Raw genomic sequence first — 121,896 nt, forward strand, 5'->3', positions numbered from 1 at the left:
TAAGACAGTAGGGTCTTTTACTTTTCGTTCAATTGTAAATGAGCTCACGGTACATTTCGTCTTAAGTGGCTATCTATAGGCATCACAATGTAACTATACTTGAGACCTTAGAACTTATATCTCAAGGTGGGTAGCGCATTAAGTCGTAGATGTCTATGAGCTCCAGTAACCACTTAGGCACCAAACCCGCAAAATTATAATTTGCGTAATTATTGATGGCAGGAACTCTTGTGAGTCCGCGCGGGTAGGTACCACCGCCCTGCCTATTTCTGCCGTGAAGCAGTAATGCGTTTCGGTTTGAAGGGTGGAGCAGCCGTTGTAACTATACTTGAGACTTTAGAACTTATATCTCAATGTGGGTGGCGCATTTACGTTGTAGACGTCTATGGGCTCCAGTAACCACTTAACACCAGGTGAGCTGTGAACTCGTCCACCTATCTAACCAATAAAAAAAAAATCACCCCCGTTGCCGAACTATCAACGGTTGGCGTAATTAATAGACCTGCTCAAGTCCTCCGCCCAGGTTTGACTGCCACCACGTTTGGTTTTGCAAACAGCTGTGCAGAGTGCCTCTTCAGTTGTATTGAAGATTTAAAGCCTTTTACAATGTATACGTTTTTACCAATTCACTTTACTATCAGTAAGTATGTGCAAAACTCATTTTTGATCGTTATTACGGACCGAAACTTAGATATTATGTCATTGGTACCACTGACCTTGAGGAGCTCACATACTCGTCTCTAACCTTGAAATCGAAACCCCAATGTATTCGATATTACGACAACACTTCTAACTTAAACAAAACAGCAAATATAGTAACGCTTGTAAATAACAAATATTAAGAAAACACTTTCAAAAGCACCGCTCGTTTAATTAAAAACCAATTACTTCGCCCGTTCACCAATTAATTATTCAAATAATAATTATTGACTGAGGTTCACTTCGCTCCGTGCAATGTGTACGGCTTTACTCACGAAGCCAGGTGAGGCGTGAATACTGTTCTACTATAGTACTTTTAAGAGAGAAAAATTGAATTAACTTTTCTTGCCTCGCCAAGTACCTGCGCGTATTTCACATGATGGTTTTTTTTTATTAGGTGTCACACAACTGGGTAAAATCTGCATACATAAACATTGTACTTATTTACATAAAATAATACAAGAATTCACCCTTTTGGATGTGAACACGTCTTGCTTAAGAGCGTTTGTGCTTGAGATAAAAATATCGTTAGCTAATATTAAAACTAATAAATAACTAAACGGTTATTGCCACCAACGGCCCTTGACAGCGCTGATGGTACCACCGCGTCGCTGCCTACCATTAGATTCTCCTGAAGCCTTCTTTGAAAAAACCGCTTACCGGTTACTGGTGGTAGGACGTCTTGTGAGTCCGCACGGGTGGGTACCACCACCTGCCTATTTCTGCCGTGAAGCACTAATGCGTTTCGGTTTGAACAGTGGAGCTGTCATAGTTAAAAGTGAGACCTTAGAACTCATGTCTCAAGGTCGGCGGTGGCATTTACTTTGTAGATGTCTATGGGTTCCGGTAACCACTTAACACAAAGTGGGCCGTGAGCTCGTCCATCCGACCAGGCAATAAAAAAAGACATATTATAAGTTGACGATTATCTATTATATCATAGATCGCACCCCGTTGTAATAAAGCGTTTGACCTAATCATTTTCATTATTTATATTTTTCAACAAAATGACAAATAAAAGCGTATTTGAACAACGAAAACACTTTAATTCTAAATGATTCATTATGCGATTTTCGTAATAATACATCCACCGGAACTTTCAGAGACAGCACAGGTCGAGTCGCGCTTAAAGCTCTAGAGATATCTTCAACACTCAACAATGGAAATTTTGTTTGAGCACAGAACCTAAATTCTCTTAGGACGTCGCGAGCTTCGGCGTGCTTTTAAAGCTTGTTAGGAGAATTAAGACTTTTGATAGCTCTGAAGTGATATAATATTTCGAATAAATTTAAAATGTAAATTCATTAGACTTCATTGACGTTACTCGTGACACATTTGACATGGACGAAATATCTGATGTCAAAAACCACAGCCCACAGTGCAACACAGTGAGTTCCAACCCAATGATAGATTTAACGAAGCACTGTTCTTGTTAGGGGAGCTATTAGCAAGTCCTTTTAAGCTGAGTCCCATTAGTTCCCCCATCAGTCAGGGAGAATGCAGAATAGACCCCCGAATTTATTGGCAAACAAATAAGCAATACCATACAGCATACCATTGACTGTCCAATTAACTAGTGCAGATATTTCTCGTTTTATTTGCGGACATAAATACATACATGCGTATGAACAATAAAACCAGTATTATTTTTACTGGTGGTAGGACCTCTTGAGAGTCCGCGCGGGTAGGTATCACCACCCTGCTTATTTCTGCCGTGAAGCAGTAATGCGTTTCGGTTTGAAGGGTGGGGCAGCCGTTGTAACTATACTTGAGACCTTCGAACTTATATCTCAAGGTGGGTGGCGCATTTACGTTGTAGACGTCTATGGGCTCCAGTAACCACTTAACACCAGGTGGGCTGAGAGCTCGTCCACCCATGTAAGCAATAAAAAAAAAAAAAATTTACGCATATCACCGGTACCATGGGGCAGGTAACACTGACCTGATTGTTTCTGTCGCGAATCAGTCGATCACTTCGTTTTGGAAACTGTCATAGCTGTTACAAACAATTTACACTTCAATCTTCTATGTCGGGTGACCAATAAAACCATTTAGGCCGCGCTAATAAAAACACCCATAAGTAAAATAATAAAAACATCGTTGAAAAGTATGCTGAATGGTAGGTTAGCAGCTTACGTATGGACCTGGCATTTGCTACATAGAAATACTATATTGAAAACATAATACGCCTTACAAACCTTGCTTGCATGATTTTTTTTATTGCTTAGGTGGGTGGACGAGCTCATAGCCCACCTGGTGTTAAGTGGTTGCCAATAGACATGTGGTTGCCCATAGACATCTACAACGTAAATGTGCCACCCACCTAGAGATATAAGTTCTAAGGTCTCAGTATAGTTACAACGGCTACCCCACCCTTCAAACCGAAACGGATTACTGCTTCACGGCAGAAATAGGCAGGGCGGTGGTACCTACCCGTGCGGACTCACGAGAGGAGCTCGTGAGTCCTGAGTGGAATTATGCAAATTATAATTTTGCGGGTTTGATTTTTATCACACGATGTTATTCTTTCAACGTGGAAGTCAATCGTGAACATTTGTTAAGTACGTATTTCATTTGAAAAATTGGTACCCGCCTGCGGGATTCGAACACCGGTGCATCGCTACCCACGAATGCACCGGACATCTTATCCTTTAGGCCACGACGACTTATCATTATTAGACGGTAAGCTGTCGGTAAGGGTGATTAAGAACCCATCTCGCTAGCTCCAAGTTTTTACCGGGCCTTCTCACCACGCCCACAGACGCCGCCAAGCCGGGTCTCGACAATAATGAAATTGTTTTTGTATCATCCGAGATCCATAATTCGCGCGTCCCCGATCCGCTATTATTCAATATGCTAAACGGAGTCAATGCACTCATTTCGGTACAACACCGACCGACACCACGCCGGGCCACGTTGGATGACCTAAAAATGTCTATTGTACTAACTACCTCGGGTTTTCGATTAAAATTACAACGTAATGCAATCGTTTTTGTTGTTTCACGGAAATATGTCTGCCATTTATATTGTTGCAATTAATTCCTTGTCTCATACAAGTCTCCGGTTACCGTCCTCGTCGAACCCGTCGCTTGCGACGAAGGGCTCGACGAGCGAATTAACCCACAAACACAGCCCACTGAGTTTCTCGCCGGATCTTCTCAGTGGGTCGCGTTTCCGATCCGGTGGTAGATTCTGCGAAGCACTGCTCTTGCTAGGGTCAGTGTTAGCAACTCTCCGGTTGAGCCCCGCGAGCTCACCTACAAACGTTAGGGCGCAGCTGAAATAGCCTCTCAAGGCTATCATAATAGGTAGGAAAAAAAAATTAAAAAAAAAATACAGGTCGATAATAAGTAGTATATGAATTGCAATAATTAACAACATATTATTACGAGTATAAGGATTGATTTCCTGTTTCTTCTTGTGTCCAAAAAAATTTACAAGGCCGACGGACCTTCGACACTTTAGGCTGGGTTCACACGGCATTGTCCTGCACGTTTTCTTTGTATTCGTTATTTTAACGTACAATCACCCGGGTGTTCATACGGTAGACTTTCATTCGTGTAAAAACGAATCGCCGCAATCTTCACTCACTCTGTCTCGTTCACACAGTGCCATGTCAACGAGACAGAGCTATACTATGCGCCACTCCAACGTTAAGTTCATTCGATTGGCTTGACAAGCCCGTTGAGTATTCGTTTAAACGCATAAGCGGTGTACGATTTTGCAGTACAAGCGACATGTGAATGGTTCTATAAACAATGTATGTGCCACTATTCATTCTTTAATGCTGGAACCACACTGCGTTATGCGCTATTCGTTATGTGACTACGCCGTATTCGCCAAAATATATGTTAAGCGCGCAAGCAACAAACATGCCATCCACACTTCGAACTTGTGCGCTGAATTATGCCAAATAAGGCAAATATGTGTCTTGTTTGCGTGGAGCGATGGACGTGTCGAGAGTTGCCGCAATTTATCATTTCCTAAATGTTTCTTACCAATACTTGTTGTACAAAGTTACTAAAAGATCTAAAAGACCGAAAAGAAAACGCTGGTGGATGATTACAAGTCATAAGACACGTCGATATACGACCGTCACAAGCGAGCGAATGACTCACCGAAGTGTGGGCAGTCGATGCGCATATTCGCCTTATTCGTGTCCTTTGAAGTATGTCAAAAAACCGACAAGTCGACGGATACGCATATTTGCTATTCGTCCTTATATGTTATGCGTACGAATAAAGCGAATATTGGCGAATATACTCTCCACACTTCGCCGTATGCGCGTGAATAGCTCGCATCACGAATAGCGAATAGCGCAGTGTGGTTCCGGCATAAGACGTATACTGCAAATAAACTTGCACCCGGCCTTACTGTGTGAAAATAGCTGGAATAAAAACATTGTGTCATAAAAATTAAATAATCATTGTTTCTCTTGCCTGCCGAGTATGTGGGCTGTATCCACAATCACGTTAAATTCGATATCATTTACGTGATCGACTGTCTAACAAACGTCAAACTTAACATACGCAAAAGTGAATTTAATAAAAAAGGGTGCGTGTACTTATGTACGCTCGTAAGAAGTTATACTTTATTTTTATTAAATTTATTTAATTTTTTTTTAAATATTAAATAATCAATAATAAATATTTAACGTTCATAATTTAATAATATTTAGTATGAATTATATTAAATAATAATTTTGTCATTTATATTACTAAAAAATGAATGTTAATAACACTTTTTTTACAAATGTACATGCGCGAAAGTTTACCTGCGGCTATATTCAGACTCGCCAAGTTACGTCATGAGCGATTTAGTGGGCAACTTCATTTCTGTTAATTTTGTGTCACGGTGCGCGCGCATCGTAAAATTTCACTCTCATCAATTTTTCATAACGCGCCTAAAGAAGTATAACTTCAAAACCCAGAATACAGATGAGTGCGAGAAGCAATAAATTCAAATTTTTCGTCTTCTTTTTAAATAAAGATCATCGGAATTCTTAGTATATTACATACATTCCAAATTTAATATTTTATTTTACATATTTCCTTTCTAGCGTGTTATGAGAATCAATCGAGTGTGAAAACAGATAGTAATGTTAAATGTTTTGCGGCCTTAATCGTTGCGTGGCTTAATATTTTTTGCTCTGTAACATGTCGGTGACAGGTTTACAGCTAAGAATTACTTGATATATACATTGTAACGTGTACAAAATATCATAACGCGTTATATTAAGAAAACTGAAGACAATGGCGTGACATTTTCCGTTCAAGGACACAGATCCGAATTTTGACCCAAACTATTGTCAAAAATTATTATACCGAATGTTATTTAAAAAGGAATATTTGTTTATTTTTTCTTGATCTTTACATAAAATAACAATAGATTGAATAGATAGATATTGATAGAATTTTCGGTAGGCAGCGGCTTGGCTCTGCACCTGGCATTGCTGAAGTCCATGGGCGACGGTAACCACTCACCGTCAGATGGGCCGTATGCTCGTCTGCCTACAAGGGCAATAAAAAAAAATGTTGAAAATGTCTGTAAAAGTCTACTCGAATAAAAATAAAAATTTGATTGACTTATTTTAGGACTAGACTTCCCTTTTTTTTTAGGCTTGTAACTCTAAAGAGTTATCTCTAGTGAATCTAAATCTCTAGTGAACAAGTCAGGTGAGGGTGTTTTTCACCGACTGAACGTGTTTCCTATAAATTTATGTTATTCTCATATTGTAATTCTGTTTCTACCGATCTTCGCAACTATTGAGTTAATATAGACATGAATACACATTAAAACAACAAAATGGACAGATAGACTGCCAGTTAAACTTATAATATTAGTACATTCTAAATTAATACCTAACAACATAATTTCATGGTGGAAATCTATATACACACATACATAAGTAGCACTAGTAATAGTACATAAGTATTAATCGTTCTTAAAAATACAAAATATACAAAAATCATAATATTTTAATTTAAAAAAAAAAACAACACGACGTGATATGCGCATACTTAGGTACGAATGTCGCCTTAAAAAAAGGTGTGTAAACTTAAATAGACATAAAACTACTGGTGGTAGGACCTCTTGTGAGACCGCGCGGGTAGGTACCATCACCCTGCCTATTTCTGCCGTGAAGCAGTAACGCGTTTCGGTTTGAGGGGTGGGGCAGCCGTTGTAACCATACTGAGACCTTAGAACTTATATCTCAAGGTGGGTGGCGCGTTTACGTTGTAGATGTCTATGGGTTCCAGTAACCACTTAATACCAGGTGGGCTGTGAGGTCATCCACCCATCTAAGCAATAAAAATAAAAAAGCCCTCCCGTTGATTTCGCGAGGGATCTCAATGCCAAGTGCAAGTCTTGGGGATATTCCACGCGGCGGGACTCTGTCTCTTAAACAGGCGTTCGATCGCAACTTGCGTGCGGTGCAACAGGGAGTCTCACGTGGACATGGCGCTTGCCGCACCTCGTCAACCGCACGCCGCACCCGCGACCGACACCACCTCAAGGGGGCGGAGACGCTCTCGGATCATCCTTATATCCGATTTCAGCTCTCTGCTTCTTGCTCGGCACCGATAAAACAACGGAAACAAATGGACAAGGAGATGCTGATGGAGGCGATCGCAATGGCAGCAACCAATTCCAGGGTGCTTCGTGAATGTGGATGCGGAAGTCGAATGGAACTCATCACTTTTTATTATTATTCTCATTATCCTCTCGCAGGTCTGCTGGAAGAGATTTCTTAAAGAAATAAGCAGTGCCTTTGTACATAATTTTCCTATTACTCTATACTATGTCTTCTTTTTTGTGTGTACATAAATAAATAAATGGTTTGGGGCGTGATGCGTCACATTTGCGACATTGCACCGGCGTTGCAGTGGAATATCGGCTACGACTGGGTCCTGCGGGGAACCTCCCGGACCTGGGAGTCACCCGCGTCGCAGGCTGCGGGGAAGGACTACCGACAGCCTGCCTTGTGAGTGCAAAACTTCTTTATTGCAAGTTTTTTTTTTAAAGAATTGCTATTAATTTTCTTGTTGCTTAGATGGGTGGACGTGCTCTCAGCCCACCTGGTGTAAAGTGGTTACTGAAGCCCATAGAGACCTACAACGTAAATACGCCACCCACCTTAAGATATAAGTTCTAAGGTCTCAGTATAGTTACAACGGCTGCCACACCCTTCAAACCGAAACGCATTACTCCTTCACGACAGAAATAGGCAGGGTGGTTAGTAAACTTCAATTAATTCTATATTTATTTTATATTTGCACACTTTTTATCCAAGTAAGAACATTCTGGAATGTTAAAATTTTATAATACCATTATTGTGGTACCAAATGTGATTACAATAAAATAAAAAATGACCTACGTTTCGTGGATTGGAGCATGCTTTTATCATCGTCATCGGATATTAATAAAAATACACAAATATTTTATGATATGTTATTCGAAATAATTGCTCGCCATACACCTTTGACCTCGTATAAATATAATACTTACCCTGTTTGGTTTAGTAAACCTCTAATTAATTGTATAATAGAAAAAAATAAGTATCATAAAATGTACAAAAAATTTGGAAATCCACGTGATTATGATGTGTTTTCAATGTTACGTCATCGTTGCAAAATGTTGACCAAAGAGTGCTATAAAAGATACATTGCAAGTACAGAAGAATCTTTACAGAAGGACACTAATGCATTTTGGAGATTTATTAACAACAGGAAAGGTCACGTTTCTATACCAAACGTGGTTACTTATGCTGGCGACTCCGCTTCTAACGGTCAGTCAATAAGTGAACTGTTTTCACGGTATTTCGGCTCTGTTTTTGTTAATGATCACAATCAGGATGATTTTCTCAATCATAGCTGCACGGAAATCGATAACCATATTTCTTCCATACTAACGCAAGTTTCAATAAGTGAGAGTGACATACAACGGAAAATTAAACAGTTAGATGGAAAGAAGGGTCCGGGCCCCGATAAACTTCCTCCTTCTTTTATTAAGACATGTGGAAAGGAACTTTCTGTTCCGCTTAACATTATTTTTAATAGTTCTCTTAGATCTGGTACTTTTCCAAGTTATTGGAAAACTGCGCACATTATTCCTATACACAAAAGTGGTGATAAATCTTGCTGTGAAAATTATAGACCCATTAGTATATTGTCGTGTTTTGCTAAACTGTTTGAGTCGTTAGTATATGTTTATCTTTACAACCATATGAAACCATTGATCTCTAGCCGGCAGCATGGTTTTGTTAAGAACCGATCTACGATTTCTAATCTCCTTGAGTATAAGCATTACCTGTGTCAAGCTTTTGCCACCAGAGGACAGGTTGATTCTATCTATACGGATTTCTCTAAGGCTTTTGATAAAGTTTGTCATCGATTACTTTGTCGCAAGTTGTTTTCATACGGTGTTCATGGAAATTTGTATCGATGGATTTGTTCGTATCTGGAAAATCGAAGTCAACTGGTGGCATTGAAGGGTTTTGTTTCTGCTCCGGTGCAGGTTAGTTCTGGTGTTCCCCAGGGATCCCACTTAGGACCCCTCCTTTTTATTATTTTTATTAATGATTTGATTGAGAAATTATCTTGCAGTTGTCTTTTGTATGCCGACGATCTAAAGGTCTATAATGTTATCTCCCAGACATCCGATTGTCTCGCCTTACAAAAAGATTTGGACATTGTATCGGAATGGTGCAAGGTCAATCACATGCATTTGAACATAAATAAATGTTCCATAATTACGTTCACTAATAAAAAACATAAAATTATTCATACATACACAATTGAGGGCGAGACACTAAAAAGACTATTCATAGTTAAAGATTTGGGTATCTACTTCGATGAAAAACTTTCATTTAGGGAACACTATGAACAGATTACTTCTAGGGCAAATAAGTTGTTGGGGTTTGTATTGAGATCAACAAAAGATTTTAAGAATCCTCGGAGTGTTTTGTATCTGTACTTCAGTTTAGTGAGAAGTGTATTGGAATACGGCAGTCCAATATGGTCCCCTAATTACAGAGTGCACATTAACACTATTGAGCGTGTGCAAATGAAGTGTTTAAGGTTATTAAGTTATCGTATACAACCAGGCCGCTCTGAACTTAAATACGAGCAAAGACTATTAAAGTATAACATGCAGTCACTAGAAGATCGACGTACGTGCACTGATCTGATATACTTATATAAGATAATTCACTCTCTGTTGGATTCGCCTGAACTGTTATCTCAGATTTCACTAAACATTAAATTTAGTGCTCGGAGGGTCAACCAAAACAATTTGTTTGCATTGCTAATTTACAAAAACAATATATCTTACTATAATCCCATTACCCGAATGTGTCGTACCTATAACGAACTGGCAAGGTCGTCACCTGAGTTAGATATTTTTACTTGTAGGTTAGTTTCGTTTAGAAAAATGTTCAAGGGCATCCTCCACTTTATTAATAGGTAGCTTAATGTAATTGTTTAATGTATTATATTGTGAATATTTTTTTTTTCCTTACATTATTCGTTAGATTAGTTTTTGTTATTGTGTTGTTTTGTCATAATTGTAAGGAACATTGTTATACAAATTCAGCACTATATGTCTTGTTTTGTCGTGCGCACATAACTTATGTTGCAAGCCAGATTTTGTTTCTTTTTATTTGTGTTTTTTTTATGTATCTTTAGCTTGTTATGTGTATTGTGAGCCTAATAAAATAAAATAAAATAAAATAAAAAAAATATTGATGTACCATGTCTCTGGCAAATAAGTAATTTTGAATTTAAATTGAATTTGAATTTCAATGCATTTGAAACATTCGAGGCGATGCGTACACAAGTCGATTTTTTATTTATTGAAAATGTCTTTTAGTAGATCGGATTAGCACGGCGTTGAATAACACTTTTTAAGTATTAAATAGCTGGTACCTCATTCAAGAATATGTTCACAATTAAATCCGCAAAGCAAATAATGGAAGATCGCGAAAACAAGTCACGAACCCAATAAAATGAAAGACAAACCAATCTGTACATGTTAAATTGGCCAATTGTTGTAGCGCCGAACGCGTCATTCCGGAACACCCCAGTTTTAGTGAGGGGACATGTTCAATGAATATCGATATTAGTTATTATTTTTGTGATATGATATCCTTTGAAGCGACGAACTTTCTTAAAAAATATTGGCTTTTAAGAGACTAATGACGATGATGGAAGATGCAAACAATCAATTAAGAGTGTACTTCTTACTGTCATCAAAGTCAGAACAGCATACGATTTATCTGATGATGAGTTGTAGTCGTCACTCACGAACACCCCAGTAATACAGTCAAGCCGCCTACTGCTAAAAACCCGTAAAACCTAGTTTGAAGGACAGGGATGAGCACAGTGGAAAGTTCATTCCAGAGACGCGTAGTAATTGGGAAAATTGCCGTACTGAAACTTCCGTAAGACCTAGTATGGGCCCGGATATATTTTACCTGGAGGGTAATCATGTCTTAAGATTGGTGACGATATTCAGATTATAATCTTAATTTTGAATAAACTCCGGTAACCTTTAAGGCCAGGAAGGTAGTAACAATTACAAGAGGTGTATTGTGATCTAATCACCTTGTTACCAGATCTTTACTAGAATTTATCGACAAAAACACATCACTGTTGACGAAATTTAAATTCTCTTCAGTAAAAGCCGGCCGTTTTTAGAAGGTCACGACAATGTAAGAAACGGTGTAGTGTATGCGTGCCAGCGTCAACCGGCGGTATCGATCCCGCGTCGCAATGCGGCTGCCCGCGAATTTCTTTACGATTACAGTACAATCGTTAACTTGTTTCATTTAATAAAATGCACAGATCAAACGAACGTTTTTGAAAACGAAAGCTATAGATCCTATCCGCAATTGGTGTTAATGAGACATCTTGAATATATATCCATCTCTTTCTTACACTAAAACAAACGGAAGTTGCGGCTTCCGCACGACAGAGAAGCAAGAGAAATACGGACGAGACGTATCGGATTTGGCTTCTTAAGGTATTAATACAAGGGAATAAGTATTTTGACGTCATTTCACTTAAGGATTATATTCGAAGTTCGATAGCCCAAAGGATAAGACGTCAGGTGTAGCCGTATCAAGCGATGCAACAGTGCCATTGTTCGAAACTCGCAGACAGGTACCAAATTTTCGAAGGAAATTCGTAATTAGCACTAGTACCTGTCTTCCGGGATGACAAAGAAAAATTGTATAATAAAAAACAAACCCGCAAATAATTTAATTAGCCTAATATCTGTAGGGCGTCTTATAAGTCAGTACTGGTAGGTATCACCACCCTTTCTATTGCTGCCTGGAATCAGATTGAAGGAATAGTCATTAAACTATAAAATTGAGATTTAGACCTCATGTCTCAAGATGCTCCGGTAACTTAGCACCTGGTGAGCCGTGAGCTCGTTGATGCATCTATGCAATAAAAAATGGTGCGCGTCCAGCATGGTACACGAGAAAGAAGTGAAACTTCTTTTGCGATAGTATCGTGGTTTTCTTCAATTTTCATCCTTAAAACAAATTTCTCTTGTAATAGAGAATGCTGTGTGTAAGAGAAATGAACTCTTCACCATTTTATAAAGAAATTTTAAATTATATATAAAAAATATATAAATATCTATATATTAATACGTGAAGCAAAAACTTTGTATCCCATTTTACGAAATTTGCGCGGACGGAGGAGTATGAAATTTTCCACACTTATAGAGAATATAGAGAACAAGTGCACAATGCTAATATATTTTTAAAATAATGCGTAAAAGATACATTATATCAATAAAGAAAACATTACACACACTACATACCATGCATTTGACGCACACACGCATGCCTACTATTTATTGTCAAACTTTTGTTATTGACGTCTGTTGTCAAATTGAGATTAAATATTGTTTGTCTTTGATAATATTTTTTATAGTGTAGTCTTGGCGAAATTTGTGATTATGGAAGTATAGAATACAATCATAATAGTGTACAAACTTACAATTCCAATTAATTTAAGTAAAGTCAAATTTCGACTACCGCGGGACCTCTAATAGTTTTAAATCTTTCATTAAAATTAAAATATATAGTAGTTAATATGTTACTGCCATCTACAGGGGCAATGAAAACATTATAACAAGCAATCTAGTGGCCCACGCCCGCAAAAAGAATGTGTATAAAAGAAACGACCTAGCTCAATTATTATTTCTCTCTCTCTCTCTCCAAGGTCAAGTGGTTTGCGAGACGTTCTGTCTTTTTACTCACTCTCGCTCGTCCCAAATTTTATCTTTTCTCTCTAGCCGTAACGAATTTATCGCGAATTAAAATTTACTCTCAACGCGCTTAAAGAAATTTCACTTCAAAAAGACATTCACAGTAATACGCGATGGTCATTATGCGCTCTTAGATCCGTCATTACTTAAATATTCTCTGTGGCACCTGAAAAGGACAGCCTGTTTCATTTATAAAAACGCGGTCAAATTACATTGACTGTAAAAACTGAAGATTTTTTTGTCTGGAATTAATTACGTGCGTCTTCTCTCTAATCTGACGACATCCCCCTTTCGCATTACTTAGTGCCTGAAGCAGACTCTGTAGATTAGTCAAAGTTAGAAGCGATTAGATTATTTAAACATATATTTATAACTAGCGATCCGCCCTCGCTTCGCTTCGGAAACTGTACCTTATTATTGATTTCTCCATTATTTAATGGATGTTATTATACATATAAACATTACTCTTCAATCACTATATCTATTGAAAAAAATCGCATCAAAATCAGTTGCGTACTTTTAAAGATTTAAGCATACATAGGGACAGACCAAATTGTACATAGGGGCAGAGAAAGCGACTTTGTTTTATACTATGTAGTGATGTTCTTAAATGTGTTATTGCTCCTAGTCGAAATTAGATCATAATCGCTGGGTTCCCAAGATTTATATATATATTTTTTTATTGCTTAGATGGGTGGACGAGCTCACAGCCCACCTGATGTTAAGTGGTTACTGGAGCCCATAGACATGCACAATGTAAATGCGCCACCCACCTTGAGATATAAGTTCTAAGGTCTCAGGTATAGTTACAACGGCTGCCCCACCCTTCAAACCGAAACGCATTACTGCTTCACGGCAGAAATAGGCAGGGTGGTGGTACCCACCCGCGCGGACTCACAAGAGGTCCTACCACCAGTAACTACGCAAATTATAATTTTGCGGGTTTGATTTTTATTACACGATGTTATTCCTTCACCGTGGAAGTCAATCGTGAACAATTGTTAAGTACGTATTTCATTAGAAAAATTGGTACCCGCCTGCGGGATTCGAACATCGGTGCATCGCTAGATACGAATGCACCGGATGTCTTATCCTTTAGGCCACGGCGACTTATATATTATATTCATCTTATGTGCAATTGGATTTTATTGTTATTAATAAATATTCTTGTAAAGGTGGGAAAAGAAAAGCTGTCACAAATTAGTATATTATTTTCGTTTACATCACTAGAGCTCGTCAATACTAAACAAAAGAATATCGGTTAGCAAACAGGGGAGATGATAGTATTTACCTGTTTTGTTTTGCTTATTTATATATCGATTTTCTTAGCATTTTGAGTTTCGTTATTGCTTATATTATCGCTCCATTTTGCTAATATCCTCGCTTATTTTCTGAGTTTCAATCTAATTCCGAAATTCCTTACTCGCTAGATCTCACCAAAACAATTGCGGTAAGCTATATGGCCGACTATATGGTAGACTATATGGCTATATGTTAAATAAACAAAAAATCTATAATTTTACATATTCTAGACACTACCATCATGCCTATTTTTACCTCGAAGCCAGCATGCATTTGAAGGATAGGAGAGCCATTGTACCTATGGAATAGAGGAAGAAATTTTATATAGCAGTAGCTTCTTAAAAATTGGACTAGACAAAGGTCACAGCTTTGTCCCTCCAGCGTAGCTACAGAACAATAGTAATTACTACACTTTCATAGTAATAATACGCTTTCATAATAATTGAAAACACATTGGTCCAAGACCTATACAGACATTCCCATGTAGACCTTCAATATATCACATCAGTCTCAGACAAAGGTTGGTCAGGAGTGCAAAAAAATATGTCCCAGTAGACCCGCTGGGTAAGAACTCTGAATTACTATTATTTATTGCTCCTTATGAAGTAAAGCGTATAAATTACGCCACAAACATAGCCGGAGGTAAATTTAGCACTTAAGGAGAAGCCGGTACCGCTGCCCAAACTGGAAAATTATCCTGCTAAATATTAATTATTAAAATTTACGATAGACATTTCAAACAAAATTACTTTTAGAACAAGAATTGTTTTATTATTCTGTACAGTTACAAGACGTTACAAGCTTTTTATCGTGATTTTTCTTAACATCATGATTTTTCTGATACGTCTACAGATTGTAATAGTATCCTGCCCATTTGATCCCTGCAGCATAGATACTGGATTAAAGGCTGAATTTGCCGCTATATTGTACTGCCACCTTATGTCCTAGGATGGTGGCGGCATTAATTCATTTTTAGAACATGTGTCTATTCGGACATTTAATGTACACACAACCTATTGATCATAAATTTCATTAAATCATCATTTACGATTTAAATGGCTTTCAAAGTTTTCAATACTTTATAGTTTTTGGTAGTTTCGGAACAAAATAACGATCTATAAACTGCTTGCAGACAAATCCACGATTGGCGAAAAACCAAGAGTTTTTTTTTATAGTTCTGCCATTACAAATATCATAATGGATTTTGTAGACAACGACTTCTTACTAAATTTGGCACGCGGGCCATTTCACAATTGATATGGATTATGAATATTATGAAGTCTAATCTTTGTTTTTAACTCCTGTTATGGGCAATTGTGTGATACTCTGTTTTGCCTTATGTTAGAAATTGACACAGAAGCGTATAGACCTTACGAAGAGAATACCACTATAGATTTGGGATGTTAGTTTGAATTCTCAATTTTATCATTATAAATATAAAGTCCAATGCTTCTCAGTAGGAAAGGATGATTGTACCTACCAATATTGTTCCTAGCCTGTATCGCTCTTGACAAATTGGTCGTAGTCATCACTTCAGGTGATGCTGGATATCTTTACTACACGCCGCCTTTCCTCTCTAACGGCCGCCCTCCTCGTGCCTTTGTGTAATGATGATAAGCCATTTAATGCTTTTATCTGGTCAATCCACCTCATACGCGATCTTCCTCGTGGCCTGGTATCCTCAACCCTTATCCTTACCCTGGACCGCAAGTCGCTCAATAGCGAATTAATTATGTATGCTTTTTTTTAATAATATATACGATGTAATGCACACACTGACACAATTATTTAGATATGTTCGCGAAATCACGTGCGAATCCTGTGCGTGTCCCAATTTACCAAACAGTGCGATTAATTTCAATCAAATGACCGACTCGGTACGATCCGTAGCAGCAAGTTAAACGGGTGTGCTACTCACACATACATCAGTATACCTATCTATCTACATATTATATAAAAATGAATTGCTGTTCGTTAGTCTCGCTAAAACTCGAGAACGGCTGAACTGATTTGGCTGAAAATTGCTGAAGAGGTAGCTTAGAACCAGGAGAAGGACATAGGATACTTTTTATCACATTCCCATGGGACGTGACAAAACACGTGGTATGACAAAACGCAACTGATATGGAATAACAAAACTCAACTGACAGCTAAACGTAATATATTCTATGGGTAATTATAGTAGAATTTTGAAGTAGACCGGTTGATGTGTTTGTTTCGATTTTCTATTAGCTTATTGTGCCGAGATAGGTAATCATTAAGAAAGCCATACCGCGACCAAAAGGATCAAATCTTTCCCGACGAAGCCGTAATGCAACTATGATTCGAAACATTGTGAGTGAAAGGACTGAAGAAGAGCAAGAAAATATAATAATAATAATAACAGTTAAAATACATAGCCAATAAATTATCATTAAAATACTTGCTTTTTTAATTTACATTAATTATCCAAACAAAAAAATACCTTGATAAAATTAAAAGTCTGCTCATTTATTGCCTCTAAGGCGGAACAAAATTCGCCGGGTCACCTAGTATTATATAAAAATGAATTGCTGTTCGTTAGTCTCGCTAAAACTCGAGAACGGCTGGACCGATTTGGCTAACTTTGGTCTTGAATTTGTGGAAGTCCAGAGAAGGTTTAAAAGGTAGATAAATATGAAAATGCCCGGAATGAAATAAAAATAACAATTTTGTTTTCTCTTTGATGTGTCCCCCGTCGGACGGATTCCTTTTGTTTTGTTTTAAGTTTATTTTATACAAAAGTTTAGGTCTTTTATTTGTCGATTGAAGCACTACAAAGTCTGCCGAGTCAGCTAGTCATAAATAAATAAAAAAGTCGATCGGATATAAACCAATTGCTAAGTTAGCAGCGGTTTAGCAAGACCCACACTTAACGCAATGTCATTTCTTTGTTGAGAAAGGACATTGTAAGTTGTAGACATTGTAACACGTTAAGTATTGAAAGCTAAATTCTCTGGAGTATTTACGAGTCGTTAATATAGTTAAATGAATATTTGATTATTAAAATTCTTCTCTAGTAATTACATAAAATAAACATTAGGATATTCGCTACCAAAAATTTCTCTTAAATCATTTTTTAAAGGAAGCCGCGTTTCTTAAACATGACTTTTTGTATATTCTGATGATTATTGACGCTTCGAATACGGATATGGTAGTCTTATAGCGTAAATAGGTTTTGAATTGTATTTACAAATTACGAGAATACTAGATTATCTTTCTCAGTTTCAAACATTTTTTATTAAACTATAAAATACAATTTCTTTAATTGATTTTTATGATTTACAAACCTTGAACTTTTTAATATGGACTCACTTTTTTAGATCTACTCAAAGAAATTTCATTATGGAATATGCAATATCTTTTTAGAAAATTGCGTTAAAAACATTAAGTGTATGAAAATAAAAATTCTGTTCTGTTGACGCTACAGCGTCTTTACAGTACACTTGTTAGCTTAACGAGACAAGATTGTGAAATAAAAATACGCTAGTTTCATTTTTCAGTCCGTTTTTACTCTATTTAATATTCATAATTTATTTTCATTCAGTTTCATGCTCTAGTTCGGCATTGTTTGTCTAGTCTTTAATGTCAATTAAAACCTATATATCACTACGCGCATATCACGTCCTACCTTTAGACACGTGGCCATAATATCAAATTTATATAACGCTGTATCAATCCTTTCAAATGGAAGCGAGTGATTGCTTCATGTCATAAATAGGCGATAACTTATTAGCCCACGCGCTGGTAATCTCCGAATATTTCCCGGGACAAGTTTTCGTTTCGCTGTTACTCTAACCAAAATGTACTCTCACTGCTTAGTGCTTTTAAGCTCTATAACTATATAACTATACTTGAGACCTTAAAACTTATATCTCAAGGTGGGTGGCGCATTTACGTCGTAGATGTCTATGGGCTGCAATAACCGCTTAACACCAGGTGGGCTGTGAGCTCGTCCACCCATCCTAGCAATAAAAAAAAGTTTATAGTTTAGCGATTCAAGACAAATAACATGCAAGGATTCATTAAGCTTATATTTGACATTTATCCCGATGTCTTTTTGTTTTCGATTTTTTTTGACTTTCTCAATTCTTAAAACAGTTATAATAATTCAATAATATTATATAGACAGCGTAATGGTAAGTGTAAAATGGCTCTCGTTGCGTTCTCAAAGCTCTTGTCTGTAAATATTTAAATTAGACCAAATAAAGTCCGTGTTTCCTTTTAAGTCTCTGAAAAGAATAATATGTAAATTGCGAATACAATTCTTCGAGAATCCCGCACAAAGTTTGAGAGCCTCCGGCTTGCCTAATGTTCCGCATAAAATACCATACAGAGTCGCTGAAGTGAAATATCTACAGGCACTTCAGAAGGTTGGGCATAAATCTATCTGTAGGGACGAGAGAAAATCATTAGTTAAAGCGCTGAACTGGCAGAACTAGACTATGATGCTTGGCCTAAAATAATATCTAAGACTCAGCTTGGCTCGCTGTTTCAGACGTATCTTAAATTTGGAATAAACGTATCAAAATCCAACCGAAATTCACTGGTGATACACTGCAGTTCCGATTTCAACCTAGAGTCCTAAGGTGCGGGATATCGTGATCCTGTAACATCTTTATCCCGGATCTCCGACTCGTCTAACCATCCACAGAAAAACAATCTACCTCAATACGATATGTATATGCATTTTAAGTGCTTATTTTATTAGTTTAAAAAATAATAATTTTGTCTTGTGTAAACAAATGTAACAAAACTAGACTTGCCCACTTTTTTAATGGTTTGTTAAAAAATTCGAATTAAAAAACATACAAATATTTATTTAACACTCTAATACGTACATCAAATTATATTCTGGAAATTAACGAGAACGAATTTACAAACAAAAAGTATATCTACGATATTTTTGTATGTGTATATGGAGTGTGAGGTATTGGGTATACGACGGTTGGATTAACCCTTATAGGTCACAAAATTGAATCTAGATTTTATTGAAAACACTGTTGGGCTTCGAATTCACGAAGAATGTTAATAAAAAAGCGAGCTGTAACAGAGATGAAAAAAATATTAATTTACAAAATTAATTTCTTAGTAGAATTTTTAAGAAATTTACCTAAAATAATTGTAAATAGACATGCTTTAACAAAGTGCCTGAAAGTGGCACCTGTGACAGAGAAACTGAGAAGTGCGCGTTTGGGATGGTACGGCCATGTGATGAGACGAAATGAAAATGAGGTTGGTAAGAGAATGTTAACTATGAATGTGGAAGGATATAGACTATAGAGGAAGAGATAGACCTAAGAAGAAATGGATGGATTGCGTGAAAGACGATGTGGGTTAGAGGGGATTGAGCGAAGAAATGGTATATGACAGAGGAGTATGAAAGGAGAAAACATGTTGCGCCAACCCTAGGTAACTAGGAGAAGGGCAGGATAATAATGATGAGACATGCTTTAACAAAAACCGACTTCAAATAGAAAAAAAAGATATTCCAAAACAAATTAATATCCACGAAAACCAATAATCATCGAAATCGGTTGGCGTGATATTGAATTATTGAGTTATTCGTATATTTGCCGCGCACGTACTTAATGCAAATTTAAGACTTACATGGTTTTCTTATGAATACCATTATCAGAACTGGACTAAATTAAAATGGGACCACATCGAAAGCTTCAGCTTAACATAAATAAAACATCAAAATCGATTCACCCAGTCAAAAGTTATGAGGTAACAAACATTAAAAAATCATACAGTCGAATTGAGAACCTCCTCCTTTTTGAAGTCGGTTAAAAAATATCTTTAAATGTCGTTCCATTGTTATACAGGCTACGGGAGTAATAATAGTTTAATATGTAATTGAAACAAAAAAAAATTACTTTGTTTTTACAGAACAACACAGGAGTATTACTTGAAATTGTAACAAAAAGTACAATTATAAATTTATAGGTCTTTTATACATATTAATACACTAACCCTTTATTAGTTTACCTATACAAACACGCCCGCGCTCAATCCATTAGCACGATGCAAAAATACAATTAACTGCTCACAACTGAGGCTCACGCTTCGTTAGGAAAAACAAAATACCCTATTAAAAGGGGTTAGTTCGTCGTAAACTCTTTTTAGTTCGTTGTATATCAAGAATTAACTATGCATAGAGTCACAAAGTCTATGGGTTTATCTGAATGATTAACCTTATTTAATTTTGAAGTAGGTATTGTTAACGGCAATGCTATCGGCTATACGGTCTGTCCAAATACTTACTCTTTAAAAAAAAACAGCTTTTACCACCGAACTATATTAAAATACACACAAAAACACTTTATTTTTAATATTTACATACGGGTTCATAAACGAATTCAGGATGAATGAAAGGAAGTTGCTTAGTAACAAATGCGTCGTCACAGTTGTTGGCGTTACGCAAGATTCCATTTGCTATTTTCTTCTTTCGGAAGTCGTCGTGGCCTAAAGGATAAGACTTTTTTTTTTTTTTTTTTTTTTTTTTTTTTTTTTTTTTTTTTTTTTTTTTTTTTTTTTTTTTTTATGATTGAAAGTTTACTGGTGGCCCGAAGGCCTTTCCAGTTTCACCAGGACAGGTGGGCGAGCAAAGGCTCAGCCAAGAGGGGTGGGATTTGCTAACAACTGCCCGAGCGCCTCCGAAGGAGACCTAACAACTCAAGAGCAATTGTTTCGCGAATGAATCTACTACCGGATCGGAATCGCGACCCGCTGAGAAGATCCGGCGAGAAACTCAGCGGGCTGATCCATGGGTTAGGTTGCACGTCGACCTCTTTGTCGAGTTCGACGAGTACGGTTACCGGGGTCCCTAAGCCTGCCCCTAGTATTAGAGCTGAAGGCATCTAATGCAAAGGTTATTGGATCTGATGGATCCGTAAGGACGTGTCTAGGGCGTCGACGGTGACTGGCTCCTGCATGATCAGGATTCGGAGAGTAGTCAGCGGCGGCAACGATAAGGCGATTATCATGACGCATAGCCTTATCGAAGTATCGTTCCGACGCTGACTTCATGTATTTCCGAATTGATTCGAGGCCCAGGTCGTCGTGTAGGTCAACGTTCCTCACGAACCACGGAGCGCCGACAGCTAACCTGCAAAAGCGGGATTGTAGGGATTGGAGGGTGTCTATGTGTGTGCGGGCCGCGTGAGCGAACACCACACTCGCGTAAGTCATGACGGGCCTTATGCAAGTTTTGTAAAGTGTCACCTTGTTCCGAAGGGACATTTTACTCCGCTTACAGATCATGGGGTAGAGTCTACCGAGAATAAACGCGGCACGGTCACGGACTGATTTTATATGCGGGCGGAATGTCATCGATGCATCCAGGGTAACGCCCAGGTACTTGACCTTCCTGGCCCAGGGTATGGGTTGTCTAAAGAGAGTAATCGGGGGTGTGAGATTCCTCCTCCTAATCCGGGAGGAAATCCGTGTGGAGCTTCCCCTCTGAAATAGCACCGCAGTACTTTTCGCTGGGTTGATGTCTATGCGCCATTTTCGGAACCACTGTCCTAGGGCTAGGGCTGCGCTCTGAAGCTTCTTCGCGATTAGGGACTTATTTCTACTAGAATAGTAAACAGTCGTGTCGTCGGCGAATAAAGCTAAATGGGTCGGCGGCGACCGGGGAATATCGTTGACGAATAAGCTAAATAGGAGGGGTGAGAGGACAGAGCCTTGCGGGACTCCAGCTGTGAGAGGTCGTGGGGAGGAGCGGGTTCCCTCGACTCGATATCGAAAAGAGCGGTTCGACAAGAAGTCCCGTATGATGAGCACGAGACTATCCGGCACGCCCATGTTGAATAGTTTGAAAATCAAACCATTGTGCCAGACTTTGTCGAACGCTTTTGCGACGTCGAAGAAAAGAGCTCCCGTGTATAACGGTTTTGGTCGATTAAGCCCCACAAGAATGTGCTCCGTGAGGCGGTGCACCTGTTGAACGCATGAATGATTTGTACGGAATCCGAATTGTTCATCGATGAGAATGCCCTTGGATGAGACGAAATCTCTGAGGCGCTTGTAGAGCAGACGCTCATACAGTTTGCCTAGAGACATGAGGAGGCTAATCGGGCGGTAGCTCGTCGGATGATTTTTGGTTTACCGGGTTTATGTATGCCGATAACGTCCGCTTCTTTCCACACCGCGGGAAAGATACAGTTCGCCATAGCGGCATTGAAAATAGATGCCAACATCACGATGAGTTGGACGGGTAGAAGTTTAATAACGCGGTTAGATATACCGTCGGAACCGGGAGCCTTGCGAGGACGTAGGTCTTTGATCAAGTCTTTAACTTCCATCGGGGTGACGGGTGGTAACGCATCCGAGGGTGGCAAGGAGGCTCTGCGTTCTACCTCACTGTCTACTAATTCTACATGAACAGGGTCCACGGATTGAGTGCTGGACGTGCACTGGGTTTGCAATGTATCGGCCAGCAGCTCTGCTTTTTCGTCATCATCAAAGGCCGCGAGTCGGCCTGAGGGGCCTACGAGGGGGGGCATAGTTACTACCGTATCCGATTTGAGAGTACGAGCTAAGCGGTAGTAAGACCTTTGGGAGGGCGCGAGTCCTTCTAAGAAATCAGACCATCTGGCATCTCGGACTTCGGCGATGCGAGACTTTACGTCGCGTTGTAGGGCACGCATTCGAATACGATTTTCCGCAGTAGGATACCTGTCGTAGGCGCGTATCGAGGCGTTCTTAGCTCTAAGGAGTTCCCTAATATCGTCGGACAATTTGAAGCGGTGAAGGAAGTCCTCCGCTACAACTTGTTTCGATGACCTATCTAATGTCGAGGTGATGTGTGACGTTAAGATGTCTATGGCTTCAGCGGTATCCTGAGGAGACGGGGTAGAGTCCGGGTTAAACGGGAGCGATGGTGGATCAGATTCAGCCAGGCTGATGCCCAGCGTGTGCCAATCCACCACAGTCCTCGTGACGGGAACGGAATCGGGAGCGCGACCGAGCTTCATGACGACGGGACGGTGGTCTGAATCTAACTCTGAAACTACTTCGATCGAGTGTAAGCGCAGAGTTACGTTTTTTAATAACGCTATGTCGAGTATATCCGGGCGATGCGCGATATTTAGCGGGTAGTGAGTCGGGGTTAACGGAGCGACGATATCGAAGGCGAGATCATCGACTAACGCGTCAAGCCGCCTGCCATTCGGGGTTGTGGTGTGTGAGTTCCACCTGATGTGTTTACAATTTAGGTCGCCCGCCAGAATGACAGAGCTCCCCATACCGAGCAGCGCCTCAATATCACTGCTTAGAACGATCTTATCCGGTGGAAGATAAACGGACGCGATAACGATCGGCGCGTGTCCCGTCAGTGAGATTCGGCACACTGATGCTTCGATGTTAGCGAGCGCGGGAGGATCGAGCGGGACGCAATGCAGGGCTCTTCTATAGTAAATAACGGTACCACCACCACGGGCAGAGAGCCTGTCGTTCCTGACCATGTTATAGTTCGCGATTTTAGGGTCACGGCGCGCGGGCTTAAGTAGGGTCTCCTGCACTAAGAAAATGTCAATTTGATGGTCACGCAAAAAATCACAAACCTGATCACGTTGATTTGCGAGACCGTAAGCGTTAAAAAATCCTATTGTTACGGATAAGGGTTTTATTCTACTAATGTACGCCATTGATTACCGGCGGAGTGAGGGGAGGACGTACGTATTTAACGACGCGTATACGTCAGCGTATTCTTGCACAACGGCGATGAAATGTTGTGCAGTGGAGGCGGCGCGAATGGCGTCACCCAAAGCGTTAACACGCTCAAAGTTGATCGACTGAAAAAAGTCAATCGCTAGAGCGAGATTTTCGGACGCGGTCGGAGGGCAGGTCGCGGGGGAGGGACGTATCGCGGGGGTGGGACGAGTCGCGGGGAGAGAGTTGTAGCCGTGTTCGTGTACGGCAACGGTTTAGCCCAAGCCGAGACGCTGGGCACCGACGCCGGCACGAAAGCAGGCTTAGCCTTCGGCACAGAGGGTACCGTGGCTTTGATGTCTGGGCCGGAAGCTCGGAGGCGGTTTTGACGGGCGACGCGGCGATTTATTTTTGGAGCTCGGGGGCATCCACGGTAGTTCGCGGGGTGACCTTGTGTTCGGCACAGGACACAGCTAGGCGGTTCCGTCGTGGTTTTTTGGTCGCGAGCGCAGAGGGCCGTGGCGTGATCGCCCAAACACTTAACACATCGGGGGCGCGCGTGACAGTTACGGGAAGAGTGTCCGTACAGTTGGCAGTTATGGCACTGACTAGGAGTGCCTTTTTTATGGGGGACTTCGACGGCAATACCGGAGAGCCTACAGACGGTCCGAATGTTAAAAATTTGCTTACCCTCGGGGGTAGGCTGGAGGGTGACTAAAACCATATTGTATGGCTCCCTACCGCGGCCGGTGTGCATGCGGTGCACGGAATTTACTGGTAGGCCTTGTTCTATCAGATCTGCCTTGACGAGATCGGCCTCTAGCTCCTTCGGGATTCCACGTATGACAACGCGGAGTTCGCGCTCCTCCTGGAGCGTATAAGTGTGGAAACTTATACGCTCCTTTCGGAGGTAACTTGAGAGGGCCCTATGGTCGTCGGGTGTCGTTACTTTTATTTGAATCCCGTTGGCGAGATTACGGGCGCTGGCAAAATTAATATTTTTGGCCTTAAGGGCCAGGGAAACTCGGTCCCAAGCTGCCTTCTCTTGAAGGATAACCGGGGGAGGGGTCTGAGTTTTAGATTGCGCCACCGGTCGCGGCGACGGAGTGGCACGGGCTGGAGGCGCAACGGGAGTCTGAGGGCGGGGGCGCGACGCGTTCGCGGCTTTGCTAATTTTAGCGGCCGCGAGAGCTCGAGACTCCGCGGCACGCTTCTTACCCTTTTGTACCAGGGTGAATCCATCCGTCGATGAGGCGGGGGCGAGGTCGACCTCCATCTCCGAGTCAGAGTCGGAGGACGAGGAGGCGGGCGCAGTTGACCTACAAGCAGGAGTTTTGGAGGGCGCGACGGAGGCCGCGGATGATCGCGCTGCTGGAACGGTGGCCACGGCGGACGACGCAGTAGTTTTACTCGCCAGTATAGGCGACGCGGGAACGGCAGGCACGATGGAGGCTGCGGTGCTCGATGTAGACGCTTTGCACGCAGGTACAGGCGACGCAGGAGCAGCGAGCACGGCGGAGTCTTCGAGAGAGCTCGCAGTGTGATTGGCCTTGAAAGCCAGAAACTCTGAGGCGAGCTGTGGGTGACGAAGTCGGAGGAATTCCACGAATACAGCGTCCATGATCGCTGAGTACCCAGGTGGGGCGGCCCCGGGTCTTGAAAACACTCGCCTTGCGGCGAGGCCCCAACTTCTCGGACCTGAGCGGTTCTATTGAACACAGGTGGCAATGCGGCGCGATTACTACAGGACAAAGAAAAAGCACAACAAAACAGAAATTACAAAAAGAAGCAAAACAAATAAATACTTGCAGGAAAACACTTTGTCGGCAAATGTTCCACGAACACAAAAATAACTAAAACAAAACAAATAAAAGCTTCCAGGAAACACACTTGGTCGGCAGATGTATCACGAACACAGGCCGCGCGAACAATGGCCGGGCTAACAAAAGCCGGGCGAACAAAGACCGGGCAATCGAGTGGACGATGAGCACGTCCGCACGTGACGGGTGCCTCTATCGGAATGAGGATAAGACGTCCGCTGCATTTGTATATAGCAATGCAACGGTGTTCGAATCCCGCAGGCGGGTACCAATTTTTCTAATGAAATACGTACTTAACAATTGTTCACGATTGACTTCCACGGTGAAGGAATAACATCGTGTAATAAAAATCAAACCCGCAAAATTATAATTTGCGTAATTACTGGTGGCAGGACCTCTTGTGAGTCTGCACGGGTAGGTACCACCACCCTGCCTATTTCTGCCGTGAAGCAGTAATGCGTTTCGGGTTGAAGCGTGGGGCAGCCCTTGTAACTATACTGAGACCTTAGAACTTATATCTCAAGGTGTATGGCGCGTTTACGTTGTAGATGTCTATGGGCTCCAGTAACCACTTAACACCAGGTGGGCAGTGAGCTCGTCCACACATCTAGGAAATAAAAAATAAAAAAACAATGTTTCTTACGAGAGGTCATCATACAAATAAAATAGAAACGTCAATCTCATGTCAATGTTAGCCGCGACTGCTTTTTTTTATTATTTGTTTACATACTCTACAGACAATGCTAACGGAAATACCTATATCTGTTGTATGAAACCAAAAATTGAAGGGAACGAATTTTTTTTTTAGAAAATAAAAATAAAGAAATGGAATTAAATGAGGTGAAATATTAAAGAATGAAAGGGAATTAATAAAATTGTCAATCTCAATAAAATTGTGTGAATTTACTAAGATTTTGGGCTTTTAGAAGGAACCCAAGAAACATCGATTATGTTTGTAAGCTTGAAGGTAGACATTATCTTGTTGAACACCAAGTAAAACGATGTCACTTTTTGATTCCTGATTTAATCAACAATATGTTATCTTAACAATTCACTTTAACACTTGTCCAACTTTAACCAGTACGTACAACAGTCACTGAATCACACAACGTAACAAGGATATAGTAAGTGCACCAAGCAAGCGCAGTCCAACGAATGTTCATTTCATTCATCATTTTTTTTTTTTTTTTTTTCCTACCTAAGCTGAGAGCCTTGAGAGGCTATGTCAGCGTAACCCTAACTTTTGTAGGTGAGCTCACGGGGCTCAAACCTGATGACGTTGCTAACACGAACCCTAGCAAGAGTCGTGCTTCGCAGAATCTACCACCGGATCGGAAACGCGACCCACTGAGAAGATCCGGCGAGAAACTCAGTGGGCTGTGTCTGAGAGTTAATTTACTCGTCGAGCCCTTCGTCGCAAGCGACGGGTTCGACGAGAACGGTGACCGGTGCTTGAATTACCTAAAAGCACCGTTAGTGGATCGGGCGGATCCGAGATGACGTGTTTTGGGCGACGTCGACTGCTTTCCATTCTGTCCGCAGGATCGGGAATGTAGTTACCGGCGGCCACGATGAGAGGGTTCTCGTGTCGTGCCGCTTTATCGAAGTGGCGCATGGACGCCGACTGCAGATACTTACTGATGGACTCTAAGTCCAGGTCGTCATGGAGGTCGACGTTCCTGACGAACCACGGGGCTCCGACGGCTATCCTGCAAAAACGGGATTGAATAATTTGGAATGACTTTAAGTGAGTGCGGGCCGCGTGAGCGAACACTACACTTGCATAGGTCATGACGGGGCGTATGCAAGTTTTGTAGAGTGTCACCTTATTTCTAAGGGACATTTTACTTCGCCTACATATCATCGGGTAGAGGTTCATTTCAAGGCACGTTCCGCATTTTTATACTAGCCGGCGCAGCTGGCTTATGAGTCACTTCTGTTGCAGCTGTTGTTTACGAGTGGAACGACACGGCCGGCGCACCTGGCTTGTCTGAGTCACTCCTATTGCACGTGCTATATAACATAAATATCGTTAACGCCGTCATGTTCAATTTACCACCCTTCTTCACTTTCAAAGATCAAAAAAAAAAAAAAAAAATCAAAAGTTGACAACAAACAATTGACACCTTGCGTTCCCGCCAAAAAGTCTGACGGCGACTTTACTTGACAGATGACAGACATCCAATGTATACACAGTCTGTGGCACTATCCGCGATGGAAATCCTTTTTGCTGACAACGTAATATGACCTCACCCATCATCCACCTTTGTTTAATACTTAATCTATACTAATATTATAAAGAGGAAAGATTTGTTTGTTTGTTTGTTTCGAATAGGCTCCGAAACTACTGGACCGATTTGAAAAATTATTTTTCCATTAGAAGCCGACATTGTCCCTGATGAACATAGGCTACTTTTTTTAATTCTTTTTTTATTTTATTTTTTTGGGTTCATGTGTGTTTTAATGTTTCCGAAGCGAAGCGAGGGCGGGTCGCTAGTTTATAAATAAATTCAGGACTCGAGACTTGAACACAATCAAAGACCAACGGAGCAATAGCAATAATGTTGAACTTAACGCTCGATCAAAATGAGTCTACCCCAAAAATATTATACAAAGAATTTCGGGAATTTCAAAAAAACATCAAATTTTGTTTTGAATGTTTATAATTCTAGGCTTATACATGAAAAGACTTTTATTGTTTTAGGATCATACCCTTTGAATAATACAACGTAATAAAACCGCATTTATTATACATGAAATAACTAAGAAAAACGGATCTTCAGATTCAGAAGACGTAAATAAAACAACGTGAATGTAGCCAATCGAGAAACGAACTCGAAGATTCAACTAAACCTTCGTAATTGAGAAATAATCACGAACAAATCACACACGATCATCTAGTGACAAACTCAGACTCCCTTGGGGGCGGGGTGGCGGGGAAATATACGTTGATCGCGAAAAGCCTCACCTTGCCTGCCCAGCCTGTCTCAAAAGTCTGTATCTCTCAATCCAGTTGTAGTCGGTTTTAATCCGACATCTCTAGCCACTTATTTTAGAATAAAAAAAAAGGCATAGGTATTTACTGTATTATGAGAACCAGAGAATCGTGGGTGTATTTAACATTATTATTAACAGTATTGTAAAATTTGTAAGGAGGAGAGGAAGTGTGAAAGTAGCCCCGGTAATCTACAAATTAAGGAGCGGACGGTTAGCGTGGTATGGACATGTGATGCGTAGAGAGAAGATGCATCTGACTAGAAGATGTATGGAAATAGTAATGCAAGGTAATGGGGGAAGAGGTCGACCGAAGAAGACATGGATGGAGTTTGTGAATGATGATATGAGAGAGAGAGAGAGAGGAGTGAGTGTTGAGATGACGACTGATAGAAGAGAATGGAAGATAAAAATTAGCTATGCCGACCCCACCTAGTGGGATAAGGTCGAAAAAAAGAAGAAGATTGTAAATTTTATACATATCACACGAATGTTTTCCCAAAGTAAAAACTCGAAACCACGACACTCGACCTAACTTTGGTAACAATTGTGCCATCGAATCAGAAAAGATAAATTGGAAATAGAGCTTTTGAAGTCCCGGCCCTACTATCTGATAATAAGTAGTTACTGAAGCTCACTAATGCAAAGATACAGCCAAGACGCTGGCTAATGCAAGAACATTATAGTATATATAAAATCCGGTTCCATTTAGAATTTCATTGACTTTCAATACAGACCAATACGTAAACCGACAGACAGACAAATTTATTACATTCACACCCAGAAATAGCTTTGAAACAGATCTATGTAGTTCAAGGGAATTTCAGTACATTCTAATAACAATTTAAGCTGAAATTTAATTAAACGTGGATATAAATGAAGTCTTAATTGCCAATTTACTTAACTGTTACTGCTACAAACGCGAAAATGGAGAGAAGTTAGTAGTTAGAACATAGATGTTTGCACTTAGCCAAAACGCCACTGGCGAATTGTCTTCGAGGGATCAAAGCAATGTTTTAAGTTTGCTTCGCGAGGTCCACGGTTGTTCTACAAGTCGTACGATAAAAACATATTCCGTGCATTACAGTTTTGAAATCTGTTAACACGGAAACGGTTAAGCGCTTCTAAGCCCAGAAGTTCAGGTGTGAAATGACTCAATGCAATTTAGATTCTGATACTACGACTTAAAGTGTTCGGCGTCTTTCAAGCTAAAATCTCGCAGGCTTTACTTAAAGTGGGACACCAGAAGCCGTCTGCTACTAAATAGAATATTAAATAATAAAAAAGGCATAAAGATAATCATCACGTTTTACGGGGATATGTCTGATTTAATTTCTAATAAGGCTTATATATAAAAGTCAAAGTATACTGATATCACAAAAAGGCAATGTCTGATCCATTTATTATGCTAAATAAAATATATAACAGTCGTCTTATGTGCCCGCACGGATGAGTACCACCATCCTGTCTAATTCTGCAGTGAAGCAGTAATGCGTTTTCAGTTTGAAGAGTGGAGGAGCCGTTGTATTGTAAAAAGCGAGACTTAGAACTAATTCATCGATGCTATTAGCGGCATTTACGTTGCTGACGGATATGCTCTCCGGTAACCACTTAACACCAGGCGAGCCGTCAGATGTGTGATCTGGTTCAGCCAATCAATAAAAAAATTATAAACATATACTCGCAATGAGAAACCTTAGTAGCACCACTACAAAGACACCCGATATCCACTCTGATATTCGAATACAGGCTTTTGTACAACACACAAGTAAATATAATCTTGTTCTGAGAAAATGCATGTCACTTAAGGATGATGTAGGATGAATGGAATAATGTACTGTCAGTAAGGCGTCATAGCCCAAAGCACGTCATTGCGGATCCTCCCGATCCATTAACGGTGCTTTTAGTACAAACACCGGTCACCGTCCTCTTCGAACCCGTCGCTTGCGACGAAGGGCTCGACGAGCGAATTAACCCATCGACACAGCCCACTGAGTTTCTCGCCGGATCTTCTCAGTGGGTCGCGTTTCCGATCCGTTGGTAGATTCTGCGAAGCACTGCTCTTGCTAGAGCCAGTGTTAGCAACACCGGTTTGAGCCCCCTGAGCTCACCTACATGTTCGGACGAAGTTGAAATAGCCCCTCAACGCTATCAGCATAGGTAAGGAAAAAAAAGGCGTCTTGTATGCCCGCGCGGGTAGGTATCAGCAATCAGCAAAATTAATGCAAAAGCAGTAATGCGTTTTAAATTTATTAATTTAACGCGTTTTATACTAATTCTATGTTTATTTATCGCGACCAGTAAGTTCTGGTTTGCAGGCCGGGACTCTTGCTCTTCAAAACAACTGAGTTTCGACCTCATGTCTCAAGATGATTGACATTTACATTGCGATTTCCATGAGCTCCGATAACCAGTCAACAAAAGTAGAGCCGTGAGCGCATTGACCCATATAAGCAACACAATACATAAAAACAATGAATTACCCAAAAAATACCTAAAAGAATCTAGTTAGTAATAGACCAAACATAGCTTTGAATTAAATCCACCACATCTGAGCGTAGCTAGAATAGTCCCTTAAGCAAACAGCCAATAGTTAGAGAAAAAGAATATACCACATTTCCTCAAATTCCCTAAACTTATCTATTATCAAAAAAAATAACACGCAGCAAAACTGTCAAACTCAAATAGATAGTTTTTTTTCTCGCACAAGTGAACATCAAACTTGTCTAAACACATCTCGGATGTTGATATGACCCGAGGGCTTAGGATCAAAGCGTTTTTTACTTCAGCGGGCATAATCCTGCGAGATGGAAACTTCTCGAATAAGTACATAAACTTTCTTTCATGCCTTTTATTTTCTTGACCTGCATGGGTGAATAGCATTTTTAATACGGTCCCGTACTGTACCATTATCTGATGTTCACTTCTGGGCCACTAATCGTCATCATCACCATCATCTGAAGTTCGCTGCTGGACATAGGTTCATCAAGGTTCGCCACAATGATCTGTTCTTCGTAACCCGTATCCAGAACTTTCTCGAAAGTTTCAGTAGGTCGTCGATCCACCTTGGCCTACTCCCCCTAGGCTTTCAGGTGCGCAACTGCCTCTCGAGAACTTTTTAGCCTCAGCGGCCATCCGTTAAACCAGCAATTCCCTGCCCATTGCCACTCCAATCTCACAATCTAAGCGTTTATAGTCTATTATTTACTGGGGGTAGGACCTCTTGTGAGTCCGCGCGGGTAGGTACCAACACCCTGCCTATTTCTGTCGTGAAGCAATAATGAGTTTCGGTTTGAAGGATGGGGCAGCCACTGTAACTAACACTATACTGAGACCTTAGAACTTATATCTCAAGGTGGGTGGCGTATTTACGTTGTAGATATCTATGGGCTCCAGTAACCACTTAACACCAGGTGATCTGTGAGCTAGTCCACCCATCTAAGCAATAAAAAAGAATTTATATATGTATACAAATAGGCAAAACCAAAGAAATCGGATGCCATTTTCTACTATGTAGGCTAACCGATTCCCTTACTATTTGTTTAGCAACTATTGCCAAGCTTTAGCGTTCTAAGTATTGTAGTTTAAAGAAAATATTGAAACATTCCATTCTTTTCTGAGTGTCAAAAATAAAAAATAAAATTTAATATAGGTCAGTCATCATCATCATCATCATCAGCCTTTATCTGCCCACAGTTGGACATAGGCCTATAGGTCAGTGATTATGGCTAAATAATAATTAAATTATACGAGTAATAATTAACAACAGTATTGTGTTCATACAGTTTAACTTAGAAACTATATTGGAACTTTTTTTTTTATAACAACTAATAGGCAAACGAGCAAGACGGGTCACCTGATGGTAAGTGATTCACCGCCGCCCACGGTCACCAGCATTTACGCCAGTGCGTTGCCTACCCTTCAGGTAAGAATATGCTCTTTTCTTGAATAACCCAATGTCGCAGTTGTTGAATAACCAACCCAATGTCGAACTACAAAAAATGTTATCCTTTGCTCATGGGTTTAGGAGGGAAGCGTGCGTGTAAGGTTAAAGTGTTATCCGGGGTTGCCCCTCCTACCTTTCCCGGGTTGGATCTTGGATATTCTGACGTTAGTGCTCGGATATCGTTTAGTGTAACTTTGTCAGTGCCACTTAATAACAATATCACAAATCGCACTCCTAAGAAATCCGGAAATTCGTAGGAAATTACTAATTACACTAGTCGTCGTGGCCTAAAGGATAAGACGTCCGGTGCATTCGTATTTAGCGATGCAACGGTGTTCGAATCCCGCTGGCAGGTACCAAATTTTCTAATTAAATACGTACTTAACAAATGTTCACGATTGATTTCCACGGTGAAGGAATAACATCGCGTAATAAAAATCAAACCCGCAATATTATTTATAATTTGCGTAATTACTTGTGGTAGGACCTCTTGTGAGTCCGCACAGGTCGGTACCACCGCCCTGCCTATTTCTGCCGTGAAGCAGTAATGCGTTTCGGTTTGTAGGGTGGGGCAGCCGTTGTAACTATACTGAGACCTTAGAACTTATATCTCAAGGTGCGAGGCGCATTTACGTTGTAGATGTCTATGGGCTCCAGGAACCACTTAACACCAGGTGGGCTGTGAGATCGTCCGCCCATCTAAGTTATAAAAAAAAATTCAACCCTATCCCAAAAAAAATCTTTAAGTAACAAATATATACAAAACGACAGAACCAATTTTAGTAAATACAAAATACTTAATCTATCCCTAATTATTTTCTGGTGATTACAAAATCCTACCAAGTTCAAGAACCTATTCTCTCTACAAGATAATATTATGTAATGACAAAGAACAAAGTTGGATATCTCATTATTCGTGGAGTACTTGTTATTTTAATTGTGTAGCTGTCTGTGTGCCCAGACAGGGCGGCGGGGCAGGCGGCCAACTCCTCACCCTCCGGTTACTGACGTACTCAATAATAAGGACTTTTACAACATAGCCTGTTCACTTTATAACACACCAAAACACAATTAACATTAAAAAACAGGCAACAGCGGTCTTATTGCTAAAATCTCTAGCACACAACCGTTTTTATTTAGAGAAATTCTAATGCGGGTATGTAATGTAATCCATATCGAATCATTAACGTTAATCCAGATGTCCTTTTTGCGAAAGGAGATCAATCTTTATTGCATTGAAATAATGACTATTCCAATCCGGTCATAGGATTCCTATTCCTATAAGCCGGGATCGAGTTAAGTCATTATCAAAGTAAGACCCCGTTAATTTACGCTGTTTATAAACACATTACTATCTTATACCTTTAAACGAGCAATTCTTGTATATTAATATATTATATTATAATATATATATAATCTGAATCTCGGAAACGGCTCCAACGATTTTCATAAAATTTAGTATACAGGGGATTTCGGGGGCGATAAATCGATCTAGCTACGATTTATTTTCAGAAAATGTTGTTTTATTCGTGTTTTCAATATTCAACAGTTCCCGACATCTATTGGCGAATAATAATACTATTTTTCTTAATTGAGGGCAACTAATCGCTTTAAAGACAAAATTGATGGCGTTATAAAAAAAAAATCGAGCAAAGCTCGGTCATCATCTAGTTATTATTAAATGCGAACCACGGACATATTTAATATTAATGTGAAGAAGACTTGCGTTCTGGTGTCTGTAATGATACCTATCACAACACATATCAATTGGTATTAGCATCAACAGTTCGATGTTTTGATATGAGCTTCAATTAAGCTCACTCCGTTGAAAGAGCCGAAAAAGTTTTTTTGTTATTATATTTTTACCAAATTTAAAATTTTAAATGGCTCTCCTGTAAAGTTGTAATCGATTTGATACTGACGATTTTAAATGTGTGAGTAGGTGTAGCTCACGCACACAATTAACGCTTCCTATAAAACTAGAGTAATTGCCCCACATCTAAAGACAGTTACGTCATATGAAAGAACAAATAGCTCAGCACTAATTAAGCAAAATAAAATATAAAAAATGGAAAATACAATTAATAAACAAATCGAAGTCAGCAAAAAGTGTAAAAATATGCATTGTTTTCGGCTATTCTAACTTTAGTAAGACTATTTTACTACGGTCATACTCGCAGTCCATCTGATATTAAGTGGCTACTGAAGCTGATACACATCACAACTTCTATGCTGTCAAGTACCTACAAATGTTAATGTTAGGACGTGCATAGTAAGAAACAGTTTAGCCTATATTTTAATATATAAAATTCTCGTGTCACAGTTTTCGTTGCCATACTCCTCCGAAACGGCTTGACCGATTTTGATGAAATTTTTTGTGCTTATCCGGTATCTATGAGAATCGGCCAACATCTATTTTTCATTCCCCTAAATGTTAGGGGTAGTCCACCCCTAAATTTTTTTATTTATTTTTTAGACAAAATTTTTAATTTCTATTTTTTTATGATACAGCATACAAAAATACATACAACCCTAAATTTTCACCCCTCTACGATCAACCCTTATTTTTTATTTGCTAATTAAAAAATTTTAAATTTTTTGCGAGTATTTTGTTTTTATTTTGTCATGACGTAGAATAAAAAAAATCATATTACTCTGAAATTTTCACCTCTCTATGATCAACCCCTATTTTTTATTTGTTAATTATAAACTTTAATTTTTTTGGCAAGATTTTCATTTTTATTTTTAATTCGCCATTAATTAAAATAAAACATCTGATGTTACTCTCAATGTTTCATCCCTCTATGATCAACCGCTATTTTTTATTTGTTAATTATAAACTTTAATTTTTTTGGCAAGTTTTTTATTTCATTTTGTTATGACTTAAAATAAAAAAAATCATATTACTCTCAATTTTCACTCTTATATGATCAACCCCTATTTTTCCACCCCGATTAATAATTTTTTTTCTATGCACAGATCTGCAATAAGGTTGCAAGATGGCAATCAAATTTTATAATTGTAGTACGATAAATTCTGATTCAGAGTTTATAATTTGAAGTTCCTTTAATTATGATTTTTTTTAAATTGAATTTGATCTCCCGCCCTCGCCGGTCGACTACTGATTAACTATCAATTGATCAGCTATCCCCGCCAGGTGTCACCACTCATCCAGCAAACATCACGTAGTAGGGATGAGGACGAAGCCGGTCTCCTGTCTTACTTACTCACTATACATCATAGATTATACACTTAATATATAATTTGAGAGCTATACAATACTATACATTTTTCAGCCATGTTTTTTTGGTTTTATTTGTGTATCAATAGTATGTTCAGTAGGTCTGAGAATCGGCTACTATCTATTTTTCATACCCCTAAGTGAAAAGGGTTGTCCACCCCAAACATTTATTTTTTATTTTAATTTTTTGGATATATTTTTTTGTTTATAATGAGGTATTATGTGGTTAAATGAGGTTTTTTTTCTACAGTAGAATTTCCCTAGAAGTCTTATTTAAGGCAACACAACGTTTGCCGGGTCAGCTAGTATTTTATAATTTTAAATTAACATTATACTTTGACAGCGTAACTAAGGACTCGCGACATATTAGTTCGCACAGACAATCATAGAGAAGTTGCTCACAGAACTTTAGCTTATTAACATTAAGATAAGTGCGACATACACAGCAAAATCATTCAGGAATTTACTATGTAACAAATTTTAAAATAAAGTTATTTTGCCACTTGATCATTGTTCTCTGTTGGACTGCAACATTTCACGGTAGTGCTCCAGAAAAGTTTGCTTTAAAAATTACGTTCTGACCAAATATCTGGACGTATTTTATTGTGTTTATTTTAGATTTGTTCAAATATGTGTGCAATTTTATCAAATATTCAACGTCGTATAGTTGTAGTATCAATAAAAATTGGCAAGGAAATAAATTCTATGTTTTTTATTGCTTAGATGGGTGAACGAGCTCACTGCCCACTTTATGCTAAGTGGTTACAGGAGCCCATAGAAATCTACAACGTAAATTTCGCCACCTACCTTGAGATATAACTTCTAAGGTCTCAGTTTAGTACAATGGCTGCCCCACCCTTCAACCCAAACGCATTACTGCTTCACGGGAGAAATAAGCAGGGTGCTAGTACTTACCCGTGCGGACTTTTTTACCACCGCACCGCCCGCCACCGGAGTAGAGTTCATCCATACTACCTGGAGCCACTGCGTTCATCCACAGTGCGTTTCCAGAGATTTTTTTTGCCACGAACCATCCGGCTTTGGAATAAGCTCCCCTTCACAGTGTTTCTCGAGCGCTATGAAATGTCCTTCTTCAAACGAGGCTTGTGGAGAGTATTTAACGGTAAGCAGCGGCTTGGCTCTGCTTCTGGCATTGCTCAAGTTCATGGGCGACGGTAACCACTCACCATCAGGTGGGCCGTAAGCTCGTCTGCCTACAAGGGCAATAAAAAACTGTTTCATATCAAAAAGGTTTATTACGTCTGAACGGATTACACCCAGTTGCCACAAGACGATAAACAACAACACATAGGGCACTTAAAGAAAATGACATAGCCGTGTAATTAATTACATGTAATATTTTACCGCGTATGAAGGTTCATACATGATTAATTATGCCCGTAGCAACCTGAGCGGCTACAAGCTACGAGGGCGCTACGGGGCTACGTCGTAACGGGGATGCGCACCATACTAATGTTGACTTTATTAAAAATAAATTACGTACTTAGTGTTTGTATAAAGGTGTAATTGTTAGGAGGAATTCCGATCCAGTCCATTCGATACAATCGTCCGCATGCCTCTAGCCACACAGCTTCTTCATTATATAACACGATCCCTCAACAATAATGAGGGGAATATTTTCCATATACTAGACCACTAGTGACAATAAAAACCCGAGATTAACTGAAATATGAAGTCAAAGATTGTATCGTAATTAGTAACGATCATCACATCCTTCGGATTGGAATGCCCGAATATTTCTGAATTGTATGCATTCATTACTCAAAATATAATCATCGCCCTGTAAGTACTTTTTGGGTAAGAACAGTTTTGTTCGCGTTCGTCTCTAGACACGAGTCTTGTGTATCGCAACGTGACAAAACTACGACGGATAGCATTACGTAAAGCGTTGCACTGTAAGCTGTGTATATTGCTTCTGCAGTAGTATTAAAGTGTTCAACGGCTGGTCCAAGTTAAAACCCGAACGATCTAATAAAGACTTCTTAAGACCCACAAAATAGAGCGAAGACCTCGAGTCGTGAATCCTGCATTGTTGTGACAAGGCTTGGGGAGGCCTGTGTCCAACAGTGGACGTCTGTGGGCTGAAATATATATAGACGTCACAGCCAAATTTTAAGCCAAACAATGACTGTGCATGTCGGAGGATATGGCCTACTTAAGGCAGCCCTAAATCGCTAGTACCACTTTGTTATCATAGTCATACGGTCTGGTAGCCTATCAGATGATATTGATTGGCAAGTACTGCAGCTTGGAGAGACCACGTCATTTAATAAAACAACCAGCTTAAAAGTTTAGGTGAAAATCTAAATTGCTTTGGAACGACCAAGTCTTTTAAGACTGGCATAATTGCTTCTAGCAGAAATAGGCTTAGTGGTGACATTATTGAAGATAGCAGTATTGGTAGCAATCGCGCTTCTTACCGCTTCGAAACTAGTGACAAAACTCGGATGCTTAGGACGAGAGAGCAGAGGATCGGTTTAATTGTTTCTTTAAAATAAATCGGGAAACTTCAGCTGTAAGAGATCAATAAGATAACTCGTAAGACATTCGGTATCCAGCTCAAAAACAACATTAAGGATCATCCAATCTACTGGGTATCAATATTTTACCCAAACCTTTCGATTTCTAGGACTAGATAGTGGTAGGACGTCTTGTGAGTCCGCACGTGTAGATACTACCGCCCTGCTTCTTTCTGCTATAATGCCAGAGCAAGAGCAGTAATACCTTTCGGTCTGAAGGGTGGGCAGTCGTTGTAACTATACTGAGACCTTAGAACATATATCTCAAGGTGGGTGGCGCATTTACGTAGTAGACGTCTATGGGCTTCAACAACCACTTAACACCAGGGGTGCTGTGAGCTCATCCACCCATCTAAGCAATAAAAAAAACTAATTTCGAGTAGACCGGACTGTCGTTTATAAGGTATTTATTAATATATCTTTGTAAATAACGACTTACACTTAGAACAATGAGTAGAATGTGTTGTTTTCGCGAAAACCGACAGACTAGGCGCGACTGTTACGCCTAATAACCTAAATATACCCTCCCCAGGGCTGTAGCCGACCGAAATTTCATTTGACGCTCGCGTGATATGAGACTTTATCAAATCAAATATAATTCACAAGCTTTAAAACGAGCGAGTGCTGGAGCGAAGCGATTCGCGGTCACCGGTTACCCAGAGAGTGTTGACGGCACGATACTGAAAGCCAAAAGGGAACTGTGAAATATGGAAACAGCAGTTCCTACTGACGGATGATAGGTTATTCTGTTTAAGCGACAATTTTGCATCTTTCCTATTTCTGCCGTGAAGCAGTAATGCGTTTCGGTTTGAAGGGTGGGGCAGCCGTTGTGACTATACTGAGACCTTAGAACTATATCTCAAGGTGTGTGGCGCATTTACGTTGTAGATGTCTATGGGCTCCACTAACCACTTAACATCAGGTGGGCTGTGAGCTCGTCCACACAGCTAAGCAATAAAAAATAAATAAATAAAAAATCTTTACAGCAGCGCTATTTAAAGTATAAAATTAGGAAAAAATATCATAACAAAAAAGCTATTTCAGCTATTTCAATGGGGTAAATTTAATTGAAGTTCAATTAAAAATATCGAACTGATGATACTAATGCCAAATAAAAGGCACCTTTGATTACAATGATGAATGTCGCGTATTTTGCGAAATGTCGTTTAAACCAAACAGCCTTTAACCCTTCAATATATATTGGTAAGTAACACAGCTTTTCTTTTTTCAATTGAACTTGCTTTAAAGTCATAGCTGCTAAACTAAAAAAATACTGATTGTACATAAGATTTACTGGTGGTAGGACCTCTTGTGAGTCCGCACGGGTAGATACCACCACCCTGCCTATTTCTGCCGTGAAGAAGTAATGCGTTTCGGTTTGAAGGGTGGGGTAGCCGTTGTAACTATACTGAGACCAACTTATATCTCAAGATGGGTGGCGCATTTACGTTGTTGATGTTTATGGGCTCCAGTAACCACTTAACACCAAGTGGGCTGTGAGCTCGTCGACCCATTTAAGCAATAAAAAAAATACCGCACATAATAGAATTTTATTTTCGATCGATTTTATTGCTAGGTCAAATACCACTTACGCCGCTTTTTGTCGAATGAAAGTAAAATAATCAGATAGAAGAATTTTAAAACCGAATAAAATCGCTTTTGTCCTGGCCCAAACAAGGCCGTCCAGTTGCGATGTGGGCCACAACCGGTATACTCTCTGAACTATGACCTTATACCCTGGATAACGATAATTTTCGCCGCAGCGCGATCAGACCCTGTTTCGTAACAAGCTACACACGCTTCGTGGTTGTGCTCATGTTTAATATACATTTAAAACATTGTGCGTATACTTTGGGGGTGGGACAGCATCTATTAATAAAGCAATAAGACTTCCACATTATATTTTTGTTGTTGTACAAGTTTGACAACGACTATACTTGAGACCTTAGAACTTGTATCTCAAAGTGGGTGGCGCATTTACGTTGTGGATGTCTATGGGCTCCAGTAACCACTTAACACCAGGTGGGCTCGTCCACCCATATAAGCAATAAAAAAAAAAAAAACACATTGTCTGTGCTTCGTCCACAGACCGAAAATCACAAAAATCAAAACTCTATTAATTTTGCGGTTCAAGTACCAAGACCAGAAATTTAATTACGTACTCCATAGACCAGTCAGCTCTAGGAGCTCACAAGGAAACCGCGAGCTCGTTTAGTTACTTACATAAAATCGATATTACCGAAACATCCTAAAAAGGGTTCCACTCGACACATCGGAAAGCAATTTGGGAGTTAATATCGATTTCGGCCGGCAACGACCCGCGATACGCCTCCTAATGAATTATTGACGCTCTGTTATGACAGAGATGTCTTTTAGATGAATTAAGGATATTGTGACTTTGCAGAATCGTGTGCAGGCTTCTAGGATTACGTATACCAATTTATTTTTCATGGTGACAAACGGATATTTTTCACTGTCAGTTTTTGATGTGGATTATCCAATACTATGCTTAGCTTAGCTATTTATTTAGTACAGTCATCTTACAAACTGAAACGAAAGCATTTACAAAGAACCAAAAGTAGCTTTAGTAGCTTTTTGCAACAACTACAAATAGCTGCAAACCATCATGGATTATATCCGTATTCGAAGCATAGTAAGCCATTAGCTACACTTGATAATAGTTGCAATTGGTACATACATTTGCCCATTTCCTCTAGGTGGACATATGAGCTTATGACCCTTGGTGGTTATGGAAGCCATATCCCGTTATGAATATCGTCACTCGCCTTGAGATATGAGGTCAAAATCTACTAAACAACTAACCTCAAACGTTCAAACCAGAATCGATGACTGCGTTGACTGGCAGGGATAAGAAGGATGATAAGAAAGGGGAAATAACAAGGATTTTGGTACATACCCGTACAGTCTCACAATACGCTCTACCACCAAGAATTTGAACGCAGCAAACTGGTAATGGTTTGTGCATAATCAGTCAACAACAATTATAATCCTTCATTACTAACGAGGCTTTCTACCACGTACCTACCACACGGCTTTGGAATGATCTCCCTTACACAGTAGGTATTTGTCGAGCGCTGTGCGATAGGCAGTGGTTTAACTCTGTCTCGGTAACTGACGTCTATAATTGGTGGTAACCACTCACTATCAGGTGTGCCCTCTACTAACAAAGACAGATAATGGAAGGCAGTAGTAAAACATTACGGTAAGTGAGAGGAATATTCGCTTTCCCTCTTAAACTGACACTTTGATCTCATAGTTTGGATGGAGAGCAACACCCTAGTCACATTGGGTCAACTCTTTGCACCCGCCCCAACCTGGAATGTATTTTTTTTGCCTAGGTAGACGGACGAGCACGGCCCACCTGATGTTAAGTGGTTACCGCAGCCCATAGACATTTACAACGTAAATGCCGCCACCCATCTTGAACTGCTGCCCCACCTTTCAAACCGAAACGCATTACTGCTTCACCCCGAGCGGATTCACAAGAGGTCCTACCACCAGTAAAATAATGTAATGTATTAAGTAAGATGTTTATGATTACCGAAGACGTAAACTGCAACCATGATTTTAATTGTCAATTAATTAGAGGCCTTGCTACAGCCCTGTTCTCGATCGGAATATCTGAACAGTTGAAAAGTGCTCCTCGAAAAGGCTGAACATTCAATTCTTAAAGTACTTACGGAGTGCTTAACGAACTTCCACCATTACGTTCTCGTATTAAATGTTATGTAAATTATTTCTATGTTGCCGTTTGTGATGGATTTGGCATATAAGTATGGAGAAGGACATTTCGCGATCAAAACGAACATCAAGTCTGGATATAGTAGTAGTAATGAACTCAAGCTGCTAAGACGAGAAACTATCTTAAATCACAAATCAGTAGCCCATACCACAACTCTAACAAGAGTTTAGCTTAAAAAATATTTTAAAAAGTACTAATATCTAATATTTTTGGTGTAGTATACCTAATACCTACCTACTGGTAGTATACCTACTTTTAGTAGCCTCTTCAGAGCCGAACAAAGCAGAAATCGTGAAAACAGTACGGAAAGACCTTCTACACTTGCTATCCGAATGGCTATGTCCTTGTTCAATCAATTTCTTAAAAGAATCCTTAAAAGTGATTGATTACCTCTGCTATCGACGTTGTCTATCACGGCTGAAACCACTCTTTTTCTGGTAAGTCCGGTCTGAAGAAGAATTAAGATATTATATGGGTAAAGCATAATAGTTTTTACTGCAACAAATTTCAAAATTATCAAAATGTACATAGTGATATGCGGTATGCAATAGGTCGCCACGTAGACGTAACAAGCCAGGCACGAAATCGAGATTGCGTGACCCGTGTGGCGTAAAGCCAACCAATCTGTGTTGCCATATTATGTCATAAAAAATCGAATTGTTAAATTAACCTAATAATAAAAAGAGCTGTATAAAAAAGGTAAAGGAGCAGTCATCACACCCCTCGAGGTTAAAGTCAGAATGTTATTGAATTGACGATTAATCTGCTTTCCAATACAGTCTACTCTCTATCTATACTCCAATGCCAAATTTAAGCTTTCATTAGCAAATATCAGACAACCAAACCGCAAAATATTCTAAGCCCGACAACACTGTGCATAGATTGAATACTGCATTTTGTATTTACCGGATATTTTTATTAGCTTGAAATTTGATATTCGGGAACCAACAATTTTCGCTGTATTCACAACTCTGACCTCAATATACAAATATTATAACACAAACACAACTGTACTTTACTGGTATTTTACTAGTGACAGGACGTCTTGTGCGTCCGCACAGGTAGGTACCTACCACCCTGCTTATGTCTGCCGTGAAGCAGTAATGCGTTTCGGTTTGCAGGGTGGGGCAGCCGTTGTCCTGTTGAAATCCATACAACTCATGTCTCAAGGTGGGTGGCGGCATTTCTGTTGTAGATATCTATGGGCTCCGGTTACCACTCAACACCAAGTGGCTAAGCTACAAAATAAGTATTATATTCGTTGCTCCGTAGACGCGACGTGAAATACAAACAAACTTGTTTACGAACTTATAATACATATTAGCATGGATTAGAAATAAGCTTCCGATCTTCTACTGTTAGTATTCCATCATTGGTCCAATCTCCGCGATATCTCACCCTGCTGAAAGGTCAGCTGGAAAGCGAAGGGGCATCTGACTGACGGGCATCGATTGTTCCATCGACGTTATTCTTGTTAGGGTGCGACCATAGCACAACTCATATAGCGATTTCATTTATTATGACAGCATTTATTATGGTAGGCAGCGGCTTGGCTCTGCCCGTGGCATTGCTGAAGTCCATGGGCAACGGTAACCACTCACCATCAGGTGGGCCGTATGCTCGTCTGCCTACAATGGCAATAAAAAAAAGGCATGAGCAGACGAACCAAAATGTTTTTTTCAATAGCCCTTGTCAAGTATTATATTATAGTCAAATAGGCTATTTCTACAGTGAAACATGGATACGGTCTAGTTTGAAGCTTGAAAGCCGTTTGCAATTAAGATCTTGACATAACTCTCAGACACAGCCCACTGAGTTTCTCGCCGGATCTTCTCAGTGGGTCGCGTTTCCGATCCGGTGGTAGATTCTGCGAAGCACGGCTCTTGCTAGGGTTCGTGTTAGCATCGTCATCAGGTTTGAGCCCCGTGAGCTCACCTACTAGCCACGGTTACGCTGAAATAGCCTCTCAAGGCTATCAGCTTAGGTAGGAAAAAAAAAAAAAGATCTTGACTTCGCCTGTGGTGGATTTTCTTTGAAAACTTTTATATTATCATGCGTATAACTGTATATACCACTAAAAACCAGGTAAGCTCGCTTACTTTCCACAACTATTCCTCTTACTTACCGAAATGCTTTACTACTACTTCCTTCCGTTATCTTGCCTTATTTTTTTATAGCTTTTGTACAGGAATAAACTATAATATTCAATGACTATTAGTTATTTCACAGTCGTGCAACTAAGCATAAGATAAGAGTTGCTAACCTTTCTTCCGTCCGAAATAGTAATAGCAGCATTAAGACCCATTGTTTTCTTACTTAATTTACTACCGAATTCCCTCTTCATGAAAATCTGATATCTCAAATGAAAATCTGTACTACAATTTTACCTATATCTGCCGTAAGGGGTTCATTCATTTCGGTTTGGAAATGGATATCCATCATAGCAGTAATACGACTCTAGCAAGAGCTAGCTAGCGGCTTTCACAATATCAGTAATATTAACTACGGCACTAGCTAGTGGCTTTCACATGTAAGTTTTTTTTTAATTTTGGTAACTACTTAGGTCCAAGTAAAAAAATACGGGAAGGAACAGGAAAAATATTGAACATTTTTTATATTTTTTAATTGCCTAGATGGGTGAACGAGCTCACAGTCCACCTGGTGTTAAGTGGTTACAAGAGCCCATATACAACGTTAATGCGCCACCCACCTTGAGATATAAGTTCTAAGGTATGGTTACAACGGCTGCCCCACCCTTTAAACCGAAACGCATTACTGCTTCAAGGCAGAAACAGGCAACGCGGTGGTACCTACCCGTGCGGACTCACAAGAGGTCCTACCACTATACTAATACTCAAATATTGTTCGTTGTCATCGTACTAATAATAATCGTCCGAAAATCGCTACCTAAAAACCCTAAGCCGTAGCCTTAGAAGGGTGGCGTCCCTCCGACCCAGATGCAGTGGTCGTTGACCTCCAGCAAGGTCGTCAGCTGATCGATTACCACATACACCCTTGCTCGAGGGCATCATTTCAGCTTTCCGATTTTACAGAGCGTTTACGATTATTCTTTTCTCATTGCCAACATGTATCGTTTGGAAACTGTGGATCTGCGGAGTGACTTTAGTTCCCTCTGTATTTTGTACCGTATGTTACACGGGGAGTGCTCTGAGGAATTGTTTGAGATGATACCATCACCTCGTTTATACCATCGCACCGCCCGCCACCGGAGTAGAGTTCATCCATACCTACCTGGAGTCACTGCGTTCATCCACAGTGCGTTTCCACAGATCTTTTTTGACACGTATCGTCTGGCTTTGGAATGAGCTCCCCTCCACAGTGTTTCCCGAGCGCTATGATATAATATCCTTCGTCAAGCGTGGCTTGTGTAGAGAACTTAACGGTAAGCAGCGGCTTGACTCTGCCCCTGGCATTGCTGAGGTCCATTGGCAACGGTAGCCACTCACCATCAGGTGGGCCGTATGCGTCTGTCTACAAGGGTAATAAAAAATAAACTAATAAAATATGTAATCTGTTGTGGATGGCTTTATATCATTTACTTATCGAAATCTGCTGCAAATCATGCATTTGTAGATTACTAGAGGTCCCGCAGTAGTCGAAATTCGACTATAATTAATTGGAATTGTAAATTTGTACACTATTATGATTATATTTTATACTTCTATAATCACAAATTTCGCCAAGACTACACTTTAAAAAATATTAACAAAGACAAACAATATTTTATCTCAATTTGACAACAGACGTCAAGAACAAAAGTTTGACAATAAATAGTACGGTATGCATGCGTGTGTGCATCAAATACATGGTATGTAGTGTGTGTAATGTTTTCTTTATTGGTTTAAATTATCTTTTATGGATTATTTTAAAAAAATATTAGCATTGTGCACTTCTTCTCTATATTCTGTATAAGTGTGGAAAATTTCATACTCCTCCGTCCGCGCAATTTTCGTAAAAAGGGATACAAAGTTTTTGCTTGACGTATTAATATATAGATAGTACATACCATTCATATCTACGGGCTCGGAAACTCGCTCAATGTCAATTATTTCGTATTTTTTCCACTGAATCGGAAGCCGTTGGTTTTCGTGTACCATCGTACGGGCTGTATATACCTTCGTGTAATTTAAAAATGTTCTTAGCGTCAATTTACCGGGTGCTGATTGAATTTAACAGAAAATAATTTAGTAATTGTTTTGCGCTGTATGCAAAGGGCACAATAACGTCAGATGATTGATGATTTCCCTATCAAACGGCGCGACTGGAAATGTTCAGCTATGTTAACTTTAAATATGATCTCTGGAGCCCATAGACATCTACAAGGTAAATGCCGCCCCCCACCTTAAGATATGACTTCTAAGATCTCAGTATTGTTACAACGGTGCCCCACCCTTCAAACCGAAACGCATTACTGCTTCATGGCAGAAATAGGCAGGGCGGTAGTACCTACCTGCGCGGATTCACAAGAAGTCCTACAACCAGTAATTACACAAATTATAAAATTATAATTTTGCGGGTTTGATATTTATTACACGATGTTATTTATTCCTTCACTGTGGAAGTCAATCGTGAACATTCGTTAAGTACGTATTTCAATAGAGAAATTGGTACCCGCCTGCGGGGTTCGAACACCGGTGCATCGCTACATACGAATGCACCGGAAGTCTTATCCTTTAGGCCACGACGACTTCATTGAGTATTTCGATTTAACTAACATCGAGTTTCATGCTAGTCCTTCATCATGTCGTTAGTAACGTATAAACTACGTATTTATTTAGTATATAATATATGCCGAAAATCTGAACCTAAATATAGTTTAATCAATCAATTTGATTCAATACATCCTCTTGTTCAATAGTATCCTCTATAATTTACGTCAGCAGTTCGCATTTCTATTTTTAAATAGCAATTATAGTCCTCATTCAGCCCGTATACGATAAAATAACCATATTAATACAACAATAAAGGCTTTTCAATACAATACCAGTATAGGAAGTGAACTGAAAGCAGAATGGATTACAGCTTACCACCGCCACGTCTACTATTAAGCATACCACACCTGGATTGCTGTTCCAAAATCGACTATATCTTCAGATAGAGAAAGTTTGTTTTCCTACATACAGGAACACACCCTTCTCGGTCCAAAAACAATAATGTTGACGTAAAAATCTGACGGCGCCTTCGCAAAGCCTACAGTTCACTGCGCAAGGCCGTATTGGCAGTCATCCAAAAAGGACATACCGTAGCTTAAATAAAAACTACGTACGGTCAGGCTCGGCTCATTTCCTTTGCGTGATTGGAAGGCGATCCGCGTAGTTCGAAGAAAAGGTCTTTTATTGGTCGCGTTATGAGCACCTCTCGTCATTTTTACGTTCCCAATAAATATAATAGTACGTTCGGTGTGACAGAAACAATTCGATTATTTGTATTCGCTTTGTGTCGCCACGTTTCATTCGCGTCTGGATCTTTCTTTCCCCAGGATATTTCATGAACACTACAAAATCCTTCAAAGGAAATTTGAAAAAAAGGAGTCATTCGCACGTAGCCGCTTGGCTATGATCCCTGGCGTTACTGATCTCCATGAGCATCATGCGTATCAGCGACTGTGATCACTCAACCTACGTTAGCCTATACGTTTTTATACATATATATATATATATAGACAAAGAAATAATGTAAAATTAATAAGTTATTAAACAAATATAGAAAAATTATTCGAAATCGATTGTTATGAAAAACATGTTGTCCCAATAAAAGAGGTTGGCTGTTCTAAATTCTGGACAAGTTGAAATGACACGTATCTTGTGAGTCAGCGAGAACTACACACTTTTCGTTGGCTCCTGGCCGTGTTCCAATACTGAGAGTCTACGGCTAAGTGCCTAAGCCAATATTCAGCCGACCTCCGAGCTAAGAATTTCAATTTAAACTGATTAATCCACGTTGAGAACGGAATTATTTGGCTTAGAAAAGATAAGTGCTGATTTTTGACTAAAGGCAGTTAGTTTCCGAATAAAGGAATTTATTTAGTTTCTTATGGGGCGGGTCTAACGAGCAATATCACCCGCTCGGTGGAAGATCTTCCCTTTATCATATACCTACACTTACAATAATATTAACATCATATCAATTTCGACAGTATATTAATTACACTGAATAGTTAATACTGGAATTTAAACTCAAAAATGACCAATTTTTGAATGACCCAACCAAATTACCAGCGTCATAACGTATTTTACGTATAAGCAACGTAAATGTAAATTAACCTTTAATGGATATTAATTAGATATTAAACTTATTGTTTTACTAATAATCAATATACCATGGACATACACAAAAGAAATAAAATGTATTAATAATTATTATGCTAGCATCAAGGGCGGTACAATGAGTTATTAGGATATACTTAAAATGATTTACAAATCTATTGATTTCTAAATAATTTTAAAATTCTAGTGAGTTATATTGTACTCCAACTATGCAGTCTGCGCCATTTTGACGTAGTGGTAATCCTATTTATTCCACAATTCTTAACTTAAATATCGGTTACTTAGACCTCAGAATGCGGAATGTCTCAAATCACTTGATTTTAATCGTACGAGGTACCTTTTTAACATCCTTTTAATAGCATAACCTGCATTTAAATAACGTCATTTATCAACGTAAATTTTACGAACATCAAAACGTCCGAAGAAGTAAAAAATTTGCGCACTTATCAAATATTTGTGAGATTACTCTAGTTTGTGTTTTATTGACTACAGTAAAGCCATTGATTGCGTCAAATGGGATCACCTGTGGAAAATACTAGCAGAATTGGGAGTACCGCAACATCTGGTCCTACTGCTACATAACCTGTACATTAATAATCAGGGAATCATTAGAGTGCAGGAAACAATCTCTGCCCCCTTTAAATTTAGGAAGGGCGTAAGGCAAGGCTGCATATTATCTCCAGTCCTTTTCAATATCTATGGAGAGTATATCATGAGACGGACTTGTGAAGGCTGGGATGGTGGAGTTACCATTGGTGGAGTAAAATTGACCAACCTCCGATACGCCGACGACACCACTCTTCTCGCGGCTAATGAAAGCGAGATGGCTGCTCTCATGAGCAAGCTTGAAAAAATTAGCCTCGAACTTGGTCTTGCCATTAACCGATCCAAAACAAAAGTGATGGTAATAGACCGCATGAACAAACTGGAGCACACGGGGTCACTGCATCTTGAAACAACAGAAAGATTCATATACCTGGGCTCCATGATTGCGAATACTGGATCGTGCGAGCCTGAGATTCGAAGACGTATCGGGATGCCATGTCCAAAAACTGCCATGTCTCAGCTTGATAGCATCTGGTCCGATAGAAACATCTCCATAAAAACCAAGCGTAAACTTGTAACAAGTGTAACGGACGTGACGTCAGCTGTCATGCCCTGCCGCCAGCCAAGCCGCCAAGCCATATTAACACGCCCCCTTCCGCCATAGCCACCGCCACCGCCGCCAGCCAAAGCCAACGAAGGGGGGATAGTGTTAATAAAACAAGCCATGCCAGCCATTTCTAACTACTTTTCTGCATTCTTGCACAAATAAAAGAACTTGTCGTTACGCTGCTGGTTTTTATTGTCACATCATTTGCAACAATCAGAAGTGGCATAAAGACATGAAACAACGTCATATACACGCTCAGATGTCTCGGTCTTCTGACAAGTTTGAAGAAGATGAAGCTCCTATTTCACTGGCGAGGAAAGTGTTGAAAAATTGCTTCAGAAAGAGGTCCACAAGGCGATACTTGAGCTACAGGATGAAGAACCTGGAACAATCAAATCAAAGGGACTTCGACGTCGTCGGACCAAAAGCGCCTGCCGCCCTGTCCTTCCATCATTCTGGTTCACGTAGAGGGAAACTAAAAGAGCAGCAACGTGGTTACTCCACTGCGGCACTACGAGCTTCACGGCGCTTCACGAGATTCACGGCTACGAGCTTCCTTCTCCCTGCCTGCGACGCTGCTGAACGGCGAAGACAGCTACATCAAAGACATCAACATGGGCTCGGAGACCATCCTGTGGCCGCCGGGCGAGGTCCTGCTGAGGGCCAACAGCTGCGAGGAGCCACAGCCAAACAGCCAGGTGTGTTGCATTTCTACTTGCCATAGCCATGCCATTACAAATATTTCGAGATTTGTGGGTAGAAATAAAAAAAATTAAAAGGAGCCATTAAATATTAGGAGTCATTCAGATTAAAAAAAATACAGTATAAGCATTGCTTTGCTACGAATACACATGATTTAGGTATTGCCAATTTAGTTCAAATGCAAATTAAGCTTACTAGTGATCAGCCCGTGTATCGCCACTTTTAGACATCGGCATTATAAAATAATCTGAATCTAGTCATGCTTCACCAGTGGTCTTATTAAGAAAAAGAACGGCGACAGTAGGCTATGCGTTGATTATCGTGCGTTAAACGCTATGGTAAAATATAAAAGTATCCACCGAACAGTACTGCACGAGTTTAGATTTAGCCCAGGGCTACCATCAATTGAGCATTGTGCCAGACACACAACTGCTTTCATTACACCGCAAGGTCATTATTTCTAGTACACTAGAATTCTTTTTGGTTTAGCAAATGCGCCATCTGTATTCATGCGTTTCTTCTTTATCTCCACCTTATTCCACTAGGTGGGGTAGTTAAATGCGTTTAATAAATAAAATAATTGAGTCTGTGGGTAGAAAAGAAATGGGTAAAAATAAATGTAGGTCAAATCGAGATACTAGCAATTTTAAACGATTTACATCTACCCTCAGTTGGTATAAAATCGGGTTCAATAATTATTGAGAAAGTACTTGGGAAATTTTATGGTGGAGACTTAAAATTAAATATGAGTAAATGCTCATTCTTGGAGGAACAAGTCACTTATTAGGTCATGAAATATCTTCAGACGGTATACAGCCGGGTGCAACAAAAATTGACGGCCGTTTCGCAGTGTCCTGTGCCAAATAATGCTTATAGTGTGCGACAGTTTATTGGTTTAAAAAAAAAAAAAGATAAATCATGGGTGTGGGGCCGTGAACAAAACGCGAATTTCGAACAACTGAAAAACAGCTTACGTTTCAAACCTGTGCTAGCTCTGTATAATCCTATGCTTCCTACAGAAATACAAACCGATGCGTGTAACTTAGGAATTTCTGGTATACTATTACAAAAACAAACTGACAACTCACTGCGGCCTGTTATACTATTTTAGCCGGGTTACTAGGAAGGAAGAATGTGTATCATAGTTAAGAGCTCATAACCTGGCGGTCATACAATCGCTACGTAGGTTCCGTGTTTATGAAGTAGGTAAACATGATATAGTAGAAACTGATTGTACTGTGGTTTGTGCTACGCTTACCAAACGCGACATTATACCATGCATTGCGCGATGGTGAGTTTTGAAAGAAGATTATGACATTAGTGTTGAGTATAGACCTGGTGAACGTATGGAAAATTTGTAGACGCGCTTAATAGGCATCCTGTTGACATGATGAACGTGAATCGTCTTAGTTACTGATTGATTCTGTACTGTGCAATGTCAGGACGAAAAGCTTAGTTCGATTATAAAGCAATCTATACTAACATTATAAAGCTGAAGAGTTTGTTTGTTTGAACGCGCTAATCTCAAGAACTGCTGGTCCGATTTGAAAAATTCTTTCAGTGTTAAATAACCCATTTATTGAGAAAGGTTATAGGCTATATAACGCTAGCACCGCTAAGACCATCACTGGGTCAGCTAAGACCAATACAAGCGAAGTACCAGTAAGTAATGTTTCAAAATCGGGTTATTTTCCCTTTTGAGAGCTTCCGGTGCGTGCGCTGCAGAAACTGTTAAAGTTTCGCTAAAATAATGTGACAGAATTGTACCCCTTTAAAAGATCTAAAAAAAAAATGTCCGCGATAGCATATGTTAAGGTTGGCTCACTATAACGTTTTTTTTATGCTAATCAATTTGTACTAAAATAAAGCATTCTTTGTGAACTATATTCCACGCGGACGAAGTCGCGCTGATGTTAAAGATAATTATGAATGAACTAGTTCGAAAATTTTTTAAGGGAAATAGACTCGCAGTCCCTTCGGCTAAATGGAAAATTGTACAAATGCACTATGACGACATTTGTCACGTGGATCTAAATCATCGTTTAGCTCTGATTAAAAGCCAATATTGGTTTCTTAAAATGACACGCTTTATTAGGAAATACGTGGCAGCATGTCTTTATTGTACACATGAGAAGGATAACTATGTTAAAAAAAAGAAGACTGTCTATATCCGATCTCTAAACCATCTGATACTATGCGCATGGTACAAATATATAACATGATGCCCTTCTGTAGGACATCTAAAGGGCACCAACCAGTACATGATCGTAATGAAAGATGCGTTGTCTAAATTTGTGATAGCTGAACTAACGCGTACTGTAAATTTAATCGGGACCATTCGTGCATTGAAAAATATATTAATAGGGTTTGTCCAGATACCCGAATCACGTGGTGACAGACTACGGGAAAGCTTTTACGAGTAGGTACTTTAAAAAAATATATCAGAAGATAAACAGTTTAGGCATACGTTAAACGGTATTGCTTGTCCGCGCGCTAATTGGCCAGGTTGAACAAACTAAACATACAATTTTGTGTTGCGGGCAACTGATCCTAGTGAAGCTTCAAATAATTTAGTGAACTCCATTAATTGAGGCACAAACAACACAATTAAAAGTAACAGCGGCTACAAGCCTTGTGATTTAATCTTTGCGCGCTCTGGTAGGTCAATATGTGATGTTTCGATTCCTGGTCTCGAACCAGAAACTGTTGACGCACGGCGTAAGATAGCTGCAGCTAGGATAAAACAAGCGAGTACACACAACATTAATATAAAAAAAAAGCTCATGTTTATAAGAAAAGGCATTTTGTATCATAGAGACAGGCGCCAACTGGTTAGTAGCGCCGCTAGGATTAATACCAAATTAGACGATTTGTACTCAGGTCCGTATGTAGTAACTAAAGTAGTAGGTAACAATTGTTATCGAATTAGAAGTATATCTAAAAGGTTTACGAAGTTATAAAAACTTCACTGGCCTGGTATCAACAGATTCATTAAAGCCCTATAAAAGTATAGCCCATGTGTCCGATAGCGCTAGTAGTTCCGATGAGCAGCTCGAAACTGAAGACCTTATTGATTTATTTGAGAACTAAATGTTTTTGTGTGTTCCCCATTGCGGGAGCAATTGTTGCAGGATGGCCGAATGTAACGGACGTGACGTCAGCTGTCATGCCCTGCCGCCAGCCAAGCCGCCAAGCCATATTAACACGCCCCCTTCCGCCATAGCCACCGCCACCGCCGCCAGCCAAAGCCAACGAAGGGGGGATAGTGTTAATAAAACAAGCCATGCCAGCCATTTCTAACTACTTTTCTGCATTCTTGCACAAATAAAAGAACTTGTCGTTACGCTGCTGGTTTTTATTGTCACATCATTTGCAACACAAGTCTTGTGTTTTCTATTTTCTTATATGGGGCGGAGACATGGACTCTGAAGAAGGCTGATCGAAGTCGGATCGACGCGTTTGAGATGTGGTGCTGGAGGAAAATGCTGCGGATTCCCTGGACGGCGCATCGGACAAACGCATCAATCCTGGAAGAACTAGGCGTCTCCTTAAGACTCTCCACCATTTGCCTACGTAGGATTTTAGAGTTTTTCGGTCACGTTGCGAGAAAAAAGGGTGACAATCTCGAAAGACTTCTCATCACCGGCAAAGTGGAAGGAAAGAGGCCTAGGGGGCGTAGTCCCATGCGCTGGTCCGATCAGATCAAGACGACTTTGGAATCCAGCATCAATGTCGCTATCCACTGCGCGGAGGACAGAAGTGAATGGAAGAACATAGTCCTGACAAAAGTGCTCAGTAAAGGTCACGACCCTCAGAACTGAGGAATACGACGCACGGAGGACTCTAGTTTATCACTCTTTTAATAGAATTAATCGGACTTTTGCGCCGAGGGTCGTGGGTCCGATTCTCACATCGGGCAAATATTCGTGTAATTAATTTAATTTTCTGCTGTTTTCGCGAACCGTAGACATAATTAAATATACTTTTGTGCAGTACTCGAAACATGGGAAAGGACTTTATGACCCTCTCAGGTTGAGCCTGTGAGCTCACAGAACCGTCCGCGAAAAGCTGATATAGCCCCTTAGGCTACCAATGAATAGGAAAAAATAAAAGGAAGGAAATAAAATGTTATGAGAAAAATCAAAGCGATATTAGACAGTAAAAGTAGTTTTAGTTATTATTTTAATTTACTTTAATCGCATTATTTTATTAAATTAATTTGAAACACATTCTTTTTTTATATAAAAAATTAAATCGCGGCTTTTACCTCGAGGAGCGTCTAGTTATACAAAAATCTATTATTATTATATTATCTATGCTCGTACATAGAATACGGCAAGCTTGAAATTGCAGTAAAGTATTTACATAATGTGTTGCCAGCTCTAATGGCACTGCATTCAAACGCCATTATTTTCACAAGTTCATTGACGTGTCGCTATGCGGTGGCAGTGGCCGAGTTTTACGTTTTTCCAGTTAAGTGAATCATTAAGCCGGTGTAATTTTATTTGTAACATCTTTTTTTTAAAGTTTGTACTTCTGGGCGTTCATATTCAATATTTTTAAGACAAATAAAAACTAAAATCGCATCGTCAGTGTAATGAGCAAAACTACCAAAGCGAAATCTTCCATCACTCGCTTGGTAGAAGATCACGCAATGATGATTGTAATCTGAACCCTGTAACAACGGAACTACTTACGACGGACCTACTGAACCCTTGACTCTACAGCACCAATGAGTCACTATGTGAACCACTGGAACTTTCCTTTTTCTTCTTAAGCCAATGCACCAGCAGTCTAACAGCACGTGAGCATCACGTCAGTAGTGTAAATCAAGCTCAGTCTCGATTCACCCCAGATTAGTATCCTTTGCTTCTTGGCCAATTCTATTTGATGATCGGTGGACCCTTTGACTCAACAATTTCAGGAGCACAGCCTATTAGTTACCCACCGCTGATAGTCCCTTAAGAGGGATCTGCCTTAGTAGTGATTTATAGTTCAAGGCATCGCGGCAACACTGGACCCTAGTGAATTAATCTCGTCGAGTGCTCTTCTTTTAGAAGCAGCTATCACTGAGCTACTTGAATAGAGGATTTTGGAACAAATAACAATAGAAAACAATTTTACGAAACCAAAATAGTTGTCTAATTAGTGTTCACAGTAATTTAAATCAAAATTTTACTATGAAACTTCATAATCATTCTGTGGGTGTAAGGAATTATCTTTCGCTTTAAGCCGCGTCGTTGGTATTAGTTACATTTAGGTTAATTTAGGTGAATAAGGTCACGTGGATCTACCGCTAATAGGCTTTCGGCAAACAGCCGGACCGCCCCTACGTTAACTCCAAAAATAGACGAATCGAACTGTTCCGAGATCAATAAATTCTTGTTCTACGCCGCCATTGTGGATATTTCGCGCTAAAACTGAATTAGAATTTATTGGGATAAAAACTTTTGTTATTTTTCTCCGACTTCGAATTAGTTTTTTGTTTTATTTTTATTAGCTCTATGGGTAGGGGACAAAGAGCTCAGAATTACTTTTGGATATCGAGTCGTGGGAACCCGCTCCTCAGCGCGAACTCATGGTTGGAGTATTTTCGCCGCTCCTATTTAGTTTATTCATCAACGATATAGCCCGGTCGCCACCGACCCAATTAGCATTATTCGCCGACGATACAACCGTTTACTATTCGAGTAGGGACAAGTCCCTTATAGCGAGTAAGCTTCGGAGCGCAGCCGGACAGTGGTTCCGAAAATGGCGCATAGACATAAACCCAGTGAAAAGCACAGCGGCGCTATTTCAAAGGGGAAACTCTACACGAATTTCCTCCCGAATTAGGAGGAGAAATCTCACACCCCCAGTTACCCTCTTTGGCCAATCTATTCCCTGGGCCTCCTGGCCCAGGTCGAGTACTTGGTAGTCACCCTGGATGCATCCATGACATTCCGCCCGCATATTAAAATAGTTTGCGACGTCTAGCCGTCGGGGCTCTGTGGTTCGTGAGGAACGTCGACCTACACGACGACCTGGACCTCGAATTGATCCGCAAACACATGAAGTCAGCGTCGTAACATTACTTCGATAAGCTATGCGTCATGATAATCGCCTTATCGCCTTAGCCATGTTCTCACGGATCCATCAGATCTAATAATTCTTGCATTAGATGCCTTCAGCTTTAACACTAGGAGCAGGCTAAGGGACTCCGGTAACCGTACACGTCGAACTTGGCAAAGAGTTCGGCGTGCAACCTAACCCATGCATCAGCCCGCTAAGTTTCTCGCCGGATCTTCACAGCTGGTCGCGATGAGTTGTTAGGTCTCCTTCGGAGGCGCTCGGGCAGCTGTTAGCAAATTCCACCCCAACTGGCTGAGCCTTTGCTCGCCCACCTCTCCTGGTGAAACTGGAAAAGCCTCCAGGCCACCAAAAGCCCTCAGTCATAAAAAAGCTCAGAATCCACTCTTTGATGATAGCTCTTGTCGATAATACTACATCCTACCAGAAACTGTACAATCTAGCTAAATATAGGTTATAGGTACCTATAAACTATCATAAGTTATTATACCTGCCTATTGTCAAAATTAAACTTAGTCAATTGCATACTGTGAATACTATTTATTTAAGAACAAATTAACCCTTGCATTGGCGGTGGCTTGAATAAACAAAATAATTGTAGTTCTATTACAAAAATAAAAAGTAATTCTACTGCTAATTGTTTCACTGCTTTAGTTATGTTGCTATTTTTCGAAACGGTGATAAAATTTCATTATGACATCCGTATATAATCCAAATTGAAAAAAAATATTATTTGAATTTTGAAGTGAAGTTAAAAGCAGTCGTCATGTCTCAGGATTACGGATTAGACTCCCTGGACATTGGTATCGGGTGATGCGCTTGTGCGGATTTTCGAATCGCCCAAACAGATAACAAATTTTCTACTGAAATACGTATACTTAACACATATTCACGACTGACTTCCACTGCGAAGGACTAACACCGTGTAGTAAAAAATATACTCGCAAAAAAAAAATGCGCATTTAATGGGTAATTCATTAGCAAGGCGTTTTGTGGGCACTGCCTATTTTTGCTGGGAAGCACTAATACGTTTCGGTTTGAACTTTGAAGGATAAGGCAGCCGTTAGACTATAAAAAAGATTTAGAACTCATGTCTCTATATGCGTGACAATTACGTTGATGATATCTATATATCTATGATGATATCCATTGACCACTTAACATCAGACGCGCCATGAGCTAGTCCAATTATATACTCAAAAAAATAGAACATAGGCTTCCAATGATTCCCATGCAAAACTACCATTGACCATATGATCAATAGCTATTGTGTTTTTATTTATTTCGATAGCTAACCGACTCATGGCCTACAGAAGAGCTCATAGACCTCATATTGTAATAAGAATTTCTCCATCCTCCTTGAGATATAAGGTTAAACTCTAAATTCTAATACAGTAACGCTGCGTACTAAAAATAGGCTCTGTCACCAAATATTTTATATTTGTACGCTTCATTATATTGCTCAATCTTATTTATATGGTGGAACTACTTCGCAAGCATATAATGTTGCCCAATCACGAAAATAGGACACTTCACTAATGTGAACTAATGTGTACATTTTTCAAATGGAAATTATAAATTATTCTTTCGATTTTCTATTATCGATTAAAAAATTCTGCGACTAAATCAATTTAAAACTTAGGTGGTCGACTTGTTTCACACGTTTCTTTGATATTAACACATAACGTATACGACATCAGATGTGTTTGTAGGATAATTGAAAGATCTACCTACCATAAAAAGGTTTCTTTGTTTAACAGTTTGGCTATGGAGCTTTAAACCTAATTTTAATTTACAGTTTGTTAGACTTCTCGTGAATTGGTATCCTTAATGGTGCTGCCATTACTCACACACCGCATACAATTTATGATACCAATATAGAGGTCAGCTGTAGCGTCAAGAAATTAAGATGGCGTTATTGTCGCAAAATTTATAGATTTTGAGAGTGTGATAATATTTTTTCTCGTACATTGTATTCAACACAGCAAATACTTTTTTGTACCTTCTCTTGTTCTTGCAAGTCGTCAATATAATTAATACTACTTTTAGGGATCATCTCGCGTTTTTTTTCATTTTATTATCTTACATACGCGTTATATAGTTTACAATTTTCGTGATTACGCATGACTGAGATGTTGTTCGTTGACATTTAAAATATTTCTCCCACTAATTATCTGAAAATTTCCTTTTTCTAAATACATTAAAAAATATTACAAACAAAATTAAGCTAATTTTTTTTGTAGTTTTTTCCATTTTTTGAGTGTGTGCCCTTGAACAGCTGTATGCCTGGGTAATCTTCAGGGGCGTTTACCCAAGCCTCCAATCACTGCCTGAGACAGAATCCAGGAGAAGAGTTGTGCCGTCAAAACTGTTGGAGGTCATAGGCCGAATAGCGATACATAAGCAACCAAAGGCCTCAACATCGCCAATCGGGGCAGACGGCTGTTTCAACCTAATAAGTATTTTTGCACGTTAAAAAATATTGGCCCAATTCAATTCAATTGTAGAATTTTAATATTATTTAAAAATCATGTTTCGCTTCTAAATTTTTGCCAATTTCTTTAAAACTTATTACATTTCAAAAACCCAACTTGAGATCATATTCAAATTCCTATTATCATAATAGCTCTGAGTAGCGATTATTTAATTGATTTTACATTTTGGTGGATGGTCCTAATAACAAGTGTATTATCTGTGTGGTGATCTGTGGTAAATGTTTGTTTATATTCTGGTAACTTCGTTGACAGCCAACATTCCGTCAGCGTTGTATTTCGCTTAAAATAAACCACAAAATTATATTAGAAATAAAGAAAATTAGAGATAATTTTCAATAATTTTAATTAAAAAATCGCTATTAAGCAAAATGATGTACAGGTGATATTTGAAATTTAGCAACAAATGGAAACATTTACCAGGACTCCATTGTGATGAAAAATGTCTTGCTACGGATCTGTGTATAATCGGACAAAACGAAAGTGTGAACAGTATATTGTGATATTCGAATTTTAAATTTTGCTATTAGGAAATTTAAACAAAAATGGCGCAGACTCTTCGTAGAGCAGTAGAGGGCAGGTACCCCTCTTGCTATTTACCCAATCGATTGAAAGAAAGGAAAGCCAAAGCTAAAGCTTTGAGGTAAGAATATGATATTACTAGACATATAATGGCAGCAGCAGCGCAGCGATAGTATTTCACAGTTTCCATTCAATCTCTGAATTTTATCAAAAAAATTATAGATAACATTTATTTACATATCTCAAGGTTGTTTATATTTTATGAAAACAATATTGCATATTTCCTTATTTCAATTAGGTAGATTAATATATAATAGGGTTTCAAATCACTTAGCTAAAATAAAATAAATTTGGTAATTAGGTTTATGGGCTTGTCATATTTGTTGCCCACCATGCTTTTTTAGCCAATTCTCACGTCATTTCGGATCCTCCCGATCCACTATCCAAGCACCGGTCATCGTTCTCGTCGAAACCATCGAACGCAATGAACGGTTCGGCAAGCAAATTAACCCTCAGACACAGTTTCTTGCTGCATCTTCTCAGTAGATCGCATTTCTGATGGCAAATTCTGGAAAGTAATGCTCTTGCTAGGGCTAGTGTGAGCAAATTCGCCAGGCTGATCCCCGTGAGCTCTCCTACGCATTTGGTAAAACTGGTATAACCCCTCGAGGGTAGCAGCATAGTTAAGCAACAAATACCAACTCATAGTTTCAAAAAACTCAATCTGCATCAGAGAAGTGAAAATTAAACTGGACTGTTAAATTTTGTTGTATGTGTAATACTAATAATTTTAGTTGTTACTAAGCCCTTTGTTCTGTTTACCAACAGAATCCTAATCGATTAAAAAAATTACTCAACAAAACAAAATTTCAGATTAGAGCAACGTAAACCAGACAAACCGGAAGATTTCGTTTGCTATTCAGACAGTGACAGTGAAGAGGAAACACCGACGCAACAACATCAAATTTTATCAACGTCATATAATTTTGTCGACTATGTACGTTCACGAGAAATACTTGCTCCTGAGGTAATTGACTGATTTAAGAATTTTGTTTACCTAAATTTTTGTGTATCTCGAAAATAAGAGTGCAGTTTTAAATGAATCTCCCTTAATTACAAAAACCAATTATCACAAAAATTTAAATTTTATGACAATGGACTAGCATAGTGTAAGAGATACATACAAGATGACACATACAAAATAAATTTTATCCTACTATTACTTGAAAGGGCTACATAACAAGGCACCCTCAACACACTCTAGTTTATTAGGATACAAGAAATCATAATGATTGGAATAGGCCAATAATGAAAAAAGATAAAAAAAAACACAGGTGAAACCGATATTATTAGTTTGGCTAAAGACTTTCAAGCCAGGTCACTCTCATGCATGTACTAGATACATAAACATGAGACACAATAGGTAGATTCAAATATCTTAGATAAATCAGATTCATTGATAACTAGATATAGCACCTAGACCAATAATAAAATATTATTTAGAAAAAGATAAGAAATATTTGTATTAAACATTCAGTGATAATAACAGCAGTGTGGCCAGGCCGCCCACTGACTTTCTTGCTGGATCTTCTCAGTGGGTTGTGATTCTGATATGGTGGTAGATTCTGCGAAGAACCGCTCTTGCTATGGCTAGTAATAGCAAAATCACCAGGTTAGAGCCCCCCACTCATTTGGGAATCTAGTATGACCCCTCAAGGTCAGTAGAATAGGTAGGAAAAAAAAGATTTAAACCGTTAGGCTACCAGTGAATAGGATTTTGATTTGATGATTGAAGTTGGTTACAATTTTAATTATTTTTTTGTTCTATTTTTTATTCCAGCCTCGATCAGTCGACCCATCGTATGCAACCCGACATATGCTCACACATGATATGTTTCATGAGACACCAGTCAACCTCGGTAACATGAACAAGGTCTTCTGCTCACAATGGCTATCAGACAGACAAGTTGTATTTGGCACCAAATGTAACAAGGTAGGTTATGTGAAACACAGCTCATAGTCATGCGCATGTGATTGTTCCAAAACAACATCCCGCCATTAATGATTTCACTTCAGCATCACATTAGCGATTTCAAACTTAAAATGAACATTGTGCTTTTAAATGATCATCTCAACCCGAATGGTGGTAGAAATCTTGCCAATAATCCCTCAACACTCACTGGTTCCAAAAACCCGAGGCCTATTTTTTTTGTTTCTATTATAATATTTATATATTTGAGACCAAATAGAAATTATCAAAAGAAAAAATGGCAGCTTCTACTGTTTGTGTCCAGTTAATGGTGTATGATGTCCGCACTCGGTCCTTGGACGCCATCCCCACCCTGCGCCCGCGCGCCGCCTGGCCGCCGCCGGACCACCAGACCGGCATACACGCGCTCCAGATCAATCCTTCCAGGTAACACGAGTGTATGCTATGTGCCGATCAAGTGTATGTATAACCATGATGGTACAGGGAGAAAATGATACTTTAAAACACACCGCAAACATATCGACGCTTGAAAGGCAAACGTTACTAAATGACAATAACTGCTTTATACATAAATGATAGGCAATAAACCATATTCGATGCGCGAAAAAAAAAAACCTGGTCTATTAAAATCATTTGAATCCTACAGCTAGATTCGTTAAAATAGATTTTTTTTTCAGGTTTTCAACTTTAAATTAGTCTACTGTAAAGTTCACGCATTGTCGCTTAGTCACGTTTGCCTTTCAAGCGTCGATATGCTCTGAATGTTTGCAATGAAATTCGCTCTGATATTGAGTGATAGGATCACAAAAAAGAGATAATAGGATCTCCTTAAACAATTTTTCTCCCGTTTAGATACATAGTAGAGCACAGACTCTGAGAGTAATGGTCTATGATAAGAATAACTAACTTTTCTATTTAATGTACTTGCTAAACAAGCACACATACAGGACACTAATTTGAATAAAACCCCCAAATCCACAAAAGCGATTAATCTGTAATAATTGTGAATTAACATTTGACAACTAGAGATCATTCACACTCCCATTTTCTTATCATAATATATCCGAAATACATACATAAAATTTGTACGCTAGCTCTTTGTTTTCTTTCAAAGTATCTTAAATAATTTATGACACTAAAATGATGACTCCCAATACCTATTTATTTTATTTGTCATGTCTAACCTAATTTACCGATACGAGATGATTTGTACTTGTAACCTATTTATGACAGAACACTGCTAGCGACCGGTGCGAGGAATTCTTGTGAATTAGCCATATACAGTCTACCTACACTGGACCCGGTCTGCGTTGGAGAAGCCCATAAAGATTGGGTGAGTAATCTATACTAATATCACACAGGCTTAATGCCATTTCACTTGAACACAGCGTAAACTTTGAAGCTATTAACTTTATAGCTTTCAGCCATTTTGCATTCAGTCTTGTTTTGCTGTCTATATCATTAAGTCATTATTATAGTCTACCTGTCATATGAATAGTTAGATTTTACTAATGAAATACATATTTCAATGTCCCTAGTATTGTTTAGATATACCTCAGCACATTTTGTTTGAAGTTCAAAAGTGTCATTTTTTGTAAAACAGATCCTGGACATGTGCTGGTTGGACGACGAGTTCGTGGTGACGGGGTCGCGCGATAATAAGCTTGCACTGTGGCGCGCCCCGGCCGCCCCCCCGCCCCGCGCGCACCTGCACCACTACGTGCACCCCCACGCCGTGCGGGAGTGTCGCTCAGGTACACTCCACGCGTGTATCTCACCTGGTTGAACTCTTTATCTTGAATTACTTAAGAGGTATAAATGGGAGAGGTGTGAGGTCCCCACATTGCCGCTGGATGCTGGAAGCGCGCAGAGGCCGAGTTTGTTTGTGATTAAGGGAGATGTTCTGAACACAAGTTCGTTCATAGTTTAAATCGTCTTTTTGCATAAAAACTGGACAATTTCCAAAAATATTCGAAATTGAGTTAATATGCGGAATAATTTGGTATCACCGGTATTTTTCTCACAAATACTGTCAAAATAGCGTAGCTTAGTTTTTTTTTTACCTATATTTTGAGTACTATAACAAAATTAATGCATAATTTTATCTTACTTTAAAAGACAGTTAATGTATAACAACTGGTAAAAACTAAAAAAAAAATTTTTTTTTTATTGTGGCCGAGATGTGTGGACGAGCTCACAGCCCACCTGGTGTAGAGTGGTTACTGGAACCCATAGATATCTACAACGTATATGCGCCACCCACCTTTGAGATATGAGTTCTAAGGTCTCAGTATAGTCACAACGGCTGTCCCACCCTTCAAACCGAAACGCATTACTGCTTCGCGGCAGAAATAGGCAGGGCGGTGGTGCCTACCCGTGCGGACTCACAAGAGGTCCTACCACCAGTAATTACGCAAATTATAATTTTGCGGGTTTGATTTTTATTACACGATGTTATTCCTTCACCGTGGAAGTCAATCGTGAACATTTGTTAAGTACGTATTTCATTAGAAAAATTGGTACCCGCCTGGGATTCGAACACCGGTGCATCGCTCGACACGAATGCACCCGACGTCTTATCCGTTAGTCCACGACGACTTCGTTGCAAAGATGATTAATATTAAAAATATCATAAGTTAATTACTTAGTTTTTTAAGTTATTAGTTATAGTTATAGTTATTAGTTATATACCTTTAAAACACTCTCCTGTAAATTTTTTTAAGTTTTGTGATTATACAGTTTTAACTAATTGACTCACAGGTCTAAAAGTCCGAGCGCTGACGTTCAACGAGCGCTGGCGGGAGATAGCGGCACTTACCCTCAACGGCTACATACACGTGTTCAACGCGGAGACCTTCCGCCAGACGCTGTCCAGGAAGCTGCCCTCGTGCCAGGACTTGGTGTGTCTAGCCACCCAGGTGAGCGCCGCCTCGTACGTACCGCGGAGCGTCATCGCCCACTCAGTTTCTCGCCGGATCTTCTCAGTGAGTCGAGTTTCCGATCCGGTGGTAGATTCTGCAAAGCACTGCTCTTGCTAGGGCCAGTGTTAGCAACACCTCCGGTTTTAGCCCCGTGAGCTCACCTACTAGTTAGGGTTACGCTGATATAGCCCCCAAGACACTCAGCAAGGTAGGAAAAAAAAAGTTACCACTGCGGCAGGCTGGACACCCCCCATTACACAGCACAGGATATTTGACAGATGCCTGAATCTCGCTTACATTTTCAAGATAATCTTGCATATATACAAGTTCCGAACAGTAATATCACCCGCTCGGTGGAAGACAGTCTTGTGTTGTATGCTGGCTATCCACCGCATACCTAAGGCTCCAGAATTGCTCGCAGCCTCCTTACGCTTTGCAATATAAATAAAATTATTTTCCTTGTTTATTGAGGATTAATGTAAACCATTTCCTTCGTCCCTGCTACATTTGGTCGGTTTTCTTCTATGCTGGTCCCTCATGAAGGCAATGTTCGCAGCAAGAGAGCGGCATGTACGCGATCGGCTGCAAGTCGTACACGCTGCTGCTGGACTGCCGCACGCTGCAGTCCGTCAAGAAGGTCACCTCCCGGTACTCCGGCTGCGGGGTCCGCTCCGCCAGCTTCCGGGGGAACATGCTCACCATCGGGACTGGACTGGGTGAGTACTCACCATTGACGACTTTTTATAATTTATGGTGTTAAGTGGGTACTGGAGCCCATAGACATCTACAATGTTATTGCGCCACCCACCTTGAGATATCAGTTCTAAAGTCTCAAGTATAGTTACAACGGCTGCACCACCCTTCAAACCGAAACGCGTTACTGTTTCACGGCAGAAATAGGCGGGGCGGTGGTACCTACCGGCGTGAACTCGCAAGAGGTCTTACCATCAGTAGAATTATGACCACTTGTGAATCTAAGCCGGTGGCGCCCCAATATAGCACTTGTTAACAAACAAATAGAGTCGTTTATCTAACGCTACAGCCGCGTCCGTTGCAGGTCTCCTGATGTTCTACGACCTGCGCGCGGGTAAGTACCTGGAGAGCAGCATCCACTCGTCCAAGACGGTGACGCTGAAGGCGTCCCGCGGCTACCTGTTCCCCGAGGAGGAGGCGGAGGGCGGCGTCAAGCACGTGCCCGCCATCTACACGCACTGCTACGACTCCTCGGGCACCCGGGTGTTCACTGCGGGCGGCCCGCTGCCGGCGCCCCTCGTGGGGAACTACGCAGCCATATGGCAGTAGCGAATCTACGGGAACCGAGCGAAGGCCTCAAATTTACTTTACTTTATTTATTCACAAGCGGCCCGCTCCGGCACCTCTCGAGTCTTTAAAAAAAATTTCAACGATATTTGACGTCATTTTATTTTTTAAATAAAATAACACTTATTGCGGCATAACTATAATAGCTAGACATATGCCGTCGCGACACTTTTGGTAAATGATAATGTGTTCTACAAAGTCGTACATAATTTTATTCTATCATAAATAGTTTTCGCAGGGTACGCGATGTAAAGAATATTTTAGGTATTTTTTTAACACCTTGGGCTACATTATTGGAGTTTTAGTAAGGATCACACAATTTTTTTTTTTTAAATGATAGCCTTTGTTCCCGGGAATAGTGTAGCTTTCAAACAGTTAAAGAATTTTTCAAATCCGTTCAGTAGTTTCGGAGCCTATTCAATACAAACAAATCTTTCCTCTTTATAATATTAGTATAGATAAAGGCGTTTTTTTTTTAGTCTGTAATTACTAGAGGTCGGAGTAGGTAAATTAATTTAAGGTCGTTGACATTAAACGTAGAGGATAATATGGATATGCCTCCAAAATACCGGAACTTAATATTTATTGTGATGTTTGTTCCGGAATTTTGTAATTAGCATGAATCTGTGTTTAAGGTGAAAAACGTATTAATAATATTAATCTACGCTACCAGTGCTAGCTAATGGTGAAAGAAATCCATATGTTATTATATTTTATACAAAAACACCTTGGAATAGTTATACCGTATTTTGTCCCTTTCTGTTGAATTAGAAATGACGCTTGTCAGTATAAGACAAAACTTAGACAGGGCTTTTTGTTTATCTCATAAATATAGAAATTGTATCCGATGAGGATTAAAAATTATGTTTTTCAATTTTAAAAAAAATCATTATGAATAAAATGGCATGTCTATATTATAATATCTTGGCGTAAGTATATAAAATCAATCTACCTACTCCGACCACTGGTAATTACAAATAGCCTTTGTGTGAAATCTCCGTAAATGACCATCATTTTACTGTGATTATATTTCATCCCATATCATTTCATCTCATCTCATTTAATTTCATCCCAGTTGATTAATGTCTCAAATTAATCATCTTCATTTCATTTACTTCACTCCATATTATAATTTTTCATAAAAATAAGAATATAAATTCAAATAAGACATGACTTAAATGTCTTAGTTACCAGGTCATAAAATCACTTAAAAAAAATTATATGTGAATCTTTTCTCAATGATGACGTAATATCGGCTGACGTATGCAGATGGCGTGCGAATAAACACGTTGAGGTACCGTTACCAAGTGAATCCCTCGTTATTTTATATAAGTAGCGTCACGTGTCGCGGCTTACACTTAAACTCGTGAAGTTATCTTGCTGCGGTCCTCGGGCCGCGTGATCAGGCGTCCGGCTGTATCGCCGACAACGCGCGACTGTTCGACTGTATTTTAAATTAAAAATATCTTCAGTTCGTTTAGTTAGACCCTCCTCCTCCTCGCGTCGTTTCCTCACTGCTGAGGGTCGTGACCATTACATTTCGATAGGATTTTACTCGTTGTAATGTCCCGCTAGCGCCAGTTTTTTTTTTCTACCTATCTGAGTGCTCTTTCAGCGTAACCTTAACTAGTAGGTGAGCTCACGGGGCTCAAACCTGACGACGTTGTTAACACGAACCCTAGCAAGAGCCGTGCTTCGCAGAATCTACCACCGGATCGGAAACGCGACCCACTGAGAAGATCCGGCGAGAAACTCAGTGGGCTGTGTCTGAGGGTTAATTTACTCGTCAAGCCCTTCGTCTCGCTCTTCGTCGCGAGCGACGGGTTCGACGAGAACGATGACCGGAGCGCCTCCGATCATTGGCCACATGAAGGGCGTCGTGGAATGGGATCTCTAGTGTGGTGCGGATTTGTCCGAACCACCTTGTCGGACTGCGCCCGCGCGATCTCATTCCGTTGATCTTCCCTGTCACGAATAGTCTCTCTAAGCTATCCGCTTAGCTAAGACCTCTAAACTAAAATTTAGGTCAATTATTTAATGAAATTCTACCCTATAAAATGACCGCTTCATAAAATGACAGAAGCAATTGCGATTCCATAATGTTATGTTCAGTTTTAGATGTCTCTAACTAATATACGGGATATATGAATTAGAGGCTGTTTAAATGCCTATTTCTGCCGTGAAGCAGTAATGCGTTTCGGTTTTAAAGGGCGGGGTAGCCGTTGTAATTATACTGAGATTTTAGAACTTATATCTCAAGGTCACTTAAGACCAGGTGGGCTTGTCCACACATCTAAGCAATAAAAAATAAATTAAAAAAGTGCGGTTACAAAGTTTATGTAAGAAATAACAAGTTCGAGTTTCTGATATATAATTAATTATAACTTATGAGACGAAATGACAATGAGGTTGGTAAGAGAGTGCTAACTATGAATGTGGAAGGATATAGAGGAAGAGGTAGACCTAAGAAGAAATGGATGGATCGTGTGAAAGACGATATGGGTAAGAGGGGAGCGAGCGACGAAATGGTATATGATAGAGGAGTATGGGAGGAGAAAACATGTTGCGCCGACCCCAGGTGACTGGGAGAAGGGCAGGAGAATGATGATAATTAATTTAAAAGTTATATGTCAAAAAAGGGATTGTGTGGTTTTATGAAACCACGGTAAAAGTGAAACTTTTTTTCACATTATAGACATTTAACTCTGACAAACAATATTTACATTAAACACTGACAAAAACAAACAAAATAGCGTGGGGCACTGGCACGAATGAGTAATAGTCTATACACGGTCATCTGCTGCGAGCTATAGGCGCCGCCATATTGGCCTTGGCTGCTCTGACGAGCGGCCGACCGTCACGCGACATGCAACACACAGACGAAAAAGTTTGAGAAGATGTAATAAAAGTTTCACTTTAATAAACATTATATTGTTTGCAATTAGTTTACATAAAGTACATAATATTGTAATAGGTTGTTAATTATAATTTAGATATTATTTACATTAACCCTTTGACTGCCCTGTAGGTCATCGGTGCCCTACGCGGCGCACTTAAGTAACTATGTCGATTTCTGTTCAGTGATTGTTCAACATCAGGATTAGTTACGATATAAAAAAAGGTTAATCAATTAAATAAATTTGATTGCAACTTCAACGAGAATTTTCGCTCTCGACGCGTTACAAGGAGGCCTGTTAGAGTCGTCGTGGCCTATAGGATAAGACGTCCGGTGCATTCGTTTTGAAGCGATGCACCGGTGTTCGAATCCCAGACGGGTACCAATTTTTCTAATACGTACTCAATTAATGTTCACGATTGACTTCCACGGTGAAGGAATAACATCGTGTAAAAAAAATCAAACCCGCAAAATTTTAATTTGCGTAATACTGGTGGTAGGACCTCTTGTGAGTCCGCGCGGGAAGGTACCACCACCCTGCCTATTTCTGCCGTGAAGCAGTACTGCGTTTCGGTTTGAAGGGTGGGGCAGCCGTTGTAACTATACTGAGACCTTAGAACTTATATCTCAAGGTGGGTGGCGCATTTACGTTGTAGATGTCTATGGGCTCCAGTAACCACTTAAAACCGGGTGGGCTGTGAGCTCGTCCACCCATCTAAGCAATAAAAAATAAAACTAAAGCAATCATTTTCCAATTTATTAAATTAAATCTTCAAATCGTGTGACGTCTGACTAATGTATGAGAAGTCAGAACGCTCGTCGTCTTGGTATTAACCTAACGAATACAAAACGCAGATTTCGTATTTTGATTGTGACAAAATACTGATTGGACATCCTTGTGCTTAGTGCGAGTTTCTTAACGTTCTCGATAGCGTTAAAGTTAACTCAAAATTTGTATGGAGTTGGAACGTTTGCCTACGTTTGCCGCTAGGGGCGCTGCTCCAACTGCATATAAATTCGAGTTACTTTTACGATATATCATGACATCATCGGCTAAGTTATATTGGAATTAAAAAAAAAACATATTACTTATCTAATACTGAACAGCAAGCAAACTAAATGTAGCTAGATTTTTTAAATGGTATAAGAATAACAAAAAGCAATACTAAATTTAATATCTATATCAAAATGTGAGAGGATTCGCGTGAGTATTTTTAAATTAAAATTTCTGCCGTCTCGAGCACCGTTGTCGATCGAGATCTGTGTCCAAGCCTGGACGTCTGTATATTGTTTTTTTCCCCTGCGTATTCACTGGTAGCTTAAGAGGCTATTCCAGCGAACGGGTAGTCAATCTGAGAGAATTTGCTAACACTAGCCCTAGCAAGAGCAGTGCTTCGCAGAGTTTACCACTGGATCGGAATAACTACACACTGAGAAGATCCGGCGAGATACTCAGTGGGCTGTGTCTATGGGTTAGTTCGCTCGTCGAGCTCTTCGTCGTAATCGACGAGTATATTGATGATTATGGACATCAGCAATGCCAATACTACTTGCGAAAAAGTTGCATGCGCGGCTGCCTTTCAAGTGATTAATAAAAAAGTACTTTTGTAGGTTTAAGTAAATTAAATACCACTACTTTTTTTGTTTTTTGTTTATTATTATAATATACTGTATGATATTGCGAACTAAAATAGTATGTACAAAGACGGAACTTAACTCTTTATATTTTCAATTTCTTCCAGTTAACTACTATTCGAAAAATATAGATTATAGGAAGGAAAGTGTGCAATATAAAACATTCTATGGATTTAATTTAAAAAAAATCCTGAATTAGTTATTGTAACATAGTGATGTCAACGGTTTCGTTACTAAAATTGTCACTTAAAATCTAATTATCCAGGTGCCTCAAAACTATATTAGACTAAATTGGTTATAATCTAGAATGTGCTGGGTGACCAGCGAATGTTTAATTTACTTAAGATAAATTTAGAAATAATTTAGTTATATTTATAAACTTTGTCAATAGCAATTGCAATTTTTGAACAGAATTAACGTAACCAAACTTGGTGACGAATAAAAGACTTGAAATAATAATTTTGGTGGTTTTAATATTTCATCCTATTTCACAAAACAATACTGTTTTAGGAAAAGCAGTATTTTTTGTGTCACTTCATTTAGAACGTGACACTGAATAGGGTTGGTCCGATATAAGATAACACAAGATCATTCTTCGAAACTAAAATTCTGTACGGAGTATGTAGACCAGGTGCTTAAATGATTAGACCGTTCTTTCGATCCTTCCACTGTATCGAAAGAAAAATATGTCATTGATTGGATCAATCGATTTTATGGTATCGGACATCCATATTAGTGACAATACAGATTGTCACATCTACGTCTATTAGTGGAGTTATGGGTTCGGTTTGACATTTTTCATAATTCTAGACTAGTCTACCGGTTAAATAAAGTTATACTTTTAATTATGATGTGTATTTATATATGGTTATATTTAAATGATTAGTAGTGTCCACTGCTGAACATTACACTCTTACACTCAATTACTTATAAAATGTTGAATATGCTGTTAACGTCTTAATTAAAATAATTAATTTAATTTACGATTGAGACTGGAAAATCTTCAACATCGCTTCAAAATATTCAAAAGTTCATGTTCAACAGTAGATCATCTTAATATACAGTTACACACTACTTTATTACATACTAAGTACTAAATTATGTTATATATTTATAATGCATGAATTCACCGCTAGATTTAATTTTCAGATTTAAATATATTTAACGTTCTAGAAAAAAAAAAACGATTTTATTTCAGTCATTCACATACATCCCGATTCAATTACTTTATTCACTTTTCAATGACTTCGCCGTCCATACTTAACCCATCTGGGGTTGTAATTGCTCTCCGTCCTAGCCAAGCGGTAGTCTATGGATCAGCGGCGATCCATCCACCCAAAAAATACGCGCGATAGGTACTACATTTCAGATCCGCAAGCGCAACGTACTTTTATACCAATATTACAAATATGAAGGTTTGTATCTTTCAATTATAAGTATAGTATAAGTAAGTGTAAGTAGCAAGTAATAAGCAGTAAGTATAATATTTATGCTATAACTTGAATAGGTACCTTTTAACGTGGTAAACGACATGACCCAAGCAACGCCGGGTATATCTGCTATAATAAATACGAAGGTGTGATTTTACGTACCAATGGATTTACAAATCGACTGACAGCTTACAGACAGAAGCAACCTCTTTAGCCCGAGAAAATACAACGCATTATTTTTGCATAACAAATAGAACGACTATAAACTATTTTATTACGTGAAGCAAAAACTTTGTAAGTACCCCTTTTTATGAAAATTGCGCGGACGGCGGAGTCCCACACTTATAGAGAACATAGAGAGGGAGTGCAGAAAATTACTATATTTTTTAATGGGGATTTTTTATTGCTCCTCTATTAAAAATTCAAGCAAACTAAATCTCCGGACTAATAATCCACTGCATATCAGATAAATTACTGCAAATTAACTACTTGATTACCTAAACATATTTTATTAAAACACGTATAAAATCAATCAAAATCAGATGGCCTTTTTTATCTAATTTACAACGAAAATCTAGCTGAAACCACTAATATACAGATTTTAAGACAAAATTACTCACCGTATAACAAAATACTGATTTGCGCACTAAATTAACCATCTTACAACGGAATTTCCAAAAGAATTTTCTAAAACTGTATAACAGATAATGTATTTTGTTTACATTATCAAATTACATTCCATGAATTTACTACTCGTATAGATAAAATCCCCATCACCCAACTTTATTTATTTTTGTTTTTCTGAACTTCTTTCGTTCCTTTGAACTTCTAAACTTTCTAAACAAAATTTCTAAATGTGGTTTGAAGCTCTTCGCAACAGCGCTTTCTCCTAAACTCTTTACAACCAAAAGCATTAATTTGCGACCTGATAAAGTATACCGACCAAAGAGACTTCATAACTTACTTCAAAAAATAGTGGGTATATCAAAATTTGAATTGGTATCTTGGCTCTTGACGCCGAGATTGGACTCTCTGCGCTCTGACCACACTGGGGCTGGGACGCGCCACGCCCCGGGCACGAAGGTCAACCTGACTGCGATGGTGCGTTGCAGCCATTGCAGTAAATTCCCTATCCCCACAGCCGGGGACTGGCCCCACACGCGCGCCCCGTATAGGGCCATTGATCGCGCCACCTCTGTATAGAGACGGCGCGTTACCTGGTCAAGCCTCTCGACATTGGGCAGAAGCCGGCTTGACGCGCCGGCCACCTCCAAGTAAGTAGGAACCCACCAGCCGGTGAAGGTAGGGGGGCACTCTGGGTCTTTCCAGCGCCCCCCCATCACAGACCAGAGCAGGGTGTTAAACGCATTGACGATATCGAGAAATACCGCCAAAACCACCCGCCCCCGAAGACGGCCTCCTACGAGAGGGCTCGCACGCGAAGGATCACGTCTACCGTTGAGTGGCCCTCTCGGAAGCCATACTGCTCCGCCAACAGATCGGGTCCCACCCCGACCAGATGCTGGATGAAGCCGGCCGCCAGAATGCGTTCCAGCAGCTTGCTCACCTCATCCAGCAACACGATGGGACGGTACCCGGCGGCGGTATCCACCGGGCGAAAGAAAAATCTGCCCTAATCATACAATAAGAAATTTTTTTTATGTTGTAATAACAAAGACTGATTAGTTAAAAAACTGAGTTACCTTACTGTTTTGCAATTGTTTGTGTATAATATTTTAAGATTGCACTTAATTGATTTTTTGTGCACTTTAATTAGATAAACATGACTGATTAACTGGTGTCTCATTTAGAATAACTCATGTTCTTAACAGCTTAATAGGTGATGGTTTAAAAAAAAATAGATTTAAATATTTTGTTGCACACACAGAATTATCAGTTTGACTTTTACTTAACAAATAGTCATTCAGTAAGACAGTTTAGCTTTACAGATCAAACAGATTTGATTTATTTGATGAGCTTTAGTGTGCAATTCAGTATTCTTGGTGGTAATTTCAAATATTTGAATAGAAAAAATTGCATTTACAGTTGTAGGATTAAATACCCTTTTTTAATTATGCCTAATAAATACATTAAATCAATAAAAAAAAAGGGCACACAGCATATACTCTTCGCTTCGTTTATTGTCACACTTTTGTTTATTGTTTAGTTTAGAGTCTGTGATCAAATTGAGAATAGATTATTATTATATTGTTTGTCTTAATACATAATTGTCTTTAATGTAGTCTTAGCGAAATCTGTGAACATACAAAGTAAATAGTCTTTGACCATAGAACCTTAATAATGTTCAAACTTTTGATTTCAATTAGGTACCTACCTAATTACACCGGTGAACCACTGATATTAATTTCTAATTACACATTTACGAACTACTATAGATTAATTATAAAAACAATTGAATATAAATAATGACAGTGATGCCTTACTACACAATTTCAACACTTTAGGTGATTACGTACTATCTGTGAACGATACATTTAATATGTTTCAGTGATATATTTCGCAAACTACTAAAACTAAAAAATAAAAACAAACATAAAAAATAAGTTTTATTTAAGTATACATAAATGCGTTACATATTAAAAATAAAACAAAATTTATTACGTCAGGTTACAGTTTTAATTGTATATAGTATAATTAATAAGTATAAAAGCGAATACGTAGTTCACAGTAATAGCGAAAATGTCTCAAAAATAATTAGAAAATTCAGACACTATCTTTAGAATCTTGCATTCTTAATTAAAAAATAAAAACCGCTACTCTGTTTTAAATTAACCCAACTCAAGATTTGCATCACTAACAAACATCCAGTAACACTTCATCTTTCCGTTCATGGCTTTCAGTAAAACTGAGAAAAATAATGTGGCGACAGGCAAAAACGTGTCTATCCCCAGAATAAAAAAAATACTTTTTTAATTCTTCTTAAATTTTCCACAATTGAGCTTGAGCCGGTTTCATCTGTATGCGTGAAATGCTGACAGTTCTAAATACTCGGATTGGGCACAACCCATCCAGTTGGTAGTGATTTACCGTCTTGACTCAAATACTGATCCCATTGGACTCTAAAAACAATTTTATATTATAACTAACAACAATGATTCAACTGTTTCGAAGAGAAAACATTTAGTAGGAGATAAATGTAGAACACCATATATAAGGCCTGAATTCATGTACTATTTCATAAAGTTTTGCTTATGGTTTGAGATGACAAAATGATAGTTCAGGATTTTTTTGAAAACAAATTTCACTACATGCACCAACAGGTCAGCTATCCCACCTTCACCCTGTGACTGGTACAAATTTTACGAAACACTTTTGTAGCTAGCATGTTCCAAGAAGGTTTCCAAAATGAATAAAACACATAGTGTAGGAAAAAGAACCTTCCTTTTTTATGTTTGGGAGATTACTGGTGGCCCGAAAGTCTTTCCAATTTTACCAGGGCAGGTGGACGAGCAAGGGCTCAGCCAGGAGGGGTGGAATTTGCTAACAGCTGCCCGAGCGCCTCCAAAGTAACCTTCCAATACCTAGAACCTAGTATCAGTCCTGTCTTGGTAAGGGAGATTGGCTCATGGATTAACAACACAATATTGCAGATATTATGTTAATATGGGCTCCACTATGAAGGGTAAGACTCAAATTAGGTAGTAGCATTCATAAAATCATGTGTATAATCTCTCATAAACATTCATAAACGTCAACAATGAACACATAACGAACATGCATAAGACTTTCGTGTAGTATTACCTGGTTTTTATAAATTTATAAATATTTCCATTGAAATCCACTTGTGGGGGTTGTCCCCCAAAGAGCAAATGTTGCCATTGTAACAAATTCTGTTCAATTTTATTTGTGGCCTCCTCTAAAGGTAAAATGAATTTTTTAGTTTCTTTATTCAGTTTCTCACGCAGTTCCGCTTCTTCTGTTTCGTATTTAGATAATTTATTTGACCATAGAGATTTGAGTGACTCTGAAATTATTTATTTATGAACTTACTTAAAGTTGCTATTAAAGTTTTTGCGCTCAACTTTCATTGACTCAGCGTCCTAGATTTTTATGAAATTATATTATTTAAATACAACATAAAATCCTCTTCTTCTATTCACCCCACAGTTGTCCACTGCTCGACATAGGCTTCCAAGCCTCACCACAAAGATCGATCCTGAGCTGCCTGCATTCTCTAGATCATATTATAGTGCTGGTGGTAGATGTCAATGTAAACTCACCCTACTAGTTTTATCCCAATTATTCCAGCTATGAAGAAATGCATTACAAATACAAAGGACGGTACAGCAGTTCGAAGTTCTTATGTCCTTCCACAAAGAGCTAATAATGCTAACAATATAATAGGCAAACTTACCAATCTGAGAACTAAAATGTAGCATTTCATTACGAGATACAATCCTTCCTCTTCCTTTAGCAGTGTTCTGCCTTGCTACACGAAGTTTCACCAATGCATCCAATTTGGTCAAGCATTTTTTGGCATCCTGCTTTTTACGGAGAACATCCCTGAGCACCACATCTGCCTGGAGTTTTGCCTCTTCCTCCTGTAATGGTAGGTATGAGAAAATGATTATTCTGAAAGTCTGGAGCAACTTAAATTAATACTTTTCAAATAAAACTCGCGTTAGTAGTGTTATTACTATGTATAATTATCATATTTTAATTGAAGATCTGATAATTCATACAAAGTAATTACAATTATTTTACCTCCGGAGCAAATAAGCTTAGGGCCTACCTGATCATATGCTGTTACCGTCGCTTATGTACGTCAGAACCGCAACCACGCTGCTGCCTAGAACTAGGGATTGTTTTTAAACCTTGTTCGAAGGATGATGTAGTGCTCGGGGAAAATCTGGTATGTTCCATTCCAAATTCAAATAAATCTCTTGAAATGATTTTTAATATCGCCCCAGGTACTAAAGCTGAACATTTATCCAGGGCTCATCAACAAAAGTCAAGGATATAACTGTCATTAAGCCCCATTGAAAAATGTTATATCCCTGTGAGTCCACAAGCCCATGGGTTCCAACAGATGACTATAAACAATCCAGCACATCTTGTGTATGAATGTAAAAGAAAGTATAGCAGCCCTTAGAAGTCCCAATGCAGAAATGGCAGCCACACTTCTCGTTGTACCTGTGCTTTGAACTGATTTATTACCTTTTAAAAAGAAATTTTAAGTATATATCTAAAGAAAAAACCATATTTACCAAAAGTTTGCAAACAATGTAAATTACAAGTAAGTCTGAATAAATATTAAGCTGACAAAAACCATACTATTACATATTTTCTGCAGTGAAATGGATTAAAAAAAATAAGTTTAGCAATTAAATTGGTGACTTGACAGCTTTTATTTTTCAAAATTACTGCACAATCTATACAAAGCTTGTGAGTGCACTTCACAATTTATGATGTCATTTTGGATCAAAATTAGATAACTGGTTCATATTAATACACAACCATTGACACCATAATAATATATTAAAACTAGTGTTAAAATATTAGTATTAATATCATCAGATTAGAAGACTCAACATTTCTTTAACTTATAATACTGACGAATGAATGAGGATGCCATAAAATTTTCTATTAAAATAGAATCATATTTACCTACTTTTTATATTATTATTTTTTATTGGTACTATTGGATATTGTGATAGGAAATGAATCCTATATATAGTTGATATACTGTATCAATTATTTTAGATGTCTTGTTTGTAACTAAAATGTGTGTTAAGTTCATTTAATTGATTTAGTTATGAGAAAAGATATCACTTAAAATGAACTCAGCAAAATAGTGTTTGAAATGCTTCAATTTCAGTTATAAGGTTTTAACCGAACATTTTTTTTATCAACAATAAAACATGTGAAATTTTACAAGAGTAAAATTATGTTGTTAGGAGAGTGATCAAACATACATTTATTAATTAATTTATTTACCTGTTTAACTCTGTCTATTTCATCTTTAATTTTCTGCAAATTCTCATCTATCTTTCTTGATCTTTCCTGCCTGTCTTTTTCTATCTGTAATATCTCTGCTTTCATCTCCAGCTTTGCTCTTCTTATTCGTAATCTTTTACTCTTCCTTTTAAGTTGGGATTTTCTTAGAGCATCAATATCACAAGAAATTATATCTTCCATAAGCCTCTCGATGGTGTCTATGTCATTATGGGTATCTGCTATCAGGAAATTCCAATGATGCTCCTCAGGATCGTTTAATATTAGATTATTTAAATTCATGCGCTTTATAGTTAGATTATCTAAAGCCAAGTAGCATGATAAAATTTTTGTAATCACTTGATTAACCGTGGGGAGAGGGGTTTTCTTTTTTGTTTCACTGGTTATTTTTTTCTCAAACTCTTTTATTATTTCTTCATCAGTTGTTTTTATCGGCTCTTCTGGTGGCGGCGGTGGTGGAGGTGGTGGTGGAGGTGGAGGTAATAGCATTGGTGTTGGTGAGGGCGTGGCCGTGAAGTATGCTGGTGACTGAGGTGGCATGTAACTTGGAGCTCGAATTTGATCTCGTGGCCGTCGATGTAGTCCTTGCTGTGGCGAAACTTGTGCTTGTTGTATTCTTGGTGACATTTGTTTTGATGACGACTTTTGTGTTGAGGTTGGCGGTGGTGGAGGGACATTAAGGAATGCATATTTGTTTTTTAAATAATAATAATTTGAATTATACATGATTTAGTTTTAAATGTAAATTACTATTAATTTATAAAAAAGAGATAATTATGACTCGATGGCTGGAAGCTGGGGTTCAGCGTCCTTGAGAACCTGTTCAGCGGTAATGTATTCTTCGTGTTCTTTGAGGTCCTGTTCTGTTTCTAGAGTAGTTTTGAGATCTGTATATGCTTTGATTAATCTGTAATACAATTTATAGAAAACCTTAAAATATATACTACAAACTACTTAGTAGATTGATATTGCTATAATAACATTATTGTTAAAGGTATCAATTCGCGATGCAGAGCAAAGGCTAATGAAACGGAAAAGTAAATACTTTGCATTGAAATAAAAACATAACTAACCTAAACTTTAAAATCTCCAAAAAATATAGTTGACGGTGTTTATTTTTAAAATAGAAATTGGTAATAAAACTTCAATCCACGATTTATATAGTACTTACACATGTTTGTACCAATTTCGACATGTGTTAACTATTTCGGAACTTTAAAGTTTGAATAAACAAAATTTGCATTAATTCGTGATTTTTCAACTATTTCTACGGTATAACATTATTAAAATGGCGCAACTGACCTCCTTTGACAGTCTGGGACCATCATCAGGGACTCCTGAAGAACCTCTTCTTGCTTCCGAATGTTGTGCTCGTCTTGCCCTTCGTCTTTTATTCTTTGAATTCTATTCTTCTGTAGCTCTGCTTCCTTCTCGTAGACTACTTTTTCCTTGGCAATCCGTTTCACGACGCCCGTCTTGATTTTAATTTGACGAATTCTAGGATCTGCCATTTCTTGCTGAATAATCGATCTTGTTTTTTTTTTCAATGCAATTTTCAATCAATAAATGCACTTCTTGACAGCATCTGTTTACGACCAAAGAGCTAAAAGAACATGCCTGCTGTGTAAACTTTATAGAGCGTTTATCTGTATTCTCTGTAGTCTGTGGAAAGTAAGGCAAATGTAGGTTTATCTTAATAGAATCTATTCAACAAGGTGAATGAAGTTAGCCCCTCAAAAAAATTTTTTTTCCTATTTTATACTTATTTTCTGTTAATTCGTTTGTTCATCATTTGTTCATGATTGTTCACTGTTAATAATTGTTTGTTCTGCATTTATTTATTTAAAAAAAATATTTAAAAATATACCTACAAGTTAGCCCCTCTAATGCAATTTTTTATATTTTTTCATCCTTAATGACTCGTAAATATTCATTTTCGATTGTTCTTATACAAAACACGTTTGTTCTCTTTCGAAATTACTCGTTTTTTGTTTAATTTACTATTTTTATTAGTTGAATAAATGTATGCAAAATATGTGTACTGCGCATGCGTCAACTATAATGCCTAAACTTTCTACGCGGTTTTAATCGTGAAAAAAAATAAATATAAATCCTGAAGGAGCATTTAATTGGTATACAGTTTAATTAAAAAATTAAAAAAATAAATAAATGAAATAATGTGCATTGGCGTTAAGTTAGACCAAATACATTTTTTCATCATGAACATATTTACTTATTTGTTTATATTACCTATGTGAACTCCCTATCTTTTTTATATCTTCATAACGATAAGTAGGAGGATGGAAAAAATGTATTTGGTCTAACTTAACGCCAATGCACATTATTTCATTTATTTATTTTTTAATTTTTTTAATTTTTTTAATTAAACTGTATACTAATTAATTGCTCCTTCAGGATTTATATTTGTTTTTTTTCACGATTAAAACCGCGTAGAAAGTTTAGGCATTATAGTTGACGCATGCGCAGTACACATATTTTGCATACATTTATTCAACTAATAAAAATAGTAAATTAAACAAAAAACGAGTAATTTCGAAAGAGAACAAACGTGTTTTGTATAAGAACAATCGAAAATGAATATTTACGAGTCATTAAGGATGAAAAAATATTAAAAATTGCATTAGAGGGGCTAACTTGTAGGTATATTTTTAAATATTTTTTTTAAATAAATAAATGCAGAACAAACAATTATTAACAGTGAACAATCATGAACAAATGATGAACAAACGAATTAATAGAAAATAAGTATAAAATAGGAAAAAAAATTTTTTTTGCGGGGCTAACTTCATTCACCTTATTCAACAGGACACCCGTGATGCCATATTTAGAACTTGAATTTAGTATTAAAGATTTAATACATTTGACGAAATGTTAGTATTGTCAAGCTGTGGGTCTACGGAGATAGCTCCCGGATGCACATACGCGCTTAACCTTTGCATAAGAACAGCTTCTTCGACACGTAGCCGCATAATGGCACAATTGTCATGGATCTACTGGGTCCCACGCCAACAAATCAAATCCCATGTACCGACAAAATCTCTTCGGAACTATTTAAATAAAATAGTTTTATTCCGCAGTGAGTAAAACACTATTGTAAATTTGTTAAATATTTAATAATTAAGTGATTTTAGAGAGGAAGTCACAAGGAATGACGTTTGTAATTAATGAATAAATGTTCTGTAGGTGTTTTTTTTTTCACGCGGTCCCTTGATAAGTTTAAAATTTGAATCACTCTCAGGCGAAAGTGATTCAAATGGTGCGGCGCACCTTCCTTGGGGTGCGCTGCGGTAGTATGTTACGGACTTTAGAGTCAGCAAAACAATTAAAATAGATTGTAATAGTCTAAGAAAAACACGTACTCAAAATACGATAACATTTAGCATGCTAGAAATGGGCTGATGGCTTTGAACTACGCCATATCTTTGTGTTTTGCGACAAACGACAACTTTATAAAATCAGTGTAGCAACTTTTAAAAATCATCATATCGTTTACTTGGCAAATTCGAAGGACGAACTTGTCTTAGATTTCACCCATCTAAATCATATCATATTTGCACATAACAATATACCTACTTACTTCCCATTAAAGTATAAATTCTACAAATAAATAATACTTAACAATATTTAAAATAAAATGAGCCAAGAACGTTTATCGATAAAACCTGATAACATTGAAATCTTTTGTACAGCACTAAAGCCGCCATGTTTTGTGGCCAGATGACGTCACAGTGGCACGAAATTTTGGTTGACGTTTCATTTCCATAGGTTTCCTACTTCATTGTAACTGACGCAGTACATAACGCAGTGTACTCACAATCACACAGCTATTACTTGTAGCTTGTAACTAACATATTAATCTGTGACCTTTATGTACATTTTTTGGCGAGAGCGCGAGAATAGCATTATGTGAATTGTTTTGTTAATTTAGAGTTTCTTCAGCCTTAAACCTGTAATAGCGGTGGCTTATTAACTGCATAACATATGTGAAATTTCAAAAACGCGTGAAAATAAAATAAGGCCGCTGGACGTAGCTTCTTGGGCTCTCCCAAAAAGTCTACCCATTTTTTTTAGTAAATAACTACCAATTTCTTGAGTCTTTAATTGATCTCATCTCGTTTCACTCAATTTCGTCTAATTTTTCATATTCTAACAGCATTTATGAAGAAAATGTAAGACTCGGCTCGGTCTCGTTACGAGGCCTAACATCTTCCATAAAATCATCATTCAAAAAAATACACAACCATTCTCACTACGCAATGAAGCCTCTTTCAATGGCATTACCATCAGGGATAGAAGTAAGGAGTAAGTACCATCCCAGTGTACTGAAAAGTGTCCGTTGGAAGGGAGCCGATTATGGTGGCGCCATAGTACCAAGTGGAAGGATTTTACAAGCAGTGCTTTATACACCACATTTCGCTCCATTTAAAACTACCTCCATTTCCAATTCCTACACTAGCGTTATTTTAGTGATTCTTCCAACAATAACTTGCTCTTTACAGGTGAACACTTTTTCAAATTGTCCCCTATATAAGATGGTGCCCCTTACCTCTACCCTTCATAGGCATTACACAGTTTTTATTTCTTTATTTATTTGCACCAACAAAGTGACAATGCATGACAAATTGACAATAAGTACGTGACAGATGTCACCTCAATTATAGCTGGTGTAATAGACAATGCAATAGTTGACAACATTTTGAAATTAAAACAGTAACTAGATGAGACTAGTATTTTAATGCAACAATCGAAATTACATTTTTGTTTTGTTGCATTTGAAAATACAAGCGAAAAGCGAATTTCTCGGCAAACGAATCGTAACGCTTTAGGGTGTGTTTATTTACATTACCTTCGACACCACACAAACATTCGGCTCACTTTGACTGTTGGTAGTTGACAGTGTTGACACTGTCGTCCTTAGACATTCAATGAAGTATCAAGGATAGAGTCTTTTAAGGATCATTTAAAACAATCCACAGAACAATAACCATGGAACACACGATGAACAAATTGTGAATGGGACGGCTGTATGGTGTGAAACAACGAACTGATTTCGTATAGTGCGTTCAGTGCGAGTTTTTTCACGTTCTCGATAGCGAAAAAGTTAACTCAAATTTGGATGTAGTTAGAACAGCGCTCCTAGCGGCAAACGAAGGGAAGCTGTTCCAGATGTCAAAAAGCTCGCACTAAGCACACAGATCATATTCATAAATGGATAGTTTAAGTTTATAAAATAAATATGGCATAATGAAAAATAAAGCATCTATTTTTTTTATCAATATATTAATATGTGTTTATAATAAACATTTTTAATCTTAAAATATAAAAATTTAAAACTCACATTACAATTATTATTACAATTACAAAAAAAACTACATAATAAATATGTAACTACTTAGGTACTATCCTAAAGCGTGATGACGCATGCGTTGCCACCTCAGCAGTTTGTCTGGGAGCCGGTTCACATCAGATCGGACCGACAGTTTGATGGGAACGACAAAGACGTTGGATGCTTATTAGTACATGTATTTCAATAGCGCTGACCTGATAAAACTGTCCGCGATGACACGTTTATCGGACGTTCAGCCACGAATTCCATCGGGTGCCACGTATTATTGGCATACTGCTTTGAGTCTTGTCGGCTCGGAGCAGCGAAACCATCCAAACATTTTGAATGCTCCAATTCCATTTCGCTCAGCAATGATTGAACGCCCCAATATTTTGTTTTTCTTTTCTTCCGTTTTTGTATTTATATACCACATGGCAACTATAACGTCGTCGTCATCACGCAAAAGCCAACTCAAAACTTTTAGTAGTCGTCGCGGCCTAACGGATAAGACGTCCGGTGCATTCGTGTTGAAGCGATGCACCGGTGTTCGAATCGCGCAGGCGGGTACCAATTTTTCTAATGAAATACGTACCTACTCAACAAATGTTCACGATTGACTTCCACGGTGAAGGAATAACAGCGTGTAATAAAAATGAAACCCGCAAAATTATAATTTGCATAATTACTGGTGGACCTCTTGTGAGTCCGCGCGGGTGGGTACCACCAACCTGCCTATTTCTGCCGTGAAGCAGTAATGCGTTTCGGTTTGAAGGGTGGGGCAGACGTCGTAACTATACTTGAGACCTTAGAACTTGTATCTCAAGGTGGGTGGCGCATTTACGTTGTGGATGTCTATGGGCTCCAGTAACCACTTAACACCAGGTGGGCTGTGAGCTCGTCCACCCATGCAATAAATAAAAAAACTGCTTTATACAGCAGTAAATCGACAGTACAGTAGTGTAGACAACAATATTGTTCACATTTGGTCGGATCGACAGCTTGAAGTGTAAACAGTAGACCGTCAAGCCGACTACGGTAAAACTGTCGGTCCGACCTTATGTGAACCAGCGCTGTGTGCTTAGTTGGAACGTTTGCCTATATTTGCCACTAGGAGCTGCATACAAATTTGAGTTAACTTTTACGCTATCGAGAACGTTAGAAAACTCGCACTAAGCACACTGACCCGCCGCTATAGACGTTTCACATCAAAAACACAGAGTTTCCCCTTCGATACATTCTTTCTATACATCCACAACGATCTGTGACATTAGGAATATTTGCAATCCGACCGGCTCTTTGCTACATCGAAACAGTTAGTAAAGGAACCCCAAAAAGGAGTACTCTACGTTAGATTAGATATATATTTGGTAGAGCATAATCTTTTTCCAGGTCTGAAATACCGTTTTTAAGACGTTCAACATTTTAGAAGCCAACTATACTTGACCTTCCATACTGACATCGCTCGAAGCTGTAACTCTCTTTTATTTGAAAAAATATTGTTTATGACAGTGGAAAGAATTCAATTATTTATTATATATAAAAACCATTAAATCGTGAATTTTTTTGTCATATTTAGACGACAAGTTTTTTTTCATTCGGTATTTTTACACGTCAATGTATTTTTATACACTATAGACCCCGAAACGGCTGATCCAGTTTCGATTTTCCGGAAATCTTCAGATTAGCTAGCGGATGATCCTGTGAAATTTGGTAGCGATCGTACCAAATCAATGATCAACCAGCAAACTAAGCCGGGTTTGACTAGACTATCGATATATACCCTCGAAGCGGTTAGCAGTTGGAAATATAGGAAATCTCATCAATGTGAACAGCAAATACTACGAAAAAACGGCAAGTAAAGACACGTCTACTAACTAGTACGACCTTATTTACAAAACTCATTTTGATTGACGAACGATAGTTGTTTTTTTTTTCTTCTAAATAATCTTATCATGACATCAAATACAGGGTATTCGATATTGATACGTATTAAAATGATAATAGATATGTGTGGCATTCAGCCAGGGATATAATAATGTTGCGTTGGCATATAAGATTATATAAGCGTAATGTACAGGATGTTTTTTTTGTCGAAATTTGCTCGCTAACGCAATATACATTACTAGAATAGTTGATTTTTTTGCTGTTTTTATTCCTGTAAATGAATGGTAAAATTGACAGCTAGCCTGGTGTGAATTGTCTATCGTCATCCACGTTGAGATATTAATTCGAACACTGAATTATTTAAATGATATCTTCTTGAGGGGGGGGGGGGGTAAACCGCGTCGTTACGTAACGCGTTACGGCGCCAGTTTGTTTGGTTTCCCTTTCTTTCTCGCATACGGCAGCGGTACTGAGAACTTATGTATCTATCAATGCGGCCTTTTAAATTGTTCTACCATCAGTGTAACAACTTAAATCGAGAAAAGCGCTGGAGAAAACATCTTCAAACTGAAGAGCTTTGAATTGCCCGTTTGTTATTGTTGTAGATTATATGTTTAGGTCAAATCTTTTATAGGCTTGACTATATTATACTGTCTCTCGAATTCTTAACCACTAATTCTTATATGGCCATATATTATGCCGTAGAACTGACGATCACTGGAGCAGACGGGTTCTCGAGTGGAGATCGCACAGCGGAAAACGTAATGTGGGACGCCCTCTGGCTGGGTGGTGCGATGACCTCCGAACGATGGCAGCAAGAAGTGGATGAGGAGAGCCGAAGACTGGGCTCAGTGATGTGGATTGGAAGAGGCCTATGTCCAGCAGTGGACGACTGTGGGCGGATGATGATGATGAATTCTTATCTTAAAGGTCACCGCTTGTGATGGGTTCAAAAAAAGGTTATTTTCTTGCTTAGGCAACATGTTACTATAGAATCAGATTAGTCTGATTCTATAGTAACATGTTGGTAAAGTGATGTTCTACAATTCGTAGTTGTTACAGAGTTATAGCAGCTAGAAGAAGCGGATGTGTGGGTGTGTGTGGCCTATTGTAATTTGTAACCCTTCCGCTTTATACCTGAGACCCTTCTGTATAGAAGTAGTTTTAGTAAAAGTTTGCACTTGTATAAAATCATAGATATGCATAAGTACAAACAAGAATAGGAAGGAATTTTTAAGAAGCAAGATTTTTTTTTCTCTTTTTTTTTATTCTTTATTAGAGCCATACACCTATTAGGTTAAGTCGGCTAAGTAAGTTTCATGTTTTATACTTTTGGTTAAGTCAAGCAATATTAAGTTTCATGTTTTATACTTTTAACCGTACTTAAAATGTTAAGCGCGTTGTTTTCGTAACCGTCTTCTTTAAACTTTCCTCCATCATGACCCGAGGATGAAGTTCAATCGATTCACTTGAAATTCCTAACCCAGATTCAGCACATGTAAAGGCGTAAACGGAATTACAGCACGCCATGGCACTCCCCCTAGCTGAATTTGTGCATTAACATTATGTTAGGGCGGTAATTGCTCACTCTAACCGGCGCCATCTAAGCGGGCTTCGGATAGCCTGCCGACCGAGAGGGCTGGTGGTCGTGGCGCCGACGACCGCCGGTCCGGCGGCCCGAGGGGGAGGGTGATGGGAGAGATGTGCTCCGCACTAAGCGCTTTACTTTCCCCCCTTTGCCCTTTCATGAGTTCTGTCTCATGCGAGGTTCGGACGCGGGTTGTTGAGCGACAGGAAGTTTTAGTCAGTTCGACTCCGACATGCCCCGCCCTGCATCCCCAGGGGAGGGCGGAAGTCCAGCGATTTCCTCCTGACAAAAAAAAAGGGCGGTAATTGCTGCTAGAAGAAATATGCCGATCCTACAGTATTCTCCTACTATATTGCAGTTCCCAATATTTATCTAAGTAAAATATATTACACGTGCAATTTGTTTTTCTGTTGACCTAATATCATTTAGGTACATGAGTATTAATTAATCTTTTAATTTTTATTAAACATGAAGATATCGTATTCCTGAGGCTCCAACCTAATGAGGCTTTATTTTATTGCTTAGGTGGGTGGGCGAGCTCACGGCTCATCTGGTGTTAAGTGATTACCGGAGCCCAAAGGCACCTACGACGTAAATGCCGCCACCTACCTCGAGACATAAGTTCTAAGTCTTAGTGTTAACAGTACAACGACTGACTTACCCTTCAAACCGAAACGCATTACTGCTTCACGGTAGAAATAGGTAGGGTGGTGGTATCTACCCGTGCGGACTCAAGATGTCCTACCACAATTTTTTTTTTTCCTACCTAAGCTGAGAGCCTTGAGAGGCTATTTCAGCGTAACCCTAACGTTTGTAGGTGAGCTCACGGGGCTCAAACCTGATGACGTTGCTAGCACGAACCCTAGAAAGAGTCGTGCTTCGCAGAATCTACCACCGGATCGGAAACACGACCCACTGAGAAGATCCGGCGAGAAACTCAGTGGGCTGTGTCTGGGAGTTAATTAACTCGTCGAGCCCTTCGTCGCAAGCGACGGGTTCGACGAGAACGGTGACCGGTGCTTGAAGTACCTAGAAGCACCGTTAGTGGATCGAGAGGATCCGAGATGACGTGTTTTGGGCGACGTCGACTGCTTTCCATTCTGTCCGCAGGATCGGGAATGGTACCACCAGTAAAAGCACCTGGCCATCTCAATCCGAGACAGATAATAACAGAAAGAAAAAAGAACATTATGTATTTTAAAATTAGAAACCTCTGCGGGTATCTGCCACATACTTGTATACTAAAGATAAGTGGAAAATATCTCAAATAAATGTATCGTAATCTCTTCTCGAGATACAGTCTTCATCTGCGTATCAAGATGAAGTGGTTGCTGCTGCTCACAGGTCTGTTTTTTTCTTGAATACTTACCTATTTACCTCTGTTCAAAGATGTAAACGTTCATAAGATTTTCTAAAAAGTAACCAATGAAAAATAACTACAGATAAAAGTTTTGTAATTAAAATAAATTAATTCACAAATTTTGGTATATTTAAGATACAATATAGAGATTTCATAAAACAGTTTGTTATAGATAACTGGTGGTAGAACCTCTTGTGAGTCCGCACGGGTAGGTACCACCCCCCGCCCATTTCTGCCGTGAAGCAGTAATATATTTCGGTTTGAAGGGTGGGGCAGCCGTTGTAGCTATACTTGAGACCTTAGAACTTATATCACAAGGTGGGTGGCGCATTTACGTTGTAGATGTCTATGGGCTCCAGTAACCACTTAACAAAAGGTGGGATGTGAGCTCGTCCACCCAAAAAAAATTAAGAACGTCAATATTTGGCTGTGTGGTGGACAATAACCACTCAATCCTGACCTCCCCTTTACCCGTCGGTGTTATATAAAGCAAATAAGAAAGTTACGAGATAATGGGCGTTCTCTCAGTATTACACTAATATACTGCGACCGTCAAACGACCTTTATTGGTCATACCTACTGACAGGACATGGTTGTGAGCTCAAAGGGGCTGGTGCCATCGTTCTACTAGTCAAAGGATTCGTGAGTTTCGATCTGAGGGGTGGGGTCATGGTGGGGTCGTCGTATTAGAATACAATTAAAATTTTCACCTCATGAATCAAGAATATCTAATTATTTAGAATTTAGAATAATTTAACCGCCTAAATAATTAAATCTTAGACTAATTTTGTTTCTGCAGGAGTCACGGTAGCGCTTTGCGCTATACCAAAAGCACCCCTACAACGCGACGTACTGGTGGAAGAACATGAAGACGGAGGACTTCTTTTGTCTGCCATATGTAGGTATTCATTTGCGAAACCCCTTCATAGCTGAGATTTACAGTACGAGGGATATTTGTGTTTCGTATTTAAAAGCCAGGATGATCGTTACATCAGTGTCATTGAGTCGTAGTCTTGTGTTTAGTTCATATTCTGAATGATGGTAAGATGTTTTGTGAGCACGCAGAAGCTACCACCGTCCTGCTTTATATTGCTACGAACCATTGAGCTTCCAAGGGTGGAACAGCCGATTTAGACTAAAATTGAGACTACACTACTTCTCGTCTCAAGATGCTGCTTTCATTCCACACTGTGATGTCTTATTTTTCTATCGCGTGAAGTTTTATAGTGAAGTTTTTTCACTGCAAACCACCCTTTTGACGCAATAAATTCAGTCATTAGAAAACATTCAATATCTAACGAAAAATATTTGAATGTATTGCAATACTATTTAAGTTTGTGGTAAGGATAAGAACCAATGAGCAATAATTTACGCCAGATAACCAAATATCCGAATGTAACATTCTGGATCAAAGAGACTTAATGAGAGTTTTATTTTAAAACCTGTATCCATTTTCAGCTGCAAGCACCACTTTACTGACCGGCCACATTGGTCGTCGTGTGGCTTCTGATGATGAGGAGGTAATCTTCGATATCAACACAGCCTACGATGAAGAGTCCGGTGGCTACCGCATTAGCATACACTGGGATGGACCTGCGGACCGAGTTTTTGAAGACTGCTTCAACTTTGGTAAGTCCACGTCTCTGTTTTGTCCAAAATTAGAGCTAGTCAATAAAAAAATCGCGCATACAGTTCTCTTATTTGTTGTTAGTCGGCCCAAATCACAATAATTCAAGTTCTAAATACATTACTTGTCACGCGAATCTGTCTTTCAAAAAAACATACTGTTTAATACCCTAAATAGAAATATTCTGCGGGATTGATATTCTAACCCTATACAACGTCTTGGTCTTTGATGTTATCGATGTCCATGAGTGGCGGTAAACATTTGGCCTGAGGCCACAAAATGTAAACAATCTGATAATAATCTTTTCCTCAAGGTTCCCTTCAATGGTACGGTGGTCCTGAACAAAAGCAACAGTACTGGCCGATTCAAAACAGCAACCTGCAAAAATACTCAATCATATCCAAAGAGGAAGACAATTCCGCTGTATCGGAACGCTACTGGCTAAACTCGGCCGGCCAATACTTCTACGTGCAACCCGAAGCGCCCCTCTTCATTGACTACCATAACGTCGAGGACAACCACATTTGCTTCATCGCTGAAGTCGCCGCTCCCTATTCCAGTAAACGCACACATAACAGCCTCAAATACGATATCTGGTTCTTTGAAAACGCAAAGGTCGCACACCAACACGCTGTGGACACTTACCTCGGAAAACCTACAGGCTTACCTGATTACAGAATGATTCAATACCCAGTCTTCTCGACTTGGGCGAGATATTCCCGTGGAATAGACAGGGACAGCCTTTGGGCTTTTGCTAACGAGATCAAGGATACCGGATTTCCAAACGCACAGTTTGAAATCGATGACCTTTGGGAGATCTGTTATGGATCACTGACTGTTGATGAGAGGAAGCTGCCTGACTTTAAAGGTCTTATCCAGGAAATTAAGAGCTTAGGCTTCAGGGTCACAATTTGGGTACATCCGTTCATCAACAAGAATTGCGAGCCGTGGTTTTCTGATGCTTTGGAGAAAGGGTAAGTAGTAAAGTGAACTAAGTGGAATATTTATTCGTATTCTTAATTGTAATACATTGACTAATAAATCCATCTTGTCAGCTACCTTGTCCTCAACGAAGAAGGCAACCCTGAATCTACCTGGTGGAACAACAATGGCTCTTTACCCGGGTACATTGACTTCACCAACCCTGATGCTGCAGAGTGGTACACGTCAAGGATCCAAGATCTTATTGATACCTACGATATTGACAGCCTGAAGTTCGACGCTGGCGAATCTAGTTGGTCTCCACAGGTAAGATATCTTAATAAGTTATTTATAAGACAGACAATAGAAATTCGATACAAAGCCTGTTTGACTGGGCCTTTGCCATGGTCAATATTCATGACTGGGTTACCACTTTGTACCAGGGGGACGTTTAGTTAGAATTTATGAACGGTTCACAATGTTTACACAGGAAACAATCCACAAGACTCTCTACACCACCCTTGGATGACTGGTAGAGAATGCCTCAGGCACTAAATCAGTCATTGTACCTTTGTGCATGAAGCTGAATAAATAAATAAATCTTTATATCTCTTAGGTACGATCCAGGTGTGATATCATCGAACCTAATCAATTTTACATTTCGTTAGCACATAGCGTATTTCTATTCTACTGATTTACTTATTTGGGAAACAGAGTACGTTATTCCAGCTTAAGCATCGGTACAATAAGGACTGGAAATGTTTTTTTTATTGCATACGTGGGTGGATGAGCTCACGGCCCACCAGATGTTAAGTGGTTACCGGAGCCCATAGACATCTACAACGTAAATACCGCTCACCTACCTTGAGATATGAGTTCTGAGGTCTCAGTATAGTTACAACGGCTGTCCCACCCTTCAAACCGAAACGCATTACTGCTTCACGGCAGAAATAGGCAGGGCGGTGGTACCTACCCGTGTGGACTCACAAGAGGTCCTACCACAAGTCACTGTTAACAATACAGATGGGTAGATCGTGAACATTAAATAAAATAACTAACTAACAATAGTTAGTTATTAAATATAGTCCCAAATCACCGAGGGATCTACAAGATGTCAGGTCTTGAATTTAATATGCTTGGAAAGAGGCATCGTGATCTGTCGCTAATTCTGCGCGCGTCAGATAAATCTGTCTTACAACTTGGGACTTTATTGTTGTTGATTAAAAGTCTTATTATCTCTTGACAGATTCCAGTACAGAACGGCGACATTGATCTCCATCCGGGTCACGTGGTTGAGTCTTACGTGAGAGCCGTTGCCAAGTTCGGCCCAATGATCGAGATCAGAGCGGGCATGAGGTAAAGAAAATACGGTTTCTCAATCACATTACTGTTTTTTCCATATGTCGTGGATAACGACTTTATTAATATTAAGACATTGTTTTGACTATTATTATAAATAATAAACATCACAAAATGTAGGGTAGACGCCGTAAGAGTCGTCTCAGTCTGTCAGTCAGTCTCAGTCTCAGGCAGTTTGTCAGTCAGTCTCAGTCTCAGGCAGTCTGTCAGTCAGTCTCAGTCTCAGTCTCAGGCAGTCTGTCAGTCAGTCTCAGTCTCAGGCAGTCTGTCAGTCAGTCTCAGTCAGTCAGTCTGTCAGTCGGTCAGTTGAAACGAAACTGTCGGTTTACCCTGTCATTGTGAAAATTATTTGTTGAGTTTAGGTTTTATTGACTTTTATTGCAATAAACTGAGTTCCACCGATTACGAATGATGACGGAACTGCCACTCAGCCATCCCTGGCGCCATCACATATTTTTTTATTGTTTAAATGGTTGGTCGACCTCACGGTAGATCTGGTATCATAGAATGCCGCCACCCACCCAGAGACATGAGTTCTAATGAGTGAGATAAATGGTACAAAGGTTATATGGTATAGCCAGTTAAAAAGCCACCAATACGACAAGTTGGTACAAAACTTACATATGAATAACTTAATACACTTTTTCATCAAATAGGTATGCGAGCTTAGGAGGTATACCGCTCACTTGGTGTTAAGTGGCTATCGAAGTGCAAAGAACGCCGCCACCCACCGATCGAAGTTCCAATTTTATTGTGGTTTACAACTATTGTCACATTTTAAGCTTCTAGCCACAGCGTTACTAATATCGGTCCAAATTAGACCACTTCTAATATTACACTTGCACAAATCCCTATAACGATGACCTCGTGTTTGCGGCTGAGATACCCAATTGAATACCTATTCCAGGACCCAAGACCTCCCAGTCTTCGTCCGCATGGTTGACAAAGACACCCTCTGGGACTTCAACAACGGTCTCGCGACGTTGGTCACGACTCTATTGCAAATGAACCTCAACGGGTACACGTTGGTGCTGCCTGATATGATCGGAGGAAATGGTTATAACGAGTCTCCGAGTAAGGAGTTGCTGGTGAGGTGGCTACAGGCTAATGTCTTCATGCCGACGCTTCAATACTCGTTTGTGCCCTGGGATCATGATGAAGAGGTAATTTCTTTACATAACTATATTATGAGCACGCAACCTCAGTCTACTAGAACTAAAAACATTTTAAAGGGACGAGCTCATGAACCTTCTGATATTTTGTGGACAATTTCATGACCTCAAAGATCCACTACGTGAACGGTGCCATTCGCCTTGAGATATGAGATCGAAGCCTCAATTCTATTATACAATTATTTCAGAGTCATAGTCGACTATATTATATAGTAATATACCAAAAAAGTGGACTATTGCATTTATGTGACTATATAAAGATTTAAATCAACTTGATGTTTCGAAAACTTTGGCTAAGAATGATAGGTCAAATAGGAACGAACGTTTTGTAATAAAAATATCCTGAGCAGAGATGTCCGTGCGTGGTCAGATCATGTCCTACCACGTACTTAATCAAAGTAAGAATTACAAGAAGAGATAGAGTAGATCGTCGTGGCCTAAAGAATAATACGTCTGGTGCATTCGTGTTGAGCGATGCACCGGTGTTCGAATCCCAGGCCAGGGTACCAAATTTTCTAATGAAATACGTACTCAACAAATGTTCACGATTGACTTCCACGGTGAAGGAATAACATCGTGTAATAAAAATTAAACCCGCAAAATTATAATTTGCGTAATTACTGGTGGTAGGACCTCTTGTTGAATCCGCGCGGGAAGGTACCACCACCCTGCCTATTTCTGCCGTGAAGCAGTAATGTGTTTCGGTCTGAAGGGTAGGGCAGCCTATGTAACTATACTGAGATCTTAGAACTTATATCTAAAGGTGGGTGGCGCATTTACGTTGTAGATATCTATGGACTCCAGTAACCACTTAACACCAGGTGGGCTGTGAGCTCGTTCACCCATCTAAGCAATAAAAAAAAAGATCGAAGTGATGACATTCCCAGTCACTTCAATCGTGATGGTTTTAGTTATGAAATACATTCTTTTCCAGGCAGTAGAAATCTGCCGCAAATACACGCATCTTCACGCCGAATATGCTGATGAGATCGTGGCCGCTATGGAGGCGTCCATCCAAAAAGGAACGCCTGTGAACCCTCCCATCTGGTGGTTGGATCCTACCGACCAGGACGCTTTGGCTGTTTGGGACGGTACGACATTTTTTATGATGAGCATTGTGTTACAGATTTGCTAGTGATCATTGTTCTTATAAGTTACTAGCTGTACCCGTCCGCTTCGCTGGGCATTTCGAATATTATTTTTTTTATTGCCTTTTTTTGTGTTGTCCAGCTGGAGCACTGGGTATGAATACTCCAGAGGGTCCCACAAACAAGTTCGAAAAGGAATGGTAGCGAGCGAGGTGCGGACGTATTCTCGTGTGTATGCTTCGGTGGTTGCGGGTGAACTCGGGTGAACTGTCGGCGCCAGTAAAGGCGCACGCGCGGCTTTCCAAAAGGAAAGCCACTCGGTCGCTACTCTTTGAATCGCGCCGGGAACCGACAACGAGAGTCCCTGATTGGTCGCGGCGCGCGATCAGACGCGGCTGCCGACGCGGCAGGCGTTAGGGTTGCTATATACTCCCCCTCTAGTCCTGGAGAACGCCCTCGCTCCTGGACTAGGACATTAACAGCTTTAACTGGGCGTCCACGTTTCCTCTTAGGAATCACGGGTTTGGGTAAGGAGTCTTTGTTACCGTGGTAACAGGTAAGGTCTTGGGTATGGTATTTCCCTAATATAATATCAGGCGGTTTCTTCGAAGGATTTAAACAGTATGGGAGTACTGATATTGGTGTATGCTCACCTGTTTCGTTGCGATGCTCTGCAAACGGAGTTGGACCTCCCCCTGCTCTGAAGATGTGTGCGTGCCTGTCCAGTACGTCGGCGAGCGCTTGCCGCTCAGCTGGCGTAAGGTGAGTACCTTCGTCATCTCTAAGGATGTCTGTAGCGGCGCAGGAAACTTTGCGCGACTTAGGTTCGAAACACAGATTATACTTTACCATCGCATCATCACTGAAGAACCAAACCTCTTCTTTGAAGTCGATTACTACTCCAGCTGCGGTAATAAAATCTATTCCTAATAACGTTTCATTATTGGTGGATTCAGGAAATATGAGGAATGGAGTGGAAATAATAGTCGTGTCTAGGCGTACATCGAGTGTGGTGGTAAAAACGTCCATAATGCGCACCACACCGTCGGCAAGTCTGACTCGTTGAGAGGAAACGCGGAGAGGATGGTTGTTCTGCTGGAGGAGAGCGTATAGCGTATGACCCGCGATGCAGTGTTTTGCAGCTGTGTCTATTAAAGCGGTGCCGTCAAAACCCAGTATATTTATGTTAAAAATCGGCCGTACGTCACGACCAATAGGGGGTCCCATAAGATCGTCATCTCCGCCGCAACCATAAAAACAATCAAATCCCATTACATCACGCTTATTCCCATATTTCGGAAAATTCGGGTTTATCCCGTTTTTATCACAATAATTTTCAAATAATGGTATACAAATCTTACTGTCGCCCGGACGGACATCTTTGATGAACAAAATTTGAATCCTCTGCGACCGCGCAGGTTAATGTTTGACATTGCCCGTTTGTATTGGCATTGCGGCAAAGATGTCCGTCGACGCTAGAAAACATATCCAAATTATTATTTTTGTTGAAAAATAAATTATCATTTTTACGTTCGGCAACCAAAGAGTTAACATTTTTAGTTGTGACGGCTGAAGGGTTAACATGAGTAATGTTTTCGCTCGGACTATCATTATTTTGGCTATCGTCACTCGATCGATTACATGTTATGCATTTCGTGTTGCATGCAGTGATATTGTGGTTCTTTTCTCGAGAAGAACCTGGGCGATCAATACGAGGTCGATCGGAATTATCACTGTTATCAATAACCTTAAACCGCGAACGATTTGAATTATGGGCAGCAAAATTATAATTTTGTGGAATTCGCCGCTGTTTATACTGTGTGTAGGTATCAGTGCATGCATCACTATTTGGCAAAATAGGTATACAAGTTTCATGCACTAAATTAGAACTATGAATATGGTCTTTTACTGATTTGTCGTTTTCAAATTCAAAACACACTTTTGAATCGACACAATAAAATGACTGATCACTTTTAACTTCACTTTCACTAGATTTCGAGTGAGTTTTATTTTTAAATAAGTTAGTATGAGATTGATCACCTTGTTTTGAATCTAATTTACGACACTGGTTCTTCTCGTGACCGAAGAAATGGCAATACGAACATTTCGGGCGTCGCTTCTTTTCGACGGAGTCAAATACACGCGGCGTTCCGGTAACAAGCGGCGGCTGCGTCGCGGGCTCGTGGCCGGGGGCGGCGCCGCTCGGAGCGCACGCGGCCGTGCGCGCTGCTACTGCTGGCGGAGGGCGGGTGCGTCCGGTGCCGGTCGTCGACTCGTATGGTTTTCTTGCTAATTCTCCCGTTGGTCTTGAGGCATCGTGCTCGTAGCGAAGTTCGTCCGTCGCGTCTTCAATTTGGCGCGCTCTTTGCAGGAGCACGTCGAATGAACTTACTTCGTCGCGGCGAAGTCTCTCCCGTACGCGGCGGCTGAGGAGTCCGTAGATCATGTCCAGCTGGACTTTCTCGCTTAGGTCGCCGGCAGGTAGCTTCGCGAGAAGAGCACGCGTCGCAGCGATGAAACGGTCCGTTCTTTCATCGTTTTGTTGACCTCGTTTGAACAGTTGAGCGTATATACGGTGTGGAGGTCTGCGATCACCGAAAGCGTCTCGTAGGGCTGAGACGGCATCGCACCACGAAGATATGGAGGACTTCACACCCAGCCACCAGACGGCGGCGTCGCCGCACAACATCATGGACAATCCCCGGACGGCGTTCTCATCCGAGATGTCGGAGCAGTCGCGATACGCCTCAGCCGCATCCAGGAAGGCATCAAGCGACTCACCTGCAGTCCCACTAAAGCGCGCGGTACATCGGGCGAAGTTCGCGTGTGCATGTGATGCGGGCACTGGTGTTGATGTGTTGTGCCGTATCGTTTCAAATAATGATTTCAAAACCTCTGTTTGGCTCCGCTGTAGTGCCTCTACTATTGTTGACACGTGCTCGCTGGAGAAGGTGGCTTCGGCGGGGGCCACGTGGCTGTCGCCGGATCTGTTGTGGTGATTGGAGCGCGAGGCGTCAGCAGCGCCGATTTCGCAGGCGGGAGACGCGCTCGTAGATGCTTCTCGAAAGGACTCGTAGATTGTGCGCGAGGCGTCGCCGGCGCCATTTTCTTGGGCGGCGGACGCGCTCGGGGAGACCGATCGCGGGACGCGGACAGACGACGGGTCCGTTGCATCATCATCCCTGCGATTTCGGCTAGCACGGTTATCACTTCGAGTGTTCACCATGACCATGAGTTCACAATTGTATTGGCAAAACCGGTACGATTCGTCGACTCACCGCTAGATTTTCCTTACCACGTTGAGGCGCCAGTTTTGTGTTGTCCAGCTGGAGCACTGGGTATGAATACTCCAGAGGGTCCCACAAACAAGTTCGAAAAGGAATGGTAGCGAGCGAGGTGCGGACGTATTCTCGTGTGTATGCTTCGGTGGTTGCGGGTGAACTCGGGTGTAGACATGTGTAAGTAATGCGAGTGATATTACTCGGGTAATATTACTCTACGATGTAATGCAACATCACACATTACGCGAAGGAAACAAACATCACACCATCACCCAACATGTTTCTTTCTTTGTCGTGTAATGTTGCTTAATACACGAACGGAACCGAGCGAGCGAGACAGACCGATCGACGCAAAATAAATGAGCAAGCGACACGGAATTATTCCTAGTGATTTGGAACCGTATGTCCCGGCCGCTAGGTACATTTTTATACCTATGGTACGTCTGAATTTTAATATAGGTATTTGTGTTTATATTTTTCATGCGGCCAGCCGGTAGTTTCCCGCAAGTACTTACTTAATTTTTTATTCGCAACTTTTGTAAAATCGCTAGTCGCTCGTAATTGTTTAGTAATATTTCATATTAATTTTTGTGTTTGATTTGAATTACTTAAGCACTTGTTTGAAGATAGTTTTATTATTTGTTTTAATGCGTGTTTAATAAGTGAAAGAAATAACGGCGTCTAAATGAAAGTACAGTCCTCCTTGGATGCACTTTGAGGATATCGCGCCGAAACAATGCATCTACTGCTCTCGTATATTAACATTATTGTCGAGCTCAATTTGCAGTCTAAGTCGCCATATGAAATCCGTTCATCCCACAATAAATTATATTAAGTAAAAAATAAAATTATTATATTATTAAGTAAGTCAATCTCTGTCAAGTAATATAACAGTGTATTACAATACAAAGTTCATACTTTGTATTGTAATACACTACTGTAATGACACACCCGAATCATTACCTAAGTGATGTGTTGATACACATCACTTAGGTAATGATTCGGGTGTATAGATACAATGTATTCGTCGTCACAGTATCTATTGAACGCACCGAGTAATGTTAAGAGTGATGTGTAATGTTTTCGAGTAATATCACCTGTCTGTAAAAGTGATGTCATATCACATTACATTGAGGAGTGATGTTTTGCGCAAGTCTACTCGGGTGAACTGTCGGCGCCAGTAAAGGCGCACGCGCGGCTTTCCAAAAGGAAAGCCACTCGGTCGCTACTCTTTGAATCGCGCCGGGAACCGACAACGAGAGTCCCTGATTGGTCGCGGCGCGCGATCAGACGCGGCTGCCGACGCGGCAGGCGTTAGGGTTGCTATACTTTGTATTAAAAATATTATTTCTCACCCCCACAAAGATTCTCATCATTAACGTCCCCGCAACTGATGTAGGAAGTCCAACACTCATATAAATATTAGCCTATCCATTAAGTACATGTATTTTCTACATGGATACCAAGTTTCAAGTCGATCGGATGCATGGTTCAGTAGTTATAACGGAACATCTGTAAAACCACTGTAGATTTATATATTAGTATAGATGTAAGAATACGAGCTTAAAGCTTCCAGTGTCAAGTTACTACCCATAGACGTCACAAAGTGAACGCTCCTACTCATCTTGTGATACGAATCTGAAACGAATTGTATAAAAGCGTTCCAGTTGTTTGGTTTCTTGGTGGGGTTTTGATTTTCAATAACTAAAATTATTTTATATTCATAGAATAAGGTCAAATCTTGAAATCTTCTTTTTTTGTTTTTTTTGCTTAGATGTCTACACGAGTTCACGACCCACCGGGGGTTTAAGTGGTTACCGGAGCCCATAGACATCACAAAATAAATTCCGCCACTCACTTTGAGATATAAGTTCTAAGGTCTCAGTATAGTTAGAACGGCTGCCCCACCCTTCAAACCGAAACGCATTACTGCTTCACGGCGGAAATAGGCAGGGTGGTGGTACCTACACGTGCGGACTCACAAGACGTCCTACCGCCAGTAAAAACTGATCATATTGAAATTCTTTAAGGCTATGGACATTGGTAAGCTTTGGAGTTAAGATTGGAGTCGGTTTCCAGAGTTCTTGTTAGGAGAACGCGTGCTGGCTGCCCCGGTACTGCAGCAGGGCGCCGTGTCCCGGGACGTGTATCTGCCGCGCGGCTCCTGGCGGGACGGCGTCACCGGGGAGCTTCACCAGGGTCCACTGTGGCTACGGGACTACCCGGCACCACTAGACACGCTGCCTTACTTCACTCTCGAAGACTAGAGAACCTTTGAAAATAAACTCTTTATTTTCGCGTACAAAGTTTTTTATTCGTTTAAAAAAAACAATAGCCAATTTAACCTACTAGGTGTATCTAATAAGGTGGCTCTAATAAAAAAAAAGATGTGGTGTCGTGGGACACCGGATAGTAACGAAGTTCCTTATTATAAATATATTAATTTTAAGTTCTATCCGAGGTATAAAAAAGATAAAACTGGAGGTTCCAACTGGAGGCAACAACCCACGGTCATTCGGTAACGCGCGAACTTCTCGTGGTACACTTCATTCACGGTTGTTTGCATAAGAGTTAGTGTATTACGCAAACTAACGCTCCGAGATCGTGGTCAATGAATGATAAAAAAAAATGTTATTTTTTGAACGTTATTACAAAGTTAAGTCGCACACTGTGTGCATTACTAATAAAAATCTTACGTTACGGACGTTTTTACACAGTTAGGGTGCCCCTCCGCATCGTTCCATAAGGAAATTCGTTCCAAAAAAAAGATAAACAATCTAATTATCAACCATTATAGTGTGTATGGATCTTGTTAGCGTAGATTTATTCGTAACCGAGCTAACTGGCATTAATGGCTAGTAAATAACTCGCCTAGCGTGTGCCTATTTATGTAACTATTATCACAAACAAAGAAATGATTGCTATGGATGGGGATTAAACGTTGCACGAGTAAAAACTGTCTATAATTATATTAAACACAATATTATAGTGTTGTATATTTTTAAACTCCCGATACCATATACTAAAATATTTCTGGCGGGCAACGACATGTCGTCTTTCACAGGAAACATAAGATTTTTCTTTAAAACCGTGTGCTTAGTGTGAGTTCTCGATACTGTAAAAGTTAACTGAATTTTTTATGCAGTTAGAACGTTTGCCTACGTTTGCCGCTAGGGGCGCTGTTCAAACTGCATACTTTGACACTACTACTACTCAAGGGCGGATTCGGGGGGGATGGGGGTCGTGTATATGTACAAGTTATTATGTGTTAAGTTTTTCAAGTGTACAATAAAGAACAAATATTTTTAAGTACAGTACTTACGTACATTAATAAAATACCTACTTTTTACTTGTATCTATTGTTATCAATATTAAATTATAAGTTCTTGACTTGACCATGACTATGTGACCCCCTCCTGGCACCAAAGCTGGATCCGCCCTTGCTACTACTACAGGTCAGGTGGCCGTGTTTCTTGCATTATCCAAACTAAGCTTTCTCATGCCCAATCAATCCTATAATAAAACAGTAGAATCCGGGGTTTCGGTTGCCACTGTTGTTATCGGCACCACAGGGAAGGTGTCTGTGACATTTGAACCAAAGTGCGACAGATGCGCGCGAGTAGTTTCAAGAATTTGATGCTTTACGTGTGATTAGTTATAAACATAATTCATTGCGAACAGATTTCACAGTAAAAACTGAAATAAACTGAATTTTCTTTCCAGCCTACTATACCCTTTTGGCGTTACTGAGGAAAGGATTAAATAAAAACAATAGGTACCTGGCTTTTGTCAAAATCAATTTTATAACATATTAAAGGTTGACTCGATACTCCAGTAGTAAGCAGCCCTAACTGTAGCGCCGAGAGTCGTGGGTTCGATTCCCGCAATGGGCAATCATTATTGTTAAATACGAGGGATAGATGAGTGAAACACTTGCTTGCTCTCACACAATGACTCTCGAATATATTAAGTGTATAATCTATGACAATGGCCTATATTTGTCGGATAAATCTCCGTATGCGTAGACACACGCGCTCAACAACTATGATGAACAGGTTTGTTTGAGGTTTGTCTGGGTGTTTATTATCTACATTATAATATATATTTAAACATATATGAGTATGTTTATCAGTCTCTAACCGATAACACACGGGAATCCTAAATTGAGGCCGGATGACAGGAACATGTAGCGTGCGTAGGACCTATTGAGGTTTTTTTTATTGCTTAGATGGGTGAACGAGCTCACAGCCCACCTGATGTTAAGTGGTTACTGGAGCCCATTGACATCTACAACGTAAATGCGCCACCCACCTTGAGATACAAGTTCTAAAGTCTCAGTATAGTTACAACGGCTGCCCCACCCTTCAAACCGAAACGCATTACTGCTTCACTACAGAAATAGGCAGGGTGGTGGTACCTACCCGCGCGGAATCACAAGAGGTCCTACCACCTGTGATTTCGCGGTGAGGTCCGCGGGGATCCGCTGGGTGCAGGCAGCGCGGGACCGATCTTTGTGGCGAGGCTTAGGGAAGCCCTATGTTCAGCAGTGGAAGAAGAAGACCGTGCAGCCATGGGACCGTTCATTAGTTCTTCCATCAAAATAGTATATCACATTATTATTGCCATGACAGTTAGTTAGCGACAGACTGCCAATCCTGAGTTGTTTGAGAACACTATAATATCTCATAGCTTCGAGTTATCACAGACCATCGGATGACCTGTCAATTTCTGTATATCAATAAAAATACATTCAATTTTAGTTTCGCTGTTTGGAATTTATCTTATCAACGTAGGTATGATTTATCGATCGCTGACCTAAAATGTCACAGAAAAAATATCAAGGTCATGAAAATATTTCTAGCATTCCACATACTACATTTGATATTACAATGTAGAAATAAACTTTACTTTTCAAGATGTTAATTTGGCTACAATGCTACTCACAATCAGTTGCAGAACTAAGCTATAACAAAATGTAGTTATCCCCATCATTAAGGAAACCTGTTCCATGATCTAAAACTTGGATTCTAAAATAATCGCTGTGGTACTGTGTGTACTTAACGTATAGTCCCAGGGTGTGGTTTCACTATCATAAGCGGAGCGGGTACGGGCGCTTCAATCGTATCTACAAGGTGTAGCGGAAATGGAACACAGGCCCCACAAACATTAAAATATCGTAGGACTTCGCGTGAGTCCGCGCGGGTAGGTACCACCGGCCTGCCTATTTCTGCCGTGAAGCAGTAATGCGCTTTGGTTTGAAGGGTGGGGCAGCCGTTGTAACAATTCTGAGATCTTAGAACTTATATCTCAAGGTGGGCACATTTATGTTGTAGATGTCTATGGGTTCCAGTAACCACTCAAGACCAGGTGGGCTGTGAGCTAGTCCACCCATCTAAGCAATAAAAAAAAAAAAATAATAATAATAAAAATCAAATACATATAATATGAATTTCCGTAATTAGTGGTGATAACGCCTATTATAAGTCGCGATTATTGCGTGGGTCCACTTGAAAGATGACGCACACAATTCAATAAGGACTTCGCTTCCTTAAGTTTCAATATAGGTGGGGCATGTCGTGATGTCCATGGTCGGTGATCACACTAGGTAAAACGAGAGCCTGTTCGCGCATTTAATACCACCACCACCATCGCCAGAACAAGGTATAAATGAAAATAAAACGCTGATCTCTATGAAGTATTACAATTTAATTTCACTATATTAAGTTATTCGCTAATTAAGTTACTGAAAACGACCTAAAATCAATTCGTATCGTTTTTTTTAATGAAGCAAGATTAGGCTCGGGATTTCCTGGTCACTCTTCGGAGCTGTCGTCTCCATCCGAAGCGGCAGCTTCCTTCAGCAGAGGAGCGCTTCCGCACATCTGCCGGTTTCTGGTGAAGTCCACGAGCCCCACGCACAGCCCCGAGATGACTATCCACAGACCGCCCATGTAGAACGTGAGATCCCAGGTTCCGGTCAAGTCGTAGAGGAGCCCTACAATAACAATGTTTTACTATTGACCAATGTTCAAGTCGGCGGTATTATCGAAGTGGGTCCACGTGCACACGTGCAGACTTTTCGTTCCCTGATCTGCCTGCCTTAATTATAAACGACGTACAGACACAAACAAGCGTTAATTTCATTATTATATTACGTTTTCTTAACATAGGCTTAACATATACATAGTAAGATCAAGTCGTCAAATATGTTTACCGAGGAAAATAGTTACATATTACATAAATATATTTTTTTTTTTATGACGGAAGGATTACTGTGGCATTGACGCCTTTCCAGTTTCACCAGAACAGGTGGGCGAGTACAAGCTCAGCCAGGAGGGGTGGAATTTGACAACAGCTGCCCGAGCGCTTCCAAAAAAGACCTAACAACTCAAGAGTAGCTGCTTCGTGAATGAATTTACTACCGGATCGGAATCGCGGCCCGCTGAGAAGATCCGGCGAGAAACTCAACGAGCTGATGTATGGGTTAGGATGCACGTCAGTAGTACGGTAACCGGGTTACTTAGCCTGCAAACAGTTTTTTTTTGTTTTTTTTCCGTACCTATGCTGATAGCCTGAGAGGCCTCGTAGGTAGCGGCTCGGCTGTAGGCAGCGGCTTGGCTCTGCCCCTGGCATTGCTGAAGTCCATGGGCGACGGTAACCACTCACCATCAGGTGGGCCGTATGCCCGTCTGCCTACATGGGCAACCAAAAAAAAAAAAAAGCTTCTCCTTGACGTGTAGGTGAGCTCACGGGGCTCAAACCGGAGTGTTGCTAAAATTGGCCCTAGCGAGGGCAGTACTTCGCAGAATTTACCACCGGATTGGAAACGCGACCCACTGAAAAGGTCCAGCGATAAACTCAGTGGGCTGTGTCTATGGGTTAATTTACTCGTCGAGCCCTTCGTCGCGAGCGGCAGGTTCGGCGAGGACGGTGACCGGATCTACACCCAGTGCTAAAGGTGAAGGTATCTAATGCTAGTTAGTAGATTCGATGGATCCGTATAGACGTGATATAGCAATTACATACGCATTTGTATCGAATGATTCGACTATGCCAATTTTCCTATCCTTTCTATCGAAATTCAGAAGGAGAAATTTTATCATTATCAATGTAATAGTTTACAGAAGCAAAACAGATTTACCTCCGATCGGTGGTCCTATGAGGTGACCGATCCCTTCGTTGAGCAGGATGAGGCCGTACCCCACAGTAAAGTTCTCGACCGGCAGCAGCTCCATTAGAATGGCTGGAGTGTACGAATACGTGCTGGCGAAGGTGACCCCAAAGACTGCGGAGATGACGGATAGCATCCAATAGTTGGTGATGAAGAGGGGGTACGCGGCAACGGACACACCGCAGACGATGAGGCAAATTGCGTAGGTTTTGGTGACGTTGACCCACGGTTGATCACCAGTCCAGCCGAGGGCTACCTAAACAATGGGTTGAGGAGAACTTCGGTGTTCTGAGCAATTCATTCTAGAACGAAACACCAGCCTTGAAGGTCATGCGAGCGTTTAACTACGATACGAGCTGGTTCCATCCAAGATACAGCCTAGGTACTTACGATTCCAATGCTGCTGGCGACTCCAATGATGCTGATCATAGTAGCGCCGCCTTCGACGTTATAATCTTTCATGTAAGAGTTGAGGAAGAAGTACGGCACGATGAACCACACGGACAGTATCATTGACGACAAATTTAACAAGAAGAAATGTAGCTCCATCAGCATTCTCAAGTCGAACATGTTTTTGGTCGATTGCCAAAATCGGTGGTACCATTCCTGTAAATGCCGGTGCAATTTTGTACGAGCGGAAGCTTTTGGAGCGGAGCAGTTGGGAAAGCAGCTTTAAGAGTCTTAGACAGAGTTTAAAACACAACCAAACTTAATTAAGTACAACAAAGATACGGTATTTTATCTTCGTTGTCTGTTGTCAGATTTTTGGCACGAATAAGTCTTTTAATTTTTTGACAGTGTATTTTAGAAAAAAAAAGCATTTGCATTCTTCAGTGTCAGACGCGCTTCGCACACGTTATGAAATCAAAGCTATAAAAAGTCAATCTTTTAAAAGTACGTTTGCGAAACATGTTTGAGATGTGAAGCAGCCGGTTTGGGAAATGGCATGGCCTTTATCATAACTGGGACTTCGATCTTTACTGGTGGTAGGACCTCTTGTGAGTCCGCGCGGTTGGGTACCACCACCCTGCCTATTTCTGCCGTGAAGCAGTAATGCGTTTCGGTCTAAAGGGTGGGGCAGCCGTTGTAACTATACTGAGACCTTAAAAGTTATATCTCAAGGTGGGTGACGCATTTACGTTGTAGATGTCAATGAGCTCCAGTAACCACTTAACACCAGGTGGGCTGTGAGCTCGTCCACCCATCTAAGCCATAAAAAAAAAACTGAAGTCACAAGGTAGGTGGAAGCACTCCCGGGGTATGTAGCCGTGTTAACACCAAACTGCCAACGAGTCCGTCCGAGGCCGTCTATCCTAACTGCCGCAACGAAGGCGTGCCAAGATTTTACTGTTAAGGACTTACCATTTCATCATCCGAGTCAGATTCAAAAGACCACATGGAGTTCCTGTACATGTCCGGTAAAGAGGACGCTCTCAGTCTGTATCTAGGAATACTCAGCATGGCTCCGCGGTGCATAATTTTTTTTCTATACAAAGGCATGTCTCGCAGGTACTGATGATCGGTGGAGATTTGCCATAGCCAACTAGGCTGCGCGTGTAACTTCGAATCTTTATTAGTTTTACTTTTCGCATTTTCATCTGTTCCCTGAATTTTCGTTTTGACTTCGACACTTTTCTTTCTTTCTACAGTTTTCTTTTCTTCAAGCTTGTCGTTTTCTGTTTGTGTATGTTTAGGTTTTTTAACTTTTATCTCAACGCGTTGTTTCGCTGGTTCTGTAACAATGTTCGTAGATGGAGTTTCTACATTAACATTGAGCTCGGATTTCCTTCGTGTTATAGAATCTGGGTAATTTTGTAAGACAATGTTGTATAGGTTCTTGTTTTCCATTAATTTTTCAATTACTTCTGACGGGACCTTATCAACACAATAGACGTTAACAGAGAGAAATGATCAATAATATTTAAATTGATTATCAGATTTTAAACTTACCATTTCGTTCTGCAATATGAATGTAGGCAAATGTATCGCTGAATAATTTCTCTTGAATGTTTGTTCGGCGTTCATCATAGTCGTGGCTTCCAATTTTTCAGCTTCGACTATACTTGTCGCTAACGTCGCCAATATGTATTCAGGACTTTGGCCGCTCTGCAACAGAGATTTCAATTCTTCCGCTCCCAGATACTCCGAATCCTCTCCGAAAGACCTCGACGACAATGAAGCGACACTTGACGACTTTTTCGACCGCGCCTTAGCAACCCTGCGCTCTCTTCTCTGTTTAATTTCCAACCACTCAGGGTTTCTCATCAGCGCACCACAAACGCACATATTCAATAATGTACCGGCAAGTAGCACTACGGTGTTCCTCCAATCGTAAACTTGGAGAAAATAATGAGTAAGCGGCGAATAAATCACCGTCCCGAAACCCATTCCACACAAAGCCAGTGAAACGGCGAGGTTCCTTCTTTTGTCAAACCAAAACGCTACAGCCACTACTGATGTAACGTAGAGAATGCTCATGGCCAGGCCACTGAGAAGACCAAATGTTAAAGATAACATCAACACTGAATTACTAATCGCTGCTAACAAAAATCCTATCGTCGATAGTAATCCGGCAATAATAGTCATCACTCTGCACCCGAATCTGTCTACTATAGCGCTAGCTATTGGCCCGGCTAACAGTGGAGTAGCTATAAATAGACTTCCTATTAATGATGTTTGAGATTGTGTCGTTTCGAAATATCTTGTGAACTCTTCGTGCAGGAGTCCGAACGAAAAAGCGAGACCATCAACACAGGCGGATACGAGGAAGGCAGAGGCAACGACCACCCATCCCCAGCCCCCATCAGGTATAGGAGGCAGTTTTTTCTGGAATGACTCCTCGGAATAAAAACTATCTTCGTCGTCATCATCATCATCATCAATACCCACGAACTTTACTCTTTCGACTGGCGACTCTATTGGGTCTTTCTTTGTGTAATGAGACGTGTCATCTTTTTTTTCATTTTTATGTTCATCGTGATCTATATGCGTTGAATCTCCATCTAAATTAATTTCATTACCGTTCTGTAAATTGGATTTAGAAGAGTTTTCGTGTTCACTAGTTTCTTTGGCAATCATTTTCTTTGTTATAAAATCTTCAACCTCGTCTTAAGACCTGAAATGAAATAACACTTTATAAATATATTTCGAATAATTAATTGGCTTTTTTTAGGTGTGCGATGCGTTTTAAAGGTAGCTTAAAACATACTCAGGAGTGCTTAAGAATATGCCGTCCATTGAGACCAACTCCAAACGAAATAAAGTGTGCATATCTTTTATAAACAAACTAAGCAGCAATAATAAGTTGAGTATTCATTAGATATGGGGCACTACTATGCAATTAACTCGCCGAAATTTTTATAGGGATCGGCGCCTCTCGAAAGGATATCAGTAAAACTATATGCAAAAGCTCTTCTAATGATTGGTCCAACACGAACAGACTGATTCCTATGGGTCTCAACAAATTGAGAGTTTTAGTCAGAACTTTCTAAGTTACGAAGGCAAACGGACCATCCATTCAACAACTCAATGTATTCAGAGGAGATTATCTGTAACTGCTGTATGATCGACTCCTGCGCCTTACGTGGCAAAAAAGATCCAGTCTTAGGGGACTACTAGTTTTTTCTGTATTCGAGCCTAAAAAATTAATATATTCAGGAGAAGTTCCAATAGGTCCAATAATAGGACCATAATTTTATTTTCCTACATTAATATTTGTAGTATCTTAGTAATAAGTGTTATGAGTTACGATTGAGAATGATCGAAATTGGAGTTCTTTGCGTATTCACCACATAAAATATAGCATCTGGTTCGAAGCCAAATGGAAGGGACTTTTTGGCGGAAATGCCAGGAGCGAAGTTATGCGATTTGCTTTATTTTGTCTATTTATTGTTCCTTCGGGTTTAAATGTGTAATAACGGTTGTTTATTAACTGTTTAGTATCTGTGAAAGTGCACAAATGTGGGAAAAAGAAACAAAATCGCTGGACGTAATTTCTCGGGATCCTCCATAAAAGTCAACTGAGAAAGTCTTAGAAAATGACCGCCATTTTACTGAGATTATATTTCATCCCATATCATCTCATCTCCTTTCATTTCATTTCATGCCATGTTTCATAATATTAATCAACTTCATTTCATTTTACTTCATATTATCAATTTCAGAGTTAATTGCTACATTAATCAAATTACTTTCTCAACCTAATTTATCTATACCGTTCCACGATGCTAATTGAATTCATACTTAGACTGATATTAATAATGGCCAACATAGACAGTTTCCCACGTTTTTTATTATTTATAATTGTAAATAATTAAAACGGCGAATCATAAAAATCTTAGTACTTGACATTGGCTAATGCACAAACTGTTCCGGAGCAAAAAAAAAATAATTATTACGATTGTCATAAAATTCGGTACAGTTGCAGTTGCCCTCCTGGAAAAGTTTTTTTTTTATTGCTTAGATGGGTGGACTAGCTCACAGCCCACCTGGAGTTAAGTGGTTACTGGAGCCCATAGACAACTACAGCGTAAATGCGCCACCCATCTTGAGATATAAGTTCTAAGGTCTTAGTATAGTTACAACGGCTGCCCCACCCTTCAAACCGAAACCATTTCTGCTACCCGTGCGGACTCACAAGAAGTCCTACCATCAACGTAGGATATTTAGGTGGAGTGCGAATGGTTTCAAAATGATATTTTTATAGAATAAGCGACTTAGAAGCGTGACTGTGTTTGACTAGTTGTGAATTTAGACGAATTATCATTATTTACAAGTTCGAATTGTCATTAACTACAATAACGGCGATCTATTACCAACCTGTTTTGAGACGGTTGACAAAAAGAAAATATGAGGAAATTAGCATTAAATCTGGTAAAGACGCTCGTTGGCTTGCCAATAACCGAGGCTATAAAGAAGGTTTTTTTTCCTACCTATGCTGATAGCCTTGAGAGGCAACTTGAGTGATGCTAACACTGGCCCTAGCAAGAGCAGTGCTTCGCAGAATCTACCACCGGATCGGAAACGCGACCCACTGAGAAGATCCGGCGAGAAACTCAGTGGGCTGTGTCTATGGGTTAATTCGCTCGTCGAGCCCTTCGTCGCAAGCGACGGGTTCGACGAGGACGGTGACCGGAATACAGAACACCGAGGACAGGAAAACGTGGAGAAGCACAATGCATCGAATCATCAACAATTCAAGCTAGACACGACCTTCAGCAATGAAGAGACCGACTCAGAAGAAGAAGATTCCTTTTTAAAAATAGTAATGGTGTATCTTCGATCGAGTCGCCCTGAATGGAACATGATAGTTGGAATTCGAACTGCAAATATTTTGTGGCGGTAGCCATCACAGAACACAAGATATTTGACAGATGCCTGAATCTCGCTTACGACATTTTCAAGATAAGCTTGCATATATACAAGTTCCGAACAACATCGGACCCCCAGTCACCGTCCTCGTCGAACCCGTCGGCGTCGCTTGCGACGAAGGTCTCGACGAGCGAATTAATCCACAGACACAGCCCACTGAGTTTCTCGCCGGATCTTCTTAGTGGGTCGTGTTTCCGATCCGGTGGTAGATTCTGCGAAGCACTGCTCTTGCTAGGGCCAGTGTTAGCGACACTCCGGATTGAGCCCCGTGGGCTCACCTACATGTTAAGGTGAAGCTGATATAGCCTCTCAAGGCTATCTGCATAGGTAAGAAAAAAAAGACATTCGGACCGTCGGTTTACCGAGCAATATCACCCGCTCGATGGAAGATCTTCCCTTTGTCGTTAAAACGTCCCACAATTTCAATCGAAACCGACATTTCTAATTCCCTTAGTTTTCTTCTCCAGAAATATTTCGTGCCAGTTTGTCAACGCATAAATTAATAAACCAGGAAGTCCTTTTCGAAGGTAATGGCTCGTGGTTATTTTAGGCATCGGTGCTGGCGTCACCGTGTCATTATTTATGACCATGGTGCTACGGAAGAGAAATGAAGACATACTCAAAATTACTTCGACGGTTTAATCTGGGATTTTTTATTATCGTCATAATATTATTTCCAACGTTCCTATTCTTTAGTTTTCATGGTCACAGACAACTAAGGTGTTCATCACATTTGAATATTGTTCTAAAGACCTATTGCTAGCGTAGCTATTTTTATGTGAGATAAGTAAAGTATGCACGATCTTTATTTTTAAAATATCGATTATCTTTTTTTTCCTACCTATTCTAGTAGCCTGGAGGGGTCATTCTAGATTCCCCAAACTAGTAGGTGAGATCACGGGACTCAAACCGGGAGTGTTGCTAACACTGGCCCTAGCAAGAGCAGTGCTTCGCAGAATCTACCACCGGATCGGAAACGCGGCCCACTGAGAAGATCCGGTGAGAAACTCAGTGGGCTGTGTCTATGGGTTAAATTACTCGTCGAGCCCTTCGTCGCAAGTGACGGATTCGGCGAGGACGGTGACCGGTGCGATTATCTGATATGTGGAAATTAGCCGTCTGAACTAGCCAGGAGGTAGGCAAGCGATCTTAGTACATACTAGCACTACTCAATCGTCCACATTTCGTTCGTCAAAAAATATGTGACGTCTGGTAGCTCTGGGAACTTGCTCTAGATATGAAGAGTTTGAAATTTGCATTCATAAATGAGATACTCAATGGAAATTCAAGCAAAAATGAACCTTAAACCGGTCACGCTCTTCACTGGAGATATATTGTTAAACGCAGCATGTCGTCGTCGTCGTCATCAATAAAGTTTTTTGTAAGTGTTTCTGTCCATCTAGTTGTTTATTCATCCGTACTATATCCGATACGTTTGAACAAATTCTGAATGAATAAAGTAAGAATTTTGACTTTTTGCCCAAAAAAAAAGTAGCTGAAGGTTCGTATCGCATCTATTGTCTTTCTAGTCTAATTGCTTTTATTCTAGTTAACTTGGCTAATGTATACGGGATTTCGGTTCATTTCCTGGTCGGCGTAGATGTGATAATTATGATATTTGTCATTAGTTCTTATCAGTGTATTTATCTGGCACGAAATATAAAGGAGGACATATACTGATAGTATGTAACCCAACGTGAGATGTTTATTTCTATTTTTAAAAAGATTTCGGCGTAATGTCTTTTAAGCGGTTAAATAAATGTGTGTTTATTAAGTGTAATTTACTTTTACGTGATATTGCTATGTTGCTTATATTCAGCTACCTTCATCTCGGGAATATGCACGATTGGGCAAACTGCCGCGACATGTTTCCATATTTAATTGTTATGTAATTGTTTCCGTAGTAATGTCTCTTACTAAACCAAAACATATGTTATAAAAATTGGCTCTTTGAATAAATTTTAATTGTGTATTTTCTATATGTGCTTATTGCTATATCAGATACAGGTTTTATCACCTAGTTCCAGCACAAATTCAAACTATGATTGTGTTTCTTTTTCTATGCTAAGAATAAAATAAATAAAAATATTTGACTCTTTTAGATGACAAGGTTGCCAATAACTGATGTTGACCAATGTTTTATCTGAAACGCAAGCACGAACACGGCACTATTAGTGAAGAAACAAAAAATGAATTCAATTGTATATCTATAAGACTTTTTCTATTTAATTTACTAGGAATTGTAAGTTGAAATAAACATGGCGTTGCTCTGAAAACAAAGAAACGACATTCAAAGTCCGCCACTCTCAATTCCTTATAATAATTATCAAATTTAATTTAGTAACAATATGCCCGAACATGGCAAATGTCATCTCCTTCAATATCAATGCCGGTCACCAACCTCGTCGAACCCGTGGCTTGCGACGAAGGGCTCGACGAGCGAACTAGCCCACAGACACAGCCCACTGAGTTTCTCGCCGGATCTTCTCAGTAGGTCGCGTTTCCGATCCGATGGTAGATTCTGCGAAGCACTACTCTTACTAGGGCCAGTGTTAGCAATACTCCGTTTTCCTCACCTACATGTTAGGGCGAAGCTGAAATAGCCTCTCAAGCCTATCAGCATAGAAAGGAAAAAAATTCAATGCATGTCACCATTATTGACAGCGCCATCTATATGATTACATAGGAGCTATAGAGCGCTGCACAAATCTATACTAATATTATAAAGAGGAAAGATTTGTTTTTTTGTTTGTATTGAATAGTCTCCGAAACTACTGAACTGATTTGAAAAATTCTTTCATTGTTTGGAAGCTACACTATTTCCGAGTGACATAGGCTACAATCTTTTTGAAAAAAATTAGGGATCCGTACTAAAACTCCAATGATGTAATCCAAGGTGTAAAAAAATTACCTAAAATATTCTTTACATGGCGTGCCCTGCAAAAACTATTGATGATAGAATAAACTAATGCAGAAGGACTTTGTAGAACACATTATTATTTACAAAAAGTGTCGCGACAGCATATGTCTAACTATTTTAGTTATACCACAATAAGTGTTCTTTTATCTAAAAAATAAAACAACGTCAAATATCATTGAAATTTTTGTTGACCCGAGCGGAGCCGGAGCGGTCCGCTAGTGTACTATAAAGAATTATAGTTTCTTTACATATCCGCAAGGTAACGCCGGACAATTTTGACGTAAACAAACCACGTAATAGCCGTCTCGAGGTATCTTGTCTGAGACAGCAACATATGTATTAAGTCCTCGAGCCCGACACAACTGTTCGGTTTCAGAAAGTCTCCGTGCTATTAATAATACGACGCGCGTAGAATCCTAAGAATAGGAATAACTGACGCAGGGGAGCTTCTGAACGTAAACAGTGGGCGCCTGTAAACAATGTTGCGTAGAAATCCGTAGAATATTATGAAACTACTAGCCGTACTTGCCCGCTTCTCTGGGCATTTAAAATTAACATTATTGTTTATTGTCATTATGATTAGGGAGTCCAACACTCATATAAATATTAGCCTATCCATTAAGTACATGTATTTTCTACATGGATACCAAGTTTCAAGTCAATCTCATGCATGGTTCAGTAGTTATAACGGGACATCCATAAAAACCAATTCCAATTTATTTTTATGGCCCTTGTAGGCAAACGAGTATACGGCCCATCTGATGGTGAGTGGTTTCCGTCGCCTGGACTTCAGCAATGCCAGGGGCAGAGCCAAGCCGCTGCCTACCGTTAAGTACTCTCCACAAGCCTCGTTTGAAGGACAAATCATAGCGCTCGGGAAACACCTGGAAGGGCGCTCATTCCAAAGCCAGATGGTACATGCGGAGCCCCGCCGGGACATGGTCGACGCAGAACATATTACATACCTATATGTATAATAAATGTGTAATGATGTATATTAAATATATGTATGTGTATAATAAAAATCTTACATTTATTTCCGTTATCTGGTACCTGTAACACAAGTTCTTTACGAACTTATCACGGGACCAGTTAATGTGGCGTGATTGTTAGTAAATATTTATTATATATGTATTTAAAAAAAAAAAAAGAAATAAAAATAATATATATCTAGGACCGTTGGGCATTCATGTAGGTTGAGCCCCGCTAGCTCGCTGACCAATCAAAGTGAAACCAGAATAGCGCGTCGAGGCTACTGGCAGGAAATGGTGTCACATTACAAGCCCATGTCATTTGGTTTTAGGACGTTCAGCACCGGAGTTCTGCGTTCTTGTCTTTTTTTTTTTATCCAGAATTCAAAGAAAAATTCTACTTAAGGGCCGTTGAATAAACAAGTTTATATTTATTCATTTGTTTAGTGTATGTAGTATGCAGTATGACTTTATCTGAGACCATAAATATGATATTTGGAGGCAATCCTTGAAAAACTAAGGCGAAATCTTATTCAGTAATTATAACTATCACTCTTAAAACTACAAGTAATGGTTATGGTAAAACTAGTCTCTGAATTATCAGATTCTAAGAAAGTCGTAATGTTACGGTCGCAAAAAAATATTATAATTTTCTTCTTAAAAAGGAAAAAAAAAGAGGCACTCATTATCTTTTGATCAGTAACATACTGAATGACAAAGAGAAAAGCTTCTGAATGTTTTAATTTCTTTACTTAATAACAATTGACCAGTGTCTGATATCGAAAGTAGGTACCTATGCCGCGATGCTGTAACGAATTCCGGTTTGAAGAGTAGGACACCAGTTATTAAAATGTAATCGAAAGTCTCGAAGCCATGTTGTATGTATCTATTCAGGCCTATATTCATATAGACAACAAATTAAAATCTTAGAAAAAAAATCGGTTGTCTGTAAAGACGGTTTACTGACGATAGTTGAACGTGACAACGTCATAATAAAATACTGATGGAATGGTTTCATTTTTCAATTATCGCAATTATCGTTGCTATAAACAATTGACACCACATTCACTTTTCACTGAACTTCATACTTGACGAAAACATATAAATGTATTATTGTATAGCAGCTGTCCACGCGGATGCATCGATCACTCAAGTAGGAGAGAGACAGATGTCGAACGCTGCCGAACGCGGAGGCCGATTGTGCCTCTTTGTCACACGTTGCCCGCTCTCGCTTGGACTTCAAGCCTTAATTGGAACGCCTCAGAGCGACGTAACGCCGCATGAGTCATGTTTTTTTGTGCATACAGCCGGCTTCATCGAATTATAAGGCGTTGTCACGTCAATAAATACAGAATGAATTCTAGGTATTCTACGAATAGTCGCATTACAAATATTGCCGATAACATTCAATGAAGCCAGCTGATTAAATATAAAATGCTGTCGATTCAGTTTACGTGTTCGGCAAAATCTGGTAAGACGATCCAGCGCTCTCGGATTTCACATTTAGCGATTGTTCTGAAGTATTACATAACGCTATCGAAGCCATATTGGCAACAGGACTCCTACCTCCGTCAAATAGCGGCATAAGGCAAGCGAGCGGATCAGATTCTTAATGATTTTTCTGAGTACGAAATACCTATTCAAAGACATATTCAGGGTTTATGTTGGCTGACGATTTTGAACATGAACTCAAAATGTGGTAGCTAAAACAAATATGTATAATCTTTGGCACATAACTTTCTTAGATAAAACTTTGTATAGACAAACTAGCCGTACTCGCACACTTTGTTGGGCATTCAAAATTAACATTATTATTTATTGTCCTTATTATTAGGGAGTCCAACACTCAAATAAACATTAGCCTATCCATTAAGTACATGTATTTTCTCCATGGATACCAAGTTTCAAGTCAATCGGATGCATGGTTCAGTAGTTATAACGGAACATCCGTAAAAACCACTGTAGATTTATATATTAGTATAGATAGTGCCCGGTATAACAATGATTTCTTAGACGCCTTCAGCTCTAACACTAGAAGCAGGCTTAGGGACCTCGGTAACCGTACTCGTCAAACTCGACAAAGAGTTCGCCGTGCAACCTAACCCATGAATCAGCTCGCTGAGTTTCTCGCCGGATCTTCTCAGCGGGTCGCGATTCCGATCCGGTAGTAGATTCATTCGCGAAGCAGCTACTCTTGAGCTGTTAGGTCTCCTTCGGAGGTGCTCGGGTAGCTGTTAGCAAATCCCACCCCTCCTGGCTGAGCCTTTGCTCGCCCACCTGTCCTGGTGAAACTGGAAAGGCCTCCGGGCCACAAGTAACCCTTCGATCATAAAAAAAAAACAACGTTTTCCCATAAGCTGTTTTGTTGACGAAGGTGTTACGATTGTGAAATCCGGACGGATGTTTGAATAACGTGATCTGGATTGTTGTGGGTAATTTAAACAGTCGCACGTGTTTGGGGACCGTAATTTTTAGGAGTGGCTGGCGATTAAACAAATTACTATTTCGTCACACAACATTCAGTTACAAAAAAGTGACCTATATAGGTATAAGACTTTTCTTTAAACAGATTTTTGTTTTGGAACTCAGACAGTTAGACTCATCGAGATATTATGTACTACGTACGTTTAATAATATATAATCTCGATGGTTAAACTAATCTTTTTAAGACGCATTTTTTAAGTAGACCTCTATCTATCTATATACTTAACGTAATTTTCATATATGAGTAGACTATTAACAAAGCCGGCAATCTGACTTTTGAACAATGATTGGTAAATCAGAAAAACGAATTATTGACTTTGTATTCCATTGGCAGTCACAAAACTCTTCGGAACGACATCTTAGATAAATAACAGGTTAACTATTAACCTTTATTTAATGCAGGTTTTGAACCGTATTCTTTGAAGGAGACGATTATATTCAAATCAATCTGTATTGACATATCAATAATTTTTTTTTGTCCAAATGCACAGATTGCCACCTTTGATAATAGACGACTCATATATGCACTTCCAAACGCGTGGTCGAGTTGAAAATTTGCAACGTATCAAGTTCCAATGACTATACCGTAAATTTATTACTTTGGTCCAATATCGTGCCTGGTAATTTTCCAAAGCTTAGTTGGAAACGAAGGGGTGGAGTTACCTTGAACTGTTGACCGGTGAATTAAGAGTGACTACAACGTTCTTCAATAATTGAATAGAATATAGTACTGAATAACAAGAAGCTAATGGGTCAGGGTATTCTGGTGATCTAAAAAACCTGACTAGTTTGTGTTATTTCTATAAATTTCTCATCAAATTTCAGAGTTCACGACCCCTGATAATTTCCTTATAATATGGAGTCTGGAGATATGTTAATAATATGTAGTTATAAGTATTGGATCCGCACAAGTAGGTACATGTCACCTATTTCTGCATCGAAGCAATCACACGCAATAGTCTATAGACCTGGATGTTATTTCAAAATTCAAAAATTCAAAATCATTTATTTCAACTTAGATGTCAGTATAACACACTTGTTGAATGTCAAAATATAAATAGCAATGTTAACTCCACCACCGGTTCCAAAAAAAGCCACAGTCCTGAGAAGAACCCCTAAAAGAAGGTCCCCTAAAAGAGTTGCTTATTTTCTTAATTCGAGCCACCGGCAACGCAAGCCTATGTTGTAATTTCGAAATAAAATTCGTTCCTTGTGATGTCTACGGTTAGACTAGATTAACCCTAAGTCTACCCATCAAGGAGAATCAAAATAAACAGCGCGTAGACTGACCAATACCGATCTAGGCAATACAATGTACATTGCAGCTACCACAACCCGTGGCAGAGTCTGCGAGCCTCGTCTTGGCGGCAAAGTTCGTATGTTTACGCATCCATTACGTGAGACGATAATTTTATCGCGTTTTCAGCATTAATTGGTATTAAATTTATCATTCCGTAAAGTAAATTAATGTAATTTGGTTAAGGAAACGGTAATTTTATCAGCTTACGTCGCCACACGAGGATGCCATTGGTATTAAGAATATCAATACTGTGTCTACGGGCTACTGAGTATTCAAGACTATCACGTAAATTAGGAAGAGAAGTAGATAGGTATGAAATACGAGGCGAAAATTAGCCTGTAAACTAATTTGTCCATCTAATACAAAAAAGTAGCTTTGATAAAAGTTCCCCCAGTTTTAACGAGCTTCAGTTGTGGTTGTTTAAGGTTTATTGTATATTGCATAGCTTTTAGACATGTAACAACTCCAAGTCTCCAGTTCTTTCAAGGTAATTAATTATCATCCTGTTAATTAACCTAATAGGTAAAACTACGCAGCAAAATAGGCCGACCTGCGGTAAAACAATGTGTGGTTACTCTTAATTGATATTATATTTTCGGCCTAACTTAGTATCACTTAAATTTATTACATTTACAATGATTTTTTTTCTCAGGAAATACGTACCTAATAAATGTTCACAAATGAATTCCGCGGTGAAGAATATCTTCGTAACTTCATCGAGTAATAAAAATTAAACTTGTGCAATTCTAATTACTGGCGGTAGGACGTCTTGTGAGTCCGTACGGGTAGGTACTACCATCCTGCCTATTTCTGCCGTGAAGCAGTAATGCGTTTCGGTTTGAAGGGTGGGGGAGCCGCAGTATTGTAAAAACTAAGACCTTGGAATTCATGTCCCAGGGTATGGCGGCATTTACGTTGTAGGTATTTATGGGCTCCGGTGACCATTACCATCAGGTGGGCGGTGAGCTCTTTCATCCATTAAAGCAACAAAAAAAAAATATTACAGTTATTGTTTAGCAGCAAATTTGAAAAATATAATAATACTAAATAATGTTACTGTTTATAAGTAATAGATTGCCTTAAGGGTAACGTAATATTGTAGTCAATTATGAGTAATAAATAATCTATACTGATTGTACATTCGATATATCTGTGCATTTTTCAAGTGAAAATACGAAGTTAATTTACGAGACGCATTCGTTCAATGTTCGATTTATTTATAACTGTTCTAACTAATTTAACCTGAGTAATAAAACGCACTCACGTTGCAATTAACTAATATTCTGATAGGTAGTCCTGTGGCGCCTCTGTACGCGGCCAATAATTGTTACAAGAATTATTGGCGTTGTACGTATTTATATACAAGTATCCATTGTTATATATTTATGAGATGAACAGGTTTGTTCGCTCTTTGTCTGGATGTTTTTTTTTTTTTTTTTTTTATTGCTTAGATTTGTGGACGAGCTCACAGCCCACCTGGTGTTAAGTGGTTACTGGAGCCCATAGACATCTACAACGTAAATGCGCCACACACCTTGAGATATAGTTCTAAGGTCTCAGTATAGTCACAACGGCTGCCCCACCCTTCAAACCGAAACGCATTACTGCTTCACGGCAGAAATAGGCAGGGCGGTGGTACCTACCCGTGCAGACTCACAAGAGGTCCTACCACCAGTAAGTTTATTGTTATTATTACACAGGGTGTCCCAGAAAGTATGGATAATCCTGAAACACCTCATAGTAGAGCTATTGAGGACACAAAAAAAGTAAAACAAAAAATTTTCAGGTAGTCCCCAATTTACGTATTTAAAAAAAAATGGTTTATATTTTCCATACTGCTGTGCGTTTCTGAAATATACAACAGATACAAATAAATGAAATCCGTAGGCTTTTTGGTGTTATAATATTGTACATGGACTATACTAAGGAAAACCAAGAAATCGTATGAGTAGCTAGTGTAATTTTTTATAAAATTTAATCTGAACTTAAATTTTAGTCAATAAATTTGGTATTTTTTCTTTATGTTTAATTTGGGTACTAACTAAGAATATATTTTTTGTTTGTGTCCCCAATAGCTCTATTATGAGGTGTTTCAGGATTATCCATTCTTTCTGGGATACCCTGCATAAGTATTCGCAACCTTAGCGATGTGAAGTCCGGAATTAAAGCCGACAGGCTGGTATCAATTCTACTAAGTAAATACGTACATAATACATATTTCCGAACGACTTGCATAGTGAATGTGTAATGGCGATTAAATCTCATTGAGATAACCACTAAATGCCTTTAGGATCAAGCATATTCAACGCCTTCATACAACAAAGGCTTAAGAGCAATAAAAATAGATTTCAAAATATACAGAAAGAATGCTGAAGCCGTATTGTACGTTCGAAACAGAATTATTAGCGCTCAAAATGGCGATAATTTACATTATTAACTCACATTAAACATTTCATAACTGTAATATAAAAATAGTGTAATATATACTTTCAAATTAATAATGGCGAACCTACTCATACACTTAAGGTACATCTTAAAATAATCATTGTATACAATGTATGTATGTAATGTACCTAACTTGCCAATTATTTGTTTTTTATCAAAGCGGGACGTCTGCGGAATTATAAAAAAGTATTTAGTGCTTTACAAGTTTTTTTTAAGGGACTTTATGACCTGGTAACTAAGACCTTTAAGTCAAGTCTTATTTTAATTTTAATGAAAGCTTTTTTATATGAAATATGATATTATGAAATGAAATGAAAACGAAATAAAATGAGACGAGATATGGTATGGGATGAGCTTTACAAGTATTTTTTTATAGAAAAAAGAATAACACTAAAGCACAAAAAAGAATCAAAGCACTAAACACAAAATAGTACTATGTAATAGTCTGTACCTCTTTTGTTAAATTAGCCCATTTAAACACTTCTAGCTCCATGTTGATGGAATATTAAATATAAAGTAAATACCTAAAATAAAAATAAATTTAAAGTTTGGTCAGTTTGCAAAAGCGGAACTAGGTAGGTATGTCGGCCTCAATGGGGACAGCGGGACAGATTGAATGCCCGAAAGCGGGACTGTCCCGCCCAAATCGGGACGTATGGTCACATTATGTATACCCTACTAGATTACAAATAGTTTCTTTTTTGCTTCTCTCCGACGCGACGCCTATAAAGTTCCATTCATTCCAGACTATTGTATATATTTAAACATAGCTCTTTCAAATTATCTACATTAACTGGATTTCCAAGTATAATGAAATATGATTAGGTACGTTTTTAGATTATAATGCATCTAGGGCCACATGCCATAGGTATAGGCGTTTCACTTTTATTTAATACTAGCTGACCCGGCAGACTTCGTAGTGCCTCAATTGATAAACAAAAGACCTAAACTTTTGTATAAAATAACCTTAAAACAAACAAAAGGAATCCGTCCGACGGGGAACACATCAAACGAAAAACAAAATTATTATTTTTATTTAATTCCGAGCATTTTCATATTTATCTACTTTTTAAACCTTCTCTGGACTTCCATAAATAATTCAAGACCAAAATTAGCCAAATCGGTCCAGCCGTTCTCGAGTTTTAGCGAGACTAACGAACAGCAATTAATCTTTATATATAATATATTAAAAGGAGATAGATTACTGCAAAGTTAATCAATGAAATAAACAGACGGATTAGTACCTACTAAAATTACTGGGTCAATAGCATGACAAGCGAAACACCAGCTTTAACCAATAAATAAAACTCGTTTCGGATTAACCTAATTTCACTGACTTTATTATAATAGCTTTATACGAATAGTATAACGTAATGATTTTTATCTTGGTCACTAGTTTGGTGCACATTTTATAGAAAGTGACCCACGCGCTCTTCACATAAAGCATTCTTCTCGGAAACATGTGCGACAAAAATTCTAGATTCGTTCACATTTAACGTTCATATTCATATTTAACTTTGAAACTAACAATGAAGAACTAGTACAAAGCTCAGTTAGCAACATTGAATAATAAAAATACAACCAACCTCCAAATTTATTTCACAAAGCACGTTCCGCATCACTGAATCGTACACTATGCTTTTTATTTAAATTCGTCTCATTTGAACGGCTAGCGCGCTCGTTATCCGTGCGTAAACTGACTGGACTGAGTTTGGCGTTTGGCTCTCATGACGTCATTACATTAATAAACTGCAAGCGACGCGCTGGCTCGTCGTTTGAGTTTGAATACGTTTTAAAAAAAAACTACCGACCTGCCCTCGCTTCGCTTCGGAAACTGTAATTTATTATTGATTTCCCAACTATTTAATGGATGTTATTATACATATAAACTTTCCTCTTCAATCACTCTATCTATTAAAAAAGACCGCATCAAAATCCGTTGCGTAG

The 121,896-nt window shown here is 39.4% G+C and overlaps 7 protein-coding genes and 1 long non-coding RNA gene across 12 annotated transcripts; 3 read left to right on the top strand and 5 right to left on the bottom strand.

Annotated features, from left to right (window-relative positions):
* The first annotated feature begins 49,679 nt into the window (after positions 1 to 49,679).
* Positions 49,680 to 53,750, top strand: LOC149500506 (uncharacterized). Its single transcript, XM_089736232.1, has 2 exons — positions 49,680 to 50,406; positions 53,542 to 53,750. The coding sequence occupies exons 1-2, from the start codon at positions 49,941 to 49,943 to the stop codon at positions 53,631 to 53,633; spliced, it is 558 nt and encodes a 185-aa protein (XP_089592358.1). The 5' UTR covers positions 49,680 to 49,940; the 3' UTR covers positions 53,634 to 53,750.
* A 5,446-nt stretch (positions 53,751 to 59,196) lies between these two features.
* Positions 59,197 to 70,714, top strand: DCAF12 (DDB1 and CUL4 associated factor 12-like protein). 2 transcript variants are annotated; one of them, XM_028180832.2, is made up of 9 exons: positions 59,197 to 59,614; positions 60,367 to 60,520; positions 61,334 to 61,486; positions 61,788 to 61,909; positions 62,717 to 62,816; positions 63,087 to 63,237; positions 64,244 to 64,401; positions 64,961 to 65,120; positions 65,462 to 70,714. In XM_028180832.2, the coding sequence occupies exons 1-9, from the start codon at positions 59,517 to 59,519 to the stop codon at positions 65,704 to 65,706; spliced, it is 1,341 nt and encodes a 446-aa protein (XP_028036633.1). In that variant the 5' UTR covers positions 59,197 to 59,516; the 3' UTR covers positions 65,707 to 70,714. The 2 variants fall into 2 exon arrangements, with proteins under 2 accessions (XP_028036633.1, XP_089592360.1); XM_089736234.1 differs by having other exon boundaries at positions 59,198 to 59,614; positions 64,965 to 65,120; positions 65,462 to 66,927.
* Positions 70,715 to 73,276: 2,562 nt separating this feature from the next.
* Positions 73,277 to 73,436, bottom strand: LOC149500507 (uncharacterized). Its single transcript, XR_016324860.1, has 2 exons — positions 73,389 to 73,436; positions 73,277 to 73,318 (listed from the first exon to the last, which is right to left on the bottom strand). It is a non-coding gene; the product is annotated as an uncharacterized LOC149500507 (long non-coding RNA).
* Positions 73,437 to 74,239: 803 nt separating this feature from the next.
* Positions 74,240 to 78,387, bottom strand: LOC114248800 (uncharacterized). Its single transcript, XM_028182212.2, has 4 exons — positions 77,644 to 78,387; positions 76,061 to 76,247; positions 75,448 to 75,670; positions 74,240 to 74,765 (listed from the first exon to the last, which is right to left on the bottom strand). The coding sequence occupies exons 1-4, from the start codon at positions 78,385 to 78,387 to the stop codon at positions 74,687 to 74,689; spliced, it is 1,233 nt and encodes a 410-aa protein (XP_028038013.2). The 3' UTR covers positions 74,240 to 74,686.
* On the bottom strand, positions 78,024 to 79,327 carry Tbca (Tubulin binding cofactor A). The gene is made up of 2 exons (XM_028182213.2): positions 78,964 to 79,327; positions 78,024 to 78,568 (listed from the first exon to the last, which is right to left on the bottom strand). The coding sequence occupies exons 1-2, from the start codon at positions 79,170 to 79,172 to the stop codon at positions 78,436 to 78,438; spliced, it is 342 nt and encodes a 113-aa protein (XP_028038014.1). The 5' UTR covers positions 79,173 to 79,327; the 3' UTR covers positions 78,024 to 78,435.
* Positions 79,328 to 87,736: 8,409 nt separating this feature from the next.
* Positions 87,737 to 99,578, top strand: LOC114248808 (target of brain insulin). The gene is made up of 9 exons (XM_028182221.2): positions 87,737 to 87,824; positions 88,640 to 88,738; positions 89,299 to 89,469; positions 89,781 to 90,441; positions 90,523 to 90,715; positions 91,635 to 91,744; positions 92,655 to 92,910; positions 93,854 to 94,010; positions 99,368 to 99,578. The coding sequence occupies exons 1-9, from the start codon at positions 87,752 to 87,754 to the stop codon at positions 99,553 to 99,555; spliced, it is 1,908 nt and encodes a 635-aa protein (XP_028038022.2). The 5' UTR covers positions 87,737 to 87,751; the 3' UTR covers positions 99,556 to 99,578.
* LOC114242871 (uncharacterized) lies at positions 94,274 to 98,446 on the bottom strand. Its single transcript, XM_028174170.2, is given in 2 exon segments — positions 94,274 to 95,378; positions 95,380 to 98,446. Coding segments are annotated over 2 exon segments (2,907 nt in total). The 5' UTR covers positions 97,240 to 98,446; the 3' UTR covers positions 94,274 to 94,331.
* A 3,397-nt stretch (positions 99,579 to 102,975) lies between the features above and the next one.
* On the bottom strand, positions 102,976 to 121,672 carry LOC149500508 (monocarboxylate transporter 14). 4 transcript variants are annotated; one of them, XR_016324862.1, is made up of 6 exons: positions 121,536 to 121,672; positions 106,410 to 107,574; positions 105,822 to 106,334; positions 104,850 to 105,065; positions 104,430 to 104,573; positions 102,976 to 103,283 (listed from the first exon to the last, which is right to left on the bottom strand). XR_016324862.1 is itself a non-coding variant. In XM_089736235.1 (6 exons), exons 2-6 carry the CDS (start codon positions 107,535 to 107,537, stop codon positions 103,102 to 103,104), a joined length of 2,325 nt encoding a protein of 774 aa, XP_089592361.1. In that variant the 5' UTR covers positions 107,538 to 107,574; positions 121,536 to 121,672; the 3' UTR covers positions 102,976 to 103,101. The 4 variants fall into 4 exon arrangements, 2 of the variants coding, with proteins under 2 accessions (XP_089592361.1, XP_089592362.1); XR_016324861.1 differs by having other exon boundaries at positions 104,430 to 104,761; XM_089736235.1 differs by having other exon boundaries at positions 104,430 to 104,715.
* Between the last annotated feature and the right edge of the window lie 224 nt (positions 121,673 to 121,896).

This window comes from Bombyx mandarina, chromosome 21, assembly GCF_030267445.1.
Source record: "Bombyx mandarina strain Sakado chromosome 21, ASM3026744v2".
In the NCBI taxonomy this organism is placed as follows: domain Eukaryota; kingdom Metazoa; phylum Arthropoda; class Insecta; order Lepidoptera; family Bombycidae; genus Bombyx; species Bombyx mandarina.

Bases quoted from the DNA above. Each gene is read 5' to 3' on its own strand.
- LOC149500506 (XM_089736232.1), top strand. From the start codon at position 49,941: ATGAAACAACGTCATATACACGCTCAGATGTCTCGGTCTTCTGACAAG. The intron at 50,407-53,541 runs GTGTGTTGCATT...CAATTGTTGCAG, and splicing joins AGCCACAGCCAAACAGCCAG to GATGGCCGAATGTAACGGAC.
- DCAF12 (XM_028180832.2), top strand. From the start codon at position 59,517: ATGGCGCAGACTCTTCGTAGAGCAGTAGAGGGCAGGTACCCCTCTTGC. The intron at 61,910-62,716 runs GTAACACGAGTG...TATTTATGACAG, and splicing joins CTCCAGATCAATCCTTCCAG to AACACTGCTAGCGACCGGTG. The intron at 63,238-64,243 runs GTACACTCCACG...ATTGACTCACAG, and splicing joins CGTGCGGGAGTGTCGCTCAG to GTCTAAAAGTCCGAGCGCTG.
- LOC114248800 (XM_028182212.2), bottom strand. From the start codon at position 78,387: ATGTATAATTCAAATTATTATTATTTAAAAAACAAATATGCATTCCTT. The intron at 76,248-77,643 runs GTAAATAAATTA...CTACCATTACAG, and splicing joins AAATAGACAGAGTTAAACAG to GAGGAAGAGGCAAAACTCCA. The intron at 74,766-75,447 runs GTAATACTACAC...AATTGTTTTTAG, and splicing joins TATAAATTTATAAAAACCAG to AGTCCAATGGGATCAGTATT.
- Tbca (XM_028182213.2), bottom strand. From the start codon at position 79,172: ATGGCAGATCCTAGAATTCGTCAAATTAAAATCAAGACGGGCGTCGTG. The intron at 78,569-78,963 runs GTCAGTTGCGCC...ATTGTATTACAG, and splicing joins GTCCCAGACTGTCAAAGGAG to ATTAATCAAAGCATATACAG.
- LOC114248808 (XM_028182221.2), top strand. From the start codon at position 87,752: ATGTATCGTAATCTCTTCTCGAGATACAGTCTTCATCTGCGTATCAAG. The intron at 89,470-89,780 runs GTAAGTCCACGT...CTTTTCCTCAAG, and splicing joins TGAAGACTGCTTCAACTTTG to GTTCCCTTCAATGGTACGGT. The intron at 91,745-92,654 runs GTAAAGAAAATA...TACCTATTCCAG, and splicing joins GAGATCAGAGCGGGCATGAG to GACCCAAGACCTCCCAGTCT.
- LOC149500508 (XM_089736235.1), bottom strand. From the start codon at position 107,537: ATGATTGCCAAAGAAACTAGTGAACACGAAAACTCTTCTAAATCCAAT. The intron at 104,716-104,849 runs GTAAGTACCTAG...CCCATTGTTTAG, and splicing joins TCGCCAGCAGCATTGGAATC to GTAGCCCTCGGCTGGACTGG. The intron at 103,284-104,429 runs GTAAATCTGTTT...TTGTTATTGTAG, and splicing joins CATAGGACCACCGATCGGAG to GGCTCCTCTACGACTTGACC.